Genomic DNA, 142,574 nt, shown 5'->3' with positions numbered 1-142,574 from the left:
CAAACGTTCAACCACTAACTTGAGATCGTCATTGGGGATGTACATATATGTTATCTGAAATTATTGTACTCTTTATCTCAGGTTATTTTGATAAGAGTAATAGATTGGATATTGATCTATAATTTTCTCTATTTCTTGTATAAACATAAGACATTGTATTATATATCTAATTTTCACTATAAGAGTATGTACTTTGTAAACCAAACCGATATATTTTTCTTCATACGTGTCACAACTCTAGAGGTGTTTTTCATCCTTTTTTACACCTTTTTTTTAACAGTTTGTTTTTCTTGAATTTTTTTAATGAGATGTAGATTATATTGTTAGTACCTTCGCTACTCTATACGTGGTAGTGTCTGTCTTTCTGACCTTTCTTGCGGAAGTATGTCTATCAGTTAGCATTTGACTTTTAAAATTTATTTTTTTCTTTCTCTATCTCTCTCTCTCTCTCTCTCTCTCTCTCTCTCTCTCTCTCTCTCTCTCTCTCTCTCTCTCTCTCTCTCTCTCTCTCTCTCTCCTCTCTCTCTCTCTCTTTCTGTCTGTCTCTGTCTCTCTCTCTCTGTCTCTCTCTCTGTCTCTCTCTCTGTCTCTCTCTGTCCTCTCTGTCTCTCTCTCTCTTTCTCTCTCTCTCTCTCTCTCTCACTCTCTCTCTCTCTCTTCCTCTGACTCTCTCTGTCTGTCTTTATCTCAATATTTATTAGATTATCGTTTTTGTTTTTAATATAATCAAAGAGGGTGGGTTATTTTTATTCCCATTTGGTTTATATAGGAAACTACCACATTAAAAGATATAGACTGAGAGAATCAAAGAAATTCTATTAAATACTTTTAACATGTTTATGACGTTTGGAATCCCTTATCGTTAAATTTTTTCGCTAAATCTGTCTGTCTGTCAAACTTCCATTTCTTCTCTAAAACATTTAAATCTGCAATGTTCAAGGTTCTAGTTAATATTATTTATATGAAAATTTATATTTTTATATATACGCAGGTAATGACCTATCTTAAGTTTAGAGTCATATATTTTGATGGAAAAGACAATTGACGGTAAATTAATATACAGTACCAATGATGATAAAAAAAATTACCAATTCTTTAGTTAAAAATTGAAGGTTGAAAAGTTTAGACACAACTAGTTTGGAATTAAACAACGAATAAGATAACGTGGTTATAAAACTTTGGGTACCAGTGTAATTAACAGTACTCTCCACCATGTATATTTACACAACCACCATCATGAAAAAACAACCTACTACTTGTTTAGCTGAAAATTTCAAGTTTATAATTTCTTATAAATTGAAAAGCATTTTTTTGTTGTTGTTGAAAAAACAAGGATAGTTTAGTGTATAAGTAGCACAGCAGAAATAAGATTTAAATATTATAAAAACTAATATAATATAGGGTTAAACCAAACACAAATAACCTTAAATCTAAAGGGATAAAGCATATCCAATGACTGTAAACAAAAATACCCCTCTCTATATTGATATATTTTGACACTAATAGCTTGAACTAACATATTAAGGGTCCCAGACTGACGGACATTGTTTAAGGTTTAGCTACGATTAAAAAATTGTGGAAAATATATTTATGCAAAGTGCATAAAATCATAACAAGAATGACAACATCCATAAATAGCAAAACATAGAAAATGAAACAAATAATATTGGATTTATTATTCCTTGGATCTCACGCCAGATTATCATGCAATCTAATAAAGTGAAACTAGTAGCTGGTGGCAATAACGACCCACTACCCCATCTCCTTCCCTCCTACTTTATGAACATTCAAATTGAATTTCTTCTTTGTATAAATTGAATATCTTTTGTAAAATAATAATCTAAGTTATTGTAGGGTAGAGTTGCAGTAACAAATGTATGACGACTATCTTTAATATCAGCCAAGTAAATATAAGTTTATGTTATATAACTTTATAGCCAACTGTAATAACCATTAGCCAACATAAATCACATAAGTCACAACCTAAAAAATCATGATTTCTTCATAGTTTTACGGAAAGACTAACATACCCTAGTAATAGAGTAGCTGCACTTCTAAAAATAACAAAGGTTTCTGCATCACAGTGATATAAAGTGTTTTTACAATACAGATTATTTAATTATCAACTTTTAGTAGAAATTTTATGGTTTGTTTTCAAGCGCAGCTACTCAAATTACAGAGTCAGTGCATTTATCTGGCTGAAACGTCAATCCCATATATATAACATACAATCAATTAACAGGACTTTAGATATAAATTGTTTGAATAAAAAAAAGCGTAAAAATAAATTCACTTCATTTTAACGTGTACGTATTTACACCACTATAAAAAACAGTAAAATTGAAAATTTAATTACCAAGGCTGTAAATCCATTATGAAGGCCTTAAAGTAGCGCAGTAATAACAAGGTCATGTACATCCATATCTTATTTTTAGGTACAATAAAAATAAAAAAAATCTGCGTTTTTAATCCTATAAGACAACCAGAAATGATAAAGAATTTAAAATTTTCATCAAACTGTTAAAAAAACAACAAACTTATTTAGTTAGAGTACCTTTAAACATATAATATAGTTTATAAGAGGCTAACTAAGAAAAATATGAATTTTACATATTTGTATATTACAAATTATTTCGAAAATGTGTACTCTCTTCAATTTTGAAAGAAATTGTTGGAATTTCACTTTCTTCTTTTGATATGACATAACACTTTTGAATAGTACAATGAATGATTCCAAATTCAATTTATGTTTAAAATTGGGAGGTTGAAAACATATCTCCTCGCTTAATGATATGTATGTTCAATGGTTTATGTTGTCTTTTTAAAACTTACAAAAATATATCAACGCTAATGTCCGTATGTCATTGAGTCCGTCAGAATGTATGAAAATTAATTTGGTAATGCTATAGGGGACATTTTGTATCCTAATATATAAAGTAGTAATTGTTTTTTTTCTGAAGCTTAAGATTTTGATAAATACTGAACTGATAGAGTTCTTCCTTCACATGGAATGACTCTTTATTTCTAGATCTAAATATTGGGATGGGTTTTGGCTATTTTTCTGCTCGAATTTGGGGCACCTAGATGCTAGGGGCGAAGCCACTAGTATTTATACATTTTGTCTGTCTACAATATTAAGTGATTGAGAAAATTGTATTTGGAATATTTGCATTTATTTTTATGTCCATTGCCAACAAAATAGCCTAAAACCAATACTAAGATTTTCTAGTCATCTTCTTTAATATATAGTTATGTGTTAGTGCCTGTCTTTCATAAAAACTGCAATCCACTCTATTCTTCAACCTTTTGTTATACTTCCATTTTAACACAAGTTTATATTACATAATGTGTTGCATAAATAATGGTGTATCTTAAGTTTTGCCACTTTATAAATTGACTAAAAAAAATGTGGCATCTAAGATGTAATCAACAGTATACTTTAGAAACTATGTAGTTCACCCCCATAGAGCTCATATCCCCATTGATTTGTGTCAAGTGGGTTGTCAATATAACCAGGTGTGCTTTGTTCACTTTCTTGGCAAAACACTGTGCATGCCTTTTTTTTTCACCCCATAATATAAAGTTATAGCATAAATCAATTTAATGTTTCCCTTGCCCTTCAGCCCATCAGGGCCTAACAAAAGAAAATTTATCCCAAGACCTTTTTAGTAAGTTGGCAGGCAAAAATTTAATGCAGTTAATATCCATTTGATTTAAAAATCCTAAATGTCAATAAGTTGTACCTGTTTTAGGTTAAAGCATTCGTCCACTACTCTTACTCTTCTTAATGTTGCAAATCTGACATAGCTGATATACATTTTTATCCCTACTTAAGTATTGGTAGGGACCTAGTCTATTACCTTTTGTCAAATCAGAAATTATATATATAATCTTGCATAGCCCTGTATATTATTCAATATAAAGTTTAACAGCATATATTGTGAATGAATAGAGTGTGGGTGAGAACAAACTCATTAGTTCTTGATATCAAGTTGTTTGATGCAACACTATTATGTCCACAGGCAAAGAGCCATTACTTAACCTAAATTAATATCAAAATTATTGATCATATTAATTGGAGGAATGAAAAAAAATAATCCTAATATAAATACCTATACAAAACTTGCCTTATCACTGTAAATTGGTTTTAAAATGCACAAGGTTTTAATCTAAAAAAAAGTATCTTTTCTTTTTCTACCTGATTTGAAACTCTTTTAAATTTCAGCTAGCATCTAAGTAATACTAAATATAAAGTGTAGATTAGCTTTTTATCATTTCCTCATAATTCCCATTTAAGTTTTTGTTTTATTTTTTAATATAATTGTCATAAATATCACATTATGTTTTGTCCTCTAGAATAATTTGTATACTTTTTCATTCTCAAAAGTGGTGTATAATAAATCATATTTTCTAATCTTTATTTGTTTGCAAAATATAAATATATATATGAACAATTTCACATTTTGCATTTTAGATATGTACTTGGAACTTTGTTGTCAAACATTCATTTTATTTTACTCATATTTATTTTAAATATTATGTTGTGTAAACCCTAAATATTAAACATGTATCATTAATATAACATTTCATATTTAATTGAAATTTACAAAAAAAAAACAGGGTTATAAAAATAGTAAATTTTGAAAGTCAATCGCTTAGCACAAAATGTATTAAGTTATGGTTCAGGTTGACTTGTACAAAACAGGATAGGGCATTTACTGGATTCTTTAACTAATACAATGTCTATAACATTGCATATCTTTAGACATATTCATGTTATTAAGCTGTTGAATGTTTTATTAACACTGTTATTTACATAGCATTTAAGTTAATTTTACAACACCTTTATGGTATAACACATGGTATTTCTACAAACTATTTAATATATTTTACAGTACAGCTTCTGTAACACAGGACTTCAGCTCCTTGGGGCTAATATAATGGTTTTAATTTTATAATTCATTCTATTATCTGCAGAAAGCTGACTATTACACAATGTAATAAATGACTATTAATCAATCAGTATAAAGTAATACAAGATTTCCATGAATGGCAGAAAGAACGCTTATAACATAAATTAAAACTAAAATATAAACAAGATTTGTGTATACTTTTTTGATATTTACTTTGCTTTTTACAGTTTTGTTTTAGCACTAACATTATTACATTTACACTGTAAAAGCTAATTGCCATGGATATATATTATTAGTATAATTCCCCATTATATGGTTGGACCCACAAAATATGTATAATTGTCTGAATTTTTGGAAGCTAAAATGTTGTGGGTTCAAAATTGAAAAAGACTTAATTTGAGTTTAACTAGCTTAATAAACAACTGGCTAACTTTAAAATTAACTGAAAACAACCTAGATATATTTTATATTTTTTGTCACCACTCTTTCTTTTGTGTTTTAATAATGGTATTAAATGAATGTAATGTCCCCCTTCCTTTTCATTAAGGATTATTGTAAATAAAGTTTATTTCATATTACTGCTAAAAGAATAAATTAATTTTAGCAAAAATAAATTATTTTTTGTATTTTATTTAAGTAAAAGTATGGAAAAAGTGTATGTATTATGAACTTTCTTGTTTTTGACTGTATTTTAAATTAAAAACTTAAGTTGCCTACGATTAAATGTTTTTTTTCAGTGTTTATTTTATAACTTTAAAACTCAAGATTTGCAATTTCTCTGCTTTAACTGTTTTACCTTTAAGTTATTTTTTGCATCATTTTGTTATATTGAACAGCCCCACTATTGGAAAAATTTTAGTAACTTGATAAAACTATAGTCAATTCTAAAACCTCACTGGATAAGGTTTAATTAGTAAGTAATAAGTAAATCCGGTAAGATAAAGAAAATACATGAAAGGGATTTGTATTATATCACAATTATTTACTAAGAGGGGAACATTAACTTTAATTAAATTATTTGACCAGAAAGGGAGGGGGCATTGTTAAATGATTCTTTCCAGAAAATATAAAAATAAAAAATCTTTAAAATCTCATTGATCATCTTTCATTGCATTTAAGAGTTGTACTTTAAATCCAATAAAATATAAGGAATAAAGCTAAACTACTAGATCATGATCATGATCCGAAATTTTGTATGAGCTATACGTACTCTAAAATTGCCTAGAGGCTGGGGAGATTCGAGTATAAATATAAAAGTTGCTTACGTTACAAGTAATAAATAATGTTAAAATTGCAAGAATCTTTTAAAAATGCAATAAAGCCAGCAAAATATTGCTTATTTAGGGTTTTATAAAGCGATGCTTCTGTATAATTGGAACTGTCCTTCAATATTATTGGCTCTATTTTAAACATGATGGAGTTATCTGATCATTTTACTATTATAGAAAATAACCTTTTTTGTTTCCATTTTAGAATTGTCCTTAATTTCTATTTTTCTAGTAATATTAATATTGTTTTACCTTTTATAAACTGTTTTTAATTGTAATTACTGAAAAACATTTAATACTCATTTTACGTTATTAATAATTAATTTACTCAATGTTAATCTACTGAAAGGAAACAATAAAAAATCTACAAAATATGATTTCTAATTGACAATATTCCTGAAATCTGTGAGCATATTTTGGCATGCAATCTTGCAGGTTTATATGTCGACTAAATGACCTTCATGAAAGAGGCCATAGCTTACATTAAATCGACGTAAAGTTGTTATTTATATTGATTATAAGTTCATTCATAAGGATATATTAGGCCTTTATTTATGACTAGCGGCTACGCCCCAAGAGGCCTTTAGTGGCCTTTAAATGTTTTTTTTTATTTTAAATATCTAATTTGAGAAATAACTTGTCTATGTTTTTAATTGTTAAATTCATGCATCTACGCAGCGCGACTACGTAGCGCGACTATGCTAGCGACACTATGCGGCGGAAATATTTAATATTTTTTATTTTATTGTGATTTCTCTTGGGAGGGTGGTGGTACCCTCCCCCAAAATAGTTATAAACCCTCCCGGGACATATGACAATCTACCCTGTTAAGGAGAACCCGATCGGTTCAGCGGTTAGCGAGATCCTTTGGTACAGACACACAGACACACAGATACACACACAGACAAACAAACATCCTGTTACTTTAGTAGAAGGATATTGTTGGTTTAATAATAAGATTATCCAATATAATCGTCCTTTCTTTCATTTACTTATCCCTGTATTCAAATCATTACTCAGGGATCCTAAGGGATAAGACAAATAGCCCATAGAATAATGAACATTTCCCAATTGTGAAAAATTACACCATTTGTAGAATAAAATTATCATTCGAAAGTCTGTACAATCTAATCATGATTTAATAATAACCATTAATTAAAACCAACAAATAACAGAATGAACTTAGAAATAATTAGGGGGGGGGGGGGGGAGGTATAATTTACAGTCCAATGTCCCTTCCCTCCCTGACATTAATAGACCTTGGTAGGATATCAATTTGAATATTAGAAAATTAGTCCAGAGGGTGTCCCATCAATTCAGCATAATTATCCACAGTTTTATTTGAGCCAAAATCGGAAAAATATGATTATACTTTAAAAACAAGCTTTTTTTGTCTCAGCAATATTTATGTGATATAAATATCCTATTTATCAGATTTTTGAAGTACAGATTCCTATTAAAACAAGGTACACTGTTGTAAGCAAAGCAACTCTATAAACAAGTCCTAAAAAAGCATTTACTTAAACAGTATTCGGTATATGAGTAGTTTGCAATAAATTTACTTACAATTTTGTTTCGATTTATATCTTTATAGTCTGCTTAATGAGTACTGACAATATACAAGTTTTAATGTTTGTTTGTCCTACCGTTTCTGAGCTCCTCTTTCATGGGTGTTGTCATCCTTGTAAATTTACTATGATAAAGAAAGTGCTTTGAGTCCATTGATGGATATTATTTTGCAAATCGTATAGGAGTCTCAAATATTTGTATTTTATATTAAAAATAATAAAATCCTTCTTCCTAAAATGCGATTATCATTTACGGTTTTTTGCGAATGTGATGGCACACTTGGGTCTAGAATAGGAAATATGAAATTAATGATCACCTCAAATTAAATGGTCAGGTAATTTCCTTCAAAACGCAAGCAGAACATCCATATCCATTCCCCCAATATTTAAAGATATGCTTGAATGTGTGTTTTATGCAAAGTTAGGTTTTCTAAAACCCTTATGTTTAAAGGCCACACAGGGTTTTTTTGCAGTTTAGCTAGTCTCAAATATAAATTTAAAATTATAAATAAAGAAAATAGAGCTGTTTTCAAAGAGGTAAACATGCCAATATATCTAGAACCTGTATATTTTTTGTAGATATTAAACTGATGTACATGCCCAATGATGATAAACTAAAACACAATTTCTTTAGATTAATATTATTGGTTGAAAAGTTTAAACACTACTAGTTTTAAACCAACTAATAAAGATTCAATAAAAGAATCCACTGATTTTAATCTAACTAGTAAGACAATCCAATTATAAAACTAGTTTTGGGTACCAGTATTTTTTACCGTCCTTTGCTTCCTCCCTCCTTGATATATTATCGATGATTATTTATGGTTAAACTAAACCAAGTAAACTTATCAATCATTCTAAGCCGAAAAATAACAAGTTTATATAAAATAGCAAAACTTCACCTAAAAAATAGTTAAAGTATTTCTGCTAGAAACTTTATTTTATAATAAAACTTTAGGTTGCTTGCCTGGAAGTATAATATGATTATAATCGATTAAATAACATATATACAATCCTCTTCTGATAAATTAATAAAATTTTGGTTGTTTTATGGAAAAACTGTTTGAAAAATTAACCTTTCACACAATAGCTCATTCTGTGTCAACTTATTTTGACATGCGGAACAATTACAAACATAAATTATCTACTTTTTGCATTGACTATCTATATGTCTATCTTTTTATCCAACTATCCTAATATAAAGGAACATACTATATTTCGTATAGGTTCTCCTTTACAATCAAGCTTCTTATAGGTCCAGGAAAGTTTTCAACTATTTTGGAGGATGATACCTTCACCCTTCCAGGAGATTTTGCTCCACTTTTTTTGGGAAAATAAAAATTTAGCGTCGGGGGTCGATCGACTTAATTTGCCTTTCCAGGACGTGTAAAAAGCTTCACTGTAAAGAAAAGAGTCATATCTGTTCATCGGTTTTGGAGATCTTTTGGTCCAAAGACACAATAAGACATCATAGCTAATTTGTAATTGTATGTATATATCTATCTATAAAAGTATTTTAATATCCCTCCATCCATCCATCCATCCATCCATCTATTAAAAATATGACAGTTAGTCCAATTAAACTGAACATAAATTAACTTATTTTTGCAACATAAAGCTGATAGCAAATAAATAAATTATATCTTTAATTTAGGTTTATGATTAAAATATCTCATAATATACTAAATACCTTTAGAGGTAGAATTCGAAGCTGTTTTTAGTGCCTATAAAAAATGACGCCGTACGGGCTTACCATTTGTGAATTGAAATGTATACTTGCCTGTCATTAGTAATTTAGTCTGTGTATTGGTCTATCATTGGCCACTTGCATTGTATGACGTCATTTTTATAGGCACAATAATCAGCTTCTTACAATTCTCATTTAATGTTTATTTCTATTAAACCTTTATATCCTAATTTTTATATGTGTCAATAAGATCTTATAAACGGCTGTCAAGTAGAATATGATACCCCAGCTAAAAGTTGTGCTCAAGATGTTGGAGGATATGGTACCCAATCTTTTGTTAATTCCCTTAGGGGCAAGGGGAAGCCACTAATTTATCAAAAAAATAATGTTTAATTAGTTAATATGTCCTTTTAAATTGCATTAACTAAATTATTTTATTATTTGTATAATTGTTTCCTTTCTTCTTTATTATTCCTAGCTTGTTATTGCTGCCCTACCTTTAAAAGCAATTATCCTTGTTCCTTTAAAAATAGATAAAAGAAATGTACTTCTACCTAACATTGAAATTAAATTTAAAGGGAAGAGTAAAATTAATGTCTATCGTGTAAGTTAGCAGATTTTTTAAAGTTATACATTTTCAATCATGATAAACATACTAACCTTTATTTAGATAAATAAAATTACCATTTCCGTAGAATAAAATAATTGGTAGAACATTTTGTAACATTTAATTAAGATCTAAAAAAAACATTTCTGTTTAGCCAACAATTTTTAGAACAAATTTTGCAGTTTATGGAGGTATCTTCAAGAACATAAAAGAGTCACTTTCAAAGATACTTTTTCTTGAAATATTTTACAAATAAAAGATATCTTTTTGACATTTTTAGGTTATAGGAAATTGTAAAGTGCTTAAAAGATTTCTGAATTAATGACTTATTTAACATGAAAATCAAATACTTTGCCACTTATCTTGAATCTAGCATAATAGTTTCCTTTGCAAGGGGGCAGAGATGTCCAATGGGGGGAGGGGGTAAAGGGTGAATACCCGAAAAAATTTTATTTTCAATTTTTACCCCCCCCCCCCTTAATGAAAAAGCTTGGATGTCCTTGCCTCTATAATATAAAAGTACCCCCCCAACCCCCCCCCCCCCAAAAAAAAAATAATTTTCTATTTTTTACCTCTTACCAAAATAAAAAAGCTTAGACGTCCTTGCATGCTATGGGGAACATTTACAAAAAAAAACCTTAATTTACAAATATGACCAATTTGAAAGCTCTGTTTTTTTAAGATCCAATGGACGGACATACGGGCGTCTGAAATCTTATAAATCATAAAAATATGAGGAAGAGAAGATGAAAGTTTGAGCAGATACTTATCCTTTTTTTCTATTCTTTGGACGTTTGAAGTTTGATATTTAATATTATATTTGTAGGAAATGGTGTGTCTTTACTTTCCCTAAAGTCTTTTAGTCTGTAAATTATTATTACAGCACAAAATACCTCCCCCCTTTAGCCTATGTTTTAAACTCATTCAGTAACCTCTTCTTTGCTTACAATTATGCATTTTTTGAGTATCTGGAAGTATTCAAGGATTCGCGGAATTTATAGCTCAACCTTGGAAATTGTTCTGACAATTAAATTTTATAAAAACAAGGATGACAACATCCATAAAAGCGAAGCACTGAAACGGTAGGACAAACGGACCTTAACACTTGTATAGTATCTGAACTGAAAAATCGGAACATAAATGTAAATATGTCGAATCAAAATTGTAGGTAAATTTGTTGAAAAACTGTTTAAAAACAGGATAATGTTTATGGACATACTTACATTTTTGGACTTGATTATAGAGTTGCTTCGCTTATAATATTGTTCTTTGTTGTCCCAGGAATCAATATACCAAAAATCAGATCAAACGGATAATTAAAACACTTGAAAATTAGTTGTTAAAAAAGTAGAAAAATCAACATGTTTAAAATGGACGTACGGACATTCTGGTAATGATTATAGAGTTGCTACGCTTTCTAAATCGTACCCAACTACTACAGGAATCATCATGCAAAGTTTGAAATCGATAGGACAATTCTAACATGCCTAAATTAACGAATAAAAGCTATCTATCTCGGACGGACCGACCCTAATTATAGAAAAGCTTCGCTTTTAAAAATCCAGGAAGTAAAATAGAAATGTCTTTTAGGGTAGGGTTACACAGATTTTTAAAACAGCGGAGCTTCTCTACAAGACTTAGGATTCATACACATTAATTAGTGGACTTTTGTACGTGTCTTTTTAATAGTTATATCAAATTTTGCTATTGTTCAAATTATGTAGATTCATATAAAGCAAGTTTGGAGAAATGCCTTGGCCTTTAAACAGAAAGTAATGATGCCATTGACGACAATTTAGCCTGCAATAAAGTTAAGTAGGATTTAATGTTAGTATGTCATATATATTTTTATATCTAAATTTATTTTATGGGCAAAATTCTGTTCAATATAAGTTTTTGCAACTAAGTTCAAATATTTTGTTTTATAGGTCAATTTTAGAAGCACAGCTGCTCTATAATTAAGGTCCTGCCATCCTAATTTTCGTCTGTCAACACATAAAACTAAATTGAGAGAGAATATAATTATCTTATTGTAAACACTCAGGTGAAAATTAGAAGATATCCAACTAATATGTGTAACATAAGTAGTTTGAGATGGGTTTAGGCTATTTTTATTCCCTCCCAGCTTTAAATGTAAATCTTTTAAAGCCTAGCAGTTTATATGCCTCTTGTATGTGAAGAGATTATTTTCTTTAGTTTTGTAAAAAAATCAGAAAAAGCTTTAGTATCACCTGTCAAAAAATGGAACAGGTATCATAAAAACAAAGACAATTATGTCCATTAATTGCTCTAAATTACTTAAAAGATAAAAAAAACTGTATCTGTTTTAGAGTATATATATCAAAAGTATATACAAAAAAGACACCTTTATAGACTATATGTATCTGTCTAACAGTATATCTGTCAACAGTAGGACAAACATGACAAATAAGACAACTTTTTATAATATATGTCTCTTTCCAAGAGTATATCTGTCAAGAGTATGACAAACAGGACAAATAAGACAACTTTTATCAAAATTTTTTACTGCAGAGAGAGATCAAGAAATATCTGGGATTTAGAAAAAAGTAAAACAATATCATCAGTGGTGCTTTCTCGTCTAACCTGCACAAAAACCTTTCCCTATACTTTAAAACACGTTTTATAAAAGGTGGGGTATCTAATTCAACCTAGCCTAAGATAACAACTTTGAGGGGAACTGCATTTTACCATTTTCAATACACCTTCAAAACATATTGACCGAATTTAATTTGTTTATTGACTTTATCCATACACGTCCAAGGGGGGGGGGGTAAAGGGGTGATTACCCCCCCCAAGATTTTGGATTTTCAAATTTTTACCCCCCCTCCAAATGAAAAAGCTTGAACGCCCCTGACTTTATCCCTTAAGAAATATGAGAGATACAATATTATTAGATACAAATCTTGACCTGGTTAAAGAATAATTATGTCCATAACTAGCGAAAAAAAAACAACTAATTTCTTAGTATATGGATACAAAGATAGAGAGAAATAGAATAATTAGACATAAAAAGCTAATAAAATTTGTAAACAAAAAAGAAGAGATTTATAGGTATAACAACATAACCAAAAGATGCATAATAAATAGAGCTAGACAAAGCAGGGATCTAAAGTGATACTGATAAGACAATGGTCGATAAATTGATTTACATTCCCAATGATGATATAGAAAATTACTCTTTGGGCAGGATCAAATTAGTTTTTTTATACGTTTGAACACTCAACTTAAAGAATTAACCAATCAAAGTCCCCAAAGTTGTTAAGCTAACGAATTAATGATTAAATTTTGGAGACTAGTGTTATAAACAGCCCAAGCATGAAAGAAAAAAAGGAAAAAAGAGAAAGATATAAACAGAAAGACAAAATAATTTAGAAGAAGAAGGTTTAAAAAGAAAATAACTTGAAAAAAATAAATAAAAGTGAAACATTTCTTTAGCAAATAATTCTTTTCAGACAGAAAATAACACATTCTATTCTTGCTTTAACAAGAGATAAATGTTTGCAATAGCGCAGCAACTCTATAACAAAGCTCTGTTCGCAGGAATAAAACTATTGATGTACATCCCCAATGATAATATACAAAATTACCCATTCTGTAGATTACAATATTGGTTGAAACGTTTGTACACTCAACTTAATGAACTAACCAATCAAAATCTAATAAAGTCCCCAAAGTTGATAAGACAATGAATAAGAAAATGTTATGATAAAACTTTTGGGACTAGTTTAATAAACAGCCCATTGTCCCCTTCCTCCTTGCTCTGTTCGCAAATAAAGCAAATAAAAAAACTTTAATAAACCCAATTGAAAACACAGACTGATTGAAAGACTGAAATACCGACAATTTTACTTTCATTATAGAGTAGCTTCGCAAATAAAAATAAAAATTGTTTTAGGCTCAATGAGCTATTTAGAAAGATTTGATTTTATCTAACAGTTGAAAATGTTTCACAATAATTTACCCTGTTAAAAAATACTTTTTGCTTATAGTGGCTACGCTATTAGAGGACAAAATTGTTCTTTCTGGTTAATATCCTCATATACATTTATGTAGGTTATATAGCATTTAAAGAAAATTAGTTTCTGAGAATTTTTCTAAACTTGTCATTTAACTTTAAAGTCGAAAATTTATTATAAATGAAGATCATAGATTGAATTATTATTATATTTATAAAAAAAAGGTAACCGGAGTTGTGTCTGCCTGTGCATCTGTCTAAACCGATTTGGTTCTTCTTTACAGAATAACTTCTTATAGGTCTAAAGAACCACACATCCCAAGAGAAATCGCTCTAGAAAAATATTCCCCTCCTCCAACAAATATTTTTACTTTAATTTTCTTTTTCGGGGTTGACTTCTCCCACCTTCTTCAAACCGTAAGTGGAGTATCCGCTGGAATCCATGTATTGTAATAAAAAGTCAATTAACTGAGTTGATTTTTCATTGTCGACATGCGGGTCAGAAAGACATACCTTAGTTATAAAGTAGTTGCGCTACAAATAAAACTGTTTTAGCATTTAGTAATCAATCTCAGCTTTAAATTTATCTCTGACAGGAAAAGTAAATTAATTAAGACAAATTCTAATAAATTACATGTTTGTTTGTCTATATGTTTGTCTGTCTAGTTAACTATCTATTTGTCTGTCTAGCTGTCTATCTGTTTGTCTGTCATGTTGACTATCTGTTTATCTGTCTAGTTGACTATCTGTTTGTCTGTCTAGTTGACTATCTGTTTGTCTGTCTATTTGTCTATATGTTTGTCTGTCTAGTTAACTATCTATTTGTCTGTCTAGCTGTCTATCTGTTTGTCTGTCTAGTTGACTATCTGTTTGTCTGTCTAGCTGTCTATCTGTTTGTCTGTCTAGTTGACTATCTGCTTGTCTGTCTAGCTGTCTATCCAATTATCTGTCTTTTTATCTGTCTATCTGTCTATATGTTTGTCTTTCTAGTTGTTTATCTGTTTGTTTGTTTGTCTAGCTATCTGATATCTACTATTACTCTTTCTATCTATCTATGTAACTGTGGTTGACTTTAAACTCAGAGAGAGAGGGGACAATTGATTGTTTATTATACTAGTCCCTAAAATTTTATAAAAACGTTTTCTTATTCATAGACTTCAACACTTTTGGAACTTTCTTGAATTTTGATTAGTTGCTTCATTAAGTTGAGTATTCAACCGTTTTAACCACTAATTTTAATCTACAGAAGAGGTAATTTTGTTTATTATCATTGGTGATGCATGTTAATTTATCGTTCACTGTCATATCCCTTTAGATCCCTGCTATAAACTATTATTTACACGCAAATTCTTTTTATTACTTGCTTTAAATTCAACAACAAGGATACACTTTCTGATAACTGGAACGATTAGGTCCAATTATAGATCTTTAGTATAAATGTATATACAGATAACTACCTGCCCCCTTTTTTGAAGGACCTTTTTCTTCTGCAAGCAATTGTTTTCTGCTTCTTTGCTGTGTTAATATTACCAACACTATTGGTTGATTTTTAAAGGCTCAATTGAAAGTTGACACAAGGTCCTTGGGATTGGGACATGCAGTTATTTAACCCCTTCCCCCTGTAGTGTTTTACTCTAATGGTTCAATATTGGTCCATTATTCTCCTACCGATTTCAAACTTGGAATGGTAATTCCTGCAACAATTAGCTAGAATTTTGAAAGCGTAGCAGCTCCATAATAAAAACTGAAAAGTCGGTAGATCCATTTTAAAGTCAATTTTAAACTTCATATTTTTTGCTCTAGTTTTACAATAAAACTATTTTGATTGTAGGGGGACAAAGTGTCTCAAAAATCAGTCATGTGACGGTGTAAAAAAAGGGGGATTATCCATCTCTTTTTCAGGGGTTTTCTTTCCCACTTCTCTCTCATATTTATGATGTCACATGGCTGATTTTTGAGACATTTTGTCCCCAAACTTTTGATTTCTTTTAGATTAAGCTTATCCCCACTTAAATTGGATTTAACAGCACATTTCGTACTTGAAAATTGGCATGGAAATTATGTTGAATAGAGAAAAAATGCTGCTTTTCATCAAAGTGCTTATTAAGAACTTAACCTCCATCCCCACCTTCTTATTTTTGAAATAAATTGAAATTAAGGGGTGGAGGTGTATATTTTTTATATCTCTAACCCCTGAATTCCTATACCTGTGTTGCCCTATATCTGAGGGGCTACCCAATACCCAATATAACCTAACCTAAGTCTGACCTAAAGAAATAAACAAACAAACAAAGCCACAGGAATTATCATGCAAAGTTTGGAATTGATAGGACAATTTTAAACTGTCTAAATTAACAAAAAGAGCTGTGACGGACGAACGAACGTACAGACGGGCGGACGGACCAACCCTTACTATAGAAAAGCTTCGCTTTTAGCAATGTTATCTATGAGTAGCGTATTGACATGAAGCTCATGAAATTTACAACAAAAAGTTAGCTTTAAAGAAAGAGGTAGTCTTTACCAAAATATCCTACTGATCCTCAAAAAAAATTTCCTTTTATGGGGGGAAGTGTTAAGTTGTAAGGCACGTTTGAAATAATTTGGGGTCTAAAGTATATTTATTTGAAAAATAAAATGGAAATAAAATTGAAAATACTAACCATCTTTCAATAATACCATTATACCTCCCCAATAATCAGACAAAAATCAGGGAAGAATGTTATATACATTTAGAAATAAGAATTTAGAACTAAATTTCTTTGTACTCGTTTTGTCAATTGTTGGCTTATTTGGAGGTTGATTTTGGAAAATGATTGAATTGTTCAAATTAACAATAAACTTTACCCCCAAGCCTTTTGACCTAAAAGGGGTAATTTTGTGTATCATAAACTGGGGGAGGGGGGATGCGGAAGAATGATTTATCACCTATTTTCCTATCCCTGTATCCCCGGCTACAATCATATATTGGCAAAATGAAAATGATGTCTGAAAGGAAATACAATTCACACACTCTAGAGGTAGCAGCTTGGTTATTTTGTAGCTTGTTATTGGACTTTTACACCATAAGGAATTGTGTCAGTGTACCTGAACCTAGATTACCTACAGGGCACGAGTGTATAATAAGGTTTTATTTTAGTGTACCTGAACCTAGATTACCTGCAAGTTATGGTTGCACCATAAGGTATTGTTCCAGTGTACCTAAACCTATATAAATGTCTTTTTGTAAAGTACCTGAAACTTGATTACTATAGAAGACGGATAGATCTTTTTTTTGTTTACTTTGAAAGACTTTTAGAAAACAAATATAACTAAAAATCTTATTTCTTGTACTTAACCTGATTTTGCTTGATGCATTTCCTGAATAGCATCCTATATATAACCAAAAACTGAATCAGTCATGGAAGCATTAAGTTGTATCGTTTACATATTAAAAGTAGATTTAGGTCAATCTTTAACCTATTCATTTCCAATTAGCAAACGGACCCATTTCATTGAAAATTCAAAAATACCTTTTATGAAGGTATGATTATTCTAATACTCTATAACTAGATTGGAAGGCATAACCCCGCAATTGTAAATCACAACATAATGGCTGGTTGTCGGATCATATTTCCACATTTTCAAAATTCATTAAAACATTTTCTATACAGCATAAATGAAAAATGATATTCTCCGCAAAGGAGTTGTACTCAAAAACATGATAAAAGATCCTAATCCTTTACATAATAGCACTAGCAGCTACCCCTCTAGATGCCTCTAGGGCACTTGGAGTGGTGGGGGAAAAGGTACCCTACTTAAAATAGTTATAAACCTTACCAGGACCTATGATAACCTACATTGTAAAATAAAACCATATCAGTACAGCAGTTAGCGTGATCCTTCGAAACAGACAGATATCATGTTACTTTTTTTAAAGGATTACTTTTCAATTCGAATTCATAGTCATTATGTATAGATCTGTAAGATAATTAGATAAATTGAATAATTACTATACTAGATGCTGTCGTATAAACATGCAAACCTCAAACCTTAAACGCGCCATTTTTTCTTATATTTTCGTCAACATTATGAGCAACAAAAACCTTTATATCTTAGTTCCTAATAAATTTAAATTTTGGCATTAAAACTAAAGGGGTAGCTTGCTATAATTTCAAAATAAGTTACAATTGAAACTTCCCCTAAGAGAATTCTCTTGATATTTTAATCATTTTTAAGATCTTATGTAATGCAATAGTAGTAGCAATTTAAATTTTTTCCGATTTTCGACAACCATTAAAAACGTCTACGGTATTTCTCAATGATTTCACTAGAATTGCTGGGCCTTTTAATTACAGTCCTAAATAGGCTTGCTTTAGATTAAAAATATGCTGTTTTCTTGTGAAAAAATGGGCTTTAGAAATAAGACTTTTCTTCCTTTATTTCTCCACCTTCTTCTTCTGTGCTTATTGGAAAAAGTATCGGATGTTAGCTCAAAACATTGGAATAAAAACAAGGACAATCATGGCCATAAGTAGCGCAACATTGAGCGTAGCTTTTCTATCATTAGGGCGTGTATATCCGTACGTAATTGAAAGCTGTTATCGTTGATATTGGGGTGTAAGATTTTTCTTTTCGAGTAAAACTTTCTATAGCAGTTAGGTACGATTTAGAAAGCGTATCAACTGCAAACTCTATAACCAGAAAGTCAGTACGTTCATTTAAAACATGCTGATTTTTTTTTAACTTTAGACATTGTGAGGTTGTTTTAATATTTTGCTATTTTTAAGGTATAATATTGTTTTCCTCGTATAAACATCCCAGTATCGTTTTTTCTTTTACCCTCCCTTTCAAACACAATATAATGGTAATAATTCAGCTCCATATAATAACTAGAACAAGTAGCATTATTATGGTCGCAGTTCTTATTTTATCTTGTGCATTTTGCTCTAGTTTGATTAACGCAGCTACTTTTTCAAGTAAATAACCTTTAGTGAAAATCTAATAGACAAGGTTTAAATTCAATAGGTAGATTCTGTAATTGTAAGATAGATTGTAAAAGTTTAAGATAAATATATCTAGTTGGTTTATACGGAAATTTTTTTAGTTTTTACTTATTTGTTAAATGATCGAGTAAAAAACTTTATGAAAAAACTTTCAGAACTATATCAAATACTTTTAAGACAACATGTACAATTTCTAAGAAAAAAATGTTATTTATATTTTTATATGATTTTAATAAAGGAGTACAATCAATATATATTATTATTACATTCTTTTTTCTAAAGTAATAAGATTTTTTATATGAAGCTTAAGATCTCAATAACTTATGTACTAATTAAGTTCTCTACTTTAGGGAAGATTTACATAGGTCCTATTTCATAAAATCTTGGAATGGTTTCAGGCTATTTTTCCCTCCATTTTGAAGAAAAGGCTCTAGAGGCTAGGGAAGCATTCGCTAGTATCATGGATTAAATTGCAATTCTATACCTCTAAAAGATTTTATGCAAATATGGTAATTGAATATGGTTTTAAATAATTAAGTATATACTAACATGAAATTGAATTTAATATAATGTACTTTTCAAATTGCAATAACTAATAAACCAATTAAGTTCTTCATTTTAGGAAAGCTTCACAAAGGTTCCGGGATTGTTTTTTGCTATTTTATTTAATTATTTAAGTATTGGAATAGTTTAAGACAATATCTCTGCCCTTTCTTACGAATCCAGAGCACTAGGGATGCTAGGGACGCAATAAAAGTCTATGACCATATCACTTTAATAGTAACGTTTAAAAACATAAAATATTAAATGCCATTTTAGAAATTAACTTTTCTTAGAACTAATTGTTAAGCTGGCTAATAGCCGTATTTATGTGTTGTGCATAGTTTAATTGTTTATTACCCTCCTCTAAACATTTATGAAAACTTTAATAATTAATTACCAGCTATTATGCTTGCAAATCAGCAAAGCTTCTCAAATATATCTTATACCTCAAAAAATTTATTTATCATGGTAAAACATTATTTTTGAGATAAAACTTTTTTAGCAGAAAATGCAGAGAGAGAGAGGGGACTTTAGTCGCAAAAGTTTTATAGTGACATTTTTTATTCGTTGACTTTACAACGTTAGGGACTTATAATAAATTTTAATTGGTTGGTTCATTAAGTTGAGTGTCCAAACGTTTTAATCACTAATTAAAAACTACTGAAGGGGTAATTTTGTGTATGAACATTGGGGATGTACATAAATTTATCAGTCATTGTCTTATCCCTTTAGATCCCTGAGAAAAAGTGTTTTATTCAAAAACTTTGATAAATCAATGCATGCCGGTCGGAAAATGTAATACATTTCTTCAAATTCAACAGTCTTCAACTAATAACCTTTACAGAAATCCATATGCCAAGTTTAAAATCGACGGGACAATTCTAACATTAACGATAAAAGCTACTTTTTATGGACTGAATTATAATCTGATTATAGAAAAGGGTTGCTTTCAAACAGAATCATTGCATTTTTAAAACATTTAACATAAGTAGAATCTAAATGACACTTTACTGTTCTTTTCTTATAATTAAATTTTGCTGCGCTTCTTGTGGACATGAGTGTTCTTGTTTAAATGTAGAAAAATTGTGTGGATTATGGTTTGTAAGATAATTTGAAAGTGCAATGTGGACGCTGTTTTATAATCTTTAATGGTCCATTAAAACACTGCTTTAAACATTGATAATACAATATAAAGTCCTACTAAATCTGTTTTAAACAAGGATAGCATCATCCATAATAGTGACTCTAAACTCTTACATATTTGTGTAACAAAAGCTAAAGAATCAACATGATTAAATGAAATGGATGTACGCACTTGAAAATCCTATTAAATAGAATAATAAAAACATTTAATTTGTCTGTAGCTTAAAATTTTAATACTAACCAACCGATTGAGTTCTCCATTTAAGGGATGCTTAGGGTCCTGAGATGATTTTACCTTTAGGCTATTTAATTTTTAGATTAAAGTATCGCGATTGTTTTTGGCTATTTTTCTGCCTCTAAATTTCACTTTGATTACAAAGCCTTTAGATGCTAAGGGCGCAGCCGGTATATATAAACGAATATTTTCGCTTTGTTCTTTGTATAGCAAAAACAATTAAATTATATAACTCTTAGTTTTTTTTGTCCTTTTCTATTTTTCAATAAGAGAAAACTTTTTATCCCAATTTTTTTTTGCAAGTCTCGGAATTTTTCCAATTTTGTGCAGGCCAGGGAAATTGTTAGAAGAATATGGGTCACAAATTGTTCTATCAAACGCAAAACTAAAGTCAAAGTGACTAAAATTAAAGCATTGATTTAAGTCGCAAGAATATTTGTCCCGAGATAAAGTCTTGTGGCTTTTTTTTTTGTAGAAGAACCATCGTTTTGAAATGCGATGCTACTCTATATCTATGGTTTATCCATCGGTTACTGCATTATTTTATAGAATATCTATTTTAGTTAGGTTAAGTTTTGTTTCCATTTCAGGTTTCCATAGTTAGATTAGATTAGCCCCACGCATTGATTTCTGTTATTAATATTAGCTAATATACGATCCTTTCTTTCCTCCTTTCATTAAAATTTACCAAAACTTAAGTATAAAAACATTGGCGACAGTAATGCACAATTTTTACAATACATAAATAATTGGAAAAATTTGAGAACAATAAATGTCTGGCAGTTTCTTGGGAAAAATAGATTTCTTTACACAGTGAAATACATTAACAAAGCAATACCTTCAATATTTGTACTAGCGGCTACGCCCTTAGAGGCCTCTCGGGGCACTTTAAGGGGGATAGAAGTTAGATTTGTCGATTTGACATTACAAAAACAATTTAATTGACATACTAAATTTGGTTTTCGGAATAGTTAGTAAAATCACTTTTATTTATAGGACTAACACAAGACCATTTTTTCATAATTGCAAAACATAACTAACAACAAATTTTATTTAAATACAATTTAAGAACAACATGTATATTCCTTCTTAAAGGTCTCTCTAAACTCATTAAAAGACAGGGATTTCAAAGGATAATAAAATAGACGAAACATTTGTATTCACATCCCCAATTTAGATAAACAAAATAATCGGTTATACACTGTTAGATTGTATCAAACAATAGACATTTTGTAAAAGTTCCCAATGTTTTTTAAACAAATAATTAAATTTTGTAATAGGTGTAATTTATAGCCTCATGCCCCCTTCCTATTTTCTAAAAGGGCATTATTTTGAAAGGGAAGCTCTGAAATATTATGACAGACGAACATTAACTCTTGTAGAGTGTCATAACTGAATATACAAAATATAAGTATATTTGACAAAATTATACAAAAATTTGTTGCAAAACTTCTTAAATACAGAATTCTGTTTAAGGACATACTGAATTTTTTAGGATTGATTATAGAGATGCTTGCTTATTGTAATAGGAATCAGTACTCCAAAAATAAGATCAATCGGATGATTATAACACATAAACAATTGCTGTTAAAAAAGTTAAACAACAACATGTTTAAAATGGACGTACTGACATTCTGGTAATGATGATAGAGTTGCTACGCTTTCTAAATTGTACCTAACTATTACAGAAATCATCATGCAAAGTTTGAAACGCATCGAACGACCCTAATTATAGAAAAGTTTTCCTTTTAACAAGTACCAAATGCACCAAACAAACTATATAAATATCATGTATAATCTAATGAAAATATATTAGTTAATTTTCTTATCTTCCCCTCATAAATTTCATTTTTATCTTTAAAATTAATTGACATAATTTAGCAAAGATCTTAAGGGAAAAGACAATGGATTGCTGTATACACAAAAAGAGTATTAGTTGAACAGTTTAAATACTACTATTTTAGAACCAGCCAATGAAAGTACTAAAAGTATGGAAGCATACAAATAAAACTTTGGTTACTAGTTTAATATGATCTTTTTATCAAAATGAATCATATTTTAGTTACAGGACTAATCTATGAATGCATTTTAGCTACTTTTTTAAATTAAACTTTTTTCAAATTTGAAATGATATGTCTTTCTTTGAAATTTTCATCCTAAATCAATTCATTAATTGTTCGTTTTCCGTCATATTTATGGAGCTACGTTTTATTGGATGTTATCCTTCTGGTTTCCTTTATGAATAGTGCCAAAATTAAACGTGGTTAAACTTTGATTGAAATAATCTCTTACATACATCTAGCATTCGTTCACTAACCCTGAGGTGGATTCTTAAAAAATCACCAAAATGTTTTTTTTTGTAAAAAAAAACTCCAAAACCATATGAATAATCCACAAAAATTAAATAATATCTTAATTTTAGAACAGTTTTATTAAAATGTGTAGATAAATTTGTATAAAATAAATTTTTTTATCTGACTTCCGAAGCCTATTCAGCAATTCTTGATTTTTTAAGAACCCACCTCTGTTTAGTTTAGCACATAATATTTGATTTAATATAACAAATAGAGTAATAATTTTTTCCATAATAAAAACCTTATTAAGCCTAGTTCTTCCTAATTTGTATCCAGAAATTGTAGATAGAATCGTAAATAATAATAAGTAATATATGTCCAACTTTATATAGATTTCATTTTGTCGACATTTAACAGGAAGGGAGTGGACGTTGGGCTGTAAATTACACTAGTACCCACAGTTTTACAATCAAGTTATCTTATTTGCTTAAAAACTTTGGGTACTTTTATTGAAAACTGATTGGTTGCTTCAAAAATAGTAAATGTCTTCAAAAAGATCTTTCTTAGTTTTTCCTTGAAAAAAGTTTTGCATAACTTTTTATATTATCTATGTTTGTTTTTATTAAGAAAATAATGTTGTCAAGAGGTAAGTTTATGCATTCCAACATGAAAAAATATGAGATTTCATCAATTCAATCCAAACATTTAGTTCTTTTTGTGTATTTAAACAAAATCACAATCGATTGGTTTATACAATTTAGTATTTGCTACTCTATATGTTGATATAAATGCCCTTGTAGTATATGTATGGTTTTGGATGGTTTATGTATTTATAATATTATTTTGCTAGTTCGCAGGACAAACTACACTCTATTATATTGTCAAGAAGCAGTCTGAATGAGGTGTTCATATCAATAAGAAAATATTTATTATTTAGCAAACTTGTTTTCTGCCTATACATTTAGATAAAAACAAGAATGACAACATCCATAAAAGCGAAGCACTGAAACGGTAGGACAAACGGACACTAACACTTGTATAGTGTCAGAACTGAATAATCAGAATATAAATGTATAAATGTCGAAGAAAAATTGTAAGTAAAATTATTGAAAAACTGCTTGATACAGGATAATGTTTATGGACATACTTACATTTTTAGGACTTGATTATAGAGTTGCTTCGCTTATAATATTGTACTTTGTTGTCCCAGGAATCAGTATACCAAAAATCAGATCAATCGGATTATTAGATCACATAAAAATTTGTTGTTAAAAAAGTAAAAAAAATCAACATGTTTAAAATGGACGTACGGACAATCTAGTAACTATTTTAGAGTTGCTACGAAAAAAGCTATCCGTTACGGACGGACGGACGGACGGACCGACCCTAATTATAGAAAAGCTTCGATTTTAAAAAAGACTAGCTGTTTATTCTATCAATCAATATTAAGAACATTAAAATTATACATATTTTTCTTTGCATATAAAAAAAATGAATGATAATGAATATTTTCAGTTTAGAGATAGTTTGACAGACGTCAATATTATATTATAATAAGTCCAACATTTATAAAACTAATATGGATAAAACATCCATGCATTCTTTCCTGATAGAAATAATCGTCTAGTTGTTTAGCCAACCATGTCATTAGCACTGGGATAATCAAAACTCTATATAGACAAATAGATAGAGACAAATATTAAAAAGAGGACAGGCATAGATTTTGTATAAGTTTTATTCTTTGAAAATTAGTATCTTTGTATAATAGTAACAGGAACTGTCTGTTGGTGTGTGTGTACTACATTACCGATATGGTTCTCCTTTACATTGTAGCTTCTCATAGGTCATGGGAATGTTTATAACTATCTTGGAGAAGAATACCCTATTTCTCCCCAAGATAAATCGCCCATAGAAAATATTACCCTCTAAAAAAGTAACTTTTCTTTTTGAATCTAAAATAAAAATATGGGTTGTAAAATTCAAACCTCTCCCCCTTAAGGTGTCCCTATAGACCTCTAGGGGCGTAGCCGCTAGTATGTATATATTTGTCTTTATTCTTTGTAGTTGCATTTTTCTTTTGACTTGTACTTAGATCTAATTGATAGCTTTTCTAGTACTTTACTACAGGGATAGAACAATTGAATATAACTTAATCTTTTCTCCGATTTATTGGAGGATTAATATAGGTGGTAATTAATGATAAAATACAATTGTACTGCAACAATTGTTAGCTACCAAGGGCAGAAACAGGTCTTTACATATTGGGGGTAGGAATCAATTATAGTATATAAAAAAATAAAATAAAAAAAATAATCTGGGAAAAGTTAAGGTAATATGTATTTAATCTCTGTTTGAAACTCCTAAACAATTTTGAATAATATGAGATTGTTATATTTTTTTATTTATTCATTTTTGGGGGGAAATGGGGGGGGGGCATGAGTTTCATCATAGTGATTAAAAATCTTGTGTAATATATCCCCAAACTACTGGAATGCAGGATACATAATGCGCACATATTTACATTTTAAGATATAAAATATTAAAAGCTTTGCTTTAACATAGTACCTTATCATTCCAGGAAGCGTTATTCTAATAAACCTATGAATATTAAAAATGAAAATGTATAAAGTTAAAACATAACAAGTTTTAACCTAAATGGTCATACGCTTTTTTAACTGTTCATAACTGATAATTATCATGTCAAGTTTGAAATAGATAGGATAATTCTAATATACCAGAATTAAGTATAAGAGCTATCCATTATTGCATAAAAAGCATATTAAATAAATGGCACAAAATGTATTGATTCGTATAAAATAATGAATTATAAATTATGTCTGATAACGTCTAGTTATGCAATACTAATGGTGTGCATTAATTTTAGCAAAGTGTTTTATAATTACGAAATAATCAAATTAGAAAATAAATAATGACGGGTTTGTTAAATTGTACCAATAGGGATAAAAAGGGATAAACGTTTCGATACTAAACTTAATGAACCAACTAATCAAGATTCCGTAAAGTTACCAATGTTGTTAAGCTAACGAATAAGAAAACATGTTTATAAAACTTTGGGGACTAGTTCAATAAACAGCTTATTGTCCCCTCTCTAACTTGGCCTATAACTGTATGCGACTGTAGGTTAATTCAGCTTCTAGCTGTTTTGCCGCTAACAGCTAGTAAGCTGTCCAAAAAAACCTTCCAACTTAAACTTAATTTATAAACATACCTTTGGTTCAGCACAAATAGTGTCAAATCATTGTATCTACTAATAAGTTTAACCTAAAATAAAAATAATTTTTTTTTGTGGATGGAGATTAAAATATTTTCATCGTCTTATCCTTTAAGAACCCTGTAATTTTTATCCATATATAACATTCTTTTATTCAAACAATTTAATGGTATACATATAATTCTATACTTAAATTACATTCTGTTTCATAAATCATAAAAAGGTCTAGAATTAAATTTTGAAACTTATGTAAAAAAATATAACTATTATTATTATCAAAATTGGTATTAAACTTCTTAAAATTTCAATAATTTTTATTTACTAAAAAACTGCGTTGTATTAACGTCTGCATGCTTGTATGTAGTTTCATTAAGATCTCGTTAACTGCTTTAAGAAAAATGTAATATAGGCAGTTTCTAAGCTATTTTATGGAGGGATATGTCCAAAAAGAAAAAAAATAAGGAACTATTTTTTAAAATATGTTTTGTAAAGTTTTAGTGATATGTACATTTATGATCAAATGGTTAAAAATTCTCCAAAACTTATTCTTAATGTTAAGGATATATTATGTAAGGGTTGTTATATTACTACAAAATTGACTAAAACACTAGAGGCAGGGGACAACGCCAATGTTTTACATAAATTATCACAAAATTGCATAAGTATAGTTTTTAATTTTGTCATAAACGACACGCCAAAAAATCGTCCGATGCAAAATCCTTATGTAAATATGCATAGCAAAAATGATTACTTTTTTCTCTAAGCGTGTCAATTTTTATGACATAATAATAAGGACAACTGATAACCAGGGCTTGGCAGCCGCGCCTCAGGCGCGTACAAATCTCAGTAAATCGACATTTTTTATAATCCAAAAAATCATCTGGATGCCTAAACCTGTTCCTATTATGGTGAGTTTCATACTAAATTATTTCAATTAAGCACCAGTGCGGGTTTAAAGTAGAGGCTTACGCTCGGGGAGGCGAGGCTCCCAAGCCTTAGTGTTACTAAGAGCATTCTTGAAGAATACGAACACTGTAATTTTAAAATGCCTAAAACCTGTGGCAGACCCTAATGCTTGTAGGATACTATACGTTTTGCATCCAGAGTGACGGAAGTACGGACAGTCTACTTTTATAATAGCTACGGAACATACCAAAAAGACAATACACCCATTGTTTGCCTATCTCAAATCCAACATTTTTGTATAATCTGTAATTGGGGGGTAGTATAGAGGGGGGCTGAAGGAATTTGCACATATTGGGGCAAATGGAATAGATATAAGGGGAGGGGAGGGGGCATTGAAACTGAAAATTTTGTGTAAGCTCATAAAAGTTTTGTTAGAGATGGAGTAGAAGTTTGCAAAATTTGGAACCATACATACTTAGGCTTCACAGAATTTGATCCCAGCCAAACTGAAAACTGTACCTTAAAACTCTCAAACAAGCTGAATTATTTACATAAAAAGAATAGTAAAAATAAGCTAGAAAAATAATAAAGATAAAATGTAACTGGTTGCTCTAAGAGCCACTTTAATAAACAAAAATAATATGACAAAATTAGCAAATCAAAATTTGATGCATTAATAGCGAAAATCATCATTTATAAGTAGGTTTAAAATGTATAGGTTCAGTCTAACATCCCAGTAAGTTTGAAATATTTAGGTCTATTCTAACGACAAAGAAAAAATTTAAGAAAAATGAAAAGCTAGACAAAAGTGTATCATGTATCTATCGTCTGATAGATATATAAGTGAATTAACTTTCAGCACAATTCTTTTATATTATAAGAAATATAGGTTACTTTTTAATAGTGCAGCCACTCTATAACTAGCAGGAAATAAGAAACGGAGGGGTTGGGGGGACATTGGACTGGTAATTACTCTGGTACAAAATTAAAAATGCTAACAAGAATGACAACATCCAAAAAAGTAAAGCTATAAAATCAGAAGAAAGAACAGACAAACATTAACATTTGTAGAGTGTCAGAATTTAATAAGCATAACATTAATTTGTAAGTCTCAATAAAATTTTACATAAATTTGTTGTTTAATTGATTAAGTACGGAATACTGTAGAACTTAAGGACATAGTTTCATTTTTAAGTTTTAATTACAGAGATTCTTCGATTATAATATTTTACTTTGTTGTTCTAGGAAATATTATTCCAAACATCAGATGAATAGGATAAAAGTTAAGAATCAGCAATAAAATTGACCTACGGACTTTCTGGTAAAAATTCAAATAAAATAAAAATCATTTACTATTACATATTTATTGCTGCACACGGATAGATTCTTTATACAAGAATATTTATCGAATTATTCCACAATTTTTAAAAGAAATCTATTGATATATAAAAGGTTAAAATTATTAAATATTTTTTTCAGAAGTTTCTGGTAAAATGCTGAGCCTGAGAAATCAAATTGCTTTTGTTCTCTCTCTACTCTTCATTAAAGGTTAGTTATAGTCAGGGATGGAGGGGACATTCGGCTTTTAATTACACTAGTCCCCAAAGTTTTATAATAACGTTTTCTTATTTGATAACTTTGGAATTATGAATTGGTTGGTTTATTTAGTTGAGTGTCCAAACGTATTAACCAATAATTGTAATCTACAGAAGAAGTAATTTTGTGTATTAACATTAGGGATGAAGATCAACTTATCGGCCGTTGTCTTATCCCTTCAGATTCTTGATGATCATAGTAGTAGTAGTTAGTTCCTTATTAGTAGTGTGTACTTGTATATATCTACTAGAGTTGGCTCGATATAATTATCTCCCTATTGGCTAGTTTTCTATATGCATATCTATTTCTCAATAAATCTATTTTCCTCACCCGGCATTACTATCTAAAAGAAAGTAAATATTTAATAATCTAAATGATTTTAAAAAGATTTTTTAAATTATATTTTTTTTTTTACATTACCATCACCAAAGGGTTAATGATGATGATTACAATTTTAGTTTAATATTTGAACACACAAAGTGTCGCCACAATCGAATTCTTTTAAAACAGAGTTTTCTTAAATTTATTATATTTTAAATTTAAATTTTCTTTTTTATGATTAGAAATTAAATACATTGATATAAGGTAAATAGCAACATGAAATTAAAAAAAGGAATTTATTTTTAATAAAGTAAAATAATGGGTCTTATCGTTCTGGGCAATGAGAGTTTACTATGGATTATTGGAGCACTATGAGTTTTAAACAAATATTCCTTGGAAAACTTGAGCTCGTTTATAGACATTTATTTCCTATATAGATCTGACATGGATCTTGAAGCAATTAAGCAGGCCGTTTTGTACATGTTAAAAATTGGAAGATTTCATTAAATAAAAGTTATCGCAAATATACTTAGTAAATAATACAAAGTAGAACGATGTCTGTCCGTCCGTCAGTCTGTCCGTCTGTCCGTTACTCTTCTATTATGTATATCAACCCGTCGTTACTTCTATTTTTGAAATATGCTAGGATTTTTTTAGTAGAAAAGCTACTCTATAATTTGAAATGTCCGTCTGAAACGTTTTGAGGGAAACGTGATTTTCTCGGCTCCCTTTCAAAATAGACGCCTGGAATTTTAAGAGATTAAATAAGTTGACATTCTTCATATTTTCGCTAAGATTCGTTAATTAATTGGGGTGCTAAATCGATTCCTAGATTTTTTAAGTTTTCATGATTTTCTAGACTCCTATTCAAGATAACCGGCTGAAATTTTCAGAGTATAAATAAGTTCAAATTTTGCCTACTTCTATCAAGTTTCATATGATTTACTTATTAGTTGGGGTGTTAATTCGATTCCTAGATTTTAAACAGGAATAAGGTATAACTAACAAGCGAAAAAAATATAAAATAATATTTGGGGGGGCAAATGGAGAGGTCGTCAATTTAACGATGAGTTGCCCCCCAACGTCAGCTGAAAAACACGTATAGGTTTCGTGATTGTTTTCCGAATTAATTTCGTTATTGGTATAAGCTAGATTTTAAAGGTTTTTCTTATGATTTTCTCGACTACTATTCAAGATAAGACCGCTAAAATTTCAGGGATTACTAAAGTTGGCTTATTGGTTGGGGTGCTAGAACGATTCCTAGATTTTCACTTAAAAATTGAAAATCTATTGTAGTTTTAGTGTTTATTTTTTATGACACTGCCCTACACTGTTCTATTTTTCCGGATCTCTATCCATAATTTTTGAGCATCGCTACTAATGGCTTGACTAAAAAAAGTACTCTATTCTAACCAAACCTAACCTACAAAATAGTTTTAGTTTTGCTTAGAAAAAACTGCGACTAAATTTCGACTTTTATAGAGTAGCTTTGCTTTACGAAAAGTAACATGTGTTTTAACACACACAGAATTTTACGTACTTACCCTTTCAAACATTCCTTTTGTTGATTAATTGATTGATAAGTGGAAGATCAAATAAATAATATCATATTTCAAATGGCGGCGCATTAGACCAACGGAAAAAGGGATATGTACATTATTATTTGATCTATGTAATGACGTGTAGTAATAGCAAGAACAAACAGCTAAATATTCTTATAAAGTGTATTAATTCAAGACAAGATAAACATACAATAATAATATTAAACTTTAAGGCAACTATTCACTTTTATGTTCGTGTCGTGTTGCAGAGCAATGTCTTGCTCCGAAACGGTTGACACAAGAACTAAAAGCTAAAATATAAAATACATGCATTGCTCTTAAGTCAGGAAGAAAGGGACTATACATCACATTTCTCCCTGGCTTTAACATGAACCTGGATTTCAAACTGTAATATTTCAGATTAAATATAGCAATAGGTTTTTACATGTTAATTATCATATATATTATGAGTAGCGTTGAACGCTTATTAAATAGATAATAATTGATCTGGTATGACACCTGCCATATTTTATTTATTTTTTTTTTTTTATATATATTTTACTTCCAGATCTTTAAACACTTCGTATACATTTTTTTATTATTTTGGTTCCTTAGAACTCTTTTGTGTTTTTTTATATTCCTTTTTTCTTTATGTGTTTTTTTTTCTTTTTAATATTTTTTTTTTAAAAAAACATTGATTAACATATAATCATTGAAACATGCATTGATTAACACATAATGCATTAATTACATAGTTATCATAAATGCATGATATAAAAATAACACTGGTTAACATATAACCATCAGATTTAAGCATGGTATTATAGAGCATTAATTTTAAACCTTTTCGAGACTACTACTGCCTCAACAAATATTAAATACATAAAATAAAATAAAATATGAATTAATACACATAAACTATAATTATTACTTTCTTTTTCCAGACGTTCTGCTCTTCTTGCCAGATTCTTCAATATCCATAGGCATGATAGCTTCATCATCATTCACTCCAAGTTTTGCGGTCTCATCACACAAGCCGTCTTGAGACATCCTTGCCTCAGTATCACCAAGCATATGAAAACATCTTTCAAATCCACTAGTAACCGCAACCGAAATCGAGGTTGCAACGTTATCAACCTCCTCCTGATTATCCAAAATCTTTTGATGCTTACGACTAACCTCCTCCCCAAATTTATCAAGCATCATCAATATTCCAGGCGTGTGTTCCATCCTCATTTCCTCCCTCACTTGTTCATCAACACGCCATTGCTGACCTGACAATTCAAGGTCCAGACAAACAGGAATGTTCGGATTTAAGGGCTGATCCATCTGAACACAAACAGGATCCCCAAACCGAGTAACCAATTTAAAATCACCCTCGAACCACTCATTTACTTTGTGTTCAGGATTAAACTTCCACTCAATATTGGTTGTCAACAAACTTGTATAAACTTTTCCATCCAACTCCAATCTAAGTTCCTTTACTACATTCTCTAAAGTAGTATCTTGATCACACAACAATATCTGCTTGGCTAGAGTCGGACGGAGACGCTTGCAGCGCATCTGCATTTCCCAGGTCAAAACTCTTGCGTCTACTTTATCATTCACCAGACTACCTGCGTATGTGGCACTCACCAGGTTATCAATTATTTCTCTTTGTCCATCCAATCTAACATAACGTATCTCAGCTGGCATCTCTCCACTGGTGATTAAACTCACCGAATTCACATTTACAATGCGTGGAATGTAGACCGATAAGTTCATGTATTCATTCACCTGAATAGAGTCAATAAACACTTTAGCACTCAAATCCTGTTTAGACTTTCCATCAAGCCAATCTTTCTGTAACTCGAACAAAGTTGTGGATGGCATTTGCTTCAGAATAAAGGATACTTTATTCACGACGTCTTTCCAATGTGCCAGGAGCCGGATAGCTGACACAACCTGCGTCTTCAACCTCAGATCAACGCTATTACCCACCGTTCTCAACACCGTCTGAAGGCTCATTTTACCATCTGCAGGTATGACGTCAATTTTTGAAAGTTGATGCCAATCCTCAAGTTCCCCCATATGTTTGATTATGGGTAACAATTCGCCCAACGTTTGACAGCTTTTTCTCTCATCTCCATCCAGGTATTCAATCTTAGCAAGCAACACCAAACTTGGTAAAATTTCGCAAACAAGCTTAGAGAGAAATATGGTTGCACTCAACTTATTCAAACTAGTTGTCTCATTCCATGACAACTTTCTGTTTATAGCTTTAGAATGCTCACCAGCCGCCATCAGGTTGAGGTGTCTTGAATTCTGGCTGGTAAAGATAGGGATCCTGTCCACAGGCCAGTCTATGGAGTTGATGCATCTCCCCATCTCTAACTGCACCGAAAGCATGTTTACTAAATTCAACTTAAACCTTGGTTCATTATCAATAAGACGAGCTAAATCTGCCAGTGGCATGTCCTCACTGCTCAAAAATATGTTCCTCGTCGCCCTGCCCACACTCAACGTGGGCAGCTCAACGCGCGACATTACCAACACCAGCCGAGATGCAGAGTTGCTGACCAATGCAGACACCGGTAGACCAGGTTTGACTTGATTTCCTTCATTGACAGATTGTTTGTGGCGGCCATCTTCTTCGTTGCTCAATAACTTTTGATTCATTGTTGCCGCCGTAACCAACCTGCAAAAATACAATATAATTAAATTTCAGCATCAGAATTTAAGATCTAGCATTAAATTCTTCCTCAGTAAATCTTTTTTTATGACACCATGAACAACAACAATACAACAATGCCAACATAGGAATTATACCTAACAACAACATTAACACAATCAAAACAAACTTAGCAAACAATGGTAGTATATCTTTGAACAAATGTTCTAAACCAAACCAAGGACCTGTAACCTGTTCGAAAAATGACAACTTATGATCAACAAAATCCAACTTAGAAGCTTGTCCATTAAAATCCTCAAAATCCTCTAACCCCTGATATTTAATAGTCCTATTAAAATCAGCAATAAACACCTTTTCATCGTTCAGAAAAATCTTTTGTCCCACATGTTCAGATTTTTCATTGGCAATGTGCAGAAGTTCGAGTCCCTGCCCCTGATTCCCAAGGAACAAATTGGCTGTCAACTTCAAAAATACCGGACTTTGCGAGCAATTTAACAATTTTATGTCCTCTACTGCAACAATCATTCTACTATATTCTTGTATTCCAACTGTCTCACCTTTATAATCCACCAGCAAATGTCCTACTGCACATCCATAATCCACACCTAACTTTACTGGAATTTCAACCGCTGTACACTTTTCATACTTAGCAATTTCTCCCAGGTATATAATTCTGAACCCATGATGCATCTGTACATTTGAACTAACTTCTGTTTGAGCACATCTAGAAATACTAAAAAGTTCCATCATCCTCTCATTCCTTTCTCTACTAGCCAAAAACATAGCATTCAAATCAAATCTAGCTTCCTGTTTTAACAAATCCCCAAAATAACTTCTAACAGCCGCCTTCGGTTCCTCTAAAAACTTGATACCCTCCAATTCTGTTACAAAAATGTTGAAATCCAGATGCTGCAAAGTAAGTTTCTCTGTTCCCATAATTTTAACTAAAATATTCCTTTCCAAGTTAGAAACAAAAAGTTGTTCATTCCACGTAGTTAAATTAAATGTATCTTGAAAAACTACCTTAAAATTACTGGCCGGTTTTCGTACTACATACGGAAAATATGGAGAAGTTGATGTTGCCCACAAATGATTTTCTTCAAAATTCGCCACAATCGTCTTTTTATCATAATCCATAACAACATTTCCCTTGATCAAAACGGGTGTATTTTTTACTAAAATATGCAAAGTCCCAATAGCAAAACCTAAATTGAACCACATATTGTGCGCGTATATTCCCAGTGTCTTGCATTGAATATTTTCACCACCAACATCCCAGAAAGGTGACAATGTTCCATTAACCGTGAAACTGTGAACAGTTGGCAAGTCTATGTTTACTTTAAAACTAATACCATCATGCTGATACTTGCCAGAATGAAAAATCCTTCTACATTCGTCCATACTCAACTCTACCTGTTTTTCATGTGGCACGTCTAGTACGTGCACATGACTCGCGGTGCCGCAAAACCAGCGCTCCAATTTTAGTCTAACCTCACAACTAATGGCTTCCGACAGTATAAAATCGGTTTCTGCTAACCCCAATAATTCCACAGATCTGACCGGTTCCATCCTATCATGCAAACAGGCAGCTGATCTAAGTTCAACATTACTTATTTGAGAACAATCATAAGCTGCTAACCGTGGATCCTGTGACGTATACATACCACCAACAATAATCAAACAATAAGTCTGCATCACAACAACAAATAACAAAATATCCAAGTACCTGACTCCTCTTTCATCCTTGGATTTCTTCACAGGTACTGGTCCAGCACGTCCACTCTTTGAACTACAAGCGTCAGGCGACCTCTTTCGCATACCACGATCTCCATCTCGTCTATTCCGGTCATGTCTATCACCACCGCTGCTTCCTCTCTTGTCATCACGCTCCCGACGGTTTTCGTGGTAATCTCTTCTCCTGCAAATATTATACAAATTATTACAAATATTATTTTTTAATCAATTTTGCGAGGTTCCTAGTTACTACATCTGCTACTGAATAACGTTCTAATCTGTCTTTTTCTCTGTTTTGTCTATCCTCTTCCAATTTTTGTAATTGTACTTCATTTGTAGAACCTTTAGGACGACCTTTAACAGGAATAGTCTCAGACATTTTTTGCAGTTTTGCATTATCTAACGATCTATCTAATTCATCCTCCTCAACATCCCTACCTCGTTTAACACTTCCCCTTCGTTGTTCCAAGTTTACAATTTTACTTTGCAGTTTTGGAAAAGTGTCCTCTAAAATACTCATCCGAGACTCTAACTCTCTAGCAGATTCCATGTTAACATCCTCTACACCCAAACTGTTGTCTACTAAACTATTATCAGAGGCATAATCTCCATGAAAAACACTATCCTTACTAATAGTAGAATATGTAGAGTCTAACTTAGTTTTGTCAGTCGTATCATTCGTATCTACACTGTCAGAAATATGAGTACTTTCCAAAGTATCACTAAGATCCTCAACTAAATCATCTAAATTTTCATTATCCTGAGATACATTTGACCTTTGCTGTGACAACCCAACACCCAAAAAAGATTTCTCCAAAAAATCTGGTGTTACCTGTCCATCCTTCCGCCTTCCAACCACCTCTGGACTAGCGCCACAACTATTCTCCTCTTCAGAAACGCCTGAACAAGTTAAATTTCTTAAAGTATTGGGAAAGTCATAGTTTACTTTCAAGGTATTATCCACAGAGAAAAACTCATCTGTAATCACTAAGTCAATCTTTTCATCTGGAGTCAAGTCTAAAGTACTCTCAATAACATATATTTTATCCCTTGGTACAATTCTTACCCCTTTGTCTTTCAATCTACACTTTTCAAGGGGTTGAACCTCGAACAAACTATCAGAAATTACTTTTGTCACTAGACACGGACCCACCCATAGCGAGCAGAGTTTACGAGCTACACCAATCGTTGTGACGTCATAATAAATATAACAATAGGAATTTATAGCTATCGGCCGACCTATCCTTTCTGTATTTTCTACCTGTAAATACTTCTCAGTTCTCTCTTGTCCAGTTCTCCAATTTTTGTCAAGGCACTCCAATAACTCTGAAAAATTCATATGTTTAATTTTCGAGCGGGTTAAAGGATCAAATGAGTCAAGCGGAAGCTTAGGGTTTCGTAGAAACATCTTGAAATACGGGGAACATCCTAACCTCCGATTGAAAGAAGTGTTCATACAAAATTGTGTAGCTTTAAGTTTATGAGCCCAATCTCCATCTTGAAAACGTAAATCAGTCTTAAGAAACGAATACACCGATTGGTTGTATCTTTCACTGTAATTCGAATTTGCTGATACTGGAGGGATAAAAATTTGTTCAATTCCCAACCTTAAACAAACTTCCCTAAAAACTTTTGATTTGAAACTTTGTGCATTGTCAGTCCTGATTCTCTCGCATAATCCCCAAACAGAAAATAAATTAAACTTCAAACATTCAATAATTGTTTCAGCTTTAACATCCTCAATAGCAAACAACCACACATATCTAGTACAACTGTCAACTACTATTAAAATATGCTTACAAATAACTCCATTATATTCACACCCATTCAAAGGACCTAAAGCGTCTATGGCCAACTCTGCCATAGCTTCCCCAGCCAAAGGAGAAAATTCTATATTATGATTATGTTTTGGTTTTTTACGTCTATTCAAACAAATGACACAATTTGCAACTGCCGCCGCTACATATTTAGACACATAGGGAAAAATGAAGTGACGATTAATCCTGCTCAAAGTTTCCAAATAACCCCTATGCCCCGCTGTAACATCTGCATGAGCTAACAAGAAAACTTTATTGTACATTCCAATAGGTACCACTACCCGTTCAATAAATTGAAATTCTTTCTGGAGCCGCATAGGTGAAGTCAAGATAATTAAACCATCTTTATAACTCAAATGTTCAAAAAATCTTAATATTTGTTTACCACGATAAGGCATTTGAGACAATTCTCTGGACGTAGGTTTGACATTATTTACAATAAATTTCCTCACCTCAACTAAAACAGGATCCCTCTCCAGGCTACGACTGAATTCTCTCGCCTTCAATCTGGATGCTATTTGACTGGCCGTCTCTGCTCCAATTCCTGCAATAAGACATAATTTAGGATCTTCCAATTGATATACAGTATCCAATATTAACTCTCCTTGTTCGTCTGTCGATAATTTAGATATCCTATCTTTACTATCCTTTAATGCAGTACGTGACAATATATCAACATTAGTATGCATCTTGCCCTGCCTATGTACAACCTCATAACTGAAGGTGGATAAAAAGTTTATCCACCTTATGGTGAGACCAACAAAATATCCGTTCTGCCTCCAAGTAGATAGATGTTTCAGTGCAGCTGAATCAGTTCTCACGATAAACTTCTTGTGTCTCAAATAACATTCAAATCTTTCAACAGCATTTACTAATGCACATAATTCTCCTTTATGCGCTGCATAATTGGCTTCATGAGTTGAACAAACACGTGACCAACACGATATCATCTTCTCTTGTCCATTTTGTTTTTGACTTAACACCGCAGACATAGCTGTAGATGACCAATCTGTATCCAACACAAATGGTTCAGCCTCCATCCTCCAATCCGGGAACGATTTACTTATTTCTTCACAGAACAATTCTCTAGTCTTTGTAAAAGCTTCCATACTTTTTTCATCCCATTCTATTTTACTACTGTTTCTGAATTTGTTCAATGGTGCCGTAATATCAGAAAAATTCTTGAAATATGAACCATAATAATTTATAAAACCAGCAAATCTTTGAATATCTTTACCTGTTTCAGGTACTGGCCAATTCTTAATCTTTTCAATATATGCTTGGTCCATAAATATGCCTTCTGCATTTATAATATGGCCCAGAAATTTCACTTCCTCTGCAAACAATGTACATTTTCCAAGATTAATCTTGAGGCCTGCTTCACAGAATGTTCGTAGTAGAGTATTCAAATGCTCCAGATGTTCCTCCACATTCATACTATATACAAGAACATCGTCCAAATAAACTAGGCAAAATGCCCTTAATTCAGGACTCAAATCCATTACTCTATCCATCAACTTTACAAATGCACTTGGAGCATTGGTCAATCCGAACGGAAGCCTCTTGAAGCAATATTGCCGTCCATTAGAACAAAATGCTGTATATTTCCTGACAGATTCCTTCAAGTGCATTGAATTATACGCTGAAGTAAGGTCAATAGACGTAAAAATCTTCTTTCCTCCAAGTTTGTCAAATAGCTCACCAATATTAGGCAAAGGGTAACAGATCTTCTCAGTTATCTCATTTAACGAGCGGTAGTCCAGGACAAACCTGACTTTCACCTCGTTAGTATTTCCAACCTTCTTCTTAACAGCAAAAATTCCAGAATTAAACGGTGAATTACATTCTTCTATCACATCTGTTTCCAACCATAAATCAATCTGTTCTTTTAGTTTCTCTGCATGATGAGGATTGAGTCTAATCATCCTATTTTTGAACGGTTGAGCTCCAGGAACCAACTGAATATCATACTCCTCCAAAGTACAAGATCCAATATCCGTAGGGTCAATCGATAACGCCTTGAAATTCTTTAAAAACAAACCAACTATTCTTCCTTTCAAAGAAACATTATCTTTTAAAAACGGAACTTTATCCAACTTCAATTTATCTTTAATAAAACGAATCTTCTTTAATGTTGTTGACACATCTTCTTTAACTCTGTTCTCTTGCAACATCGCTATCTTCTCCGCCAAAAACAAATTTCCAACCAAAGTACCAGCAGGAACAGATTTCTTAACAGTTTCAAAATTCGTGATTTTAGTCATAATTTTACCGTTCTTTCCCACCTCAGTAATTCCTTCATTTATCAACAAGTTGTTTCGGCTACAGTAACCTTGTCTAGGAGCTATATAACACAACTGTCCTTCAGGCATATTTCCCTTAGTTGAAACTTCTACCACCACTGTACTTAATGCAGGAATTTCTATTCGATTTTTCAATGAACAAATCCATTTTTGGTCTTGTAACTCAGCTACATTAATCTCAGGTTTCTTAGTTCTTGCTTTCTCCATTTTCTCCAAAACCGTATGAACCAAATTCTTCACTACAATTTTTCGTTTAGCTACTAAATTCACACTGATTCCATGCATCTCAATTCTGTTGCCGTCTTTGGCAAATATCGTCTTCACGTTATTTTTGTTCAGCCAATGACTGCCTAGATTCATAGGTACAGTCATGCCAGAAATAACAAAGCAATCTTCTTGAAAACTGTGACCTCCAATCTGAAATTCAACATTCCGAACAACACCATCAATCTTGATGCTGGAACCCTGCACGCCTGTTGCTTTCGAATCCGTTTCTTCAATCATACAATCAAGCTTTCTAGCCAACACTTGAGATATCAGGCAGCCTCTTGCATTGCCGCTATCAATTAAAGTCAGGATTTCCATGCCACCAATCTTCGTTGGAACGTAGACTTCAGCCGCTCCAGCCGCCATCTCAGAATCTTCATGAAACTTATAAACAGCTATCTAACTAACACCAGCAGTTATGAGGTTGTAACTATCCAATTGTCTATCAAATAACTATCTATCTGTCTACAACAAATAACAAAATAACGGAATAAAACAAATCACTCACCGACAATATTTCATCCACCAACAGAAACGTCCAAAATATCTCTTAATCCACAATCAACAAAACTTCTCTCCGGCCAATCTAAAATATTACAAACTTTTAGATGCCAATTGATGGATAAATCACTGTACATAAGAATTAATGTCGATATTAATATATATATATAACAAATTTTAACGAGACTATTTTTCGAACAGCAATATATATATAATGGTAATCAAATATTAACAACATGAAACAAAATCTTAACAACTCACCATCAAATAAATAATGATGACAGTATCTCTCAATCACTACAAACACTCTTCTCAGCCAATCTAAAATAAAATACAATTATTTTAGATGCCATAAATAAATGTTTTCACTGAACAAATAAACTTGCAACACAATAAAAGAAGTTGTATTAAGAAATATGACATGATCAAATATTATCAATCACCAAGCAAATTAATCTTTCCAAATACCATAAGTTCAATTCTTTTGTAATTCAATAAAATATTACCTAACAAAACTATTATTGTCAGATTAAAACTGAGATGTATAAAAGGTTTAAAAGTCGAAATTCAACTAACTATATATCTCAATACCTGAGAGCACCTTCTTGCGCAGCTCTGCTTCTCTGCGCAGCTCAACTTTCTGCGCATGGCGCGCTCCACGCCTGATAATCATTGCAGCTACCTCTCTACACCACCCCATTTTGCGCATACCAGCTCTGAGAGATAGTGCAAATTTCTTTGCAAATATGTTCACTCCCCCTTTTTCTCAAACAAAAGAGACAGCTCCCCCATATCTGCGCATACCAACTCTGAGAGGTAGTGCAATCTTCTTTGCAAATATGTTCACTCCCCCTTTCTCCTCCAACAAAAGAGACAGCTCCACCATATTTGTGCATACCAACTCCGAGAGACAACCCCTCCCTTCCTTCATAGAGAGAGACTACTCCACGATTATATCTAATGCATTATAACAATTTTGCTTCATGAAATTCTAAACTTCATAAAAAATTTTGCTGAATCAACATTACTAAATCGCAATATAATTGTTTTAAAATCGAATACTTTAAATCACAATAACTGACTCAACTTTTAAAACAATTTTCCACATTTCATCAAAATTTAATACTTTTCAAATATCTAATTTTACATTTTTATCAAATTTAATTCAATTTAAAATTCAATTTAATATTTTTCAATAGCAATTTTACAAAATTGTATTCCTAATTCGTTTTTCATTTTCACTTTTTATTATTCTTATCTCTGTTAGACTCCACAACAGTCTGAAACAAAAATGAATTTTCCTAATTTCAACAAAACATAATCAAAAACTAAATTAATTATTTTGATTTCCATTATAACATAATCTCATAATTTCATATACGCTTATAAACAATATGTTATCTTTTCATAATTCAAAATAAACCATCAAAATAAATTATCACAAAATTAGAGTTGCTTCGTTCACTCTTTATCATTAATTTTGTTTTGTTGTTGTTTATTTACAATGCGCATAAATCAAAACAATGCCGCGTAACAAGTAGAAAATGGAATAAGGTTTTATGATTATAATACATACAAAACATTAAAACCATAAAATGTCATCTATAATAGCATTATTCCATGCCTCGACTTCCGCTACAAGATCGTCTTCATAATCACTTGCCCCTAAACCATCGACATGCGCCACTTCCTTCGTATCCTCCCCTTCTTTCACCTCTCCTTCAATTTCACCAACCAATTTCTTTTTATCAATACTATTTTCATTCTTTTTAAAACTCTTTTGCCCCGTCTTATAAGGAACAAAAGGCTTGTTTCCCCACCGCAAAAAGTATTTCCCTTTAGGATTAGGCAACTTTTTATCTCTAATATCAAAACAATCCCTCATCATGTGACCTTTTCTGTTGCAATAATAACAAATAAAACCACCTTGAATTGCGCCAATTAAAGGAATAAGTTCAGCTGGTCCACCAAATTCATCAGCTAAATCAATTTCACATTGATTTATTTCATATGACAAATTATCTTCATCACTAACCTGATCAATAGTTACAGGATTTGACTTGGAACCAACGCCACCAACCATCGTTTTAGCCAAAGCCATCTGGTTTGTTGTACATCCTCTAGCCATTGACCCTGAAATTTGGTTAAATTGTAGCCCTTTAACAATCAATTGTGCTTTAACTATTAACTCTGTCCGAAACTTCGTTATCATTCGCACATGTCCGTCACGCTCCAAATCCAACGCAAATTGACGCATCTGATTAACCAAAAGTGGAGATAAGACCACATTACACACTTGAGAATAGAAATCCATAAACATATCATCAGTTGGTTTCGGATACGCACGTTTCCAGAAAGATAGTATCTTATCAAAAAATGCATCAATCTTATCATTCTCATGTTGCTTAACACTCAAATACGCATCTTTACACACATTTTTCATGTCAGGTGGTAAAAATGTCTCTCGCATCTTACACAAGTACCCCTTTAATGTTAATTGTCTATTCTCCATATCAGCAGGTTTTAGTGTATAACCACAAGCGGTTCTTACACCCACACATTTATCAAACAAAATTTCCTTACACACTTGATGATTAGTCATATGATAACGTCTAATAGTCATCCAAAATCTCTCCAAATAATCATCAAAGAAAATCACATCATCGTCAACCGCAAATTCAGGCGCATTTTTTCTGAACTGATCATCAAGTTTAGCACATGTTTCATTGTACCTATGCACATTCTCCTCCCCCTGCGAAACATACAGAGATCTATCTGGTACATAAACAAGAGATTTACACCAACTAACCTGCGATTCACTCAGTCCAGCTTCAAAAAAATTGAGCGTATTAAAATCCTCCACATTAACCTCAGAAAGGGCTGGCCACCACATGAGAACTCCATTGTAGATATTATCCACAGCATCAACCCTAGACAATTCCCAAAGTTTTATGATCTTATCTTCATTCTGCTGGTCATTCAAACTATTCTGCTGGGCAATCTTTTCAAGAATTAGCTGCTGGCCAGTCATAAACTCATCCACAACTGTCACATTCTCAGTCTTGATATCATTATCAACACTAGGCTCCACCACCTTATTAAGACGATCTTCCAAATCGTCCATCCGAGTAGCCAGTCCAGTAACCGCAGCAACATTAGTATCAACATTATCCGTCAATTCCTGAACTTTCGCCTCCAGCGGCGTCATCCGCCCAGTCAAATTATCCAGCTTATCCCCATTGGATTGAATATCACCCTGCAACGTAACTATTGACTCGAAGATGTACTCCAGCCTCTCCTCCGGAGACAGCTTCCTGAAATGAGCAATGTCCAACTTCATCGCTCACAAAAATTCCTAAATAAAAACAAAGTAAAGAAAAAATACAATTAAAAGAAAATCTGAGCTATAGATTCGTACTACACTACTGCGCCAAAATGACGTGTAGTAATAGCAAGAACAAACAGCTAAATATTCTTATAAAGTGTATTAATTCAAGACAAGATAAACATACAACAATAATATTAAACTTTAAGGCAACTATTCACTTTTATGTTCGTGTCGTGTTGCAGAGCAATGTCTTGCTCCGAAACGGTTGACACAAGAACTAAAAGCTAAAATATAAAATACATGCATTGCTCTTAAGTCAGGAAGAAAGGGACTATACATCACAGTAACAAAGTTGTTGGACGTCTCTCTGTCAAAGTAACAACTGTGTTAAAGCTACTTGTTTTATTTTAACCCAACCTAAACAAAAAAGCCAACTGAAATAACAATTTTAGACCAAAAACAATAAATATAAAGCATTTTGTTACCTATTACAGACTAACAAGCCTACCTTTTCTGTAAAAATGTAGTAACACCACCAAAATGTTAAAGCTATCTAAAGTACAGTGTGTTGTTTTATTAACCCACTTACTCCTGTCAGAAATTATTTGTTAATTTATTATTTTCTTTATGTACGTGCAATTAAAAAAAAATGCATTATTTTCAACAAATGGTGTCTAATTTTTTTTTCACAGTACAATAAAATAAATTGGTCATGATTCATTAATATTTTTTTCAAATGCAAATTGAAAAAAATATTATTCAGACTTATCTTGAAAAGCATAAAATATTTGTTATACTCCCCACGTTAATAAAGTAAATAAAATATTACTGAATAATTTGTGACAAGGGTACGTGGGATAGATTAGCCAATATTTTTTATTATATAAAAAAAAAATACTCTATTTAGTATGTACTGTACAGTGTACAATCCAGTATATTTTTCTTCAATTTTTTAATACTTGTTTTATCCTATAAAAGAGTATTAAATTTCACGGATCTAAAAGGATAAGACATTGACCGATGAATCAATGTACATCCTTAATGATGATACAAAAAATTACACCTTTTGTAGATTACAATTAATGGTTGAAACGTTTGAAAAATTCATTATTGGTCCCCAAAGTTGTTGAGCGAACGAATAAAAAAAAGTCATTATAAAACTTTAGGGAACAGTGTGATAAACATTCCAATGTCCCCTCCCTCACTGACTAAATTTGATCTTCTAGGAAAATTAAAATAAAATTCTCACGTTTTATTGGGAAGAAAATTCCTAGCTAGTACATTAAAATATTTTGATGCAAAGTTAATCGATTCTACAAGTTATATGTGCGGATGAGTTTACAATAAGTCGTGTACTTTAGACGTTATATGTATGGGCTAAGCTGTCAATTTTAACCCGTTTGGGGTGTTTTACAAATTTAAGATGGTAGAAGTTGGTGATCATAAATAACTATTTTCGGATATCTTCAAACTTGATTTACCCCCTCTCTTTTTTCCTTTCCCTATTTTTGGCGTAATTCTTGAGTCTACGGGTGTTTATACAAATATGCCAATTTAAATTTTTTTTTAAATGACATCTGTTTAATTTTCCTTTGCAATTAAGCTTTTTTTTAGGTACAGGGAAGGTTTTTAACTATTTTGGGAGAGTGTATCTCCACCCTCCCAATTTAAAATCCCCCTCCCCCCCAATTTTGTTTCTCAATATTTCTTATTAAAACTCAAATTAAAAAGTAGAAGGGCGGTTGACTTATCCCCCTCCTACCTTAAGAACACCTAGAGGCTTCTAGGGGGCGTTCGTTGCCCCTAGTCTTTCTTAAAATAAAAGCTATGTCTTGCATTTTTTTTTAACTAGGTGTGTGATCACGAATTGCATTTGGTAAAAATATTTTTCTTATTTAATTGTTATACTAATAAGTTAAAAGTTATGCTTGAAACTTATTTTAATAGCTATGTTGCATTTTTAGATAAACGTAAGAATTGTGATCAGAATTTGCGTATCATTTGCGTCATTTCTATTTTCGGATATTTATTACCCGTCACCAAATTTACTTAACCATATTCTGGGGTAAGGGGGGCGTTTTATGCCCGCCAAAAAAGAATTAAGAGACATATGTATACATTATCAGAGATATCTAATTCACCTTTAATTATGTTAAACATAATAACAGCCTCTAAAGATTATTTTTATTGGTTGAAAAGTTTGGACACTGTGAGTTACTACTTAATAAATATTAATGATAAGTTCTCAATGTTTTAAAGCCTAAGAATGAGAGAAAGTGTTTATAAAACTTTAAATACCAGTTTAATTTTTCCCCCAAAAAAATGTAAAACTTTTATTCTTATTATTCAGAGTTGGAGAGTGCATCGAAGATATCGGTTCGAATCCCGTCCTATGTGCAGGCTGGTGAAACAGCTGATTTGACCTGCAGCTACTACCTGGACTCAAACGCCCTCTACAGCGTCAAATGGTATAAGGTAAGATTATGGTCTTTAGTAAAGAAGTTGTATCAACTTTTTTTTTATAGCTAGCCGGTCCTTTTAGTAAGTAGTAGATGTAAAATTTTTCATAGAATTCAGATATGCAATCGGTTTTTTTGTAGACCTCTAATTTTTTAAGTAATTTAAGTTTAAAAAAAAAATTAAGTCGATTTTAAGGTACTAAAATGCAACAAAAAAAAGAAAGAAAATGGCCATTATGAACAAAAATAGTAAGATCTTTAATTTGACACCTTACTTTTTCAATTCTGTCAGGTAATTATTGAAAAAATCGATTTTTTTAAACCCACGAGAATAAAAACTTTGAACTCAATTTTATCATTTCACAAGTAAAAAAATATGGGTTCATATATACCTTTAGAATCAGAAAAATATTACGAATCCATTGTAAGCAAAATTGAAAAAAAAAGTTTACAATATAGTATATAAACTACAATAAAAGGAATTATATGAAAATATCATATTATATTGTACAGGCAATGTCTTAACTTTTGAAATGGGTATAAAAATGGGAAGGGGGTATAGAGGGGGTAAAGAGGGGGTAAAAAAGGGAAGACGATAGTGTTGCCAGAACAAAAAATACAATTGGCCATTTTTATATTTTTTTTATTTTTTTACTTTTTTTCAATTTTGCTTACAATGGATTCGTAATATTTTTCTGATTCTAAAGGTATATATGAACCCATGTTTTTTATGTCTGTTTGAGAAAATATTTAGGTCTAAAGTTTTTATTAAACCGAGGTTAAAAAAATAGATTTTTTCAATAATTACTCAACAGAATTTTAAAAGTAAGGTGTCAAATTAAAGATCTTACTATTTTTGTTCTTACTGGCCATTTTCTTCTTTTATTTTGATGCGTTTTAGTACCTTAAAACCGACTTAATTATTTTTTTTAAAAACTTAAATTACTTAAAAAATAAGAGGTCTACAAAAAAACCGATTGCATATCTGAATTCTATGAAAAATTTTACATCTACTACTTACTAAAAGAACCGGCTAGCCATAAAAAAAAGTTGATACACCTTCTTTGAAACTTTTAAAACTAACAAGATTTTTTCGTCATTTATCTTATTTAAGATATTAAAAAGGTGTTGGGGGGGGGGGGGGGGATTTTATTACATTACCACCCTGTCGGCTACCTAGTTCCCGGCTACACAAGAAAGAAGATTTTATTTATACTAGTTGATAATTTATCTTTCTTTGTGTGTCAAAATAAATCTAATCTAATCTAAAAAAAACTTTGCGAAATAGATTATTCAAAACTAATCAAAAGCTTTTATGAAAATTTTAAATTGATTTGTTAAACTTTCTTAGGTTTTGCTAGTAGTTTACTTCATTCTAAAATAGATACTTCAGAAAGGAAAAAGGTTCGAATCATGGTCTTATCAACTAAGTCTTTAAAACTGCAATCGTAGTTGCATGACTCACAAGTAAGACTAGTAAAATATTCTGGATCAATTATCAGGCTCTAATAATTATCATTCACAGTAAGGACTTCCATATAAAGCTGTTTTTAAAATTATTGGTACATGAGTAAAGTGTCATGTGTGACGTCATATAATACGTCTATTATCCATCTCTTTTTTAGGGTTTCCTTTTCCCCTTCTCCTCTCATCTTTGCTTTTTAGTCCTATTTTTATGACGTCACACATTACACATTCCGCATATCCAAATTGGTGGATACATTTCAAAGAGTTACTAAAGACTTATTTGTATTATTGTACTATAGTACGAGTCTCAAAAACTAAAGTGTCTGCTGGGTGTAGATAAAATGTCAATTAATTAGCAAAGTTACAAACATTACCTTCCAGTGGTGTTTTTATGTCCTTGTTAAATTGCTAATTTCTGCAGTATTAAACCTGCTTAGATGTATCTTACCCCCAGGCCTAGCTATTGTAATAATCATTTCTACAAAAAATCACGAACCCTTTGGACGTTAGCTGGGGGTATATCTTGTTTTTCCATATAACTGAAAAAGGTGGGTAAGAAGGGGAGGGAAGTGGGTTGTGGGGAAATTTTCGTTAGGAATTGTTTGTTAGAATTTCATTACCATTTCCCTGCTTAGCCCTTCAAGAAGATAGGTCATAGTCAAAAAAAAAGGAGTAGTATGAAGATTCCTTAATAAGCAGAACCCAATCGGGATGGTTATTGCTGGAATATTTTGAATTGTAATTTGCAAATTTGTATGGATGTCTACTATTTATAGAGAAACTAAGTAGAAGAACAATTTTGGGGGATAAAAAAAACTTTTTTGCTACTCTCCCTTAAGACTATTTTTATAGGTTATGGACGTGCAATGGATATTTCTTTAATTTTTTTTTATGTCTATAGTTATTTTAATCAATTTGGTTTTGGAAGGTATTTAGGTTTTTTTTTATAAAAGTGGGATGACAAATGATAATATTCTTGGTTTGTGTTGTTTAAGACTAGCTGCTACGCCCCTAGAGGCCCTAGAAGTAAGGGAGGTATAAAAGTCGACCCTCCATTTTTAATTGTAGTTTTAGCAAAAAAAAATAAAGATATTTTTTGAGGGGGGTCAAGATTTTTATAAAATTCTACTTTGATAAGAAGCTTCACTGTAAAGGATCACCATATAGCTTAAGCGGAACAGACGCACACGTTCGCACATACACATCCTGTTACTAATTTGTGGTTATAATTTTAATTCCCGCCCCCCCCCCCCCTTTAAACATCCTTGAATTACGCCATTGTATGACTTTATATCCTTTTATATAAAGTAGTAAGCGTTTTTGTCTTGTCCTGAAGGATCTCGCTAACCGCTGAACCGATATTGTTCTCCTTTACAGTGAAGCTTCTTATAGGTCCTTGGAAGGTTTTAAACTATTTTTGGGTAGGGTGTTTTCACCCCCCTTCCCCCCAAATATTTTTTAGTTTTTTAAAACTTAAATTTGAAATGGGATGAGGTAGACTTTTCCCCTTTCTACCTTAAGTGCCCCTAGAGGCTTCTAGGGGGCGTAGCCGCTAGTATATAAAAAAAGGATAAATAGAAAACTTTTTTCCCCTCTTTGCTTTTTCTTTTTGACCTCATTTCCAACTTCGGAAATTATTTCGTAGTTTTTTTTTTCTCTCACTTTTTCGTTTTGTTAGAAAAATATTCTAGGAGAAAGTTAAATTAACTTATTTATTTCAACTTTTTGTGGAAATATATATTTTTTTAAAACAAATCTTTGCAATTTATTAGCTGAAAATGGCATAAATCCTAACTCGGACAAATTAAAATTTTGTAAAATCTGCATTCCCTTGGTAAAATAATAATCAACCCCATTGATAATAAACAAAACTACCCCTTCTGTAGAATAAAATTATTGCTTTTGGAGGCTAATTTTTTTATACTAACCAGTAATCAATAAAATTACCAAAACTCGAAAATTCTGGTCCAAATTGGTTGATTGAAGCTTATGAGAAGCTTTGGTGTGCAGTTTTAGGCTATTTTCCAGACCTTGCCTCAAAGGCTAGGGGCGAAACCATTAGTAATAATATACAGAAGTTATGGTATAAAATCAATTTATTTCTGTTTCAGTGCAATGGATCTAGAATATACGTGGATATTATGACTTAAGAAAAAATTTTTGTTAATTTAAGTTGTCATTTATTGGTCAGTTTGTTTATCCAGTAGGAGGGAAGGGGGAGTGGGATTTTTATTTTAACCAGTTACATGTTTCAGTTTATTAGAGAACATGAAAATTTGGTGTAAGATCAAAATAATTATATATACATTTTGATGCTGTACGTATTGGTGCAAAAAATGGGGACAAATTTCAAATTGTTTTGGCGTGTGACGTCATACCCCCATCACTTTTCTAGGGGGTTTCTTTCCTCCTTCTCTTTTCTTTCCCCTCACTTGTGACGTAAATAAACAGCCCCGTCAAATCAATTTAAAAATTGTCCCCATTTTTTGCACCAATACGTACAGCATCATACATTTTCAGGGCCGGCATGAGTTTTACAGATATATGCCAGGGGAGACACCGCCAGTTAAAACATTTCCAATCAAGGGTATGAAGATTAATGTAAGTGAATTTTATGTTAGCTAATCTTTTATTATTTAGCGTTTGTTTGTACGATATAAGGCAACGATTAAATATTTTATGTTAGTATTATAATTATAATGCTAGGTAAAGTAAATATGTTGGAAGAGCCCCGCCAGGTGCCAGCTTGTAAACCTCAAAGGGGGGTTGTAGGGAAAGCACTAACGTTTAGACTGTCTGTCCTGACTCAAAATAACTAACCCAGAAATAATTTAAAGCTGTCTTGGAAAGGATGGTATAATTACTTTAACTAACCCGGAAACTAAACATAACTTAATTTTTCACGAAGGCCATAGCCCTGTATAGCCTTATTTTACATAAACTATCCTTTAAAAAAAACATTTGAAATGTTTAGATGACAGCCTCCGATCATGTACGGGTAGTGCTGGAGGACGTGGCAGCCAGCCTGACCGGTCAATACCTGTGTGAGGTCACCATGACCCCGACTTACTTTGCTCTCGCGGAAGCTGCTTATATGACTATTATAGGTAGGCCTTGTTGTTATAACTAATATATCAATTGTAAACCCCGATTGCTGTAGGGGAGGTGTCGGGTTCAAGTCTGAACAATGCTAGAGATATTAAAATAGTACCTACTAGTAGTTAGACTAAAGGAATACCTTGGCTTACAAACAGGTGTAAAGCAATCAATGGGTTCAGTTTATTAATTTCAATAATCTAATTATCATATAACGCAGCTACAATAGAACGTTCAAACGAAAATGCCATCAATGATAATTTTGGGACGTCTTTTTAATTTACTATAATGACATAATTTTATAAGTGACACATTTTCTACAATGCATTTGTTTTCATAAATACAAAATTTGAATATTGTGATCACGTGTACTTCAATAACCACTTGTTGGAGGATACTTAACTATATTTGATCATATTTTGTATTTACAACTAACATTTATCAAAAGAACGGTTTTAAAATCTTTTAATAATTAGTTTTTAATAACAAGCATTTGGGGCTATGTATATACAGGAGGAAAATAGCTTTAATTTCAAGACTTAAATATGAAAATAAAATAGCCCATAACAATAGTGGGACCTTAGTGAAGCTTACCTGAAATAGAGAACCCAATCTGTTTAGTAGTTATTGCGATCTTAAGCTTCGGACAAAAAAAACCTTACTACTTTATATAATAGGATAGGCTAATAATTGTTGTATGAAATTAGAATTCGCAATCACTTTGTGTGACATATATGATCAGAAATGCAAGGGCTATTAATAATTTTTGTTCTGGGATACTTAACCACACTTGATGAAATCGTAGATATTGAAGTTCACTTGATCTGCATATTGTTCTAAACATGCATCTGAATTTTATAACTGAAAGTGTACTTTAGTCACTTTACCTTACTTTCATAGAATACTATGCAATAGTACAGAAGCAAGGTATACCCGGAAGAAAGTTATGTTTTTCATCTTAGATATAATCATTAAGATATATAAGTTTTCCGGAATTTTAAAGTTAGGGGGAGATTTGAAATCTGCATCAAATTTTGAGGATTTTTTACAAAATTCGTTTTTTCTATAATTCTTTATCTAAAAGCGGAAATGCAATTTAAGTTAATTAATTTTGGCATCTGTGATTGGTGGATTTAAAAATCTGCGCTCTGATTGGATGGCGTACATCATTCAACCAATTAGAGCGCAGGTAGTTTAAAATCCACCTATCCTATTGGTCAAAATTAATTAACTTAAAATGCATTTCCGCTTTTAGATAAAGAATTATACAAAAAACTAATTTAATAAAAAATCCTTAAAATTTGATGCAGATTTCAAATCTCCCCCAAAAATTAAAATTTCTGAAAATTTATATATCTTAATAATCATATACGTCCAAGGGTAGGGATAAAGTGTTGTTTACCCCCTCCAAATTAAAAAAAAATACATTAGATTACCTCCATCAAAAAGTTTTTAAATCTCTCATTTTACCCTTCTAACAATGAAAAGCTTGGACGTCCATGGAAAAAAACTTGTCAGCGACTCTTTTTTCAACATTAAGTTTCAATAAAAACCTGTATCTACCTTAACCCTCTTTCTGCATTGGTCAGTATTAACCCTATAGTCTGTACTAATACACTTCGTCAAACTAGAGATCCATTGGCTTAATATTTTATAGGAATTTTTATACTTTAAATTTAATTGGTTTGTTCAAGGTATGAACCATCAATTTTATTTACTAAATGGATAACATTGTTTTTTTTTATAATTGGGTATGCGCAACAATTTATCTTATATTGTCGTATCCCTTAAGATCGCAAAGTATCTAAAATGTCACCTATCTAGAGATATCTATGCCCTAAAACAGGCTAGGTGCACATGAATAGTTAATATTTTCAGACAAAGAAAATACAAATAAAAAATATGTTGACTTTCTCTTAGAGCACAAAAAAACCTAACACTGTAATAACCTAACCTTTCTTAAGTTTAAGGTTCTCTTGTTCTTTAATCTTTGATTTCCCCGTTGAGGGTTGGTTATGAATAGGCCTGTGTACTATACTATAAACAAGGCAGGAATTATGCCTTTTCTATGTAAACTAGGCCTGGCCAAGATTTTAGTACACAGTTTGTGCATCAATTAAATACCCCCCCCCCCACCCCCCGACCCTCTCTCACTTTCGATTTCTATCCATCTTTCTATCCTTTCTATCTTCCTCTAGGTATCTAACTATCTCCGTGGAACTCTTTGTTATGAACCCACAGATTTGGGAATGATGTAATAAAGAAACATGAAAGATGACAAAAAATAAATATTTAGAAAAATGTGGTCTTTTTATTCCTACCAAAAATAAATTAGAACTAAAAATTTTTGAATTAATTCAATAATTCATTTGATGAGCCTGTCGCAAAGTTGTGGATTAGTGGATTTTATAATTATTTTTTATGGTCTGGATTTTTTAATACGCCATAACAAAATCCGTGGACCCTCAACTTTGTATCTGTGTGTGTGCGTGTGTGTGTTTGTGCCTGAATTTAATTCAGGGCATTCAAGTGCATTTCCGCATTTCACTGATTTCAATTTACAACAACTCTCCAGCCCCCCCCCCCCTTTCCACACCAAAACAGGAATACAGGGATAAGACAATGAACGATAGATTAATCATACCCCAAATTATTTTGTATAAACTTCAGAAGAAAATAATTAGATGTAAAATATTTTAAGCTTAATTTTCCTCCCCCTCCTTAAAATCAACACTCTTAATTCCTCTCTTCTAATTTCATTCATATTCTTTTTCTTTCTGTTTCTATCTCTTTAAAACTTTACTTTATCCTTATAAATTTTAGTTCTGGAAATAGTAATAACTGAAAAAGTATTCTAACTAAGAAATATCCTTATAATAAAGTAAAAGAATGTTTATTTGTGTGTCTGTTTGCACCGAAGGATCTCGTTACCGCTGAACCGATCGGGTTCTCCTTAACATCTCATGGCACGGGTGGCATCTTATAATCCCGGGAAGGATTGTATTCCCCCTCCAAAAAAATTTAAAATAAAATAAAAAAATGTGGGCGGGGTCGACCCACCTCATCCCCCCTATTATAATTTGTTTAACCTAAATTAAAAAGAATGGATTTTGGGATTCAACTCCCCCCTCCTCATTTGCCTTTGAGGCATTTTTTGGCAAGTTCCCAGTTGAGGAGTGAGATTCTACCCCATCTGAAAAAATAAACCCCCCCCCCCCCGCCATCTATCAAATTAAACCCCCCCCCCGGCATCATGAAATTTTTACCCCATCTTATGATTTTATCCCCATCATGTTAATTTATCCCCATCTTCATATTTTGTACCTCTCCAAGAGAAACAAAATAATGTCAGAGAAGGGATAAATTATTGAACAGGGGACAAAAATGAAGGATGGGGTCTAAATAGGAACATGGGGCCAGGATTGTAAGGTGGGGTCTGATTTGACAGATGGGGGAATGATGGGCAGAAGGGGAAATAAAATCTGGGTAGGGGGGAGGGGAGAGTCTGGAGGGGTTTGCGAGGTGAGCCTCGCGCGAAAGAATTTATATTAGGGTAGCATAAGCTACCATACTCCACTGTAGTGAAGCTATGCCTTTCACTCTTCTATATTTTCCTATATTTTGAATAAAATTTGAAAATGCCTCTATTTATTTTTTTTATTTCTCTTTTAAGACTTTTTTTATACTAAATCACCAACATATTCTAATACTTTACTTTACCTAATATTTTAAGATAAAAATTTGGCTCCATTGAAGAAAAAAAACAATAGCTTGTTTGAAATAGGAACATCTAGTGGCAGATTATTGAACTACATAATATACATTTTTCTGGATGTCAACAAACATGATGATTGGTTGAAAAATACAGATGGGGTAGCAACCAATGCTATGATATTAAAATTGAAGCAAGGGGTTAAAACTCACACATGGTGATCAAAAAATTAATATGGGGTCATTTTTTCATGATGGGGGTAGTTTCAAGTGCTTATATCTGGAGAACCGTAAGAGATAGAGGCCTAGTTGCTTGACTGTGGTAACTCAGATTTACATAAGGAAGCCATTTATGCACATGGGGGACCAAAACATGATATGGGGTATTTTTTTCATGATGGGGGTAGTTTCAAGTGCTTATATCTGGAGAACCGTAAGAGATAGAGGCCTAGTTGCTTGACTGTGGTAACTCAGATTTAAATAAGGAAGCCATTTATGCACATGGGGGACCAAAATATGATATGGGGTATTTTTTTCATGATGGGAGTAGTTTCAAGTGCTTATATCTGGAGAACCGTAAGAGATAGAGGCCTAGTTGCTTGACTGTGGTAACTCAGATTTACATAAGGAAGCCATTTATGCACATGGGGGACCAAAATATGATATGGGGTATTTTTTTCATGATGGGGGTAGTTTCAAGTGCTTATATCTGGAGAACCATAAGAGATAGAGGCCTAGTTGCTTGACTGTGGTAACTCAGATTTACATAAGGAAACCATTTGTGCACATGGGGGACCAAAATATGATATGGGGTATTTTTTTCATGATGGGGGTAGTTTCAAGTGCTTATATCTTGAGAACCGTAAGAGATAGAGGCCTAGTTGCTTGACTGTGGTAACTCAGATTTACATAAGGAAGCCATTTATGAACATGGGGGACCAAAATATCATATGGGGTATTTTTTTCATGATGGGGGTAATTTCAAGTGCTTATATCTGGAGAACCGTAAGAGATAGAGGCCTAGTTGCTTGACTGTGGTAACTCAGATTTACATAAGGATGCCATTTATGTACATGGGGGACCAAAATTTGATATGGGGTATTTTTTCATGATGGGTGTAGTTTCAAGTGCTTATATCTGGAGAACGGTAAGAGATAGAGGCCTAGTTGCTTGACTGTGGTAACTCAGATTTACATAAGGAAGCCATTAATGAACATAGGGTACTAAAATTTGTTGGGGGTTTCTTTTTTCATGATGGTGGGTAAAAATTGAAAATAGGGGCCATTTGTTATGGTGGAGAGGGAATTAGGTTAAGTTAGGTTAGGTAATATTGAGGAGCCCTGCAAGGTTAGGGCCCCCCGGGGGCCCTAACCTTGCAGGGCTCCTCAATATATTATCTAACCTGTGCAGGAGACCCTAACTCTGCAAGGCTACTCAATATTTCCTAATCCCTTCATGAACATAGGGTACCAAAATTTGATAGGGTTGTTTTTTTTCATGATGGTGGGTCAAAATTGAATATAGGGGCCATTTGTTATGGTGGAGAGGGAATTAGGTTAAGTTAGGTTAGGTAATATTGAGGAGCCCTGCAAGGTTAGGGCCCCCGGGGGGCCCTAACCTTGCAGAGCTCCTCAATATTACCTAACCTGTGCAGGAGACCCTAACTCTGCAGGGCTACTCAATCTTAAACTAACCTAACTTAACCAATTTTAAACTAACATGAACCAACTAAACCTAATCTAACCCATTTTAATCTAACCTAACCCATCTTAACCTAACCTAACAAACTTAACCTAACCTAACCCATATTAACCTAACCTAACCCATTTTAACCTAACCTAACCTAACCTAACCTAACTTCACCTAACCTAACCTAATTTCAACCCCCAACCCCATCATAAAAAATTGGCCCCTATATTCAATTTTTACCCACCATCATAGAAAAATGACCCCCATATTAATTTATGTACCCCCATGTGCATAAATGGCTTCCTTACTTTAATCTGAGTTACCACAGTCAAGCAACTAGGCCTCTATCTCTTACGGTTCTCCAGATATAAGCACTTGTAAGTACCCCCATCATGAAAAAAATATCCCATATCAAATTTTGGTCACCCATGTGCATAAATGGCTTCCTTATGTAAATCTGAGTTACCACAGTCAAGCAACTAGGCCTCTATCTCTTACGGTTCTCAAGATATAAGCACTTGAAACTACCCCCATCATGAAAAAAATACCCCATATCATATTTTGGTCCCCCATGTGAATAAATGGCTTCCTTATGTAAATCTGAGTTACCACAGTCAAGCAACTAGGCCTCTATCTCTTACAGTTCTCCAGATATAAGCACTTGAAACTACCCCCATCATGAAAAAAATACCCCATATCATATTTTGGTCCCCCATGTGCATAAATGGCTTTTTTATGTAAATCTGAGTTACCACAGTCAAGCAACTAGGCCTCTATCTCTTACGGTTCTCCAGATATAAGCACTTGAAACTACCCCCATCATGAAAAAAATACCCCATATCATGTTTTGGTCCCCCATGTGCACAAATGGCTTCCTTATGTAAATCTGAGTTACCACAGTCAAGCAACTAGGCCTCTATCTCTTACGGTTCTCAAGATATAAGCACTTGAAACTACCCCCATCATGAAAAAAATACCCCATATCATGTTTTGGTCCCCCATGTGCACAAATGGCTTCCTTATGTAAATCTGAGTTACCACAGTCAAGCAACTAGGCCTCTATCTCTTACGGTTCTCAAGATATAAGCACTTGAAACTACCCCCATCATGAAAAAAATACCCCATATCATGTTTTGGTCCCCCATGTGCATAAATTGCTTCCTTGTGTAAATCTGAGTTACCACAGTCAAGCAACTAGGCCTCTATCTCTTACGGTTCTCAAGATATAAGCACTTGAAACTACCCCCATCATGAAAAAAATACCCCATATCATATTTTGGTCCCCCATGTGCATAAATGGCTTTTTTATGTAAATCTGAGTTACCACAGTCAAGCAACTAGGCCTCTATCTCTTACGGTTCTCCAGATATAAGCACTTGAAACTACCCCCATCATGAAAAAAATACCCCATATCATGTTTTGGTCCCCCATGTGCACAAATGGCTTGCTTATGTAAATCTGAGTTACCACAGTCAAGCAACTAGGCCTCTATCTCTTACGGTTCTCAAGATATAAGCACTTGAAACTACCCCCATCATGAAAAAAATACCCCATATCATGTTTTGGTCCCCCATGTGCATAAATGGCTTCCTTGTGTAAATCTGAGTTACCACAGTCAAGCAACTAGGCCTCTATCTCTTACGGTTCTCAAGATATAAGCACTTGAAACTACCCCCATCATGAAAAAAATACCCCATATCATATTTTGGTCCCCCATGTGCATAAATGGCTTCCTTATTTAAATTTGAGTTACCACAGTCAAGCAACTAGGCCTCTATCTCTTACGGTTCACCAGATATAAGCACTCAAACCTACCCCATCATGAAAAAAATACCCCATATCAAATTTTGACACCCCATCAAGAAAAAAATACCCCATCACAAATTTTGACACCCCATGTGCATAAATGGCTTTCTTATGTAAATCTGAGTTACCACAGTCAAGCAACTAGGCCTCTATCTCTTACGGTTCTCAAGATATAAGCACTTGAAGCTACCCCATCATGAAAAAATGACCCCATATTAATTTTTGGACCTCCATGTGTGATTTTTGTTCCCCATATTTTATATACTTACCCCATATGTAATATTTTACCCCTATAACTCATAGTTTATTACCACCAAGCTTTGTTTTAAACATTGAAAATTACAGGGACCAAAATTTAAGATGGGGTACAAAATCAAATGATGCCGGGGGGGGGGGGGTTTATATTGACAGATGGCGGGGGGGGGGGGGGTTTATTTTTTCGTATGGGGTAGAATCTCACTCCTCAACTGGGATGGTGCCCAAAAGGCGTAGCCGCTACTGATTTAATTAAGAAGGTTTTTTTAAAAAAAAATAATTTTTTCCAACCTAAACATATCATAAATGATGTAAACTTTAAAAGCAAAGCTTTTCTAATTCGTGGTTGTTATGTAACTATATTGGGGACAATAAGATCTATCGAACAAATGTGTATTAGTTTTGAAACTTTGTTTACTTAATAGCACAACTAGCGGCTACGACTCTAGAGGCCTCTAGGGGCACTTGAGGACTGAGGAGTTGATTTTTATTGGGGAAGGGTAAATTTATTTGTATAGAAATTAATAATCGACATTATTTGATGAAGATATGAGTTATTTTTTTTTGTAACTTTATACTTGAAATAGTATATGCAATTTTGTGCAGTTAAAGCCACACGACAAAAACAGAAATAATTATTATGGACAATTTTACAATGTTTTTTTTGTTTTGCTGGGTAAAAAGTGAATAACAAACAAATGTATATTTAAATAGTCGTAGCTGACATATAATCGACATACTGTTATCATAATGTAAAAATTATTATCGACGATGTTGCATAAAGAAAGAGTGGCCATGAATGACATTAATCGATATTCATCCATTTTCATATCCCGCCAGAACAAAATAAATAATAATAATTAATAACCCTGTAAAATAAAATAAAATCTATTTTTACTTTAGCTTGTAGTATGTATGAAGCAATTCTTTCCCAAAATTATTACATTTAAAATTCCTGCTTTGGTAGATTTTTAGTGTAACGATAGATTTTTTTTTGTGTTTCAACCTTAAAGATTGTTACCAAAAAGAAATTTATATTATTTATTTTGGGGGAAAAGCGACAATTATAATAGAAAGTCCCCATTCCTTCTATTTGTATTATTTTTCTCATTGATCTAAAACCAAATAAAATAATATGTAAAAGGGATAAAACAATGGACGATAAATTGATGTACATCCCCAATGATGATAAATTACCTGTTATGTTGTACATTTGGAACCAATGGATTAAAATGAAATAAGTACTAATATTTCTTAGGCCAACTTTGGGTACTAGTGGAATTCATAATCTTCCCTCTCTGTGTTTTTAGGGTCGGTCCGTCCGTCCGTAACGGATAGCTTTTTTCGTTAATTTAGGCATGTTAGAATTGTCCTATTGATTTCAAACTTTGCATGGTGATTCCTGATGTAGTTAGGTACGATTTAGAAAGCGTTCCAACTCTATAATTAACATTAACAGAATGTCCGTACGTCCATTTTAAACATGTTTTTTTTTTGCTTTTTTAACATCTAATTTTTATGTGATCTAATAATCCGATTGATCTGATTTTTGGTATACTGATTCCTGGGACAACAAAGTACAATTTTATAAGAGAAGCAACTCTATAATAAAGTCCTAAAGTTGTAAGTATGTCCATAAACATTATTCTGTATCAAGCAGTTTTTCAACAATTTTACTTACAATTTTGCTTAGATTCTTATACATTTATATTCTGATTATTCAGTTCTGACATTATACAAGTTTTAATGTCCGTTTGTCCTACCGTTTCAGTGCTTCGCTTTTATGGATGTTGTTAAATTCAAAGATGTTTAATTGAATAAACAATAATATTTCACTGGCCTATCCCTGTGTATGTAATGTTGTGTTAGGTAGATTGGTTCATTTTCTCAGCTTTGAATATATTTCATTTACAACATAAAAGGAAGTATGTTCCTATAATCTTACCAAGAACAAACATTAAAGTAACAAGATGTCAGTTTGTCCTTTAAGATCCTGTAAAAGACTGGGCTATTGGTTCAAGGAAGTGTTTTTGGACCAGTGATGGTTCTAGGCTATTTCTAGATAGAAAGACCTTAGGTCAACGTTAATAGAAAAACAAAACAATATTAAAAAATTCTAAATTTAAAAGAATTGGTATTTTTGTGAAGTCTTCTAACTTAATGATATTTTCAATGTATTTTGAAATAAATTTGTATATTTAAAGACATTTTTTCAGGAATCAAGTTTAGTAATAGAAATCATTCCTTATTCCCTTACTTATTTTTTGAGATACAAAAAATTAGCTGGTACTTTAAAACACTCTAAAACCACGGGAAATAGTATGTTAAGATTGCATTGCAAAGTATATTCTTAATCCATTTCAAAAGATGTTACGTATGGAACAATCACAATTAAATTTGATGCTTTTTTGCCTCCTTTTGTACTGTAAATATTAGAGTTCAATTTCTTTAAAATAGTCTTATGTCTATGTTTAGATTTAAATGTGTATATTACAAATCTAATCTTACTCACAATTTAAATTTAGAAAAACAAAAGGATTCTTTTTAACTTATGATAATTTTTTTTAAAGCTTTAAAATTCTTGAATGTTTGTTAATTTGTCTAAGGTCAAAAACTAAAATTAAAACATTTTAATATTCTAACTTTATATTGCTGCGCTACTTATGAACATACCTGCCCTGTATTGTCCATGTACTACGAAAAGTTGGCATAGTTTTATGCTGTTTAAAAAAATTAAAATTCAGAAGAATAAAAATTAAATACCGCTAACCTTAACAACTTTCAAATTGGCAATGGATACATCTTATCTAAGTCTAGTTTCAAGGGTATTTAATTCTCCAAAATCACATCTAGGTTTCTAGCTATAATAGCCTTCTACTGTAATGTTATACTAGTCCGGTTTCATGGCTTTTGAAATTATATTCTATCTGTTTTGGCAGCCATTACAACCGTGGTTAACTTCAATGTATATCATTTTAAATTCAATATTTAAACAAAAGAATTTACATTTTTGGTGGTTACAATTTAATCAAGATTTCAATACAAACATAGGTCAGGTTAGTTTAGGTTATATTTAGTACTGGGTAGCCCCGTAGAGTAAGGAAACTACAGTTGTTTTTTTTTTAAAGTACCAACCCCCCTTATTTTAAATTTATTATCAAAATATTTTTTTGAAGGGTGGAAAATCATTGCCATTTTAGGAAGGCACAATTTAATAGACAATACACCTTTAACTTCAAGTTAATCTTCCCCTAAATAAACATTAGACATGTGTTAACTTTTAACATGGGTGGGTTGTTTGTTATTATGAGGGGGGTAGTAATGAAAATTAATTTACCAATTATTGTCCTTTCTCTGGATAAAATGAGAAACCAAGATGACTTTAAATTGTCCATGAACTTAAATTAATGTGGGTTACTTAACTTTTAGAGTTGTGTAGACTCAGGGATTTGTTGGAGAGGACAATGGACAATAAATTTGAAATAAAGTCCAATGATGATAAATAAAATTACCATTTTTAGAAAGATTATTAGAAAAGTTTAGACACTGTTAATCTGGTATGACCAACAAAAATTTAAAAATTCCCCAAAGTTTTAAGCGAACAATTAAGAATTATGTGTAGTTAAAAATTTGGGTACAAGTAAACATAATTTATAGTCTATTGCCCCTTACTCCCTGGTCCTTTCACTTTTCAGTGTTGTTTTTTCTTGTAAAGTTATAATTTTAGAAGCAAAGTTACCCTATATATTCTTTTCAAAAACAAAAATTAACTAGTGTTCTTTTAGAAGATTTATCTGACCTTAGAGTATAAACTGACCTTTGAATATTTAAAGAGGATTTGATAAATTGTTAAAATCAATTATATTTTGAAGAAAATAATCCCAAAACCTTTCTCATGTTTATTTTTTGTACATATTTTTATATGTATATTTTGTAGGATGACTGACAGGGCAACGGACAAAGTAAATTACATACTGGATGATTTATGGTAAAGATAATTTTCATGAAATTTTTTACCTGTTTATCTTATATAGCAGCTGAGAAAATCACATTTCCCCTATAGCATTACAAATTGACCGCAAGACTGACAGACAAAATGAATCATAAATCATATTTGCTACTTGCAAATTTAAGCATAAATAGAAAAGGTTAGAAGTATTTCATATTTGTATCATATGACGTTTTACTTCATATTTTGTATAAGCATTTTAAGTAAATTAATAATATTATATTATACTAATGGAAATCTTACTAAACATATATTAAATTTTGCCTAATTTGTTTTAATGAATGATTTTAAAATTTGATAAGTGGTGGTGGTAATGGCATTATCCTTTTTATTGATTCTGGGCAACAACCTCTTTGTCCAAGATCTAAAAAGTCGTTTTTTGGGGCAGGGTTTTTCTTCAAAGTGTATAGCAGAAATAAGTTAAACACAGGTTAGGTAGTATTTCTGGTTTCAATGGTTACCTTATGCTAGGTTAGTTAGGTGATATTGTGTATAAGGCAGCCCTGCAGGTTTTGCCCCCTCCCTTCTCCCCATGGCAGACATGTATGTATATGACTTTTTGAGAGTTAATGAGAATTTTTTTAAAGAAAGGGGTACTAATTTCTTGGTCCAATATCATCTGGAGGAAAAGTTCTTGTTTAATTAATCTGCTTAAGTAGTTCTTTGTTTTAATATAATTGATATAATTTATCAAATTAAACACGTAAATTTTATATAAAATATCATTCTTTACATAAGTATTTTACTCAAGATCTCTAAAAGGTTTCAGTAAGGTTATATAATTATTTACTACACCAAAGAATATATGTATGTTCTATGTGGTTTACAACAGGTTAAAAACTCTTTTTGAAATAATATATGCATATAAATACTGGAGTTGTATCTTAATTTTGTAGTGTAGGTTTGTTGTTGTTGCAAAGGAAGTTGGGTTTGCATCTAGCCAATGCTTTTCTAAATTAAATAAACAGGACAACTATTTTCATATGTACACAAGCAGCACTTTTACAATAAGAAAATCATTTTTTACAAGAAAAAATCAATCATAAAGTTTAATAATACTGTAAGAGTAGAAAATTTCTTATCCATTCAAAAGTTTTTTTTATTGTTAAAATAGATGAATACTCAAAATTACAAATATCTTGTTAAATAAGTTCATAACATATGAACTCAATCTTGTCAACTTTTATACCTATTTTCCATTATTTTCTTACACAAAACATTACAATCTTATTTATTGATATTAAAATAAACATAAAAAAAACAGAACAACTTTTATGAATTAATGATTCAAATTTGAATGTGGTAACTTTGATGAATAAACTTTGATCTGGGGATTTAAAAAGAAATGCAATGTGCAGGACAAAAATTTTAAATGAAACATTTCAACTTTCAAAATAATTCTAAACTTTAATATTTCATTCAATAAAGTATAAAATGAAAAGATAGCAAAGGATTATTTTAAAAATATTTTTTTAACAAGTGAAATTATATTAATCACCTAAATATAGCATTTTTACAAGCTGTTAATCTGAAAATTAAATATATAAATATATATCATATTACAAAATGTAAGCAATCAAGCTATTAAAATCTCTCTACAACCAAGAGAGTTTTAGTCATTTTACTTTAAAATGTTCTTGGCTGCATTAATAATTATGTACACAATCATTCTTGTTGCTTTAAATTTTGCTCAATTGCAGAACACCTGCAAAAGTTTAAGATAGGGGCTCTATATAACAGAACTTAAATGGAATAGTATGGTAAGGAGGGGTTAAAAAAGAGAGAATGGGTGGCAGAGCAAAGTGGTTCCAACTGTAATAGAAATATTTTTTTCTTGTATTGCAAGAAGGCCATTTAGAATTTTACAATATAAGAAGTACAATGAAATGTGTAAATGGAATTAGAAACAATTTTGTAATTAATTTGGCTTTGGACAATCTAAATGAGATTTAACTGTGAATATTAAAATCTAGAAACGTGATAACATAAGCAGATACATTTAACAACGTATTTGAGCTACAAAAGGCAGAAAGCCTCTAAATAAAACCTTTAATTTTCAAGAAATTCTGCAACCATTAGCACCTCTGAAACGGATATATTTCGTTTGTTGTTCAATTTGCTGAATATTTACGTTCACTGATTCATAGAATCTCTACAATGCTCTAAAAGTAAGCTTTGGTGGCTTGATTTAAAACATTGCTTTAAGATTACTGTAACAATTGGGTTTGAAATTACCAGGGTCTTACACATTCAGATTTTTTTTATATAAATTTAATATGGTATAAATCATTGCGCATTAGGTATAATTCCCAAAAGGGTAAAGGCACCCTGCAGGTGCTAGGCATAGGAAAAATTTACCTCACCTACCATTATTTTGAATACAGGGGGAAGGGAGTAGGTACTGCTTAATTTGTATATTCAGGAAAAACACTCTCTTCTCTCCCTCTGAATGATTTATTTTGATAAAAGAATTATTTCTATTTAGAATACAATACATAAAAATCCTTTTTATATGATAATGGATGTAGAATATGTCGATGAAATAACATGAGAAATTTTGTCGTCAATTTATGTTGCAATTTCCCCCCGCATTTTTTGGTCGGGCCTTTTATCCAGTAGGAGGAAAGAGGATGGGGTAGATCGTAATTTTAGCCCGATACAGAGTTCACTTTATTATATCAAATGAAAATCTTGTTTAAGATCCAAATAATAATACATCCATTTATATGTCAACAAGGAGTGTAAAATATTTGGACACCTCAAACTATCCTGTGCACGCACCTGTTCTGCTGCATACCTAAAAACTTGTAACTTTTATAGTTTCAACTTTTAGTCAACATACAACTACTCTTATGATTTGTACTGTAAGATTGATCATCATTCTTACTAGTATTGGAGCTTTAAATACTCTTATGAAAGTAACAAGATCTCAAAGGTTTATAGGAGTTTAGGACGAGTAAAGGGATTAAAACAGCCTAAAACCACCCTGCAAGACAAAGTTGTAAAGTATAGGTATATTGACCAAATAACTTTATATGGCCTAATTTTATAATTTGCAGCGACGTTAAAGTTGCACAAAATTCTTGACAAAGATGGTTCAAGTTTTATACACTCAGGAATTTGAGGATAGGTCATTGTACAATAATTTTATATTTCATCTATTATTGTCTGTAAATTTAATGGGCGCTTTACTCAATCACTTTGTTGAGCACTGGAAACTTTCTTTCTTTAATTAACCAAACTAAATAAGGGCAGGTAGATTTTTGTTTGTGTGTTTATTACTATAGTCCAGGTTGGGTTAGGTTATAATGGGCACTGGGTTTCCCCGCAGGGTTAGGGCTCTAACGATAAGGCTCAACAGAATTTTAGGACAAGTAAGTTAAAATTATCTAAAAAAAATTCAGCATATTTTAAAAAGTCTCTTCTCCATGATTCTTATTCTTTAAAGGAAACTTTTAATTTACATGTTTCATTTTGGAAATTGCCCTTTTCAACTTTGACAGATTTTTTTTTCTTAAGAAAAAATTTGCTTTTTGAATAAAAGTTTAACAGAATTTTTAAAGTTTAGAAGCATAGCTACTATATAACTTTGATGTGTTCGGCCGGTTGTCCATTAGTGAAAAAATAGAAATTCCCTCACAGATGAAAAAAACCTATATACATATGTTATTGAGTCTATGCAGTACTAAAAAATATTTTAATTTATGTATTTGAAATCATACTTAATGATACTTAAAATATGTTAGATTTTTATGGAATGCAACAATACCTGTGTTATTTTACAATGGAATGCTTTAAACCAAATTTTAATCAGAATCGCAATTTTTCTTCTTTTAGCAAACATGTCAACTGGTCTGTCAGTCTAATTTTGCTGCTTGGTAAAATTAAACCTTTTCTATCTTCTGCTGTTATGTCTTATTAGGGGAAATACACTGGCCCAAAAACAGTCACAAAATATAAAATACATACAACTTCCAGACAAAAAACATACCATAAAGAGTGGATTTTTTTTCAAAAGTCTTTTGTTTGAAGTTTGTTGGTTTGTTTCATCTAGTAGAGTCCAAACTTTTCAACCAATAATCTTAATCTTCTTAAGTGACAATCATTCTTTTCATCATGGGGGATGTACATTAATTAATTTATCATCCATTACCTTATACCTCAAGAACCCTTTTAAATTACACTAACCAAATATTAATACCATCTTTAACACAAAAAAAGCTTTAAGAATGTGAACATGCTTATAATAATTAGGAATGAAATGTTATAACTAATTATACTAAGTTATAAATGAGACAGACAAAATAAATTACTTTTCTTTTAAAAGCTAATTAACACCTCCAACTCATAAGACAGTCGGGGTCATAATTTTAACTTACTTTTAATGTTTTAGTTTAAATATTACATTAATACATAATTAACATTAGGTTGTTTCTTGACTGCTTATTTAGAATAAGATAGGTGTCAGCTGTCTTAGAGCGTCATGGCTGCTTTAAGATGTCGAGCACTAAAACTTAAACTCTTATTTGATACAAAATATGGGGATAGAGGGTATTTATCCTTGCCTGACGTAAAGTAATAAACATACAAACAAAACTGCCCTTACCAAATAGTTAAGAAATAACAGTGAAGGGGGGGATCAGTGCTTCACTAGGCATTTTGAAGGAACCCGCTGATAATCTTTAAGCAAAAACTTAAATTAGACTATTAATAACGTTGGTTGCTTTTATGATTCTTAATTTTTTACTTTCCTTCTTTTCACAACACCTTCTTGTCATGTTGTCATGGGCTAATTCCTGTGCACGCTCTGATTTCTTATACAAACTATAAAATGGAACTTTAATTCTTCCCTTTATAAATGATATGTAGTGGTGTCAACCTTTATTTGAAAACATTAATTATTATAATAATGAAAAAAACTGTTTAGACTGGTTCATTCTGTAATCCTTATAATAAAATAACAGGATGTTTGTCTGTGTGTACCGAGAAATCAGTCAGGCTAACCGCTGAAACGAAATGGTTCTTCTTAACAGTGTAGCTTCTCATAGGTCATGAAAAGGCATATAACTTTTTCGGGGGTGGGTACCACAACCCTCCCAAGAAAAAAAAGTCACCTCCAAATTTTGAAAAAAAAACTATAATTAAAATTGGAGGGAGGTAGGGGTCGACCACTGCCAACTATTCTTTTCTTTTTAAATCTAAAACAAAAATTTTTTTTGTCAAATTCAACTACCCCCTCCTTAAGTGCCCCTAGAGGTATCTAGGGGCGTATCCGCTAGTTTACAAATAAAACAAAGTAAAATAAATAATATTTTCCTTTATCAGACAGATATTTAGAAATATATTGTAGTTTCTCTAAAAAAAAAAACATATTTGTAAATAGTGATAAATAAGGTGATTCCTAATAGGATATGGTATATCAGGTTTGATTTCCAATGCTTATTTTGACCCTCGCTACCTTTTGATATGAAAATAAATTTATGAATGTGTTTAAGCTGTTAATGATGTATTAAATAAAACCCATTTATTTATCCTCTAATGGTGTGAAGCCATAATTTGTTTGGAAATTAGCAAAATATAAACTTATTTTATCATTAATAATATTTTGGGGTTTATGTATAATTTAATGGTGTTAATACTAAATGGATTTTTTAATAATTGTCACATATATAGTCGACATATTATTAAGTTCAATGTCAATATTGATGGTTGACATTCTAGCGATAGGCAAGTTCAAGGGTATATGGCGACTTTATAGGTTTAAGAAAAAGTGGTAGTAGCTGACATATTATCAATCTATCATAATGACACTATAACTACTTGTCGACCTAATGGCAGTTATTAGTTAGCAGGTATTAACATATTTCTAGTAAGATATATAATAAAATTTACAAACACACACCCACTTGTCAAAAAATCTGTGACTAAGTTTTTGCTAGTGGTAGAAGTGGCAGCCTCCCATAAATAGACCGTTTCTTAATTTCGTTATGTATTGATTTGCTTTCAGGTTACTTTTAAAACCTTACATTCAATTTAAATTTTTTCATTAAATGTTTAAAACTGGTTTTTAAACTTACTTAGCAGGAATAACGTATGTACGTATGGATAGAATAACCTCAGTTAAAGAGTAGCTACGCTACTTAAAAAAAATCTTTGCTTTACTTGTATGGCCTAAACCTTTAATTATATGCTGTACATGACAATTTATATACAAATATGAAACCTAAATTATTATTGAACTAAATTGACGGCAATACCCCTTAAACTGTTATTGGACCAAAAAGATTAATACTTTTTTATACTAGCTGCTGCTCCCCTATATATATTGTTTTTATTTCAAACGATATGATACATATTAACAGATTTTGTCAGATTATATCCATGTTGCGTTGATGTCTCCAAAAATAGAATTTTTTTTATATTTTTTGTGTGATTTCTCTTCAGAGGGTGTTAGTACCCTCCCCCAAAATAGTTATAAACCTTTCCGGGACCTATGAGTAGCTACCCTGTTAGGGAGAGCCCTATGGGTCTAGCAGTTAGCGAAATCATTCGGTACAAACATACAGACACACATCCCTTTACTCTACTCTATTATCAGGCTTTGTTGGTTAAGCTAGGGGTAAGAATTTGGGGGGGGGGGATAGGGTCCACACTTCGGTTGGAGGAATTTGATGATTTATATACAAAAATTAAACTTTAATTGTCATTGAAGACACACATCCTGTTACTCTACTCTATTATCAGGATTTGTTGGTTAAGCTAGGGGTAAGAATTTGGGAGTGGGGGGGGGGGGGATAGCGTCCACACTTCGGTTGAAGGGATTTAATGATTTATATACAAAAATTAAACTTTAATTGTCATTGAAGTAAATTGTCTTTTCTATTCGTACACGATTATTTTAACTTTTCTATAATATGGTTAAAATGGTTATGATCCTTCGCTACAGACAAACAGACAGACAGACACATATAAAGTTAGACAACCATCCTATCACTTTTATGTAAAAAGTATTTTAAAATGTTGCAATATGTCTTTACTTCGTTAATTATAGAAAAAGTTGTCTTTTTTTATTTATTAAAAAAGATCTTCAAAAATATTTAAGATACAATATGCAGAACTTTTTGATTGTTTGATAAAAAAATACATTTCTCCTTTTCCCATAGTATTCGTGGATAAAATAAACTATAATTTAAAGTCCAATTAACTGTAAATATTTTATGAATTCTACTCTTTTTTGTAGAGTAAAATGTTTCTATACGAAATTCGAGCCAATTTCAATATTTCCAAGGCGTAGCTATTGTACATTTATTGTTTTTCTTTTTTATATTTATAATGGTTAGCTATTATTATAGAAATACTGAGAGAAAGATTTCTGTAAGAATTAGGTATAATTTGGAAGCGTTCTCAAATTTAACATCTTCTTTGAAAGCCCTCGATTTTGGTTTGTAAACCTCTTTTTTGATCTACCTTCGCTTTTATGAATTTTGTAACCCTTGCATTATAGCAATTTGATATTAAAAAGGTTTAAACGTTTTACAAAGTGTGAATCATACACTTTTTATAATGATACAAAATTGTCATTTCACTAAAAATATAATCAATAATGTATACACAATTTTTCTATACTGCAATACAAGCACCTTCGGCTCCAACCTTTAAAGGACCAGTTTTCAAGCGGAGGATTTGGATATATAGACAAAAAACAATCCAAGATATGTAGAAATCTTCCTTTAAAAGCACAATATAGCCAGTCTTTATTTCTCATGATATGTTGCTTCAGACAAACAATACCTTACAAATAAGCTGGATCTTTAAGTCATTTAGTGGTGCGCTAAATCGGGGCGATCCAATTCACCCCGGTTTGGCGCGGCAATGACACTCTTTGAGTGCCATTGCCGCACCAGTACCGCGCCACTGGGCGCGCTGGTTCGCCCATTCCATTTTGATTTAAAGATTGAAATCTAATAATATCTTGGTGCGCTGAACTGGATTGCCCTGATTTAGCGCACCACTAAACGATTTAAAGATTCAGCTCTAGATACATGTGCGCACCTGGGCTTTGTTTTTGAAAGGGGAGATGTTATAGCGTAAAACCAACCTGTACCTTTTTAGAAATGCCCTAAAATGGAGAATACAATCAGTTTATTGGCAAGTGAGATCTTTATGGACAAATGAAAACTAATAACACTAGGATGATATAAAATAATTTAGGATTCATCTAAAATTCAACAGATTTTTGAAATTAAGTTCTGATCCCATGAAAGTATTAGGCCATCTATGGCTAAGGTGGTCAAAAACATAAACCGCTTAACCCCCCCCCCCCCATTTTTTAAATATATAGAAAATAAGCTTTGCAGCACTAGGACACAATAGTTAAGGTTTAAGGGTTAAGCCCCTCTGTAGTCCTAAGGGGTTAGGAATATTTCCCATTCAAAATTTATTTTCAAGGAGTGTGACTCTGTATATTGTCGCCCTTGTATGATATATTACAGCAGTCAAATTATATAAATATTGAAATTAGATTTGAAACTAAAACACTTCAGGTTTAATTTCAAAACCATTTATCAGTTCTGTGTGTCAATGAGTTTAAAAGGCTGGTTTTATAGATTTCTTTATATTCTATAAATCCACAAGAACTTGTTTTATTTAATTTTTGTGGTTGTTTTACATCAGCTTGTGGAAATCAGTTTAAAGGATTTAAATTACTATTCGAATAGAAAAAAATACACAGATCAAAAAGGAAGAACAAAGATTAGGACAGTTTAAAAATATTTTGAATAAGAAAAAAATGTAGCGTGAATAGGGGAGTAAAAGTAAAATATGACAACCCATACTACTGTCATACTATTTCGCATCGGTTGACTTTAGATTGCACCAAAAGTTTTAAAATTATAAGGTAGGGTGCAGTGTAAGTTTTCAAGTGGTCTGGGCTTCATTTCATACAGTTTAAAGGACATCAAGTTTTAATTTCAGAGAATGTTTTAACCTCCATCCCCTCCCCCCCAATTATTTTAAATTTTTATGTTTTTTTATGCGTCCACAATTAAACGTTGCTAAAGTAAGCCTAAAAAGACAATTTTCCTTGTTTGTAGTCAAATTTTAAAAATCCAAACAAAGATCAGTGAAATATAATATCTATTGAAAAAATATATAATTAATAATAACTGGCCATTTTTGAAAAAAATTCATGAACTATCCAATATTGTGATAACTCTGCTTTACTGCTTTTGTTGCACTACTTCTGGTCATAATTGAGTACATTGGACTATAAAATACACTGGTCTCCTAAGTGTTATAAACTATTAAACACGTTATAATATTCGTTAGCCAAAATACATTAAATACTTTAATTAAATCTTGAAGGATGTTTGCAATCTTGCAGTGTCAAAAGTTTTCTACAAATGATTCTAATCTACACACAGGGTAGTTTTTTTTTAAATTTGAGATTTAAATCAGTTTACCTTCCATTGTCTTATCCCTTAAGATCCCTGCAAAAACAAATATTATAATGTCCTTTAAGGCCATAACTTTGACGCTAAACTAAATTCATAATTTAATCTGCAATGTACTGTACTGCAATTCTGTACATGAATTATAAATATTAATATATATGATAATTTTTTCAGTTTTCATCAAACGTAATCTAAATTGTGAATTAAATGCACGAGAAAAAAGTTAGCTTATTTTAGGTATAAGTAGGTGAACCATATCGGTTCAGCGGTTAGCGAGATCCTTCGCTACAGACAAAAAAAGTGTCCTACTTTATATAAGAGGATACATGACTTATCCATAAATGAGCCCTTTTAAAAAAGGTATTTAATTTGGGCCAGTAATATGTTGTTTTTTTTCTTCAAACAAATATAAATGAAATTTTTAAAAGTATCAACAACAAAAAATATATTTAATAACTGTTCATGAACACAGATAAAGTGAATTGCAGCGATGATAATTCATCCGGATATTACAAAGTTTAAAAAAGAATAAATTATTTCAAAATGTAATTGAATGTTGATGGAAAAAGGGAAATTACGGGAAAATAAAATAAACATTGCATTGTAAGTCAAGGTTAGGTAATCAAAACAACTTTCAAAATAAAATAAAGACACAAAAAATGTACTATTCATGGCTCTACAAAAAAAGGATATATAGTAATAAGAATGATGTCTGTCCGTCCGTCTGTCTGTCCGTCTGTCCGTCCCTTAAGATCTCGGTAACCACTGAACCGATCGGATTCTACTCCTCAGGGTATATACCTACTGGTCCTGTGGTGGTTTTAGGCTATTTTCTTGGGGGGTGTGACACCCCCAACCCTCCAAAAAAACAAAAAATCCCCCTAATTTTTTTTTCTTTTTTTTTTGCTGAAGATTTCCTTTGTCCTTTTACGAATTTCGCCAACAAAAAATATTTGTATCACCTCTTGGGGCAAAGCCCCTAGGTGCTAGGGGCGAAGCCGCTAGTATAGTAATATAATGGTAAGGCTTTGTGCCTTTTTATATGAGCCAATATCAATGGCAAGTCCAAGACATAGCAGCAGTAGAAAACATTGTTATGGTTTTTTACCCTAATGCCACCAAAGATATAATCCACATACTGAACCTCTTTTTTCATTTTAGAATTTCCGAGCCGTGGCCCACAAATCCAGGTGGAGCGCAAGGAGTATCATGCTGGGGACATGGTGACTGCATCCTGCACAGTTCCAACCTCCAGTCCTACTCCTGCTCTGGCGTGGTACATCAATGATGAACCGGTAAGTTTTTAATGCTGAAGTAACCATATAAGTGTTCTATTCTACCTATATACAATAGTATCTTGGAATCTGCTGTTTATGGATTGATGTATTTAATTTATTTCCTTTAGTAAATTAAATAGTATTTATAATTATAATTTGATAAATGTAATGATTTTTTTGTAGATGTAATTAAGAATGCCGTTTTAGAGATTTTATTTTGTTATAGAGATGCTTAGATTCAGATTCATTAAATTTTTCTGTTATAGGTATCCGACGTTTATATCAGTAGATTGCAAGATTTCAGTTCAACAGAAGGTAAATTTATTTTGCAAAAAATCATCAAAAGCTTTGCCAAAGTCAAGGTGCTCTAAATTGACAAAAAATTAAGATTAGAGTTAAATAGTCTCTAATGTCCAAAGTATTTTGAGTTGTAAAGCTACTTTACAAATACTGTATGTTGGCCAAACATTGACCAATATAATAACAATGATTTACTTATTAATTGACATTTTTCTAACTAAAAGTATAAAATGCTTGACATTACATTTAGTTATAAACTTTATAAACAGATATGTAAACTTGGAGGACATAATATTTTTATGTAACTGGACAAAGCGTCTCAAAAATTAATCATGCAACGTCATAAAATGAGGGAGATGAGAGAAGAAGTGGAAAAGAAACCCCTAAAAAAGAGATGCATCAATGCATAATTACTCATTTTTATGACGTCACATGGCTGAGTTTGTTCAGTTAGTATTTTTATGATTTTTATAAATAGTCAGAACTGTTTTTGGGAAGCTTTTTTCATTAAATTATCATGTTTACATTGTATTTACTGCCATGCACATCGAACATTACTTTTTAAAACTTTAACACTGTTACAACAAATTTATGTGTTCAACAATGTTTAAATTTGATTGAAATTATGTGTTTTGCGGTTGTAAACCGCAATTTAATTGATTTAATTCGAAAAGACTTGTAATTTGGTAATTTCCTGTTTAATTTAAAAAGACCTTCTTTTTTTAAAATAAAATCATATTTGGTTTAATAGAATAGTTATTACTCACATAGTATTATCTACTTATTATTATCCACCTATCCAACGGAATCGAATAAATACGAAAAAGAATCTTCTATTACTAACAATCAATACTCTATAAAATCCATCAGTCACCGTTAACTGTTGTTTGTACCTAATCCAGACGGCCTATAGTTAAAATATGCAGCTGTAGCTGAATCAGTAATGGGGTTTAGCCGCTGGTTAGAAAAGACATTGGTCTCAGCTATCTTACAAGTTACAAGTTAGAAAGTAAAAATAACATCCAAAAAAAGGTAGAAAATGTTTAATAAAAAAAATTTTTTACAAAATAATTTTCCAATTGTTTTTGCATAACCTTAGAATATGCAAAAAGGAAAGATAGTAATATGTTAAATTGCAAATTAAGAGATATTGCTTATTTTAATATTTTGCTGTAATTTAGCTCATATATTATTAAAAACTTTACAAATTTTATACCATAAACATTTATACATAAAAACATTTATTTTAGTTTATAGCAAAAAGAGAAAAAAGGTACAAAATTTTAATTACATTTGGAATAAAAATAGTCAAATTTGCTCTAATCTAAAAGTTAAAGTAAAATATTTAATTTTAATTTGTTAGTAAAAATCAAATGTTAAAATAAAAAGACAAGAAATGTGTTTTGTTTTGTTTTTAAAAACATTTTTGCCTAAGTATGCAAAACAACATTAATAATATACAATAAAAAGAATAGTTAACTATGAATTAATGAAAATATGACAAATTCTTTAAATCATTTATAATTATTAGCCATATAAAATTGAGAGCTAAGAACATTTCAGAACAGTTTATACTAGATAAAGATTCTTATGAGATATTCTGATTTTAAGACGGACAGACAAACGGTCAGAAAGAAACTCTACGACCCATTTTATTCAGTAGCTATTTATTTCAAAGCAATTTATAAATGTATTAATGGGGTGCTGCCACTTTTACCACTAGCAAAAGTACAGCCACTGTGTTTTTAACAAAAATTGGGTGTGTTTTTGTCAATTTCGTTTTTAGCTGAATTTTTGGCAATATTTTTTTATCCACTGTCAAAATTACACCTTTCCGCTGTCATAAACACAGTTTTACTGTCAAGTTCACACCCATGAAATTCAAGTATGCTGTCAAATTCACAGTTTTGATGACAAAAATACACCTACTTTTAAATTAATATTAAATATAAATATTTTGACCAATTTGTTATAACTTAAAACTTCATTGAATTTAGAAAAATAGTACTCTTTTTTGGCTTACCTACCTGCATATTTATAATTATTTTTTACAATGACAAATTTTCTATTGCTATCAATGGTTTTAACCTTAAATTACTTACATTTAAGTAAAATATTGGGAGATGGTCAGATATATTTGAGTAAATAAGTCTGGCATTGTAATTATCCATCCATTTATTTGTGAAAATATTTTCAATCAAAGTGGCACTTGTTGGTGTAATTCTGCTAGGTAATGTAATAACTGGTAAAAAAGAATGAGAGATTAACATATTTAAAAAGTTGTTGGTTAGATAATGTTCATTATATTTAAGCAGATTAATATTTAAGTCAGAGCAAAGAATTATTTCTTCTGCATTCATAATTTTAAGAGATGTTAGAGTTGTGTTAAGTCAATCAGAAAAAATTGTACATTGCTATAGGGTATTCTATAAATGTTTGCAATTATCTTAAACTTGTTTCTTGAAATGTAAACTTTAATTATTAGAGATTCAAAATTGTCATTAGAGCACAAGAATTCTTTGATAACTTTATAGTTTTTTAAGTGAGATAAATAAATAGCCAAACTCCCTCCCCTCTTTTCTTTCCTATCTTTTGAGATTAGATTATAATTATTTAGACATACTAAATCTTGATTTTTAATTCCCCACGTCTCTTGAACACATAAACAAGAAAAATTAAAGTCTTGGTTTTTGGTTTCCTCTATCAAGTCTCTAAAGTCATTTGATTTATTTGAAATACTACGAATATTTAAGCTCAACATACTTACAACTGTGCCCAAAATCACTATTTAATATAAGCTCATTCAGACCATTACTTGAAATTAATTCTATATCATCATCAAAGCCCTATAATAACAGATAAGTTTAAATTTTACTGTTAAAAAGTGCCAATTTGGAAAGTTATACTATTTAACCCCAAAATATTAAACTTGTTTAGCATATAGTAAAAGAGATCAGCTCCAAATGGATTTCCTATTCTAGCCCTAGTTTCCTAAAGTGTACAGCAGATAACCCAATTATTGCAGACCCTTTTTTCAGCTACTCCGGAAATTTGTGAAAACAAAGCGATTTATACATTATACATTCAAAATTTTAATGTTTAAAATTTTAATTTTTGTTTGGAAGTTTGAAGCTTTTTTAGCTAATAGCAAATTTCGAGATAGGACGCGAACCTAGTTACACTTTCGGAAACTAAATTGGAGTTCATTGTAAAAGATTATTGACATACAATAGAGATAAAGTGTAGAGTGGTGACGTTAGTTTAAACATATATTAGATTTGATATCAGAGAATGATTTTTAAATTTAGATTCTAATTAATTCTTTTTCACATATTTTGGCTTTTTATCAGATTTAACACCAACATGATTAGGCAGATAGCTGTTGATAAATTCACTAAGTGAAAAAGTCTTTGATACTTCCCAGCTATTTATTGAAATATATTTCGGTGGACATTGCACCCTCATCAGTCTTGAGTTTAGTTGGATGTTATCACTTATGGTGTAAGTAAATGAATTTTCACTTTTAGGATAACAAGTTAACCACACAGGTTTTTTACCTTCCTTGACGGTCATGTTAATGTCACCATTTTTCTATATGTAATAGATGTATTAAATATTATGGATAAACAAGTAGGTATAAATTTAATAGATGTATATTTGTCAATATGTAGGTGTATAATTGACAAATTATAAATTTAATAGATGTATTTTTGTCAATATGTAGGTGTATAATTGACAGCAAAACTGTGAATATGCCAGTGCATTAACTGTATTTTTGTCATACCCCCTAAAAACGCGGGTGTGAATTTGACAGTAAAACTGTGTTTATGACAGCAAATCACTGTGTTTATGACAGTAATATCACTGTATTTTTGCTAGTGGTAAATCTGCCATGTACCCTTATTAATTTTTTGGTTATTCAGTGCAGTGGTCATAAAAAAATCAAAGAAAAGAAAAAAAATAGAAATAAATAGAATATCACAAAAGGCATTTGGACTTAAAAGGCATAACAAAGGCCTTTATAGTGCCTATAAAAAATAATTTTATACCATTGGTCTATTCAAATATACGCTGGCCTGCCATTGGTAATTGTGTATTGGCCTATCGTTGGTCATTTGTATTGTATGACGGTATTTATTTTCATAGGCAATGCCAAATAGGTTTTATACTGGACGCACATTGGTAAGGGTATCCTCAAAAAACAAATCAGCAGTCTATCTTATACTAGAGTTGGCTCGATATAATTATCTCCCTATTGGCTAGTTTTCTATATGCATATCTATTTCTCAATAAATCTATTTTCCTCACCCGGCATTACTATCTAAAAGAAAGTAAATATTTAATAATTTAAATGATTTTTAAAAGATTTTTTTAAATTATATTTTTTTCTTTACATTACCATCACCAAAGGGTTAATGATGATGATTACAATTTTAGTTTAATATTTGAACACACAAAATGTCGCCACAATCGAATTCTTTTAAAACATAGTTTTCTTAAATTTATCATATTAAAAATTTAAATTTTCTTTTCTTATGATTAGAAATTAAATACATCAATATAAGGTAAATAGCAACATGAAATGAAAAAAATGAATTTATTTCTAATAAAGTAAAATAATGGGTCTTATCGTTCTGGGCAATGAGAGTTTATTATGGATTATTGGAGCACTATGAGTTTTAATCATATATTCCTTGGAAAACTTGAGCTCGTTTATAGACATTTATTTCCTATATAGATCTGACATGGATCTTGAAGCAATTAAGCAGGCCGTTTTGTACATGTTAAAAATTGGAAGATTTCATTAAATAAAAGTAATCGCAAATATACTTAGTAAATACCAGTCGAGAGAATGACATTTGCCCCTAGAGAAAAACAGGCAGATTTTAGAGTAGGTTTGCTTATTCATTTGAAGAAACTTAAACTTATTAAGTCGCCTTGTTACTTCAAGTACATGTACGTTACGTAACCCTTTAATTAGTTAAATCAAGTTTTGTCGCAGTAATGATTAAATAATAGTTTTAATTCAGGGATCTTAAGGGATAAGACAATGGACAATAAATTTATGTATTTTATCAACAGTGATGTATAAAGTTATCTCTTCTGTAAATTATTGGTCGAAAAGAATTATTAAAGATTTTTAAAAATGAGTATCAAAGAATAAAAAAATATGTTCAAAAAACATTGAGTACATCTACAAACATATTTTACCTTCAAATATCCCCTTCCCTTCCTGATTTTATTTAAATAAACGACAAAACTACTTGTTTAGCTGGAAAGTTCCCTACCTTTTTGACACTTTTGAAATTTCCCTCAAAGTTCCTAGTCAAGTACAGAAACCTCGCCACTTAAGACTGAATTGATTGAATTATTCATTCTAAGGGAGCTTTATATAAGGCTATGATACATATTTCTAAGTTAAAGCCTTTGGAAGTTTTCATGCTATTTGTCTGCCCTATTTTCACCTAAAATACTATTGGCGTAGTTATTAGTTGAAATAAATTTAAAATGGACGTACTTTCTAGGATTAGAAAATTATAGAGTGGGTACTATGATGATAAGATTCATACTAATATAATCAAAGATGGCAATTTGTGTTTGTGTAAGTGTGTGATTGTTTGTGTATGTATGTGTCTGTTTGATTTGTTACAGGCGAAGCTACTCTATAATTAACTTCGTCAGTCCTATTGGGGAATTGTTATTTTCTCGGATGATATTTCAGATACAATGCAAATTTTTTTGAAGATTCTCCTTACAAAAGATCGTCCAGGATACAACTTACTTGGTCCGTCAGTCTGTTGGTCATGCTACAGATGACATTTATACATTGATTTTTATTTTTTCTCCCTTCGTTTTTATGACCACTTAAAATCTGCTCTACAACTCAATTTGTTCATTGTTTTGTCTTTGGCTACTTATGAATGTTGTCATCCTTGTTTTATTTATATATTTGTTTGGTAGTTTATACATTAATTTAATATCACAATAATAATAAATCAATACTTTAGCATATATAAATAAAACATTAGGTACTTTACCTCAAAAAGTCTATCGATCACTGAAACACCCATAAATTATTTTTGTATGGTAGAAATTATGGAAAAGGGTTTCTTACCTTTGCAAAACCTCTACGGCTCCTATTCTGCTAAGCAATAACCTAATCTGACCTAAAAGAGTAACTAACAAAAACGAAAAACAACTTCCATACCCCTTTTTAAAATTTATCAAAAAAATAATTGCTGTTTTATTTCAAAATATTTTCTTTAGTTTATATGTGTGTGTGTGTAGCTGTAGCTGTGTGTGTGTGTGAGTAAGGCATAAATTCATGATTAAACTAATCAAATTATTGGACAGATATTGGCAATTAAAGTTATACATTTGAATCCCCAGAGGCCCCTACTATCTATAATTAGGATAACACACACACACACAGGAACTAGCAATATTTCTTCATATCTTCCCTATATAAAAGTAACAGGATGTTTATGTGTGTGTTAATCGAATTTAAATTGCTCCTGGAACAAATAACCCCCATAAAAAGATTTTTTTTTCGTTTTTAACCCTAAAATTAAAATTGGGTGGTACAAAAGTGGTACCTGGACAAAGTCTCTCAAAAATCAGCCTTGTTACGTCATACAAATGAGGGAGATGAGAGAAGAATAGTGGGGAAAAAACCCTAAAACGAGATAAAAATCCCCATTTTTATAACGTCACAAGGCTGATTTTTGAGGCACGTTAAGCTTTAGGATGGGTATTGGCCATTTTTCTGCCTTTTACCCCCTTTAAATATGTACAAAGATAGAACCACACGCTGCTGGGGATGCAATTACAAAAATAAAGCCACTCTAACTTACAAACTGGTTCAGTGGTTAGCGCGATTTTTACGCGAATTTTACAGATAGACAGTTTGAAATCTCTTTTTATTCAAAATCGTTTGAATAAAATAAAATATTAATTAAATATTAAGATTTTAAAATTCAAATTTTTTTTAGGAAATCAGACAAGGTTGGATATTCGGTTTCCAATTATGCAGCCACAATTTAAGGTAATATAGATTTTGAATTAGATACATAACAAGGATAATTATGTATATAAGCAGCACAGTAATAACAAACAAACAATTTATTTTTGAATATTATATTATAAGCTGCAAAAGGAAAAATTTGGGAATATTTTGTAAATTAGATATGTATGTAGATTGAAGCTTTATATAGTGCCTATAAAAATGACGACATACTGGCCTACCATTGGTCAATCAAAATGTATACTGGCCTGCCATTGGTAATTTTGTACGTGCATTGGTGTATCTTCGGTCATTTGTAGTGTATGACGTCATTTTCTTTTATATAAATAGCTTCATGTGGGTTCTAGAAACTAAATACTCCGAGCGATAACAATCAAAATTCAAAGTGAAGTCAATACCGTAAAAAGGAAATAAAAGCTTTTGCAAAATTTCGTAAAGTTGTGAGTAAGATTCCAGTCAAATGCGCTTATTAGGTCAAACTGTTTTTAAATATGCGTTTAATTTTACTATGCGTTTGGTCAACATTAAGAACAGTTAAATTTCTTAAGCGCATTTGACTTAAATCTTGCTCACAATTTTAATAATCAATGCAAGAGCTACTATTCCCTATATTGTATATGTTTCTACATAAAACAAATTTTGAAGAAAAAAAAAATGTTAATTAAATTCATTATGAGTTACCTAAAAACTATTTGAATTATATCATAAAACAATAAAGTTAACTACAAATATTATGATTTTACTGTATAGAGACTGTTGTTTTATACATCTACGCATCTGTAATCCGGTAATTTCTATTTATACCAATTGTACATAAATGAACTTTGGAAATTATACTCTTTAAGTTTTTTTTTCTTACCCAATAAAACATAACTTATAATTTAGAGATATTAACATTCATAAAAGCAAAGCTTTAATCAACATTTTAGAAAAGGTTTATTTTTACTTTAAAATCGATTGATAACCGGTTCTGAGCCATACTTAAAAATCAAGTATTATTAACAATTTTCCACAAATATTAAATAAAAAAAAACATAAATTCAATTCCAGCTTAGTTTGCTCGGTCTCTCGGCAGCACGGGGGCCAATAAAATTGGAGATAATCTTACAATTTTTGATCTACTACTATCCACGGTGCAATAAATAATTAAATTTGCTATTACACATACAAAGTATGACTTACAATTCTTATTTCTCTAATATAAAGTAGCTACTGACCGTTTTTATGCCTTATTGACGTAAAGTCCCAAATTATATAAAAGCTTCGCTATCAATAAATAATAAGCAAACAATGATAAGTCATGATATAGTTGACAAACTTTTCATAAAAGTTTTGATGACAAAAAAAGTTGTATCATTGCTTGATTAGAGGGGTGTGCAGTAAATTCCGTACATTTGGAATATGTAATATCTTTACATATAATATCGCATATTATTACAATGTAAGTTTCTCCTCTGATCAACTTTCCAATTTAGCCTTGTACGAAAAAATTGGGGGGGGGGGGGTAGATATACCACACTTTTCTGGGATCTTGCCAGATCAAGTATCAACTGTGGGGAATACCAAAGGATGACTCCATGCAAAATTTGAGCCGGATCCGGCCAAAACCGGCCGGGATTTCTATATAAAAACGTTTTTTTTCCGGTTTTTAGGGGGTATCTGTAAATCAAGCCCCCTCCTGGGTACGCCCCAATGATGATTTTTGCTTTAAGGTCTGATCTGAATTCCTTAACACTGGATATGACCCCTAGAGTTGAAAAAATGGTTAAAATCCGGTCTTTTGACCGGTTTCTGGCCATTTCCAGCCCAAAAAAAAAAATTTTAAAAATCAAAATTTCATCTAAAATTTAAAAGAAATGCTTTAAATTACATTTTTCATTAATAATTTTTCAAAAACCAAAAACCTTAGGTAATGAAGATAATTTTAGCAACTTAAAATGTGAAAAAAGGTTGAAAATTGACAAACTTGTGTCAATTTGAAAAATATTGGTAAATCTTAAAAATTTGACGGATTTATACATACATTAGAATTTAGGTTGACTATGGTCTTTAAGACACGCCATATCCAATAAAATTGCAATGAGAAGGTCTAAATGTTTTTCAGAACCAAAATTCTACATACCATGGCGGTTTCAGGGATATATCATTAAGGCTGTACGGCTGGCCAGAAAGCTTTTAACAGGTGGCCGACTAAAAGCCGGATTTGATAGTTATCAACTGTAAAAAATAGCGATTTTCGTTTTTTTGGCCAAAACTCATGCAGGGAGTTGTTTTTTGGGATTGACACACAAAAGCAAGTTTGTACAACTTTTTGGGGCGGACATTTCTTTACTTACGCATTATCCACCACAGGTGAACCGTTTGGCCGTTATTTGCCGCCAAAATCGCGATTTTCGGCGATTTTGCCATTCACGAGGTTTTAACGACCATTTTTGAGGGAAAGGAGTCATCCAATCAATATAACTCTGAAATACTTTTCATTTGCTAATTAAATTGGCTACATTTCATGTGAAGTAAATTTTTTTGTGCGTCCAACCGTTTTTGTTCCAGTTGAAATTTAAAAATTATTACTTTTTAATTATAATTATTTTTTTCTTGTAATTTTAAAACTAATTAAACACTAATTGTTAGTACATCATATTTTTGATAATTAATTGCACATTTCAATCACTGATATTTACTACTTGGTAATTTTTAATTTATCTTTTAATTATCTGATTAATCTCTAATGATTATTACTTTGTAAATCTGAATACTTATTATTCATCTCTAGCAATTATTTATAAAATAAAAAGTAATAAAAATTACTATAATATATGTATTAGGTTAGGAAGTTCAATTGATAATCCAGGGATAAGGGATGGGAAACGTAGGAAAATATTATTTCAGGCCTATTTCAAGCCTAGGCCTATTTCTAGCCTAATAAACCAGTTTTGGGATAGCGCAGTGGTTCGTATAAAATGCTAATGAAAAAGCTGTGTGTGTGTGTGTAGATAAAGTATAGAATCAAATTCAGGTAGCTAGTTTAAAGTAAAAAACATAACTTTTTATAAACCTATATATTAATGGCTTTTGTTAAAATGAAGTTTTTTCTCTCCCAAAATTTTTTATCTTTTACTTTGGTAATTTGAACTGTCAGAAAGCTATCGTTGGGTTTCCCTCAGACAGATTTTAGTTTGTATTATTTGCATTTTTATTAATGAGTAAAAATTTTATTTGAAAATTTCATTGCTAATTAAAATTCAAAATAAATAAATAAATATGCACTTGGGTAACATTCTATAAAGTTCTTTGGATACTATACTGGATATAATGTAATGATATATCTGTACTGTGTTGTATTGTACAAAAATTAGGGTGAAGGTGTTGTATCAACTCCGTACTAAATTTTTAAAATTCAAAATACAACATCTAATTTATAAACTACCAAATGAAAATTCGTAGCTACCTTCTTTCCAAAAAATAATCCCGTTATTTTTGTTTTTTCTATGTGGCCCTTTTTTAATGTTTAACTCTAAGCAGATTTATTAAAGTGATCGCGAATTTAATTTTTCAAAATGCATTTTCATTTACCTTTTCGTATTTTTAAAGTAATTTTCAAAGTATAATGCCTTAAAAGTTCAACTAAGTTAGAAAAAAATCAGTTTAAAATGCAAAGAGTATTTCCACATGAAAATAATGTTAAAATCTGTGCAAGAATTAAATTATGAAATAATAAGCTATTTCTTCGCTCACAGATAAAAACAAAAAAAACAATACTTAGGAAATATTTTTATAATACATCTCTAATAATATTTGTCTTCGAACTTTCTTTAAAATGTAATGAAAAAGTTTGGTTTATTTTATAAAATTTTTAACCGAATTTCGGTATGCTTGAGCTGGTATAAAGACAATAGAAAAAGTGTTTAAATCTATAGAAAGAATGATATTTAAGAATTAAATTGTTTAAAAAGTAAAAATGTATTATATTTGCTATATACTTCAGCAAAAAATTCAATCATTTTATTAAAGTTTTTCCATAAAAACAAACATTATTTTTTTTGTTCCAATGAAAAGTTATTGTAATTTGTCACACACACACACACACACACACACACACGCACACACACACACATACCTTACCTATCTTGCCACACACACGCACACACACGCACACACACGCACACACACACTATTGTAGTATAACACACACACACACTTAACGCCCCACCCACGAACCCACTTGCTACATAAATAACCAGGGAATTAGAGGCATAAGACAATGGCCGATAAATTAATGGATATTTTCAATGAAAATATACACAAAATTACCCATTTTGTAAACAATATTTGGTGGTTTAAACATTTGGACACTCAAAGTAATAAACCAACCGATTAAAATTCTATGAAAGTCCCCAAAGTTAATTAGCCAACTAACAAAATGTCATTAACTTTGGGAACTAATGTAATAAAAAGCCAAATATCCATTTCCTCCCTGCATACAATTACGTACAGAAGGGTTGTACAGAAGGGTAGTTTTAAATGAAAAGATTTAACAATATCCTAATTTATAAAGTTGTAAGCTTTTTTTATCTGTAGAGAAGGGACCGCTGAAACGATATGGTTCACTTTTACAGTGAAGCTTCTTATAGTTTTTGGGAAAGGTTTTAGGCTATTTTATTTTTATTAAAAAAGTCGTTTGTTGGTTTTAAGCTATTTTTCTGCCCTTTTATAGAAAAATATAAATTTATATTTGGTTTCTTTTTATACATTAAATAATATTTATTTAACAACTAACCCCCCAGGTAAAAATCTGAATGTGTGAGAAAGAAAAACAGAGAGAGAGGGAGAGAGAGAGAGAGAGAGAGAGAGAGAGAGAGAGAGAGAGAGAGAGAGAGAGAGAGAGAGAGAGAGAGAGAGAGAGAGAGAGAGAGGGGTTATACTCAACAAATGCCTATCTTAGAAAACGCTTATAATAAAAACTTTGGTTCATGGAAAGGATACAAATACAACAAAACCTGCAAACTTGTTTCCTTTCCATGACCTAAAACTTATAAATTATTTTGTGTTTTAAAGCTTATTTTGAATATCTACTATAAGTAGCCCTCTTTCTGTTTAAGTTAATAAATTATATTTAAGTAATACACACATCCTAAATATAAATTGTTAAAATAATGTAACAGGATGTCTGTATGTTTGTCTGTTCTAAAGGATCTTGCTAACAGCTGAACCAGTATGGTTCTCCTTTACAGGGTAGCTCGTCATAAGTTCTTGAAATGTTTATAACTATTTTGGAGGAGAATACCACCACCCTCCAAAACGATTTATACATTATACATTAAAAATTTTAATTTTTAAAATTTAAATTTTTTATGGAAGTTTGAAGCTTTTTTAGCAAGTAGTAATTATTGAGATAGGATGAGGATGCTATGTTACAATCGACAACTATAAATCAGCTGACCTTATATCCATATTTGGTAATATCTTTTTGATTATCCGTAAAAATCGTTTAATCTCCCCGTAAAAAGAAATTATAAACCTTTTTGGTTAGTTTGATATGTATGTAACAAAAGAATTTATTCTACTCTAAATTTGCAAGTAAACCTTAACAAAAAGATTGTTATTTGTCGATTTTGATAGGTTTTAAGATATGTATAATAAAACACAAAATACATCAATGTTTTCAAGGGAATAAATTCGTTTTTTTAAAGTTTGATTTATTTTAAAATGGGAAGTAATTAAGAATTAATTCTCAAAATAGTACTCTTAAAAAACATTAATCTGTGACATATATCAACTTTTTCCCAGCTTCGTGAACACTTTAATTAAACTAATGTGATCTAACACCATTTATATTTATTTTTTCGTAGCAGACGAAATCATTATTTTTTCTAGAATTGTCTGCTTGTAAAATTTCCGCCATCTGTGATTTGGGCTTGTTTTGTATCAACCAATCACCAATTGGCTCCGCCAATTGGTGATTGGTTGATACAAAACAAGCCCAAATCACAGAACACTATTGGTTTAGAGCGGTAGCCAATAAGAGCCGTCCGCCAGTAAGGTCATTAAATTAGGCAAATGGTAAAAGTTGCATGATCCCTTTCAAAACCAGGCCGAGACCTAATTTATGGCCAGGTTTCCTATCCCTTATCCCTGTGATAATCAAATAAAGTAATTTAGAAATGGTGATAGTTACTACATTATAAAAAAAATTATAACAATATGAATAAGTACTGATTAATTAGTAATAGGATATTTTATATGATTAATAATGATAAAATCATAAATAATAAGTAATAAAAAGATAATGATAATTGATATGAGTTATTATTGATAGATTTAAAATAGGTTATGTAATATAATTTATTGATTGATTTGTAATAGGTTATATTATATGATAATTAATACTTATATTACTATAACTGAATAATAATAATAAGATAATCATAATTATTATGCATAAATATGTTAAGATAATATAATTCATAATTTTACTGTTATAATCAATAATAAGATAATTTGGAGCCTGCGTCTTAAAAAAATATTTCACCCAAACTTGTTTCTTGTGGGGGGGGGGGGGGGAATACATTTCATGGGGTTGGTGTAATTAGTAATTGTTTTCCTTTTTTTAAAATTTCAACTGCAACAAAAACGGTTGGACGCACAAAAAAATTTCCTTCACATGAAATGTAGCCAATTTAATTTGCAAATGAAAAGTATTTCAGAGCTATCTTGATTGGATGACTCCTTCCCCTCAAAAATGGTCCTTAAAACCTTGTGAACGGCAAAATCGCCGAAAATTGCGATTTCGGCGACGAATAACGGCCAAACGGTCCGCCAGAGGTGAATGATACTAAAGTAAAGAAATGTCCGCCTCAAAAAGTTGAACATTAATGAAGAAGTGTCCTAAGTCGCTAAATCGGCTCCGTCATCCCCTTAAGGGGCAAAAAACCAAGATTTTTTTTTAAATTGTCAAAAATCATGCCTTTAGCAGCGCATATCGGCCAAACGGTTCACCCGTGGCAGATAATGCGTATGTAAAAAAAAGTCTGCCCCAAAAAGTTGTACAAACTTGCTTTTGTGTGTAAATCCCAAAAAACAACTCCCTGCATGAGTTTTGGCCAAAAAAACGAAAATTGCTACTTTTTACGGTTGATAACTATCAAATCCGGCTTTTAGTCGGCCACCTGTTAAAAGCTTTCTGGCCAGCCGTACGGCCTTAATGATATATCCCTGGAACTGCCAGGGTATGTAGAATTTTGGTTCAGAAAAACATTTAGACCTTCTCATTGCAATTTTATTGGATATGGCGTGTCTTAAAGACCATAGTCAACCTTAATTCTAATGTATGTATAAATCCGTCAAATTTTTAAGATTTACCAACATTTTTCAAATTGACACAAGTTTGTCAATTTTTAACCTTTTTTCACATTTTAAGTTGCCAAAATTATCTTCATTACCTAAGGTTTTTGGTTTTTGAAAAATTATTAATGAAAAATGTAATTTAAAGCATTTTTTTTTTATTTTAGATGAAACTTTGATTTTTTAAATTTTTTTTTTGGGCCTGAAATGGCCGGAAACCGGTCAAAAGACCGGATTTTAACCATTTTTTCAACTCTAGGGGTCATATCCAGTGTTGAGGAATTCAGATCAGACCTTAAAGCAAAAATCATCATTGGGGCGTACCCAGGAGGGGGCTTGATTTACAGATACCCCCTAAAAACCGGAAAAAAACGGTTTTTTATAAAAATCCCGGCCGGTTTTGGCCGGATCCGGCTCAAATTTTGCATGGAGTCATCCTTTGGTATTCCCCACAGTTGATACTTGATCTGGCAAGATCCCAGAAAAGTGTGGTATATCTAGGGGGGGGGGGTTTAATGCGTATAAGAACTTCTTACATGTATAAATCTTAATAACATTGCCTGAAATGCTGGGATTCATTGGAAGGCATCTGGAACTAGCTATCCACTATCTATAAATACATCTATCTAATTATCTATCTATCTATCTTTCCTTAGATACCTACCCATCTCTCCAAAAATCCAGCTGAAATGTCTGGCCACTATACTTCGACTGTATTGAGATACCTACATCTATCTATCTATCTAACTATCTTGTCATCTACTTATCTATCTATCTAACTATCTTGTCATCTACTTATCTATCCATCTATTTATCAATTCATCTATCCATCTACAATAAAGATAGTAAGACACGAGAGATAATGTCGGATTGAGTCAATAGGAGAATTGCATCGGAACCTAAATTATATCTATGCTTTTGTTCATTTCATACTTAGATAAAAGTCAGCTGTAAACAATATTATTAATAAGTAAAAAGCTTTACTGAATCAAACTTACTTTTTTAAAAATTTCGTCATAGATGAGAAAGCTTCAAACAGAGGTAGATTCTTAAAAAAAATTAGGCTCGCTACGCGCTGGTGAGGCAAAATTATTTTTGTGCAAAATACTCAAACATCGCCTGAAAAATCTACAAAAATAAAATAAAATCATAAAATGGTAATTAACATATGATTTTGTTTAATTTTTTTAGATTTTTAATAAGCTTTTTGGATGATTTTTCACAAAAATAATTTTGCCTCACTATCGAGTAGCGAGTCATTTTTTTAAAGAATCCACCTCAGCTTGAGTCGAAAGTAAACAATAATATCATCTGCTAATAATGTTCCTTTTAAGATTTGATGAAAAATAGGGTCAGAAGCGTAATCTAGATATAGTATGTCTATTCCATCTACCAACCACCTATTTATCTATCCTGTTGGAAAAATCTATCTGTCTGGCACCTATCGTTGGACTCTATTGGGAGGCCTACAGAAAAAACTATCCACTATCTATCCATTTTCTATCTATCACTACATCTATTCGTCCTAGGTTGGAAAATCCAGCTGAAATGCCTGGCCACTATTGCTGGGCTGTATTGAGAGACCACAGAACTACTTATCCACTATCTACCTATCTAACTATCTAGCCATCTATCTATCCATTTACCCAAGGTTGGAAAAATTCAGCTTAAATGTCTAGCCACTTGCTATCTCTGGACTGTATTGGAATGCCCACAGAACTAAATATTTACTATCTATTTTTCCATCTATCTATTTATCTATGCCTATCTATATATCTATCTATCTATTTATCCTAGGTTGGAAAAATCCAGCTGAAATGTCTGGCCACTATTGCTGGGCTGTATTGGGAGACCACAGAACTAACCCTACATGAAGAACATCCGAAATTATCTCAAGTTCTTCAAGATGAAGGTAGGATAACTTTTTAAATCGAAGTTTTTCTCTGATGCCTAAGATCTTCAGGCATAATATTACATGTGAATCATCTTAATAAAGTCTTAAAATGTAAGTATATTCTGTATTAAATTGATTTTGGGAGTGGATTTAAAAAGGATTTTTTGTTGAGATTTATAAATAATGTTGAATATTAAATGCTTTGCTACTCTAAAGTTGTTAAAGCTTATTTGTCTGTCATCTAAATCTATTAATGTTTGATTTTATGGATATGGTCTGGTCATCCTTGCTACATTATAAATGATATGTTACTTGCTGAAAAATTAGTTAATTCTTATTTTTAATAGCCTCATCAAAGTACAAAAGGAAATCCTAACACAATGCTGTTAATTATCTTACCAATAAGCTTCTGATGTCCGTGATTTATATTGCTGTTTTATGATAATTGGTTCTTTGTATGACAATTCCAATGACAACTAATAAACTACTGTGTTCTTCTGTATTAGAAAACATTATCATATGCAAGTTTTTACTACTTTCATGGGTATGATAATTCCACTGACTTGCATGGGTATTGTCATCCTTGTTTAACACAGAAATACACATTGCAAGTAATTTGTTTAAATTTTAATTTAAAACTTTACAATTTTGAAACCTCACTTCGACCATTACGGTTGAACAATGTACAATACCATTTAAATAGAGTTTTGTCAAAAATACAAAATTTTATAAAAGGATGTTTTCGTTTGCTAGCAATTGATGTTTGATTTCCATTATCTAACAAGCCATTTGATATTCTCGAACGGTGGGAAATACAGGACTTGCTGCGCTCCTAAAAATTTGAGTAAAACAATAGAGGGGAATGGGGTAAATTAATAACTGTACATATATCCCAATCCAAAGGAACTTGTGCCGACTCTAAATTGGGTCTCTAAAAAGCAAAATGTTAGCACAGCTAAGTAGCAGAATTCAATTTGTTAGCAGACGAAAAAGGTCCTTGGAAAAGGGGGCAGGCAGTATATACATCTAAACTTTAGATCTATTCCTAAAACTTTGCAAAAGTGTAGAACCACCCGGAACAATATCACTGAAATGAGAATTGAACAATTTTCACCGAATTGTTAAATTTTTTTATGATATTACAATCCTAAATTTACGAGCTAAGATTTAGATAGATAGATAGATAGATAGATAAATAGATAGATAGATACATAGATAGATAGATAGATAAATAGATAGATAGATAGATAGATAGATAGATAGATAGATAGATAGATAGATAGATAGATAGATAGATAGATAGATAGATAGATAGATAGATAGATAGATAGATAGATAGATAGATAGATAGATAGATAGATAGATAGATAGATAGATAGATAGATAGATAGATAGATAGATAGATAGATAGATAGATAGATAGATACATAGATAGATAGATAGATAGATAGATAGATAGATAGATAGATAGATAGATAGATAGATAGATAGATAGATAGATAGATAGATAGATAGATAGATAGATAGATAGATAGATAGATAGATAGATAGATAGATAGATAGATAGATAGATAGATAGATAGATAGATAGATAGATAGATAGATAGATAGATAGATAGATAGATAGATAGATAGATAGATAGATAGATAGATAGATTGATAGATAGATAGATAGATAGATACAAATCTTTAGTATGGTGTTAATGAGAGATTAAGAAGTCCGATAATACTTCCCCAGAGGCCATTTGCTGACCTCTATAAGAGTCTTTACAGGATAAGGGATACATGTTCAAATAAAAAATTAAGTGAGAAATATTAACTGACCAAAATGGATGTTATTAATCAATTTTGTACTTTTTAAAAATGTCATAATCTAAGATAGTGTGTACTCTTTCTTATTCAATGTTGGTACAACTCTTGTATGTCACGGTACACCTTACGGTGACAGATAAACTGTAGAACAACAATGTACAGAATAAACCTCATTAGTAATAAAACAGCACTAAAAAATCCCTAAAAGTTGAATCAATATTTGGTTAAATTTGCACATTTTAGTAAATACATTTAATTATCCTTTAGATTTTAAACCCTTTACAAAATGAAACATAATTACATTATAACATAAACAATATTGTTAATAAGTAGCATAGCTATTGAATCATAACTAAAAAATAACTCTATTATTTACTTTTTCTTGCTAAAATTGGAAGAGAAAGGGCGAATTAATTTTCCCCTCCCCCTCACTCAAATGCCCCTAGAGATCTTCATAGGAGTAGCCGCTTGTAATGTATAATTTATCATAGTAGCAATAAATAAGTCAGTTTTCAATTAGAATTAATATGCAAAGTACATTACTCCACTCACTAAATCAATCAATCCATCCATTCAAACTGAAACAAGAATGACAACATACATTGTAGCTGATGAATTGTTTCTTGAAATTTGGAGAAAGCTCAGTGTTATGTGTGACGTCATAAAATTTCATATCTTTTTTAGGGGTGTCCTTTCCCACCTCTCCTCTCATCCCTCCTTTATAGACGTATTTTTATGACGTCAAACATGACACACTGAGCTTTCTTGAAATTTATTCATATTATCGGCTTCATCCTTTTTGTCTATGTTTAATAGCCTAATCACCTCGGGGGGAGGGGGGGGGGGGGATCAAACCCTGGGGGTCATAAATCGACGTTTTATAACCCTTTGGGCTACCTTAACCCATTGTAATCTAAGACAAAAACACCCGACAAACCCCCCCAACCCTACTGCTTTTCAACATTTCAAAACAAGAGTGGATTTTTTTGTGTTCGACCTGGTACTTTGAGAGAAACCGTAAAATTATCTTTGGATAAAATTATGATGTACAATGTGCATATAAGGAATAAACTACACACATATACTATGTATGATGTTGCATTGAGGGTCATAATAACCTTTCTTTCATTTCTTTTTATATACATCTTTCAATCAATATATTATCATCATGGATTCATAGATAGATAGATAGATGGATAGTTGGAAAGATTGATAGTTTGATATATAGATAGTTGGATAGATAGATAATTGGATTGATAAATAGATAATTGGATAGATAAATAGTTACATAGAAATATAGTTGAAAAGACATATAGTTGGATAAGGAGATAGTTGAATAGATAGATAGTGGAATAGATAGATAGTGGAATAGATAGATAGTTGAATAAATAGATAGTAACATAGAAAGATAGTTGAAGATACATATAGTTGGATAGATAGATAGTTGGATAGATGGATAGATGGATAGATGGATAGATGGATAGATAGATAGATAGTTAGATAGATAGATATTTAGATATATATTTATATAGAGCGACAGATATATAGAGACACATTTAGATAAATTGAAAGATATGTATTTTTTTTCAATTTTGGGATTGTTAGTTTCATAGGTGTTGTAATGGATATAAGTATAGATAAATAGACAAATATATATGATTAGTATTTATATGAAAACTGATATAATGATACAAAAAGATGGAAATGTAAAAAAAGATAGATAGATAGATGTATTAATATTGACATAAGCAATCATATCCAATTATTATCATAGAGAATACACCATTCCTTAAAGCAATCCTTTAATAAAAGTATCATAATGTCTGTCTGTCTGTCTCATAGGATTTCGCTAACTGCTAGACCGATATTGTTCTCCTTTAAAGTCCACGACAGTTTTACATTTCATTTTTGGGGAGGAACTTCCACCAAGAGAAATTACCCCTTGAAAAATATATCCTTTTTTTAGTGAAAAAAACTTTTAAAATCAACCAAAATTAAGAGGTAAAATGATAAAAAGCTGCGCCCCTAGCATCTAGGGGATCTTTTTTTGTGATATAATATGGAAGGGCAGAAAAATAGCCTAAAATAGCTGTACTGCAAAGGACAACCATATAGGTTCAGTGGTTAGCGATATCCTTCGTTACAGTCAAACAAAGCTTATAGGGTGAAAAAAAACGTTATTTCAATAAGTCTTAATTGTATTAAGGCATGGGGTTGAAAGAAAGAGTCATTTTTTGCTCGAGATAAAGAAGGTTCATAAAGTATGTGTAAGCAGGGATCTAAAGGGATAAGACAATGGACGATAAATTAATGTACGTCCTCATTTATGATAAACAAAATTATCCCCTCATTAGATAAAAAATTATTGGTCAGTTTGAAACTAATTAATTATTTTTGAGATTTTGAGCCTATAAATAAAATACCGTAGTTATAAAACCAGTGTACGTTATAGTCCAATGTCCCCTCCCTCCCTCCCTGTGTATATGTATGTATTTTTGCTGTGTGTGTTCGAGAATCTTAGAGAAAAATACATAGAAAACCTTCTTCATATACGGCTACGCTCCTAAAGGCAGAAAGGGGGGGGGGGGCTTGACCCTACACATAATATAGGAAATTAAGAAAGAATATTTTTAAGAGTGGATATACCCTCCTCCAAAATAGTTATAAACCTTCCCTGGACCTAAAAGAAGCTAAACTGTTAAGGAGAACCATATCGGCTCAATAGAAATAAGATATTTATTAGTTTTGGAAAACTTGGTTTAACAAAGTATGAACAAAGCTACATGATTATTCATTTATAGAGTTATGTATTAATTAAGTTAGAGTAGGAATGCAGGGAGGGGGAAATGATTGGGTTGAGTATTACACTAGTCCCCAAAGTTTTATAATAACGTTTTCTTACTCGAAGGCTTAACAACTTTGGGGACCTTATCGAATTTTGATTGATTGGTTCATTCAGTTGAGTTCTTAAATGTTTCAACCACTAAATGCAATCTACAGAAAGGGTAATTTCTTGTATAATCATTGGAGGTATATATCAATTTATCGGCCATTGTCTTATCCCTTTAGATCCCTGGTAGGAATAAGTTGTTATGTGTATTAGATTAAGATATAGGTATTGGAAAAATAAAGAAACAATAAGAAAGATAGTTATGTAGTTAGAGAGAAAAAGAGAGAGAGAGAGAGAGAGAGAGAGAGAGAGAGAGAGAGAGAGTGTGAGAGAGATAGATAGATAGAGAGAAAGCGGGAGAATGAGAGAAAGAGAGAAAGAGAGAAAAAGAGAGAGAGAGAGAGAGAGAGAGAGAGAGAGAGAGAGAGAGAGAGAAAGAAAGAGAGAGAAAGAAAAAGAAAGAGAAAGAGAGAGAGAGAGAGAGAGAGAGAGAGAGAGAGTGAATGATAGAAAATTGAGAAAACTTAATGAACCATACAATCAAAATTATGTAAAAGACCTCAAAGTTGTTGAGGCAACGAATGAGAAAACTTTATTATAAAACTTTGGAGACTAGTGTTATAAACAGCCAACCTCCCTCCCTCCCTGGATAGAAATAAATAGGTAGATAGGAATTACATTGCAATATAAAAGTAACAGGATATGTGTCTGTATGTTTGAAGGACCTTGCCAACCGATATGGTTCTCCTTACAGTGTAGCTTCTATGTGACATGGGAAGTTTTAATATATATTTTGGAAGAGGGAACCACCACCCATCCAAAAAAACGCCGCTAAAATGTGATTCTCCCCCTCAAAAAAAAACTTTTCAACTATTTTAAAAACTTAAATTGAAAATGATTGAAGGTCGACTTCTCCTTGAAGCCACTAACGGCTACGCCTAAAGAGTACAAAGATAGTTCTAAGAAAATAAAACAGAAGAAGTAAGATACTGGTAAAATACTAGCAAATTTTCGGATACGACCAATACGTAGTAGCACTGCACTAGTAGAAATACAATTATATAACAAAATAGTTTAATAAATGTGTCTAACTGTGTAAGATTTCGCTAACCATTACGTTTCTCCTTTACAATGAAGCTTCCTAATGGTCCAAGATTTATAACTATTATTGGGAAGGGTTAATTCAATAATTTGTTTAATTACCCCCCCCCCCCCTCCCACCAAAAAAATAGTTCTTAGAGAATTTTAGGGCCGTTATCGTTTATATCAAATTTTAAAAAATAAAACATTTGAATAAGTATTTATAACAATATGATTGTAATTTGTGTATTTTTGACTTTAACACAACATTTAACTATGTTTAAATCAATCTTGCTTGATTTCCCTTCAAGTATATACTAGGGGCTAGGGGAAGAAAAACGTGTAAATTTTAAAAAATCTAAAGTTGCTCCGCCTCCCCCCCTCCCCCTTGTCCACATAGGCTGTTTTTGACTGCAAGTCTTGAACACGAGTAGATTTTTTCTGGTATTAAAACATGCATACAATGTAATAGCGTGAGGTATCCACAGTTTTGTTGAAACACTAGGATTTGAAGACTGCATTGATCAAGATCGAACAGGAATATATGTACATAATAAAAAAACTAATCCCAAAGAAGGGTGTTCTCAGAGACCATCTGATATTCTTTAAATGGGAACCAATTAAAACCTACTCTAATAGTTAATTGTGAAATTTTGCCTTTGGTGGCTGGTGAATATTGGTTAGTCATAGTTTTCTCCCTCTCAACTAAAAGATTCTATTTTGAAATGAGTTATTATCGTATAAGTTTTGTAATTAAAGATGGCAAGTTTTTCTGAATATTAGAGTATATAGAATAGAGGGGGAAGGGGTTGAATAACTGTATGTCCCCATCCAGATGACCATGTGCCAACTTTCAATTGTGTCTTTGAAAATCAAATAAAACGCGTAGGGATTATTAACATAGCCAAGTCGCTTTCAAAGAGCAGAAATCAATTTGCTAGCAGACGTAAAAGGTCCCTACAAGGGGATCCAGGTAATTGTCTTGTTATACATCTATTATTATAGATTTATTTTCTGAATACATCTCTGTGTGACTGGGCATTGATGGAAAAGCAAATATTCTTTCTGTTCACTAGAATCCCATAATTAAAAAGGACCATATTAAAACCTCCCTCAAGCTTCAAACTGGCCTGCCATTGGTAATTTGGTCTGTGTATCGGCCCATCATTGGAGTTTTGTTTATATAACGTTAATTTTTAGGCACCATAAACAAAAATCCAGCAAAAATACGATTGGAGGAAAAACATATAGCAAAGCCAATGTAATCATTCCCAAAAACTTTGCTACGTACAACTCATATTGAGTTATATTCAGTGGCGTGCGGTAGGAGGGTGTTAACACCAGCCTTATGTTTACCTTCCCTTTTTTATACCTTAATGACTTCACAACTTCCTGGTGAATCGCTGTGCACGCCCCAGAATGTAACTTACTGACACTATCCATTTGAAGTCTAGATTTACAAGAACATAGTGATGGAACAATCCTAACACATTTTAATATGAAATAAAGTTGTTTTTTTCATTTCATACGAATTTTAAATCAGCTATGAATGATTCATCTGACCAAATAAACACAAAAATCATCGTCGGCTGAAAATGACTTTTTGGATTATTGTGTTTGATAAACTTTCTTGGGGAAAAATCTTTTGAATATATCTCTTATGGTATCAAGAAAATGTATATTAGACGTGATGAAAACTATGTTAATTGGACTGTAAAATGCAATGGTAACCAAAGTTTTATAACAACGTTGTCTTTTTTGTTGGCTAAAAATTTTGGGTATTTTTATTGTATTTTAAATTTGTGTCTTCCCAACTAGTACTTTTAATTTTAATCTTCAGAAGGGGTAATTTAGTTTATAGTCATTAGGGAACTATATCAATTCATCGTCAATTGCCTTAGAATTCATGCTGTACATGTTTTGGTTTAGGGAGGAGGGGGTCTAATATCCAAATGATGGGATTTTTGTTTCTATTCTTTGTGCATTCACACCTTTAGATTGATTTATTGCTCAACATATATCCACTAGAGGTTAAAGAATAAAAGTTTTAAAACAAAAACAGATTTTAGTGTTTAATCAAACTGTGTCTTATCTTTTTAACCATGAGACTAACAATTACATAATTTGACTACCGGCTACGCCCCTATAAGCCTCAAAGGGTCACTTAAGAAGAAAGTTAGTCAAATCTTAGTTGCAAAAAGAAATATTTTGGGGGTGAAGAGGGTATTTTTTCATTTTCAAGGGGGTTGGGGGTGTCCCAATTCCCCCCAAAATAGCAAAAAATCATCACAGGACCAGTAGGTATATCCCTAAAGAGTAGAGCCCAAACGCTTTAGTGGTTACTGAGATCTTAATCGTTTTACTTTGTTTTATTGATTTCAAATCCTTTCTAATTGTTATCATTATTCATACATTAAGTCTATTTATTTAAATACACGGTGAAAACCTTTCAAATATTTTAATTTTATCTCTAAACTTTCAATTCTTTATTCCTTACTGAAGATATCTAGTTTAAATATCTTTCTATCCACTTTTTTTGGAATGTATGTCATACTGTTTTCATTCCAATTTTCCCACTTCAGATTTTCATTTCTTTTTCATTGATTTTGTGTACTTTACTTTTAACCATCATGTTGGCATCTTTTTATTTACCTTCATCTATGTTTTTATCTACGCCTCTTCATGCTTTTAGGGGAACTTGAGGGCAGGGAAAGGGGTAGGTCAACCCTCCACTTTTAATTTAAGTTTTAATTTAAAAAGAAAAAGTAAAGAAAAATAAGTGAGGTTTTTTACAAGCTATTTTCCTTGGGAGGATTCAGGAACATCCTTCCAAATAGTCATAAACCTTTTCTGGACCTATAAGAATCTTCACTGTAAAGGAGGAACATATTGGTCCAGATGTTTGCCAGATCGCAAAGTACAGACACCCACACACACAAAGAGACATTCTGTTAATTTCTTGAGGATTAGTCTTCTTATTCTTTTATTCATCACTAGCGGCTACAACCCTAGAGGCCTCTAGGGGCAATTTAGGAGGGGAGAGTCGAATTTGATAACCCAGTTTCTTATTTTAGATTTTAAAAGAAAAAGTTGGGGGGGGGGAGAACTTTTTTGGGGGGGTTGAGGTAATTTTTCTAGGGGCGATTTATCTTGGGAGGGTGGTGCTACCCTCCCCCAAAATAGTTAAAAACCTTCCCGGAATCAGAAGCTACCCTGTTAAGGAGAACCCGATCGGTTCAGCGGTTAGCGGGATCCTTCGGTACAGACAAAGAGACAGACAGACAAACATCCTTTTACTTTATTATTAGGATATAACTTATCATGAACTATCATTGTATCTTTCAATTTATCTACATTTTTTCATTCTCTTATTTCCTTTCTATCTATCTTCCTATCACTCTATTTTATTTCTTGTTTAATCTCTTTCCCTTTAGAAATCCAAATCTTTATTTGGTCATTGAACCTAAAACCAATTTTATCCTATTCATTCTAAAAAATATTTTCACACTTCTATCTTTTTTACTATTTGATAAAATGTCATTAGGGAGGTGTCGGGTTTGAGTCTTAACCACACTGCGTCAATAATAATGGTATGACCTTGAATTACAAAAAAATTACCCAAAAGCATAAAGAAAATAGCTAAGTCTACTCTATAGAAATAAAATTCAGTAATCCTAAACTTTTGTTAATGAATGATTATTTGTCTATTTTATTGATATGCAATATGCATGAAACCTTAAGCAATGATTTTTAACTTTGAAGACATTCTTTATTAACAAACATATTTTTTTTATTTTTGAGAGTGTAAAGCACTCAAAATTTGTGTATTATATTGTATAGATATTTTGGTAGTGGTGTAAAAGAAGGATGTGTGAAAAGGACTTGTTCTTGTAAAACAGCTGATGTAAAACAGCTGATTATACAATTTCAAAATAAGCAAACTTTAGGTTTCAAAACAATTGTACAAGCTTATTCATAAGTAAGGACAAGCTCTGAATAAAGATTCTATTTTAAAATAGAAAAATGTTTCCAAAAACTTTTTTACATATACATATTTTTTACCAACTAAAGAGAATTTGCTCATTTTCTTTAATTTTTTCTTTTTTCTAGCATTAGTTATTTTTGCTATCTAGCAGCAGAAATGTAGCTGATAAGGTTGAATACCGTGTAAAGGCAACTTGCCATCAATCTTACTAAAAAGCTATTGCATATTGACGTAGAAACACACTTATACACCCCCCTCCACATACACAAACACCTACACACACTCTTAAAACACAGCCTTTACCCAATACCCATAGATAAAGTTGGAGTAGAATAATCATCAACTGATGAAATTAGCCTTAAGAGTAAATGTGTTTTTAGTAACTTACCTCATAAAAAAGGGAAACTTTTATCTACATAATACAATGTCAATAATATTGACATGCAATTTTTCAAATCTTATCATTAGTGTTGGAAGACTATATGGCATATAATTAAATATTTAGGCCTCTTGGGGCACCAGAGGTCGGGTTAGGGTGAAGTACACTTCTCTTAGAAGGGTGTTGGTAACCTTACCCAATATAGTTATAAACTTACCCTGGACCTATTATAACCTAAATTGTAAAATATAACCATATAGGTTCATCAGTTAGCAAGATCCTTTAGTACAGACAAACGCACACATATGACAACCTGTTACTTTATTTTTGGAATATATTGTATGATAATAACATGGCATGGATTTTATAGTAAACATAACAATATTCACTTAACATTATGCCTACTTACATATTTTGTTTTTATGACATTATAATTCTTTCAGGTTTGTATACTTTAGTTTAAATACTTTAAAGAATTATGGGGTCGTTGGGGGTGTCCCACCCCCCAAGAAAATAGCTTAAAACCACCACATGACCAATAGGTATATACCCTAAAGAGTAGAATCCAATTGGTTCAGTGGTTACCGAGATCTTAAGCTTCAGACGGACGGACGGACAGACAGACATCATTCTACTTTGTGTTATAGATATTTAAAAATTTGAAAAGATATGGTTTAAAGAATACATAGTATGAACAAAATTGTAATATAAATATCCCTTATTGCATAATAAACACGTTAACTTATTTATTTTCTGCATGCAATATAAAAAAAACATATTTTAAATCATACAGTTTTAATATTAAAACAGGGAAAACTTTTAACATTAAAAAAGAAATAGAAGTCTGACAGTTTTGGTTTACTTAGGAATATGACTATCATTAATATTGTACTACTAGAGTTGGCTCGATATAATTATCTCCCTATTGGCTAGTTTTCTATATGCATATCTATTTCTCAATAAATCTATTTTCCTCACCCGGCATTACTATCTAAAAGAAAGTAAATATTTAATAATTTAAATGATTTTTAAAAGATTTTTTTAAATTATATTTTTTTCTTTACATTACCATCACCAAAGGGTTAATGATGATGATTACAATTTTAGTTAAATATTTGAACACACAAAATGTCGCCACAATCGAATTCTTTTAAAATATAGTTTTCTTAAATTTATCATATTATAAATTTAAATTTTCTTTTTTATGATTAGAAATTAAATACATCAATATAAGGTAAATAGCAACATGAAATGAAAAAAATGAATTTATTTTTAATAAAGTAAAATAATGGGTCTTATTGTTCTGGGCAATGAGAGTTTATTATGGATTATTGGAGCACTATGAGTTTTAATCATATATTCCTTGGAAAACTTGAGCTTGTTTATAGGCATTTATTTCCTATATAGATCTGACATGGATCTTGAAGCAATTAAGCAGGCCGTTTTGTACATGTTAAAAATTGGAAGATTTCATTAAATAAAAGTAATCGCAAATATACTTAGTAAATGAATGTTATTTGCAGTATTCTCTATATATGTTTGCAGATTTTAAAATAAAAGTAGGAAAAGTTAGAAAATTCAGCTCACTTCCAGATAATCTCACTACCTTTTCTAGATTCTAAAACATATTTTCTGTTCTTTACAACTCCAGCTTTTGTTTTATTTGTAATGTTGCAAGTTTTAGGAATACAATTTTAAGAAGGAAAATCACATAAACTCAAGGATGTTGACAAATCTTTTATTACTTTGTTTGAATCATTTATTGGTTACTAGTAGCTGTGGCTCTAATATGTAGTGACTCTGTATTTAAATGAATAAGTACAGGAAAAATAGCCTAAAACCATCCTAGACTTAAATCTAATCATATATGTGAAGCTTCTTGAAACGAAAAATTCAAATGGTTCAGCAGTAATAGAAATCCTAAGCTACAAGAAAAAAACTACTTTTTACATTAGGATGTATAATCATATTTAGAAAAAAAATTGTTTTAACAATTATAAAATAAATACTGGAAAAAAAATTAAAACTGTAGTTAATATTTGACCAAACAATAACTTCATGATAAAAATTCAAGTTTCTTAATACCTTTCCTTTCCAAATATGAAACATGATGTACTGTAAGTCTAAATTCCATGATAAAATTAAATTAGTTCTAAAATAACATTAGATCTTTTTATTACAATGAAAACTGAGTAGATAAAATACATAAATGATATAGTCAGATGTTCTCAGTCAAATATATTTGCAGGGGTACAGATTGACAAACACAAGTTAAAGAGTAGCTGCATTACTAAAAATCATAATGGTATAGAATCTTGTTAATATGCATAAGCTGGTGTCAAATTAAACCACATACTCTACTACTACACATAGATCTTAGAAGTTTAAATCAAGGACAGTATGCATTAGCTTTACCTCAAACTAATGAGTTGCAATTGTGACCCCATCTTTCAAGAGCTTCACACCAGTCTCAAGGTTACAATATTACATCAAGGAAAAAGAAACATTACAGTTTACTATTTATTGTCAATTGTTTATTTTTGTTTGTATAAAATTTACAATAGGGTTACATTGCAACAGTTATACATTTGTTTAACTTACAAAAATATAATTTAGAATATTAACTCTTTCGATAAAAGACATTATTGAAGGAACAATACATAACACATACAATGCAGTTAATTTTTATACTGCAATTTTGATAGACAATTTAAATGAGCCTCCTTCTGTGAGACTGGGTGCTAAATACTTTTTTGCAGTGGTTCCATTGTTAAAATCAGAAAAAAGCTTAAGGTTGTTCATGTTCAACCATTCAGAGTTATTAGCCTTTACTTTTTTACACCTTTCATACAATCTTTCAACAAACTGACCTTCAATTAGAACCATAACAATAAAAAGTGCAATGAATGTCACCAACAGAAAAGAGTAATTTTTCTGCATTAATGATTAAAAATGCAACAACAAAGTTTTGAAATCCAGTAATGATATTTATTGCATTAGTAAACATTTTATTCATTGGGCATTGACAGTCCTATTATTGCAACTTTTTAACCACTTAAATTACATTCTAGATTTCAAATATATATATCTTATATCTATAAAATTTTACAATAAATGTATTTCATTTGATCTAAAATAGTACTAAAACTAAGGGTTTTATTCTAAACTATTTATTAGTTACACAATTTGCAATTATCATAATTACCAAAACTGTTTAGAAAACTGAATAAATATCATAGAAAGAAACGAATTCATATATTTGGTGTTATTTAGCATTATTTAAATCAAATCAAAATGATAATTTTCTCAATAGGTTTAAGGCTTTAAATAGGATTATTATTTGTTTCAAAATTAATCTATGAAGATAATCAGATTTAAGCTAAATTCTATTATATTATTATTCCATGATATTTAAATAGAATTGTAGAAAATTCCCCTGGGTGCTATTACTCCATACCAACAATCTTAAAACTTACACTTAGTTCATCCTAAAAAACTGCAAAAAAATATACAATTTGTGTATGAGAATGAACAGTTTTCACTTATTCACCAACTTGAAGTCAGAGTCCCAAGATGCTAGAGGCATAGCCGCTAGTTCCAAACAAACCACGTCTATATATAGCAAAGCTTCAACAATCTATCTAAGACCAATAACCTGTTTCATTTGAATATTTGTGAACTCAGACATGATGGCTACGGACGGACAGACAGACGTAAATACTCTACAATGGAATGTTCTTACGTGTTTTTTTCTTCAGTGAAGCTTTCCCTGTATATCACTGGATCTTGGCTATTTCAGATTATTTGCCTTATTATGCCGCTTAAAACAGTGTGTGGACAGCTAGTAGCCTTTAGAATTCATCGATTTTTGGAGATATTCGTTACCAGGAACACTTTACCGTGAACTGCACTTAATCCCCAAATAATTACAATAGAGTAGTTACACCATAAATAATAGGTAAACCTATATGTATATAGATATTATATATAACATATAGACATGATTCTTTGTGTATAGTTTACAACCAGATTATAATATACACATAATCATAAACTTTATTTACAACAATGGGTGGGGATTCCTATTCTGACTTTTTAATCCATTTGATCCATATAGATTTTTTGTAAGGATAAGACAATGGACGATATATTAGTGCCTCTTATCCATCATAAATGGTCATCAAAATTGCCCATTTTGAAGAATGAAAATACTCGGATACAACTAATCCATCCGTGATATTTTACATTGACTCCCAAAAAATGAATCTAATTATTGGCAGAAAAATTGGAGGGTAGCTTATTTTTAACTCTTTTTCTCTCCCTTTCTCTTACACACCCCTTCTCCCTAGTGGTCTAAAAAAGAATAAAAGAAACGTGGTTAATACTCTAAAATTTGAATAAAAATTTGATAAAAAAAATGCAAGCCAAGTCAATATTGCAAGCCTAAATATTTTTGTGTCTGTTTATGGTCTAACCTCAGTTGAAAATTGCTATCTTTTTTTCTTTTCTTACCCCTCCCATATTTTCTTTTCACTTCCTTATTGTAATTATAAAGGGAAAGTATTAAGCCTAACTTTTCTGTTTGAAATAACCCTCAAAATGGGAAAAGTTTACATTGATATTGTGAGGGATTCTTCCATATCCTGATAATTTTTTTCCCAGCTGGCTACTAAAACGATACCCCTATCCTCACTCCTTTTTACTTAAACCCATTCCCTCCCCAGGCTATGGAAGAACATTGACCAATATATGAAGACAGTATTAACAACATAAATTCCCCTGTTACAATATTCACGTATTCAATATACATTCCCTCAAAAATTATAGCTTATTTGGTTATACAAAATACCAATATCTGAACTTTTCAACCAATAAGTTTTGAGTACATAAATTATCATAATTTGGGGATATATCCATTTATTTTTCATAATCTAAACCTTGATTTAAATTACATATAACCGTTTTCTCAATCACAGTTATCCAAATTAAATTCAAAAACATAAAATAAAAAAACAATGAAGTTTTATCATTTGCTAAAATTTGAATGATATGAGTGTTCTTTTAAGCCTAGGTAAAGTTTGATTGTATTGTAACATGAAATATAGCTTACAGCCGTGTCCATAGTCTTAGTCTAGTTGTAATATAACAGTTACCAATAGTTTTGTTCTCAAACTTTAACTTATTGTGTAAAGAAAAACCCTTGACCATGGCTCGCCGTCGGGGAGGTGATAGGTTCGAATCTAGGTCCGAAAGACGTTTAAAATGGTTCATACTGCTGCTATGTCAGGTACGCGAAATAAATAGTAGGGGGAATGCATTGGCCGTTAAACAGGCGCAACTCACTGTCACGCACAGTTAGGACTTCTCAGACAAAGGTCGTACAATCAAAGAGTTGGTTGTCTGTTAAATGTTACTTAACGTAATATCCACCAGTAGGCGTTAGAGTATTAAATCCTATTACAAGCGAATGATGCACTTGGGTTCTCTTGATTATCACTTAAAATCGAATGAGAATCCCGACATGATAATAATAAAAAGTGCATTAAACTATTTTGGTGAAGTACGAACACAGTAATAGTGTCTGACTGATTATGACGTAACAAAAAAAAATTAGCCAATGAGAGGCCGTTATTGACCAATGGTAAAATTTATAGTTGCCTCTCATTGGCTAATTTTTTTTGTTACGTCATAATCAGTCAGACACTATTACTGTGTTCGTGAAGTACCTACTGTTACACTGTCAGATAAATTACTAAAAGATAGATTAAAGGTATTCAATATGACTAGTACATTCTTTATGAACAGTATATTGGCTAAAAAACCTATAAGATAGCTATTAAGTCAATCTAGAAATTGTAGTTCTAGTTTAAAAAAATAAAACTACAGGAAAAAAACAAAGGTGGCAAATTAAAGAGATAGAAAGAAGCAAAACCGGTTATCATTTGGTTATTTTTATCAAAGCTTCAGTCATGAGAAGTTAATAAATGGTCTGGTGTAAAAAATATGAAGAAAAACACTTTAGAATCCACCTACACATGTATAATATATAATAACATAGGCAAACATTTATCTTTCATGTAATTTGATATTCACATTTCTTTGTAGTTAAACAATAGACTTAATCTAGACTCATCAAAAGGATGATTTTATATCTATAACAAAATAGTTTTGCACACAACAATTTGACAGACAATAATCCTATATATACTCTTACACAAAAATAATAGGATGTTTTTTTTATGTTTTTCTGTTTTTTTTTGGGGGGGGGGGAAGGGGGAAATACAAATTAAATTTTATATGTAGTATTAAAGTAAAACAATAGAGGGGGAAAGGGTTAAATAACTGTAAAGGCCCACCCACCCCCATAGACCATGTGCTAACTTTCCATTGGGTCTTCAATACTGGATCCAGGTAGATGTAAGATTTTATATCTACATTAATTTCTGTATATTCCTAAAAACTTTGTTCAAAACTTACTATTTTGTTTCATATGAGAAGATTGTATTTCAAAAGCCAATAAAAATTATCCCCAAGGGTGTAGCAAAATACTTTGTATATACATACAGACAGACACAGCCATCCTGTATTTCATATAGGGATTATTATAAGAATATTTGAACAAATCAATACAAAAAAGTTATTGCATTGCAATAGAAAAAAATAATCAGGAATGTATAAAATACCATCAAAAACTACTGTACACTCTATTCCCATTGTGTATAGATCATATTTATGTGTGTATATTGTATTAAAGAATAAAAGAATAGAAGATATGTAGACAAGATATGGTTAAGCATATTCTTTCTATAGCAAAAAAATACATCAAATTATGACAATATATTCAGTCTTTACCTTTTCACTCCACGTTATCTTTGTCTGCAGAGAGAGAGGGGACAATGGGCTGTTTATTACACTTAGCCCCTAAAGTTTTATTTTAACTTTTTCTTGCTTGATGACTTAACAGCTTTGGGGTCTTTAGCGAATTTTGATTGGTTGGTTAATTAATAATTGGTTCAAACGATTCAACTACTAACTTTAATTTACAGAAGGGGTAATTTTGAGTATCATCATTGGGGATGTACATCAATTTATCAGCCATTGTCTTATCCCTTTAGATCCCTGCTTTGTCTGTATGTTTCATTGATCAATAGAATTTTTTATATAAAGTGCATTAAGACAGAAACTACCATAAAGCTTCCATAAAAACACCTTCATTAAAAATCAAAAGCATAACAATATATCACATTACAAAGATAGGTTGAGATAAAAATTTTCAATGTAAGAGATGTTGAACTCATTTTCCCTTCAAGATTTGTAGCTTTTTGTAGTTCATTTTAATTAATCAGACTTGTAATTAAATAATAAGTTGTTATCAATTTTTTTATATTTCAAAACAATGAATTTTGGAATTTACAACATTTTTATATCAGTAAGAAATATAAATGCAAGAAATGTATTTCAAAGTTAAACTGAAACAATCTTTCAATTTAAAATTTAGTTTTATTTTCTTCACTACCTATTGCATAAAATTGTCTGATCTGATGGGAAAAACCCTGAAACTTTGTGCAACCCCCCTCCTTTTGTTAAGAACACATAAACTTGATCAATTTCATAATATGGAAAATCCGCCACCGGCTTAAACTTTGATGGATGAGTTATATAATGGTGGTAAACTTAAACTGAAGACTAATAGTGCAAATAAGGACACACAGAAAACTGTTCCGAATTTGTATTAATTTTGAGGAACAAGACTCCAGTGACGTCATATTTTTCTTTCCCGAAAAAGGGAAGGGGGGAAGAAAATCTCTTCAAAAGAGATGGGGAAAACCCCCTTTTCTCCCATCTCTTTTTTCTTCCCCCCTTCCCTTTTTTTTCTTTCCCCCTTCCCTTTTTCGAGAAAGAAAAATATGACGTAACTGGAGTTTTGTTCTTCAAAATTAATACAAATTCGGGACAGTTTTCTGTGTGTGCAAATAAGTCTTGCGGTAGTTTTAATAATTTACTACTATTTTGCTCTATATATATAATAGGAAGCTTCATGAATAAGCAAGTTGATAATTTATTTTTGTCCACATGTTGAAATTTCTAATTCATATTATAGGCAAGAAATGTTACATTTTTTATTGGTGAAAACAACTTGGGCAAAGGATTATTATAACCTCTCATTACACAAGGAACAATTGTTTCATTATGGTTAACTAGCGGCTTCGCCCCTAGCCTCTAGGGGCTTTGCCCCAAGAGATGATAAAAAAAAGGTAAGGTGAAATTCGTAAAAAAAAGGACCAAGGAAATCTCCTGCCAAAAAAAAAAAAAAAAAAAAATGGGGGGTTGGTTTTATTAGTTTTTGGGGGGGTTGGGAGTGTCCCACTCCCCAGGAAAATAGCTTAAAACCATCACAGGACCAGTAGGTATAATCCCTGAAAAGTAGAGCCCAATCGGTTCAGCGGTTACTGAGATCTTAAGCTTCAGACGGACAGAGAGACAGACAGACATCATTCTACTTTGTATTATAGATGACTCGAGCTACAATTTTCACCTTTTGACCAAAAAGGCCCTGTGACTTGACATTTGTTATCACAAACCTACAGTTTTTAAACTCATATCTATAAAACCAACACTAATGCATTCTAATTTACTGTTTGACATTAAAAATAAGATTTAAATTATTGGTGCAAAATTGTTTCAACAAATCAAGATTTAAGAAAAGTACCCAAAGTTATTGAACCAATATGAATGAATGAAGATGTTTATAGAAGTTTGGGTATCACTTAAATACCAGTTCTCATTTTTGCCTTCTTAACTAGCATCACTCTATTTACATTGAGTTTGGGGGGAGGGGAGATGTATGATACCTTTAGATTGCCCTCATCTGTAACTACCCTGACCTGGCTATAGAACTGATTAGTGCTCCTTTGAAAAGAAGTTATTGTAAAATGCTGGTTGGTCTGCTATGTGCATTTCTTTTGTATGGATAAAGGGAGAAATAATAAACTCAAAATAATTATTAAAACTAAGGATCAACTATATAATAGGGTCATAATAATAAGTATTGAAGGTACAATATTTGTTTAATGTCTCATATGAAATCAAGTCTACATTTCATACTTTTTGCCTTTTTTATTAAAGTTCTAATACACAAAGCTGGAGATCTTAGTCACACTCTCTACTCCAACTAAATACAACACAAATCAAAATCAATATAACCAGTGTTTTGGAGATCTACAACATATTAGATCCATAAAATTATTGTTAAAATCTAAATTATTGTTGGTTATTTCAGTTTCCTAAAAGTAGTTCAAATGCAATGAATGTTATGTATACTAAATGTTTATGCATATCAGAAAATCCTCTAATATTTTTTATATGGTTGTTATGATGATACCACACTATGAATGCAGTTTCATGTCTGCCAAGTTAGCTTCAGCTCTGGGCTTTAGAAATAATGAAAAATAAAAAAAGTTCACTACAATGCATTGTTCTAAATAGAAAATTATTTGCTTAGCTGACATGTGTCATAACCTAGACAATTAAATTTATAGTGAAGAGAGGGCAATGGCTTGCAATTGTATTGCATTTAGTATAAATCTTATTATAGCATAGTTTGTTCTAGGTTTAACATTCTGAAGAATAATGTTACACATTGAAGGCATGAAAAGCCTAACAACATAATATATTTTACTTTGTTATATACTTCTGAAAAATGAAAGTCTTACAACTTTCTGAGTATAGTAAGAAAAGAATTTGTAAACACATTTTTTACACTAAATATATGTTTCCAGGGTTAATATATTAAATGTTTGAGGTGGTTCATAATACTATATAAGCCTCTGAAACCTCAGAATTATTCTGTTCAGAATAGCTTCAATTCTTGCTGTAATAGATGTATGGGCACGAACCTTAGGAACAACATCCAGTCTAGTCTATCTATTGCAGTTTCAAGTGGTGTTCTAGTTTTCTTTTGTCTTCCATCATCTTGTTTATGCTTGTTCAGTATTTTCTTACAGCTTTAGCCTCATTCTGTTCTTGGCACAAGTGGTTTCTAATTGATAATATCTATGGGATAACAACAAAGTTAAAGGCTAGACCAGCAATAATACATTACTGGATTTCTTAAGCATACAAATTACTCTGGGATCCACACTGAAGAAGACAAATTCTGTGCCAGAATTTCATAATTGGTGCATTGTTACAAAAACAGGGATAATCTTGTCTTATCAATAACAAGGACGTTCTAATATAGCACACAGAAATAACAAGAAGAAAATCTTTCAATTTAAATAAGAAACTTTGTTAATGAGTAAAAATAACTAAAAAATGTTGGTAAATCTTGCATATTAAACTATATGAAATCATAAAAAAGAACACAATCTACATTCTAAAAGGAAAGGTTTACTATCTACCTAAAAAAATTACTGTTGTCTATTTCATATTTTTTCTTCTATTTTTTTTAGACAATAAAGGCAAAAACATGAATAGTTTTTCATAATATATAATAAAATCTTATAGAACTATGCTCTGTATACAAGGATTGTACAATAAATAAATTATTGATTTTTAGTTTTAAAAAAGCAATTCTAACAATGCATATACATATTTAAGTAGTTAAATAGATAATGTTTTTTTAAATGAAAAAAAAAAATATTATTTTGGTCTTATTTTACTATTCCTCTATCCTTGCATATGTGTAGTTGATGAAAGAAACTCATTTTAGAAAAGCTTATTTGTCCAAGGCCCTGCAAATTAAATTTCTTTCAGCCAAAGAGGTCTTTGATCTTAAGAAAGAAGGGTTATAATAAATATATATATTTATATATAATAAGAATGCTGAAACTTTAGGTTGATATTTTTAATTTTTGAATTTGGCATAATATATAAAAATGTTCATCTTTTTCAATGTTTGTCACAAAATGGGTTCTACTTCTCCAATGTCAATAATGATAATAGTAAATAGTAATAAGACAGACCTCGAAATTACCATGGACCATTAGAACTTCCAGTAGAAAGTTTTACAATCAAAGGGTTGTATATTTGTGCAGTTATGCATGATGTGTAAGTCTTTTATCCAATAGTCTCTTGCTTTTTGATTTTTTTAACAATATTTTTTTTCTTCAGAAGTTGGTGTTTCCAGTGTGGTTAGTTCAAACTCAATGGCCCTCTTCAGTCAAATTATGTTTTTCCAGGTTTGTTTTACATGTTTGTAGATTTAGTGTTTCTACCCCCATTGGCAAAATTAAGGGGGGGGGGGGGTAAATACATTTCCTTGCCACTAGAACAGCCTAATACACCCCGATAAGACAGGTAAAAAGTCACACACTCCTGACTTCAAAAATAAACCTCTTTTTTAATCTGAATTACACCCTCCACGATTTTGGTTTAAGTGGATGTCAACATTTTCGGATAAACTTGCCCCCCCCCTCCCCCCAAAAGGCAATACATTTAGATGTAAAAACTTCTATCTAAATTTTTGTTATAAACAATTTTCTTTTTTAGACCGTTAGATTTGAAAAATGTTGTCAGACAAAATTAGGATAATGCCTATATAGGATCAAACAAGAATTACCTATTTTAGAGATCAATCTATGAAGATTATTTGCTTTTTCACCTGATTAATAACTAATATATTTTTTCATCATACTATACAATATCGTGCTGTAATTATTAGCAACGTAGGACTTTAAAGTAATACTCACAGATAAATAAGATACAAGTTTTCCTTAAAATTAATATCTCATGCCTTTTTCCATTTTCAGATGTTCCTTCCACTCTCCATCCTTTTTATGATAGCATCAACACTGTAAACACAAACTAGCTGCCCTTCCATGGACCAACAACACACTTCCTTGTTGTGAGGATAATATGTTTCTATAGAAAATTAAAGCAAATCTTTATAATATAAATACAAATTTTGTTATAACTAGTAGTGAAATTTTACAGTGAAAAAACATTTTATAAATATATATAAAATTATTAAAATCAGATAACAAATCTTCTTAATAAATGGAAAACTTGTGTGAATTTAAAATATTTTATTTCAAATCTTTGCATTTTTTTAACATTCATTAGTACAAAACATTAATTTATAGTCTTAAATTTTTTTAAACAATGTATCTTATACATAATAGGTAGGATGTCTGCCTGTCTGCCTGATTGACCGATTGAGTTTTCCTTCCTTTTATTTTGATTCCCAGGCCAATTTTAATTTTTTTTCAAATCATTAACATGAAAATTTCTATAAAAAAATAATATACAAAAACTTCTTTCTTTCTTTAGTCTTAATAGAATATAGTTCGAATTGTAACCTTCTCCACCCCCCATCCTAGGGTTAAAATACTAGTATTAAAAAAAGAGCAATCTTTCATATTTATTTATTAAAATTTCTGTTAATACAATAATACCTGATTTCTTCTTAAAATCAAGATCAATTACATCCATAAACAGCGCAGTAATAACATATTCAATTTTGATTTTATTATGATTGTAAATTGTCACTTAAAATGTAGTTTAAATGAGCAAATTGAGTTCTTTTTTAAATTAACATTACCTATTTTACCAATTAATCTCCGTCGAAATTATCAAAAGTTTGTTTAAATTTTTGTGTAGTCATATATATTCATTTGTATTTCAAAACTGATAAAAATGTATTGATTCTTAAAATTTTAAAACAAGACTACTTTTCAAGATAAAAGAGAATATTAAATATATTTTTATTTTTATTGTGTAACAATATCCTATAAAATATCTATCTCCTTTATTTGAGGGGGGTGGGGGTAAAATTTATCTATTATGGTATTTTTTTTTCATTTTCGAAAATTAAAAAAAATATAGCTTAGTTGCTATTGGTTGTTATTAAGAAATGTAATTAAAAAGTAAATTACACGTTACATGTTATTTATAATCTTTTGCAAAAAAAAGCATATTATAATATATCATAATTAATTATATTTATTTTTCACTAATGTATAAATATTAATTCTTGTGGCTCTATTTTAGATGAATGTAATCATTTATATCCTGAACTAAAATAAATAAAGTTTACCAAAAAAATATTTTCGCTGTTATTTTACTCTTTAGAAATAAAATCAGATCCCTTAAATGGCAGAAAGGAAAACTGTTTTTTTACGATTTCCGAAAAAATAGCCAAAATCCTGCCCTTAATCTATACAAGTCATAAGAAACACAAAAAAAAAATAAGTATAAGTAATTCATTACGACAATCTTTATATGAGAATAACAGGGTGTCTAATTGTCTTGATTCCCTAAGGATTTTGCTAACCGTTGAAACTATATAGTTCTTCTTTACAGCTCCAGTTTATAACTATTTTGAAATAAGGTACCACCACCAAATCACCCCCAGTAAATTGTGTCCCCCTGCGCTCAAAAAAAAAGCTTGTTAAACTTTTTATGTCCTAAAATATAAAATAGAGGCTGTTTCCTTCAAAGTTCTTGTTGAACACCCCACCCCCTTACTATTTTTTATGTAAATATTACAAAATTTCTTTTTACACATTATTTTATTTTGTAAACTAAATGACGGAGCAAAGAATGCGATCACTCTTGGCCTTATTGCCAACACTTTTATCAATATATATCGAATGTTTTACAAAAGTCAAACTGTCATAAATATACAAAAATAAAGTTGCAAAATGATTGAAAGCTTCATTTACAATTGGCTATAGGATATACATGGATGTATTGACACGGGAAAATTTGTTGTCAACTTAGTTTGCTAATATGGACCTCATTTATTTGTCAGTTGCTTCATCCATTATAAGGGGGTTTATGGGGGATATCAATATTTTAGGAAGCTACAAGCATCACTTTATCAGAGTATATGAAAATTTGGTGCAACATCCAAGTAATAATCTATCGATTCATATATATAAAAGAAAAGTTTTTCTTCCACTAGGGTTTGTAAATCAGTTGGAATGTTGGAAGCGTCAAGCTTTTATTGTAAAATCTAGCCTGTTAGAATTGTTTTATCTATCATAAAAATAGCAAGAGGAGGTTGTTTTAATCCTATGGGGTTACTCTGCACCATAGGCGTCCAAGGGGGGGGGTAATGGGCCATTTGGCACCCCCAAAATTTTTTGAACAATACCCCCCCCAAAAAAAAATTACCCCTACCTTGGGGGTGCCGTAGGCACCCCCAATGATTTTGGGGGGGGTAGTTACCCCCCCAAACCATTTTGGGTGGGGTAATTACCCCCCCCAAAATAAATGTTCTTTAAAAAATTTTTTTGGAGGGGGTATTTACCCCCCCCCCCAAATTGAATGTCCTTAAAAAAAAATTTTACTGAAAATTTTTTTGGGGGAGGGGGAGGGAGTAATCCCCGCCCCCCCCCCCCCTAAACCATCCCGGGGATCTATGATGTAATTGTAAAGCACTGAAGATTCCATAAAATAGATACCTAATTAAATTAAATATTTCATTAAATAATGAAAAAGAATTTCTATAGGCGATTTCTTTTGGGAGGATGTCAGGGTGTCAAAACTAGTTATAAAACTTACCAGGACCTATAAGACGCTTCACTTTAAAGTATAATCATATTGGTTCATTGGTTAGTGAGTTAATTATTGTATTTTTATGTTCTAAAGAATGAGATACTACTATATATTTGAATAGTAGTGGCGCCCTTAGCATCTAAGAACTCGTGTTTTCTAAAGGGTAAAAAGGGAGGAGAAAAATAGCCTAAAACCACTCAAAGGATTGACCTATAATAGTGTGGAACCATCATGGGATCTATGTGAAGCTTTCCTAAAAAGGAGAACTCAGTATTAAAAGTAATGAAATCTGAAGCTATAGTCAAATAAACCTTACTTACCACTTTATGTTATAGGATAGTACTTATTAACTTAATACATTAGGTAGGTGCTTTTTTTACATAATTAAATTACCCCCCCCAAAAATTTTACCCCCGGGGTAAATTAGTTTGGGGGGGGTAATTACCCCCCCCCCCAACAGATTTGGGGAGAGTATTTACCCCCCCCCAACAGACTTTAGGGGGGGTAATTACCCCCCCCAATCAAATTTTACCCCCGGGGTAAACATTTTGGGGGGGGTAAAAAAAAATTTCGGCGCGCTTCGCGCGCCATTTTACCCCCCCCAAACACGAATTACCCCCCCCCTAAATTTTTTTACCCCCCCCCCAAAAAAAAGCTTGGACGCCCCTGCTCTGCACCCTGTATAGCAAAACCTAACTTGAACTAAAGTCAAACACAAAAGCAACCCCATTCTAATATTTTCAATTCATTTAAAAATAAGGGCTGGAAAGTTCTATCGACTAGGTGATCTGAGAGAAACACCTATAGTGATGTTTTCTTTTTGAAGCCATGCTATAATCATTACTTAAAATGCTATACAAATTCTAAATAAATTAGTTTTAAAACTAATTACTGCAATTAAAGTTAATTTCTATAGGTTTTGTTTTGCCTAATATAAAAATCTGCATGTAAATTTTGAGCAATTATGAGTTTTAAGTGTAATAAAATAAGGGGTCAAAGTAAATAAATGCTTTTAATTTTTGTCTGAAAATATGTGGGTTGTTGTGAATTTTTCGAATGTAAGAAAATAAATGTTATTTTTTAAATGTACTTAAGTTTGCAAATAAATTTAAACTAAAAACTAGTCGGAAAACATATTTTTTTAGACAGAAGAAAAAGGAAAAAAAAATAATACTCAATTTTAGAAGTTACAACGTTTTAATCTACAAACACCTAAATATATAATATATTATATATATCCATTATTTGATTTACTAAAGTAGCATAATATAAGGGCTTATTATAATTTTAAAATCAATCTCAGAGCTCCTCAGCTGCTAGTTTTTAGTGTTACTAAATGTTTTTGGGGAATTGTGATTTTCTCTACTGCTGTTTAGGTTAAACTGTTGTTTTTTTAATGAATATATCCCTAGCCTAGAAGCATTAAGCATACAATTTACCTGAAATGTCGCTTTGCTGGCCAAACTGCAAAAAAATTGATTTTATCTTTTAAAAGGTTTCGCAATTTTTTATTATCTCATATTCTCCTTTTTTTATTATTTATGAACATTTAATATCTGTCCTTTAACTCTTTTCATTCGTTTATCTTTGCATATTTTTTTTGTGTTTCACTACTTATGTATGAAGTCATCCTTGTTTTATTGCTAGAACTGTGCGTGGATTTTCTAAATTTGATATTATATTGAAAAGATTGATTTATGTAACTGCGGCTGCTAAACTCCAATATTTTCTCACAAAGTGTTCTTAATTCTAAATTTGAATGAGTATAAGATAAGTTAGACCCAGAGCTTAAGACAGGAAAACCCTTCTAGAAAGAAAAATAGCTGGCAGGACTTGCTAGGATTAAAGTTTGCCCATAAATCTTAACTTCTTCTCTTTCCCACCACATACAATAAAGTGAAAGGTTTAATTTCTAAAAATAAAAAAAGTATATTGTATCCTCTAATATAAAGTAGTAAGCTAAGGATCTCGCTAGTCGCTGAAACGATACAAGTTTCTTTTACAGTGATGCTTCTCATAGGTCCTGGGAAGGTTTTTGGCTATTTTTGGGGAGGGTACCACTACCCCCCAACAAAAATCCCCTTCCCTGAAATTTTTGTTTACTTTTCTTTTGAATACTAAAATTAAATATGGGGGGGTCAAATTCAATCACCCAACCCCCCATCCAAAAGCCCCTAGAGATCTCTTGGGGGCATAGCCACTAGTCGGTTTATAAATGATTAAAGCCTATTATATTCAACAGAATCTAATGGCTAGAAATTTTGCTAATGGCAAAAAATTATTCCATTTTAAACAAAATTACAATTTATAAAATCTTTTGCCACTTTTTGCTCTCAATCTTCCATAGTTTCTAAAACCACTCCTTTATTTTTAAAATAAATTGTAAAAAGTGCGATTAAGGTGTTATTTTAACCTATGAATAACCCCTGCGGTGACTTCGAACTGTGGGGCTACCCATTATCTAATATAATATAACCTAAAATAATTCACACATAAAATTTACCCCTCTAGTTATTTAATTTTTTTTCCAAATAAGAAGATTTTCTATGCTTCAAAGGTCGTTTGAAGGTAGCCGCTCTCTGGTACCATTAGAAAAAAGGTATTTTGCTATTTTTTTCAATTGACCATTCCCTTTGCTCCTGTTCATTTCCAACATTTTTTTTCTTTTATTTTTAACTAGGCTTGAGTAAAGAGTTATGTTACAACAAGATAAATTAATATCTTTAAAAGTTTATAATACCAAGACTATTCTATATGTGAAGGTTTTTGTCTGTCCACTATAAATTTATTAACACCCAAATAATCATAAACAAAACAACTTCTACTGAAAATTAAAACTATTAGCGGAAAATTTTTAAAACTGGAGATTTAATAAACATAAATAAAGTTTTTAAACTAACGAATGAACTAAAATCACAAGTATAGTTTACAGCATGATGTCCTCTCCCTTCTTGGCGAAACTACTATAAATATTTTTTGTCTGCTAGTCAAAGTTAAACATTTCAAAACACTAATAATATTACATCCAAAAATTATGTTTTGTTTTATCGTGTCGTACATCTGTATGGCTGACTGTAGCGTTTGATTGGTTAGTTCAAACTAGCAGTGTCTAACTAATAGTTTCAAATCACATAAGTATTAAATTTGTTAATCATCATTGGAGATGTACATCATAAGTTTATCATCCATTGTCTTATCCCTTAAGATTCGAAATTCATACTTGTAAGTTAAACATAGAAGAGAAGCTCTGAAACGGTAGGAGAGACGAACATTAACACTTGTAGTGTGTTAGAACTGAATAATCAGAATTGAAATGTGAAAAAGTCGAAAAAAAAGTGTAAGTAAACTTGTTGAAAAACTGCTTAAATACAGGATATTACGTAAGGACATACTTACATTTCTAGGACTTGATTATAGAGATGCTTCGCTTATAACATTGTACTTTGTTGTCTTAGGAATCAGTATTCCAAATTTAGATCAATCGAATAGTTTTATAACATAAAATCATAACTAACTACCACAGGAATCACCATGCAAAGTTTGAATTCGATAGGGCAATTCTAACATGTTTAAATTAACGAAAAGAGCTATCCATTCTAGACGTACGGACGGACCTACCCTAGTTATAATAAAAGCTTAGCTTTTAAAAAAAGATTGATAAAACGTTGACGTTAAAGGTTTAGTTGCAATATTTACGACAAGCCTACTTGTGTATTTATGTTGTAATTTGGAGCTCTCGATCCCAAGAACACAATAATTACTATTTGTCTTCACGAGAAGAATAAAATTTTCCATATCTGTTCAGATGAAAATCCTCTAAAAAATCTTTGAAAATTTACAAATTACAAAGTTTAAAATTAACAAGGATGACATCATCCACATATCAGACTTTTTTGAAAAAAGATTATTAACTAGAATAAATCAACTGCGCTTTCAATTCAATAAGGGATACTTAATATAAAGAATTTAAAATCTTATTATAGAAATGTGTGCCTAAAGATTTTAACTGTCACATTTCAAAAGCTTATTAATCATTATTTTCTATTTTATTAATTTAACTAGCTGGATCAAGTGTTGGGGACCTTTTTCGTCTGCTAGCGAATTGCTTTTTGCTCTTTTGTAGCGACTTGGCTGTGATAATATTCCCGACACTATTGGCTGATATTCAAATACCCAATTGAAAGTCGGCACAGGGTCCACAAGGTGGGTACATACAGTTATTTAACCCCTTGACCCCTTCCCACTCTATTATTTTATTATAATATTAGTAAAATACCTTTTATTCGACATCTTTAAAAATTAAAAAACCAAACAATAAACTGATATAAATATGGTCCCAAACTTTTTGTATTACTACTTCTTTCTACCTCTACTGAATTAAAAACTATGCCTGCTGAAAAAATTATGTTCAATATTAAAAACTAGAAATATTAAAATGTAATATGTTAGAATTTTATATTCATGACAAAGAGGAAGTTAAATGAATGAATAAAGTATACAATTCATGAATGTCACACAAATAGAGATAATATATCTAGATGGTTTATCTGATCCAAAAATTCATCAAACTTAAAAAGGAATTCCTTGGCAGACAAACACCTTTATTTTTTATTGCATTCAAGTCATACAAGTTACGAAAATTTTTGAGGATACAATTTATAGACAGCTAACTTTCTTCTGGGGAATACAACTATTAATATTAATGAAAAAATTGTGCCCCTTTCAACCACAATCTGTACGCAATTTCAACCAATGACATGTCTGGAATGTACCTCCACTGTTGTCCTATTGGCTGATTTAGAGAGTATGTCTCTAGATTATCTCTATTGTAACTCAATTTGTGCTTTTTTCATAAAAGGAAAAAGATTGACATAATGTTAAATTGTAAGTTGTGTAGCAATTGTACAACTTGGGTTAGTGTTTGTATTTCCAACAAGGATGACAATATCCATAAAAACGAAGCACTTAAACGGTAGGACACACGGACATGAACACCTGTATAGTGACAGAACTGAATAATCTGAATATAAAAGTATAAAAGTCGAAGCAAAATTGTAGGTAAATTTGTTGAAAAACTGCAAGATAAATTATAATGTTTATGGACATACTAACATTTTTAGGACTTGATTATAGAGTTGCTTCGCTTAAAATATTGTCTTTGTTGTCCCAGGAACCTACATACCAAAAATCAGATTAAACGGATAATTAGATCACATAAAAATTTGATATTAAAAAGTAGAAAAATCAACATGTTTAAAATGTACGTACGGACATTCTAGTAATGATTACAGAGTTGCTACGCTTTCTAAATCTTACCTAACTACCACAGGAATCGCCATGCAAAGTTTGAAATCGATAGGACAATTCTAACATGCCTAAATTAACGAAAAAAAGCTATCTATCTCGGACGGACGGACGGACGTATGAACGGACGGACCTACCCTAATTATATAAAAGCTTCGCTTTTAAAAATATACAGTGTGTTTTTTTTTATGAAAACTTTTTTGAAAGCAATTTTACCCCCCTTATAGTTATCAGAATTTCATGATTAATGACTTATTTTCTCCGTTTTTTAATGCAATTTATAGAACATTAAAAAAATATTTAAGTTTTTAATTAAAAAGTACAGTAAAATGTAAAATTCAAAACTTAGGTGTCAACATCTAAAAATGGTTTTAGCGCATTTTTCTTATGTTCAAATCTTCTACCCTTTGCAAGAAAAAAATTGGATTTTTAGTAGTCGACTTTAGGGGGCCAGTACTCCCTCCCTGATTGAGATATGACCTGCAAACTTTGATACATTCTAGTACATATCCCAAATAGTATCTGTATACATTTTTAGCTCTAGATCTCAACTTTGAAGCGTTTTGCAGCCATTCTTGCAAAAGGTAGAAGATTTGAACATAAGAAAAATGCGCTAAATCCATTTTTAGATGATGACACCTAAGTTTTGAATTTTACATTTTACTGTACTTTTTAATTAAAAACTGAAATTTTTTTTTAATGTTCTATAAATTGCATTAAAAAACGGAGAAAATAAGCCATTAATCATTAAATTCTGATAACTATAAGTGGGGTAAAATTGCTTTCAAAAAAGTTCTCATAAAAAAAAACACACTGTATATTCATAAGGATTAGCTCTTTTCATTCAAACCTAAATAATATTACCGAAATTTATATTGGCTATATTTAAATAATATTGTACTTGTTAACTTTTACTTAGCAGATAAAATTAAGTACATCCCCAATGATAATACAACAAAATACCCGTTCTCTATGTTTCAATTAGTGAAACGTTTGGACACTCAACTTAATGGAGCAATAAATTAAAATTCAATAATATCCCCAAAAGTTGTTAAGCCAACGAATAATATAAATAAATAAACAATTCTCCCTTCCTCAATGCTACTTCTCCCCCCCCCCCCTAAGATAATATACTAAGAGTAAAATAGAAATTAATAATCTTAGAAATACTTCTTCTTATTTCTTCGTATAAATTTGTTATACTATTAGAAGATTTTGAAACTTTTATTTTTATATTTACTTTACATTTGGATTAAATTTGCAAGTGAACAATTATATAATTGTAAAGAAAATATAAATTAAAAGTTTTGATCACAAACTCAGTAGTCTTGACTAAAGATATATTAATAAAGTACTAATTTAAAACTAGCGGCTGCACCAATAGCATATAATGGCTCTGTATCAAAGGATGAAAATCCCGAGACCGTGGCTTAACACAAAGTATGCCATGGTTTAACCCTTAAAAGTTGAACCCCTTTCCGCACCTTACTATGTCAATATTTGTGGAAATTTTCTTTAATACGATGCCATACATGTTTTTTAAGCTTCTAACATGCTTAATATCCACCTGTTCTCAGCCATAATGGAAAACTGTTTAAGTATCTAACTGTTTGAATAATATATGTAACAAATCAAATAATTGCATATCTCTCTCACACATTCTGACCAGATTTATGCAATATTATTTAAATAAATAAACATTCACACAATTTATGGGTTTATATTTGAACAAGACATATTAAGACAGACGGACAAAGTGAGTTATAGTGAAATTGCTCAGAGAGATTACTAATTAGAGAAATCTTCCAAAGATCTGAGATAAATTAACATTTAGCAGTCATAAAAATGACTAATGTTTCTTTATAAAATTGCTTTGCCCTCCCAAAAAATAGTAAATTAACTATAATCCCCACCTAATTTTTGAATAATGGGGGAGGATTTGTGCACGATAAAAATGACAAATGTTTCTTTAAAAATTGCTTCGTCCCCCAAAAATTGTAAATTATTTACCCTCCCCTCTATTTTTCAATTTATTTCTAAATTGATTAGTGCTCGATAGTCCATTTGAAGGAAAGCACGAAAAATTAGATTTGGTGTGTCCCCTCGATCGAGTTGTATTTTATATCACATTTGTGTACCATGGAGGAAGGGGACATTAGGCTGTTTATTACACCAAAGTCCACAAAGTTTTACAATGACATTTTCTTATCCGTTTGCTTAACAACTATGGAGACCTGAATTGAATTTTGTTTGGTTAGTTCATTAAGTTAATTGTCCAAACGTTTCAACCAATAAATGTGATCTACATTAGGGGTAATTTTGTGAATCTTCATTAGAGATGTATATCAATTTATCAGCCATTGTCTTATCCCTTTATATCCCTGATAGTGTTCACTCTTTTCTTCTTTTCTGCGCGTTTAAGTAAATATTTACTTTTCCCTCTCTGGTTAACAAAATAGGCGGCACTTTCCATAACAGCTTAACTGGACCAGTTTAACCCACCGGTCCCACCTTTTGCTTATTTTTATAGTAAATTTAAAGAGGGCACATTACATATTCCCCCCACCCTTCCAGCAAAATTCTAAAAAAGATTTTAAAGTCTAAACAAAAATTCCCAAAAATTTCAATAGCAAAGGGGTAGTTTCACGAAATGCTATCTTAATTTAGTGAACCGCATATTTTATTCTGGTTAAATGGTTAAACTACATTTATTTGGCATATATTTGAAAGAATTTCAATTTTCTACCACGTAGCTTTTAAAATATCAAGACTTGAAAATCGTCTTTTTTAATTGCATATATAACAAAAAGACAATTTTCAAGTCTTGATATTTTATAAACTACGTGGTAGAAAATTGAATTTATTCCAAATATATGCTATATAAATGTAGTTTAACCCATTAACTAGGAAAAAATATGCGTTTCGCTAAATTAAGTTCAAATGTATTTCGTGAAACTACCCCTTTACTTTAATACAGGATGCTAACATATATGTACAGACTTCATTATAGAGTAGCTTCACTTGCAGACCTTGGAATGAAAATAAAGTGAATATGGTAACTATGTTTTATACAATTTTTAGTAAAAAGATTAAAATTATCAAGTTTATATTGCCATACGGACTTTCTGATACTGAATAGAGTTATTACTTATTTCTAAATTGTTCACCACTGTTAAAGGAATCAACCTGCCAAGTTTGAAAACTATTAAACAATTTTAACATGCACGCAAAGAGGGGCCCTAAATGTAGAAAAGCTGCTTTCAAATAAAGAGGTTTGGGTCCTGGTCCAGTAATGTTTAGAGGGGATAAATCACCCCCCCCCCTTTAGTTTTTTCAATCTCATTTTTTTTGTAGGTAAGATGGAGAGCTGTAACTTCATGACTTTTTAAGTTTAGTAATTACACGTCGGCAAGAGTTGATTTTACTAGGATATCTGGTCTGTGTCGGTCGTGGTGTCCGGTCAAAGTCGGTTGGGTAGCAAAAAAAAATAGAAAAAATTCTAAATAAATCTTAATTTCTACATTATGACTTTTGTGTATAAGGTAGAAACCTAAATTTTTTTTGGTGAATACCAAGATATCAATGACCTTCTGAGAAAAGTGGTGTTATGACCGTTTGACCGCTCCCTGACCGACTTTATGACCGATTTTTGTCCAGCTTTTACTACAGACATATATCATGAATATCGTGGCTTCTATTACAGCTAGAGACCTATAATTTTTTTTGGTAAATCCTTGAGCAATAATAAACAGATATTAATTTTCGCCGCCAACCGCCGTTTTACCGCCGTAACCGCCGAAAATGGCGGTTTCCGTTATTTGCCGTTTTTCGGCGATGATCAGTAAAAGTAATTTTTTTGTTATGAAAAATAAAAGTTCGTCCTAAAATTTGATCATCCTAGCTGCAAAATTAGCCGCTCTACAGCTGTTTTAAAATTTAGCGGCTGGCCGCTAAAAAGCGGCTAAGGAGCGGTCTGGCCGCTATGACTAGAAGAAGTACTTTTCTCTAAAAATACCACATGAACCACCAGAAAAAAATTTTACGTCTTTATCTGTACCAGGAGCCGAGTACCCCCCCCCCCCCCCCCCCCCCCCCCCCCCGATCTATTAAGGTGGGAATTGGGGCCCGATCTGTAAGGGTTAAAACAAAGCAGACAAACATGCTAAAAGTTGGAATTTAAAAAAAAATTTATAATGTTCTAATTATCCCAGGCTAGCTGAAAAACTTTAGGTTTGTCGCAGTGCTTTTTAATTATGGAGGTGTGGGCATTAGACATTAGATTATACAGGTATTCAAAGTTTTTAAACACGTTCTTTCATTGGTCCACTTTATAACATTGGTTACTTATACTAATTTTATTAAGAGTTAAAAAACATTTCAACCAGTTATAGTTTACAGTAGAGGTTTTTGTTTAACATAATTGGGGTTGTTCAATAAACACAAACTATAACATTTAGAGGGTTCAAAATGAAGCAGCCCTTTAGAGTTTCAGCTAAATTTGAGTTAGATATTATATAACTCGTTAGGTAAGAAATGTTTACATTTATGCCAATCTAAAAGTCTATTTAGATCCAGGTTAAGTACTCAGCTCAAGTATAAAAATGAACTACTTAATAGTGGCTGCGCGTATACGGGCATTTTTAAGGCAAGAAACATAAAACAAAAACCTCATTTAGTAAATTGGAATATTTTAAATAAACTCGTGGCTTAAAATGCTTTCAGTTCACCGCGCTTCAGCACCCAATTTCAATTCAGCTTCCCCAAGCAAGAATGCTAAATGACAAAAAAACAATCTTGTTTTATGTGAAGAATAAAAATCTTGGACTTTATACCTTATTTTTAAATCAAACTGAAACTTTATTATTTTTTATTTTTCTCCATATGAAAAATATATTAGATTTCAAAATTTGTCTAAAAATTGTGGTCATATTTGGTGAAATAAACATTTCAAATGTTCAGAAATATTTTTATAAAAGTATCATTTACATATTTTAATGTATTTTCGTTACTTAGTTGACTTTATCTTTATTTTAGGGAAGCTTCATGTAGGTTCAGGGATGGCTTAAGGCTATTTTTAGTTTATTTTACCCCTTCTCATATATGCTCATTGCTCTTAGTACCAATTTATAATGTACAAGCTGATACGCCCCTAGAGGCATCTAGGGATACTGGGGGGGGGGGGGGGGTACTTCACATTTTTTAAAGAAAAATATTTTTTTTTTCTAGAGGTAATTTCTCTTGAGAAGGTGGAGATAACCTCCCATAAAAAAGTTATAAATCTGGACCTATGCGAAGCTTTACTGTAGAGGAGAACCAAAAAACCTTACTACTTTATATAATAGGATAGATAAAAAAAAACCAATATGAAATTTTAATTATGATGGAAACAAACAATGAGAAAAATATGATGTTTGTCATCTCTGTTCAGTGAACAAAATTGCATTTTGCTCGACCATAGAAAAAAACTCACAAATAACACATTTTAAGCAGATAAAGAACAAATATATGCATATGTAGCGCAGCAATAATAGTTAAGCTTCTTAAATGTCAAAGAAGAGTTTATAACTACTTATTGGAAAGTACCTCAACCTACCAAATAAAGAGCGTCCATAGAAAAAAATAACCACTTTTTGTTTTGAAATTAAAATTAAAAGTGGATGATTGACTTCTATCAACACCCCCCCCCCCCCCTTAAGAGCACTAGAGGTTTTTAGGGTTGTAGCCAGTAGTGTTTGATTCGAATATGAATGCCACGTGACAGACAAACAGACTCATGTAAATTGCAGATACACTTTGCTACAAATCTATAAATATCCAGGGATCTAAAGGAATAAGATAATGGCCAATAAATTGATGTACATCCCCAATGATGATAAACAATTACCCCGTCTAAAGCGTATAAAACTAGTGGTTAAAACGTTTAAACACTCAATTTAATCAATCAAAATTTAACTAAGTCTACAAAGTTCTTAAGCCAATGAATAAGAAAACGTTATCATAAAAAGAACTAGTGTAGTAAACAGCCCATAGTCCCCTCTCTATTTTAGAAATATTACATTCTTAGAAAAAAATAAAAACATCATAAAATACAGGGAACTTGAGGTATAACACAATGGAAGAAAATAAATAAACACCTTTAATTACATATAAGATTACTGATGAAAAAGTTTGGACACTTCAATTTTTTATAACCTAGTATAGGTTTAATGAAAAATGTTCCGAAAGTCTCTATCTCAACCAAATAACTTTGGATACTAGCATACAATTTACAATCTCATATCCTCTCCCTCCATGAAAACATGTTGTGAAATTTATTTGCTCTGTACCAAATAATATTTGACCCTAATATTTATTTTGTATTGCTAACAATGGCACTTTAAGATGTTATATCAGGATTATGACAACATTACATAAAATAGGTAGGATGTCTATTTGCCTGTCTGTCTGTCCTGTTAGTAAATTACTGAACCTCTCCTTAACACTATTTCGGGGGGCGGCAGGGGTGGTTGAGTGTGTCTTGATATCTGATAACGTCAGAACCCCCCCCCCCCCTATTTTTAATAGAAGCCTCTAGAAGTGAAGCAGCTTTTTATTAAATTTTGATTGTTACTTCAAATATAAAGTGTACAAACTTTTTAAAACAAGTTTTTAAAATACAGAAGTTGCATATTTTCATTATCATATAAGATTTACATGATTTCATTGTATTAACTCTCAAGATACCTAGTAAAAACCAAATGTAAGAATATGGTCTCAACCCATTTTGTATAATACCTTAAGTCCAACTTACGGTCATTTAATTGTCTTATGACGCCTTTATCTATATGGCATCTGCAAATAAAATTGCACTGTTTTCAAATAAAACGCAGCGCAGAAGAAAAAAGTTAAAAGGCAGAGTTTTTGTTTACTTGTTTACTTTTCTCTGCTTTTATATGGCGGTTTCCGTGGCCCTTTTAAATATGTAAATTATTCCTTAGATGTATAAATATAAAGGATGGTTCTTATTGTTATATCAAGATTTTAAATATCATTTGAAACTAACTATTTTTTTGGAGGTGCTAAATTTTAATTTCCAAATGTGTACGCAGTTTCCGCGGTGTTTCCTCATCCAATCTCAGTATTTACTACTAGCTAAATAAGCTTCAAACTTCAAAACTTTCAAAATTTTGAACGAATAAACGATTTATACATTCAAAACTTTAATTTTTAAATTTAGATTTTGGAAATTTGAAGCTTTTTTAGCTAGTAGTAAATATTGAGATAGGATGAGGAAATACCGCGGAAACTGCGAACACATTTGAAATTTAAAATTCAGCACATCATTTTTTTGAAATAGTACAGGAATAGATGTAAAAGTTTTCGTAACTTTATCTAAATTCCAAGAAAAAGAAAACTGTTTACGCCTGTATCTAACGATGTTGCTAACCTATATGGTTCTCCTGTTCAGAGTATGCCAGGAAAGGTTCTAGTGTAACAGACAGACTTACTTAAAAAGTAGCTCTGCGCCTCATGATTATAATGTTATTGTATAAATTCTGTTTAGATAAATCATGAACAATAATTTTAATTATATTTTGTAGTTGTTATTCCTTCCCCCAAAATATATAAAGGGAAGGAATCAATTGATATCCTATTAAACCCATCCTAATTTTGTAATATTTGAAATCAGTATTGTTTCGTTTGTGTGTAAGTGTGGTAGGCGGCATACGGACAAGCCTTTTCCAGAGTATGCGATGCTCCGTGTTTACCAAATAACACCCCGACGCTAATCCCAGCTTATCACAATTCTGCCCAGCCCCTTTCTGGCCATTGTCTACACATCAAAGACGGCGGTCAACTTGGACAAGGCTGATAATGGGAGGGGCGCTGCCCCTCTCCCCTTCATGCCCCCAGCAACCTACCCTTTTCCGGGAGACGTCTACCTAACCCATTTATAATCTATTTTGTATATAAACTAGTAACTTTGTTGTATATGCATTCAGTTCAAATATATCTTTTAAACAGTAACTACTTGTAGTACTTTATTGATAGAATCCTTAAGGCTAGGGGTTCTTTTGAATCGAACTTGCTCAGTAGGGTTGAACTGCTTCACCCCTACCACATAAGTAATTAAACCTGTATCAACCTCTGTTTTATTAGGGATTGAAGCAAGGCTTCTCTACAGTTAAAACTAAGTAACGTCCTTCCGTTCAAGCTCTGCATGCTAGACTGCAGTTTATTTTCGTTCATTTTTTTGGGAAGGACAGGTTAACTTTTTGAATTAAATATCCTAGAGTACTCAAAGAGAATGTAATGAAGTTTAATATAACCGTTTTGAGGCTGCTTTAGGCTTAGAGAAAAATCAATGATCACACAGACAATTTTTATTTTTTGGAAGTTTCACTTGATGGTTTTAAGCTGTTATATTTTTAGATTTCATTCTTGGGATGGTTTTAGAATTTTTTTCTGTCAAATCAATACCTTTTGGAATACACATCCCTAGATACTAGCAGTATTTAAGTACAACTAGCAAATGTTTTGCGCTATTCCATATCCATTCATTTTAGGTTTATATTTTTTGTTTTCTATTTTGAAATGGCATGTGTTTATTTATTTGCCCTCTCACCAGCTCTACCCTTCATAGATATCATATCTCCAAACATTTTTACCAAAAAATTTGAATAGCTTAATTTGTAATATGTATTAGAGGCTACTTCGCTGTCAGGAATAAGGTATAACCAACAAGCAAAATAAATCTAAAAAAATATTTGGGGGGCAAATGGAGAGGTCGTCAATTTTACGATGTGTTGCCCCCCAACGACAGCTGAAAAACACGTATAGGTTTCGTGATTTTCTTCCGAATTAATTTCGTTATTGGTATGAGCTGCTTCGCTGTAAAGGCCTCTAGGGTAAGAGGTTGGGGTCGATCATCGACATTCAATTTTAGTTTTAAAAAGAAAAAGTAATAAAAATGGGGGGGGGATGATATACTTTTTAAAGGAGCGATTTCTCTTGGAGGTTAAGGTACCCAATCCCAAATAAATCATCTCTGGACATATAACACGCTTTACCGTAATGGAGAACAATAACGACTTAGCGGTTAGCGAGATCATTTGCTACACATAGAGAGACGGACAGACATCAGTTTAATCATATATTGAAAATATACTTTTTGCGATGTCAAAAGCATAACAATGATAGTCGATCAAGTTAGGAAGGATACCCTGGCTTAGAAACATGCACTGCTCAATTTAAATAAGGACTTTTTGCCGATGGCAAAGCAATCAAATAGCTTTGTTTTATTTTTAGTTAGAAACGTATTTCTACGTAGGTGAACAAAATGTCTCAAAAATCAGTCATATGACGTCTTTTAAAATGATGGAGATGAGAGGAGAAGTGGAAAAGAAAACCCCTAAAAAAGATAATCCCTCATTTTCATTACGTCACAAGGCTATCTTTTTTTGAGATAATTTGTCCAGCAACATTTTTATAATTGGGTATAATCGTCCTTTGTTCGTGCTAAAATTGGTGATTTTGTAAAAATTCCGTTTGCTTTAATCTTTTCGGTTCATAGATCATAGGGGTTGGGATAGATAGATAGGGATACACAAATAAAATCAGATAGATAGATAGTGATTGGAAAAAAGTCTCGAAAAATCCGCAATAGTTTGATTGTGTAGCATGTATGTATAATTATTATTTATTTATCGCATTGTATTAAGACAGCTTTACGTAGAAATCAAAGTGAAAAAATATAAGATTAAAACCAGTTTTATTACCCTCGAGGGGACAAAGGCCAAGGGCTAACAATATTGGTATTAATTTTATGATTTTTATCTAATATTCGTGGAAAATTGTCTGTAATACGATGCTGTACATGATTTTTTAGTATGGCATGGGATTGTTTTTTTGTAATGTTTTTTTTTCAGGGGAGAATAATTGGGTTGACCTGCCATCTCCTAAACTAGATAAGAACCAGTCTTTGACCTTTTCCAGATGGCAAAAGTATATTATTATGTACAGACAGAGAAACACACACATATGAATTTGGCATATTTTCAACTGTTTTATTTCAGTTTTCTATTTTTGTTTTCTAAATCGTTTGTCTTTTAAATGAAGAAATTGTGTAGTTTTTGTGATGGCTAGTATTTGTCTTTTCCAGTTTAGGGTTAACAGGGATAAAGGTAAGAGCAACAAAAGAAAAAATGGATCGGTTAACAAAGCCATATTTAGCTTTTTATTTTAAGCTTTAATCACTACCACAAAATAGACAATAACACTTTTATTGCCTCAAAACCATGAATTAATACATCCAACATCAGTTGAAAAACAAACAAATAAAGTTAAGGTTAATTTTTTTAATAACCAGACGCCTTTTAAATTTTAAGTGACTAAAAGCAATATTTAATGTTTCTCTATCAGGAAAGATGTTATAACATAAATAAAATAGGATGGAAAGAAACAGGAACAAAAAATGGATTAAAAACACTATTTTATATCCATTGGTCCATGGTATATTTGGCATTTTTGCTCAATCTGCCTTGTGGAGCACAAAAAATCCCCCTTCGGTTTTTATATTAAAATTAGACCAGGATAGTTTAGGTTATATAAGGTTGATAGTCTCACACCGCTAGGGCAACGCATTCGCTGGGCACAGAAAAAATTTTCCCGGCTTTTTCAATATGTATAAAAATAAGAGAGGGGGGTTTAGCGCACGATATGCTTTTTGTGGGAAAGTTCCGAATATTTCTTTAGCAGTTACAGGTTTTGCACTAAATATTTTGCTCATCCGGTTAGGTTTGGATTTAATGGTTCTACATATCACTGCGAGGGAGGGGACATTGGACTGTAAATTACACTGTTATCAAAAATTTTATAACGTTATCATTAGTAAGCTGAAAAATCTTGGGTACTTTTGGCCATTTGGTTCCAAACTACTACTGACCAGACTTTTTAACCAATAATTTAAATCTACTTAAGGGTAATTTTGTTTTCTACCATTAGGATTATATTAATTTATTGTCATGTCTTATCCCCTAGAATTCACGACATATCATAGATTTATTACTCATCAAGTATTTGGACGTTGTTTTTTTGTGTTTTTTACGGAAAAAAATTTAACCCACTTACTATTGACAGATCTCGATAATCAATATCTTATTTTCTTCATTGGCGTGAAGCATTTTTTACAAATTGTATAAAATGGTAAATTGATCCTCAAAAATTTCCCTCCTCTCGCCTATATATTTAATGTGTTAATTCTAAAATATGATCTAAAGCTCTCTTTTTACAAGGATTAACAATTGTAAACCTGCCAATAAATACAGATAAGGCAGAAAGTGATAAAAAGAGATAGATATATACAGAAAACGAGTCATTTTAAATAAATATTGATAGAAAAAAAGATAACGAAAGAGGGAAGAAAGAAAGAGAGAGAAAGAGAGAAAAAGAGAGAGAGATAGAGAGAAAGAGAGAGAGAGAGAGAGAGAGAGAGAGAGAGAGAGAGAGAGAGAGAGAGAGAGAGAGAGAGAGACAGAGACAGAGAGACAGAGAGAGACAGAGAGAGAGAGACAGAGAGAGAGAGATAGAGAGAGACAGAGAGAGAGAGAGAGAGATAGAGAGAGAGAGAGAGAGAGAGAGAGAGAGAGAGAGAGAGAGAGAGAGAGAGAGAGAGAGAGAGAGAGAGAGAGAGAGAGAGAGAGAGAGAGAGAGAGAGAGAGAGAGAGAGAGAGAGAGAGAGAGAGAGAAAGATAAATAATTTAGATTGATATATTAGCTGTATCTGTATTGATTAATAGTAAACAAATCTAAATTTTTTTTACTCTAAAATTTTTCATAAACTTCAATTTTGATCTGGTTTATGTGTATTTTAAAACCTTACGGATCCTTTATTCGTTTAAGACTATTTTGTCTGTCGTAATTATTGTTTCTCGTATTCATTCGAATCTGGTGGATAGGACCCGGTTCTCATACATACGAAAAAACTATGTCTAGCATCGTATTATATCCAGCTTTCTACGAAAGTCGTTTATAATACGATGCAAGAAATAACTATTCCAGTTTTATTTAATATGAGAATAATAAAACATCCTCAAAAGTAGAGACACAAATAAACCGCTATACAGTTACACTCAAACTCATGTAACACAAAAAATCTTCTTTTGTAGACAAAAAACTTATTGGTTGAAAAGTTACTACACTGCTAGTTTACTAACCAAAATTTTAGGCCTGTGGATAAGAGAACTTGTTTACACAATGTCCCCTCCCTAGCCTGTAAGTTATAGAGAATCTGCGCTAATATAATATTTTGCGCATTATTCGCTGATGCTGGAATGTATGTTTTTCAACCTGTAATTAAATTTTCCCCAGAGAGGAGTTTTTTTTACAGGAAGGAAGAGGGAGGGAAGGGGTGAAACTTATGAAGATTATGTTTTTACATTACAACTATAGATGCACGGTTAGATAGCTAATTATACCATTTTTTATCTTGAGGGATAAGAAAATGGACAATAATTTGATGTTCATCCCAATGATGATAAATAATATTATTCCTTGTATTGTAAAATAAAAAAAGATTAATTGGAAGTGCCCAACGTTTTTACGTCAACAAATAAGAGAAAGAGGTTATAAAACTTGGGAATCAATAAATTTTATAGTTCAATGTCCGTCACCCTCTTGGATAAAATTAACAGAAATAAAAATTGCATTAAAATCTAACACAAAATACAGTAATAGTTATTTCTCGTATCGTATTATAAACAGCTTTCCGCGGATATACCAGTTTTTGTTAGCCCCGAGGTGCCGAAGGCACCGGCTAAAAAACTGGTTTTATTCTTATGATTGTACATGTTTATATTCGTAGAAAGCTGGATATGATTCGATGCTAGACATGGTTTTTCCGTATGGATGAGAACCGGTTCCTATCCACCGGATTCGAATAAATACGAGAAAGAAGAGTACAATGATTATTAAACTGATCTACAACTCTTTCTTTCCCTAGAAGTTAAATACAAAATAATTTCAGAACTTGATTTTAAGCTACTTGTCATATTCTTCTTTTTGTTTGAACATTGTGGAAGAAATATCAAGAATGCATTTTGCATTAGAACTGAGAACAACTTTACATTTTTATACTCATATCTATCTATCCATTTACCAATCTATCTAACTTAATATTAATCTACTAATTTAAATATATTTATTCATTTAATAATCTATCCATACATCTTTTTATCCATTTATCAATATATCAATACATATAACTAAACATTTTTCTGTAGCTGGACAAAGAGTCTCAAAAATCAGCCTTGTGACGTCATAAAATGAGGGACTACTTTTTTTTTAGGGGTTTCTTTGCCACTTCGCCTCTCTTATTCCTCATGTTTCTGACGTCACATGGCAGATTTTTGAGACACTTTGTCCAGCTACATTCCTGATATTTTCATATTTTTTTCTTTAATCAATTCCTCCCAAATTTTTAAAAACTAAGCTTTCCTACATTAAGCGAAGGTCAATACGCTTTCGCTGATTTCAGCATGATGGTTTATCTAATAACAGTTAGGTACAAAGTAAAAAAAGGTGTAGACACGATCTAACTTTAATATATTAAAATATAAGAATGGCCATATTCTAGTGATATATATAGAATTTTGTTTTACTTTTACTTATTTTTTAATATTATATGTGTTTGTACTATGGTTTGACCGGATATCCGGCATTAGAAAGCAACTGGATATCCGGTATACGACCAAAAAAGTATCCGGCCAACCCTAGTTTGTACTATATTCATAAATGTTTGTTTTTCTGACTGTCGGATTAGTCAAGCTTTGCTTTAAGGATATTGTCATGCTTGTCTCTGTATTAGATTAATACCATTGCAGGGATCAAAAGAGATAAGACAATAACTTTATGTACATACTCAATAATAATACACAAAATTACCCCTTCTGTAGATTATACAAACGTTTAAGCACTCAACTTAATAAACCAACCAATTAAAATTCACAAAAAGTACCAAAAGTTGTTAAGCAAACGAATAAAAAAACTTTATCATAAAACTTGGGGACTAGTGTAATAAACAGCCAAGTGTCCCCTTCCTAACTGATATTATTGCGTTATACATATTTTTAATACTTAGTTATTTTTAGAAATTCATTATGCAAAAAATCATAAACATATAACAAATAAACTTGAGCAAACATTATGAAGTTATTTTAAACTTTGACATATAATCAATAACATGGTTAAATGAAGCGATGTTTATAAATTTTAGTTGTTACGTCAGTAATAAATTTTTAAGTATAGATGTATGTATATCTGCCCCAAGTGGTGAAAACCCTTTTAGTTTTCTTTCAAATTGCTTTCTGTTCTTTTTTAGGAACTTGGCTGTGTTTATATTTCCGACGCTATTAGCTGATTTCCTAGGCCAAATAGAAAAATGGAACAGGGTCCCCGCCCTGTGGACAGATTTATATATAGTTCCTGCCTCCTTTATTATTTTACTTTAATACGTCAGCTGCTTCAAAGAGGAAGAGTAATAATATGAATTGCTATTGAAGCTATATTGTCGAATATTTATTGTGAAGATTCCTCGCTGATTGGATTATACTCTTTAGGGATTATACCTACTGGTCCTGTGGTGGTTTTAGGCTATTTACTACAGGGGTGGGATTCCCCCAAACCCCCAAAAATAAAAAAAAATCCTCATAATTTTTTTTTAATCAGTCCAATTTTTTTCTTAATTTTTTTTTTAATTACTTTTTGTTGCAAAGCCCCTAAATGCTAGTGGCGAAGCCGCTGGTAAGCAAATTAAGGAATAAATCCCCCCCCCCCTCATTTATTTTAAAGGTATTTCAAGTCAACTAATCACTTTTGGGAAACTTCCAAAAATAATTGTTAATGTTAAAAATATCTTACAACTCATTTAAAAAGGTTCTGCAAATTAAATGATTCTGTCTGACAGTTGGGAATTCCAGTCCAAGGAGAATTTTAAAGATTCCTCGTAACTTAATGTGACAGTACAGTAACCCGATTTACCAAACCAAAAAAACTAACTATGATAGCAGACAATTTTATTGTTATAAAAATCGCTTTATGGTTTGTTGATATCAATTTATTCCTTGAGATTTTTCCTAGATTTTTGATAAATTCAACAGACAGTGCGTCTATACAGTAGACTGTGATTCATTAAACCAATCTCCCAAAAAGGTACTAGGTATCAGTGTAGCTGTTCTGAGATCTTGAGCTTCATACTAACAGTGAAAACAAAAAAACGACTGACCTCGTTTTAGTTTGATATATAGGATAAACAAAACTATCCCTTATATATTAAAATTAAAATTTAGGAAAATAAGTTAACAAGCCCAATCAAGATTAGATAAAGAAATAGATATAATGGATATAATAGGCTAATTTTCCCTCCCTCTCCCCCCCCCCCCCCCCTTATTTAAAGTAAACTCTAATGTCAGTTATTAGTATTACTCTAGCTAGTCTAGTCTGCATATAGAAATTGAAGAAAAAAGTGAAATAAAAATAAATATCATCAATTTCCACTGTAGCCTGTCGACTGCAGTCAAAATCTCTCTGTCTCGCCAATGTACTTACAAGAATAGAGTTAATGCTATATGCCCATTCGTGCAAGATATTTATTTCAGGGAGTAAGGGAGGGGACAATGGGCAATTAATTCAATAAAAGAGTTATCAAAGAAAAAGCATGAAATCCAGTTTAATCCAATAAATTTGTAGGAAATTAAAAAGGGATTGTTAATTGAATAATAGATTTCCATAGCGTCATGTAAAGTGAAATCACAACTTGTTTTTGATGAAATATATTGAGGTTTTTTGGTGTGATTTTTATATTAAAAGATTATTGGACCCGGCCAGCTCCTAGCAAGAATATGACTGCCCCTTTTTATTCTGTTTATTTTCCTTGTCCCTTGCCCCTTTCCATCACCTCCCTTCTCCCTTCTCCCCGTCTGCTACATTCCAAACTAACACAACGAGTGTTTATTTCCCTTCCCCCCACTTCCCTTATCCCGTCTCCCCGTCTGCAATATTCAAAACATACATAACGAGTAGCGGCATTCTATGCGCAAGTCCCCAAACTCAGTCAGAAACTGCTAAATTGTTGCACATTCCCTTTAAGCCAGTCCCCAAAGTCTGAGACTCCTAAAAATTGAATATTCGATCCATTGTCCCCTCCCTTACTCCCTGTATTTATTTTATGACATTTCCAATATGGTTTAAAGTTTATTTTACAGAACATTTCTTGGTGCGGCGTTCTCCTCCTATAATATCCTATTAGAAAAGTTTTTTTCAATTTTGAAAATTTTTATACCAAACCCCCTATCCCCCTACAGAACTACTATTTTAGGTTAGGTTAGGTTTTAGGCTAGGTAGCCGAACGCTGAGGCTAGGCAGGCTAGGGGGCCGAGCGCTGCGGCTAGGTAGGCAAGGGTGCAGAGCGCCGCGGCCAGAGTTCATAGTTCTGTCGGGGGAAGGGATGGTATAAAAAATTTTCAAAATTAAAAAAAATATATTTCTATGAAGATATTACCCTTGATGCTTGCACTTATACCAATTGTTTTACTTTTAAACCCCCTCTTATTTTTAAATTTTGTAAAAAGTATTTCTAGCCTTAAAGTGGAGGAGCTCTTATCCTGCGGGGCTTCTCTAAACTTTACTTAAACTAAACTAAATAATGGATAAGAGGGATGGCTATTCTAACAAAAAGAGCTATCAGTTGATTTCATAGATTTTCAGTTTAACTATGAATTTAATCTTGTAGCTCAATCATTTCAGAAGAAAAGAAATCCTTTCTTCTTATTTACACAAATTTTATTCATTCTTATTTTGCACTGATTTTATTCAGTAATTCAACTTCACTTAAAATAAGGTATTTTATTTCAATTGCAAATTTCAAATATTTAATTCGAATAAATAAAGATAGAGAAGAATAGCTAGTTTAAATATAACAGATGCAGTTTAAAACTTTACCGGAGGAGGGTCAAATAAAGTTACAAAATCTCATAATTTTGGAAATAGTTGAAGGACTATTTCCTGGAATAAGAATTGAATAATGACAGCTCTGTAGTATTATCTAAGAGCCAGTAGCCGTCAATTAAGCGGTCTGACGGTTGACTGAAAAAAAGAGCAGAGCAGCATTTGCAACTATTAAGATTGAAGGTATTCACAAGGAAAAAGGATAAGAGGATGAATACTCACCCCCTTTTCATGGTTAAATACTACTTCCCCATCCCTAAATTTTTAAAGAAAATCTAGCAGACGAAAATCCAAAGCCGCCCAGGGCTTTTTGTAAGTCAATCATAAATAATAATGTGAATAAAAAGAAAAGCAATATTTAGCAAACAGCCGTGGGCGGTCAGAATCAGCTGAATGTTTATTATGAAAAAAATTTCCCCCTTTTTAGAAATGAAAGGATTCATCTTTCATGCACAAATTTTTTTAGATAAAAATAAATTCTTTGTAATTTTTAATTAAAACATTAAAACGACAATATCTAAAAGTAAAAAGTAAAAAAAAAATATTTTTTTAGATGTTGTTGTTTTAGTATTTTTTATATTTAATAACAAAATTTTCTTTTTATTTTTAATTTAAATATTATATTCTAATCATTAAAACTTTACATATTAATTTTGTAATCCTCCCATTTGAAAAGTGGTGGAATAGCAATAAAATATAGTGCGGCTAAAGCGCTAATTAGACCCCTGGGCCCACTGCCTATTTTCGTCTTCTAGTTGCTTCGATTCCTCTCTTTTATTTTTTTCTCTATGAAGGTATTAGACTTTAAGTTTGTGTTTCATAGAATGGTATTTTAATATCTATAATACAAAGTAGCTTGATGTCTGTCCGTCTGACCGTCTGACCGTCTGACCGTCTGTCCGTCTGTCCGTCTGTCTGTCCGTCTGTCTGTCTGTCCCTTAAGATCTCGTTAACCACTGAACCGATCGGATTCTACTCTTCAGGGAATATACCTACTGGTCCTGTGGTGGTTTTAGGCTATTTTCTTGGGGGGTGGGACACCCCCAACCCCCCCAAAAATAAAAAAATTCCAACCCCCAAAATTTTTTTTTTTTACATTTTTTGTAAAATCTCAGTAACTGCTGATCAAATTGGGCTCTACCCTTCTGGGAATATACCTACTGGTCCTCTGGTGGTTTTAAGCTATTTTCTTAGGAGGTGGGACACTCCAACCCTCCCAAAAATAAAAAATCCCCAATTACAAAATTTTTTTTTTTTTAAATTTTTTTAAACAAAAACCAGTAATTGGGGTGGGGGAACCCCACTGCAACGTGGGGCAAAGCCCCCATGAATCCCCCCCCCAAAAAAAAAATCAAAATATATTTTTTTAATTTTTGTGTATGCGAACAACCTAGGTCTAATTTTTACGAATTAAAATTTTTTGGTATACGGCAAACAACCTGGGTTTAATTTGTACAAATTAAAATTTTTCTGCATAAAGCGCACAACCTGGGTTTAATTTTATCACAGAGTAATTAAACAAAGAATATTTTTTTGAATATTTCTATTAAGGAGGGTTGACTTCCCAAAACTATATAGGGCGAAGCCCCTAGAGGCTAGGGGCGAAGCCGCTAGTGTAATACAAAGTAGAACGATGTCTGTGCGTCTGTCCTTCGAAGATCCGGGGAACCATCTACTTTTTTTTTGAATTGTGAAAGTCTGTAAACTTTCGTGATAAGTGATAAAAAAATAAGTCTTTTTCCTGGGTTAAATTTTGCCAGATAATTTATTTGATAATATCTTTATAGCTTTAAGAATGATTCATATTAGAGGAGGACTTTTCATTACCTCTTGGGACAAAGCGACTAGAGGCTAATGGCAATGCCGGTTATAAAAAATTTAAACAAATTATAAGTATAGACTTTCCTTTTAGATTTGATCAAATTGATCCATTGTAAATACTGATTTTATGCAATTCTTTAAGTTTGACAAAATTTTCTGATGAAAACATACTCGTTTAAATCTATTTCAATCTATTGGCAAATATATTTGAAGAGCAATTAATTACATTTTTAAATTTTACTCAAATTGCTTGTCTTTTGTCTCTACGTCTCTCTAAATGCAACGCTAATTTTCTTCATTTTTTTATTTTAGGAGTTTTTAATTGGCATATATTATATCAAGTATATTTTAATGGGCGTTTGGGATGGTGCCCATCTAACCCCTCCCCTCTCCAAAAAATTTACCATATTGGAGGTATTGGGGTCTAAAAAGGTATAAGAAATAATATTTAGTAATTTTTACAAAAAGTTACATATTTGGATCATTTGAAAAATCAGGAACTTTTGAAACGTTTTGAGACGTTCAAAATGAGAGGTTAAATTCACCCCCGCCGAAAAATGTTTAAAAATAAAATTTAATGTAAATTAAATATCGGGGATATTTAAATTAAATATATTTGCAATCCAGAGCAAGAATAATCACATATCATTTTTTTTATAAATGACAAAAAGATAATTTTCCAAAAAAGAGTTGAGTTATTTGTTGACGGAGATGTAAGCGACAATGAATTTATACTGGTACCCGAAGCTTTTCCATTGATTGGATTAAAAACTTTGAGTGCTTTTATCGAATCATGGTTGATAAGTTTAAACTAACAGTGGACAAACTTTTCCACCAATAGCTTGAATCTAAAGAAGGGGTAAATTGGTTTCTAATAATTGAGGATGTACATCAATTATCCTTATCAGATACCGGATTTGTTTATTTATTTTATACGATTAAAAGTCTTGAAGTTATTTCATTTTACCTACAGAACATAATCATATTAAACTTTTGCCTCATTTAATTTCAATTTAATGAAAATTTTCGAGAACCAAATACTTATTTAACACTTACTTACAATTTTTAAATCTAAATTTTATTGCATTTCTGTTTATCTTGCATAAGAAGTGTTCTTTTTGGGATAAGGTGATAGGAGAAGAATAAAAAAGGGGTGGTAAAAAATTTCTGGCCAAGGATTGATAAATTATGTTTAGTTATAGAAGGTAAACTTTGTAGAATATTGTATTTTGGGTTTTACTTTTCTGATTTAACCTTTAAAACTATAAAGCTAACAAATTCTAGAACGAGTTTATACAGTATTTTCTTAAATATCACATGAACTTTATAATTAATCAATGATGACAACATCTAGAAAATGGAAGCACTAAAACCAGATGGTAGGAAAACGAACATTAACAGAAGCAGAATATATGTACATTTATAAGTTTAAACAAAATGGTAAAACATTTTAAATACAGGATGCTGTTTAAGTACCTACTTGCATTTTTAGGACTTTATTGTGTAGTTTTTTGCTGAATGTCATTGTACCTTATTGTCCCGGGATTTAATATTTAAATGATTAGATTAATAGGAATATTGTATACTAAAAAAAGGGTTGTCAAAAGTTCTAAATGAAAACAACATTTTCTAAATAAGGTAACTTTCAATTGTTTCTAAAAAAACAGTCATGTGACGTCGTAATAATGAGGGATAATCCATCTCTTTTTCTGGAGTTTTCTTTTCCACTTCTCATCTCCCTCATTTTGATGACATCACATGGCTAATTTTGAGACACTTTGTAAAGTTGCTCAATATATGGAATTTCTGGTATAAACAATAGATTTCTTAACTTATAAAGTAATAATCAAGTATGAAATCGATCTTAATTTATTGCATTTAAAAAAAAAGAAATATGTTTATCTGAAACCCCTGTGTATCCTAAAGTATAAAGTATAGTTTTTTTCCTAATATCCGAGACATTCCTCTAGAGGCTAGAGGAGAAGCTTTTAGTATAAATAATTACAATTGGTCTGCTCTAATTTTTTTCTCGTACTGTCAAAGGTTTACTGATTGTACGCTAACTTTTTAGGGCTAATCCGTCAAAGTTTATTGGTGTTGGTTACAAATAAACAAGGATGACAACATCCATAAAAGCGAAGCTCTGAAATTGTAGGACAAACGAACATTAACACCTGTAAAGTGCCAGAACTGAATGAATTAGTCTGAACAAAATTGTAAGTAAATTTGTTGCAAAAATTCTTAAACACAAGATAATTTAAATAACTACAACAAAAAATAGTTAGTTAGCTGCCCAAGGACGTCTAAGTGAGGGTGGGTAATTACCCCCCCCTTACCCCCCCCCCAAAAAAAAAAAAATATAAATAAAAAAGCTTTGACGCCCTCGTAGCTGCCAATATTTAGCCTGTTAGTACTAATCTCTAACTTTTACTTGGAAAGTCTTTCTTTATTTTATCCCTCTAATTGTTTCACACCTAGCATCAAATCTGCACAATCGAAATTATTTATATTTGTGAATGTGATTGGTCCGTTCGTAAACGATGGTTTTTATCGTTTATTAATGCATTTTATGATTGTTTTATTGATTTAAAACTTGACATAATGATTTCTGTGATAATTTGATATAATTTTTAAATGCTAGCAACTCTATAATGGTTACCAAATGTCCGAAGGTTTTCAATTATATAATTATCCTATTTATGAGATATTTTGAATAATGATTTATAGGACAACTAGGTTTAAATTACCATAATCAAGTCCTAAAATGTAAGAATGTCCAACAAAGTGAACTGTATTTAAAGGAATTTTCATTTAAATTTTGACATTCTACTAAATGTTACTGTTTATTTGTCAATCATACTCATTTCAGAGCTTCGCATTTATGGATGCTGTCAACCATGTTCTCTCGTCATTAATTTTTTAAAAATTTTATGTAACCTTTAAATAAGATTAAGATAAGTTTATTTAATAAGATAAAATATAAATTTGAATTCACAAAAAGAGCATCAAATTTAATAAAGTTTTTTGAAGTGGGGGATAAAAGATTTATGACATTAAATTGTTTCTTTCGACTTCGCTTGTTTTATAAGACATAGAATTTTAGGATATAAGATTCTAATATAAAGAACTATAATTGTATTGTTTATCTATTTATCTTTCCATCTGAATGTACTATCTAATCTTTCTATTTTAGAGTTGCTACGCTGTTAAAATTATATGTCAAATAAATCACTTTTAGTTAAGGGTTTAAGAAATTTTGATTTTCACATGTTTTAAAGTTCTCAATTAAAATCAAGACTTACTAGCGAAAAATTAATATAATCCTGATACTTAGGTGGTAGGATGTTTGTTTGTCTGTCTCTCTAAATCTATCTATCTGTCTATCTTTATATCTATCTATCTATCTATATATCTATCTATCTATCTAGCTTTCTATATATCTATCCATCTATTTAACTAACTATCTATTAGATATTGCATCTGCATATGTTTGGAATAGAAAACGGATATTTATTGTCTACTAAATACCAGTCCTAACCTACAGATGATAGCGTATTCAGAGGTGGTTCTTAGGTCAAAACCTGTCCTTCTATATCAAGAAATGTATTTTGTAACATAACAAATCTGATTTGTTAATTTCATTTAGCTTTACCTAAGTGAATTAGATAATCAGTTGATAAAAAAATTAAAAATAGATAAAGAGTAATTGCAATAATTAATAGAAATATTTAAACATTTATAAACAAAAAAGTATTTTCTTTAATGACCAAGCAAATTTTAGCTGTCTACTTTATGTAGCACATGAGAAAATCGTATTTACCTCATAGAGTGATACGGGCGGACCGATGAACAGACAATTTGAATTAAAGAGTGCTTCTACTAAAACTTACTTCTACATAGAGATAGAGGGGGACAACGGGCTGTTTATTACACAAGTCCTCAAAGTTTTACAATAACTCTTTCTTATTCGATGGCTTAACATTTTTGGGGACTTTTACTAAGTTTTGATTGGCTGTTTTTTAGTGGAGTGTTCAAACGTTTCAACCACTAATTTTAATTTATAGAAGTGGTAATTTTGTGTGTCATAATTGGGGATGTAACTCAACTTATCGGCAATTGTCTCATCCCTTTTAACCCTTGACGTCTACACCCTTGTTACATATTAAAGATGAAAAGAAAGAATTTTTGGTTTCATAAGTTTAGATTTAGGTTTAGAATTAAAAATATTTTAGTTACTCCCATACACTTGGAAAAAATATTTAGATAACATGTCAGCCATGGCCCCTTGATTCGATTTTATACAATCCTATGTACAAATTTATTAAAGAATGGTCAACATCTAAATTTTTGTTAAGTAATATAGTCTATTAATCAACCAAAATCTTTTTAAAATCCGTCATGAAGAAATAGTTGTTGATGGTGAATCAAACAACTTATTTTAAGAGAAACGACGCTAATTCCCGTGGATTAGAACCGGTTTTCATCCATACAAAAAACTATGTCTAGCATCATATTATACCCAGTTTTCTACGAATATAAAAGTGTACACTCATAAGATTAAAACCAGTTTTTTTAGCCCAGAAGTGCCGTACCTTTTATATCTGCGGA

The 142,574-nt window shown here is 31.4% G+C and overlaps 1 protein-coding gene across 1 annotated transcript; it reads left to right on the top strand.

Annotated features, from left to right (window-relative positions):
* The first annotated feature begins 28,831 nt into the window (after window positions 1-28,831).
* Window positions 28,832-112,403, top strand: LOC145323781 (uncharacterized). Its single transcript, XM_080166318.1, has 10 exons — window positions 28,832-28,902; window positions 45,784-45,908; window positions 49,880-49,960; window positions 50,334-50,466; window positions 72,539-72,672; window positions 72,921-72,969; window positions 79,947-79,999; window positions 89,117-89,231; window positions 110,472-110,539; window positions 111,110-112,403. The coding sequence occupies exons 1-10, from the start codon at window positions 28,848-28,850 to the stop codon at window positions 111,155-111,157; spliced, it is 861 nt and encodes a 286-aa protein (XP_080022444.1). The 5' UTR covers window positions 28,832-28,847; the 3' UTR covers window positions 111,158-112,403.
* The last annotated feature ends 30,171 nt before the right edge of the window (window positions 112,404-142,574 follow it).

This window comes from Acartia tonsa, chromosome 7, assembly GCF_053477335.1.
Source record: "Acartia tonsa isolate MP-2025a chromosome 7, ASM5347733v1, whole genome shotgun sequence".
In the NCBI taxonomy this organism is placed as follows: domain Eukaryota; kingdom Metazoa; phylum Arthropoda; class Copepoda; order Calanoida; family Acartiidae; genus Acartia; species Acartia tonsa.
Note: the sequence above shows the minus strand (reverse complement) of the source record. Positions and strands in the feature narration are given on the sequence as shown.

Bases quoted from the DNA above. Each gene is read 5' to 3' on its own strand.
- LOC145323781 (XM_080166318.1), top strand. From the start codon at position 28,848: ATGCTGAGCCTGAGAAATCAAATTGCTTTTGTTCTCTCTCTACTCTTC. The intron at 80,000-89,116 runs GTAATATAGATT...TATTTATCCTAG, and splicing joins TTATGCAGCCACAATTTAAG to GTTGGAAAAATCCAGCTGAA. The intron at 89,232-110,471 runs GTAGGATAACTT...TTTTTTCTTCAG, and splicing joins TCAAGTTCTTCAAGATGAAG to AAGTTGGTGTTTCCAGTGTG.